At 52.5% G+C, this 142,716-nt stretch overlaps 1 protein-coding gene and 1 long non-coding RNA gene across 2 annotated transcripts; one reads left to right on the top strand and one right to left on the bottom strand.

The window, feature by feature from the left end:
* Positions 1 to 50,965: 50,965 nt before the first annotated feature.
* Positions 50,966 to 90,227, bottom strand: LOC107973767 (uncharacterized). The gene is made up of 3 exons (XR_001716185.2): positions 89,973 to 90,227; positions 55,584 to 55,845; positions 50,966 to 55,501 (listed from the first exon to the last, which is right to left on the bottom strand). It is a non-coding gene; the product is annotated as an uncharacterized LOC107973767 (long non-coding RNA).
* On the top strand, positions 88,820 to 142,294 carry HS6ST1 (heparan sulfate 6-O-sulfotransferase 1). The gene is made up of 2 exons (XM_001141733.8): positions 88,820 to 89,659; positions 138,930 to 142,294. The coding sequence occupies exons 1-2, from the start codon at positions 89,133 to 89,135 to the stop codon at positions 139,636 to 139,638; spliced, it is 1,236 nt and encodes a 411-aa protein (XP_001141733.1). The 5' UTR covers positions 88,820 to 89,132; the 3' UTR covers positions 139,639 to 142,294.
* Positions 142,295 to 142,716: the final 422 nt, after the last annotated feature.

Genomic DNA, 142,716 nt, shown 5'->3' with positions numbered 1-142,716 from the left:
CCTGAGCCCCAGGACACGCAGCTGTCCCCCAGGACCACACTCCTCATGCCCTTCTAGGCCCTGCTTTCACGGTCCTCAGCCCAGCTCAGCGCAGAGGATATTCCAGAGTCGTCTTGCAGGTGGGATGGTGACAGGCTGTTTCCAGGGATGCAGATCCACGGGCTCCTCAGCCTGCGAGCTTGGCCAGCTTAGGAAAGCCCTCTGCTTCCCAGTGCCTCCCAAAAAGTGCTCTCTCCCCATCAGGCCATGCGCCACAGTGAGAGCCACTGCCGTCCCCACACCCCGCAGGCCGAGCTCCTCCATTGAAGCCACTATGGCTCACCACACTGTAATGCATCTGTGACCATCCCCAGGCATCAGTGCCACCCTACGGGACAGGGAGGGGCAGGGTCTTGCACAGCAAACCAGGCAGTGCAGCAGAGCCAGCTACCTTGCCGTCCTGCCGCCAGCACCCATCCGTCCACCTGGCCAGGCCCCAGAGGCTAAAGTCAGGGTGCTCGGCCCAAGAACGGGCAGTCTCCTTTATCGTGTGCCAGGGCGGGGGTAAAAAACCCTCACCATTTCCTGATGCATTATTTATCAGGAGCGCATTAACTGTGGGTGACATCACAGGCATTCGAAGGTAATTTGTGGAAAGTATTGTTAAAGCAATTGATTTGCAAATTCCTTGACAGGGAAACGGAGCACTGAGCAGGCAGAGATGTGACATGGAGCCCTTTTTTTAATGTATTTGGGGATAATTGATTGAAAGCTAAGCTGTGTAGCCAGTGAGAAAATGAGATTATTCTGTCTGTTATGCAAAGAAATTGTATATTGTGCAAAACAGCAGGCTGAGGAGCTGTCAGAGCAGCTGAGAGGCACTTGCTCCTCCTGGGAAAGGCAGAGCATGATGTCTTCCTTTCCAAATCCAAACAAGTCCTCACCATTCCCCTAACCCCAGAAAGCTCTCACCACCAGCTCCTCCTGCATCGCCTCTCGCCCCTCCACCCAGCCCCACATCAGCCCTGGGCCTCAGCCTAGACCCCTCCCTTTCTCCACCCTATACTGGGATCGGTCAGTCAAGTCACTGGGTCCTGAAGATTCCAGCACCTTTGTCTGATCATCCATGCTCCTGTCCACAATCTGACTCCAGGGTGTGCCAAGGACACAAGGGCTCCTGGGGAGCCCACGAGAACACAGCACAGCCATGTGGATGGGGGTGTGCTGCAGGGATTGGGACTCCACCCTGCTTGGCTCTCAGCAGCCACTACCCTTCACCAGGATGGTTTCAGTCCCCCAGTAATCCACACTGCGCCTTCTTAGCCCACACAGCCAGCTGTACCTGCCCATCAGGACTCTCAGTGACTACTCAGAGCCTCTAGGACTACACAGAGCACCTTTGTGAGGCCACAGAGCCACGTGGCCTCCTCCCCTCTACTCCCTCCACACCTTCCTGCAGTCCAGCAGCATCAAACTGCCTCTGCATGTGCCAGCCTGGAGGCTGGAATGCCACCCACCCATGGTTTGTCCACCCAGAAGGCACATTTAGTCTCCAGGAGTAGTTCAAATGCCTCGTCCTCCAGGAAGCCTTCTCTGACTGCCCCAGGCAGCACCCCTTAGGTGCTCCTCCCTCCCTCTGAACACCAGTGTGTTCACTAGTGGGGCCCTCCCTTCCCTAGATTATGAGCTCAGAGGTGGCTAAAAGGGTAAGTGCATGGCTGCAATGAATTAATGTATGCAAGAATGAATTAGGGAATGAATGAACCACTGCCCAAATCACACTGCTGGGTCCCTCAATTTCTCCCAACTCTAACAAAGCATGGGCACCCATGGGGGCTGTTGGTTTTGTTAGCTGTTCCCACTACTCTGAGCCAGAGGATCACCCAGTCCAGAGCTCCACTGGCAGGACGGTCCCACAGTCATGGGGAGGCAATTTGCACCAACAGTCTGATCCCAGTCCACATATGAAAGCTGCATAATCTCAGCCACTTGGCTACCACCCTGAGCCTGTGGACAGGCCCAGTCAAACAAAAGTGCGCCTGGGGTTGGAACAATAGCTTAGCTCTGCCTCCCACACATCTGTAACCCTGGGCAGATCACTCGGCCGCACCGAGCCTCAGTCTTCACATCTGCCAAATGGAAATCACATTAGTGCCAACCCGTAAGGCTGTTGTGAGGGTTACAGTCACAGTGCCTAGGTCTCACCAGGCCCTCACTAGAGGTAGAAATGCTTGCTGTGACCACCTCATCCCAGTGCCTTTATTTATGTGATTACACTGAAAGTTCCCATCAACTTGATTTAGGATTTTCCTGCCCATTTTCTGTATTAGGAAATGGAGGCTCCTGGAGTTGCTCAAGAAGACCTGCTAATAGTGGTGGGGATCTGGCCACACCTGGCCATGTCAGTACCCAGTACCATTCTCCCCTGGAAAGCAGGAGGCAGGAGCTGACCCTTCAGCAGGGAGGGAGGTTGCCGGACAGCAAGGCCTGCTGGCCTTCTCCCAGAGCCCCAGCACAGCCACCACAGGGGCCCCTGACCAGCCAGGGGTCGAGCCGTAACCCCATCACCTTCAAATACCTGGTTTTTCCAGCAGACTCCACAGCTCCGCACAGCAAGCTTGACCCTAGGGGAGGAAGGAAAGAGGCCTCACACCATACGGCCACTAAATATCAGAGTTTGTCTAGGACTGAGGGGATTTCCAGACACAGGACCTACATTGAAAAACCAGGAAAGCCCCAGACGGACCAGTACAAGCTGGTCACTTGTCACCATAGTCCCACCTTTAAAGAGCTAGAAAATGCATAATGGTCTATTCAAAATATTTTGGCAACAGACACACACAAGGTCAGGCCAATTCATTTTATATAAGTTGACATTTTTTTAAGACGATGGCTGGGGAAGCAGAAAAGAAAGTTTCTGACCACCCCCTCACCCCGACTCCTGTTCCCAATGGGTCAGCTCACCCACTACAGGCAACAGCCAAATCTCATCTTCAGTTCATTTTAACACCACCTCCTGCTCCCAGCCAGGCCTGGTGCTAGGCAGACAGCATTCAAAGGTGACCAAATCACAGCCCTTCCCATCCCAAGGAGCCTCCAGGACAGAGGGCAAAGATGAATTGCAACAACATACAGTAAAGGCAGGACTGAGAGACACAGCAGATGGAGGGAAGGTCAGGAAGGGCTTCCTGGAGGAGGAGACAGCTCCTTCACATGAGCTGTAAGGAGGAATTAGCAAAGTGGCAAGCAAGCTAGGGTGGGTGTTCTAGTCCTAGAACAGCATGGGCAAGGCCCAGAGGTGTGGCAGAGTATGGCCCAGTCTAGGGATCGCTAATGTGACTGAAGAACCTGGCAAAATGAGGGGGAGAGAAGGGACAAAGACAGAGGAGTAGATGGGCTACACCCAGGAGACCTTTTAAAGTTTGGGCTTGATTTGGGTATTCATAGGGAGCTACTGAAGAACTTTAGGGGAGTCAAGTTTAAGGCTCCCAGGACATTGGGTTTGAGCTAAAAGTCCAACTGCATCAGATGACCAATGAAAACACCAAGGCCCAGAGAGGGCAGGAAATCACCCAAGGTCACATAGCAGAAGGACTCGGTGGGGAAAAGGCAGACCTTGCCCCCACGCCTTCTGCCTTCAGCAGTATGGTCTAATGAAATGAACCATCTCACCTAACCCTCCCTCCTCACACCTATGCCAGCTCCAGCCCCTGATTTACGAACATGCCTGTTTAACAAACCTCATTTTAAGGTATCCTACAAGTTTGGATAATCTTCATTTCTTCTCCCTGATAATCTTCTGAATTCCTCTGAGAAGGGCTGAATATGCAAATCACCCAGGTAGTTCAAACAAGGGATAATCTTTCGTTTATTTACTTTAATCCTGAATTCTGTTCTCTTCATTTAGAATTTGAGATTTGAGATGAGATAAGAAAAAAGCATTAACTGCCTTGACCCCAAAGGAAGTCTTCCACAGATCTTTATCATTTCAGGACTCTAGGGAATCCAGTGACCTTGCACACAGCCTTCCCAACCCTAAGCCTCCAAAGCTCAGTCCCAGCGGCACCGCTCCCTTCTGCAACCCGTCAAATCCCTGGGCCAGTCCATCTCCACCCAGCCCAACTCCAGGCCCATGAGCAACAGACCTTGGGCTGAGCTTGCAGAAGTAAAAGGAAATAAAATGGCCCCTGTGACAAGGACCTCAGAGTGTCTCCCCATATTGTGGGCGCACATACGGGTGAAGGGTGAGGTAGGCGCAATAGCAAAGACAGGGGAAGACGGCACAGAAGAGAGAGAAGGATCATCTCAGCCTGGGCCATCAAAAGAGGGAAGCTCTGTGGGAGCTGAAGATGATGGACCAGGTGTCAAAGAGAAGCCCACAGCCCTGTAAGCAGAGAGAAGCCCTCTCGCGTCCCAGCCCCAGCGGCTGATGAGGGCCTCTGTGTTCTGGGAGAGTACAGGAACCACATCTGCCTCTGGGGCAGGGAAGGGGAGGTGCCTTGCCTGATTTGGGCCAGCATAATAGCCACCTGATTGAGTTCTCTTACCCACCTCAAAGGAATTCTCTCATGCAGTGGTTTCAAAACCAGGCTGCATTCTAGTTCAAAACCAGGCTGCATTCTAGTTCTGTGTGAGATGGGGCAGACACATTTCTCCGTATTCCTCCCACAAAGCACAACTGAAAACCCCAGGCATTATATATAAGATAATATAAGAAGACTCTGGAAGGTGGAAAGAAGAAAGTTGACCAGTTACAAACTTTAAGGAATAATGTGGCAGTGAGTTCCCAAGGTTTTGTTTTAGCCATATATATTCTGGATTGGGTGCTGGAGAAGCTGGTGACCCAGGATCATCAACAGGTACAGTTGAACAAAGCCCTAAGAAAAGCCAGCTCTCAGCTGGGAGCAGTGGCTCACGCCTGTAATCCCAGCACTTTGAGAGGTTGAGGTGGGTGGATCACCTGAGGTCAGGAGCTTGAGACCAGCCTGACCAACATGGTGAAACCCCGTCTCTACTAAAAATACAAAAATTAGCTGGGTGTGGTGGCACGCACCTTGGAGGCCCAGCTACTCGGGAGGCTGAAGTGGAAGGATCACTTGCGCCCAGGAGGCAGAGGTTGCAGTGAGCCAAGATGACACCACTGCACTCCAGCCTGAGCAACAGAGCAAGACTTCGTCTAAAAAAAAAAAGAAAAAGAAAAAGAAAGAGAGCCAGCTCTCTCTAACTAAAGGACTAGGAAAGGGGCAGCCTAGCAAGGCAGGAAACTTCTAGACAATAATTGCCCTACCCTAGCCAAAGAGGAACAACTATGACCCTACCCCCACCCGCAAAGGCCCAAGGGGGACTGGGGACTTCATCTCCACCTGTAGTAAAAAGCCCCTCATCCCCACTCATGGTGTCACTGGAGTCCGTGTAGGAATCCTGGATTTCTACCCCCACCCTGGCAATAATGAGGCACCCCTCCCTTCCATGCTGGAGTGGTGTCAGAGGAGGCCTAGTACCACCCCCAGCAGTGAGGAGGCCACCCCTACTTTGGGAAGCAGTAAAGAGGCACCCATTTCCCTCCCTTTCAGCAGTGACAAGCCATCCTTCCCTACTCAGGTGTCCACAAAGGCCAGACAGAGAACCTGGGTCCAGCCCTGCCTCACAGCAACAAGGCTGCATCCTCCTTCTCTGCAAGTGCAGGTCAAAGGAGACAGCTAAGACAGATTTAAATAAGATCCAGAATCTATAAAACCCAAAACGCAGGCCGGGGGCGGTGGCTCACACCTGTAATCCCAGCACTTTGAGAGGCCAAGGCGAGCAGATCACCTGAGGTCGGGAGTTAGAGACCAGCCTGACCAACATGGAGAAACCCCATCTCTACTAAAAATACAAAATTAGCCAGGCATGGTGGCTCATGCCTGTAATCCCAGCTATTCGGGAGGCTGAGGCAGGACAATCACTTGAACCTGGGAGCTGGAGGTTGTGGTGAGCCGAGATCGCGCCATTGCACTCCAGCCTGAGCAACAAGAGCAAAACTCCATCTAAAAAAAAATGCCTAAGGTTCAAGTGAAAATCATTCATTTTACCAAGAACCAAGAAAATTTCAACTTGAATGAGGACAAGTAATCAAAAGATTCCCACACTGACATGACACAGATGTTGGAATGATCTGACAAAGATTTTAAAGCAGCCACAGTGAAAAAGCTACGATGCTACAATGATGATATAAAAATGCAATTATGAACACATTTGAGATGAAAAAAATAGAAAATCTCAAAAAAAAATAGACTGTCTAAAAAAAAAACCAAAAGGAAATTTTAGAACTGAAAAACATAATAATAAAAATAAAAATCTCAATGGGTAAGGAAAAGTAGAATGTAGAGGACAGAGGAAGATTCAGCGAACTTGAAGACAGAATAGAAATTGTCCAGTCTTAACAATGGGGAGAAAATAGACTGAAAAATGATCACCCCAGGACCTGGGGGACTCTGACAAAACATGTAACATTTATGTCACCTGAGTCCATGAGGGAGAGAACAAAGGGGGTGACTTAAAAAAGTATTAAGGAAATAATAGCTGAAGTCTTCACAAATTTGGCAAAAGACAAAAACCTACACATTCAATAAGCTAAGCAAACCCCAAATAGGATAAACCCAAAGAAGCTATGCCATGTATATCATAATCTAACTTGTGAAAACTAAAGACAAATTAAAAATCTTGAAAGCATCGAGAGAGATGACATCTTACTTTAAGAAATAACCAACTCTAATGAAAGCAGATTTCTCCTCAGAACACATGGGTGAGATGGAGTAGCTAGCCCAGCATGTTTCCAGTACTGAAAGAAAAGAACTGCTGCCCAGAATCCTATACCCAGCAAAAGCAGGCTTTCAGGACAGTCAAGAGAATTTGTGTCAGCTGACCTACCCTGAAGGACAGACTAAGGAAAGTTCTTACAACAGAAAAAAAAGGATTAAGGAAGGAAATCTTGGAAATCAGGAAGAAAGAACAGAAATAGTTAAAAAAAAAAAAAAAAAAAAAAAGATGCGGGGCACAGTAGCTCACGCCTCTAATCCTAGCACTTTGGGAAGCCAAGGTGGGTGGATCACTTGAGGTCAGGAGTTTGAGACCAGCCTGACCAACATGGTGAAACTCCGTCTCTACTGAAAATACAAAAAAAAAAATTAGCCAGGCATGGTGGCACACACCTGCAATCCCAGCTACCCGGCAGCTGAGGCAGGAGAATCACTGGAACTCAGGAGGTGGAGGCTGCAGTGAGCAGCCTCCTGCAGCCCAGTCTGGGCAACAGAGCGAGACTCAGTCTCAAAAAAAGAAACCAAAAAAGTAAAAAATATAAATACAGAAACTCCTCTTGAGTTTCCTAAATTACATCTGATGACTTAAGCAAAAATTGTATCACTGTCTGATGTGGTTATCAGTGCATGTAGAGGAAACGTTCACGACGATATCATTCTCAATGGGGGAGGATAAAGGGGCATAAAGGGAGGTAGTTTTGTACATTTCGTCCTAACTGAGGCAGTACACTTGGAAACTTATAGCACTAAGTGCTTACATTAGAAAAGAGGAAAAGAGTCAGATCAATAAACCAAGCTCTAACCTTAAGTAAATAGGAAAAAAAAGAGCAAAATAAACCCCAGCAAGCAAAAGGAAGGAAATACTAAAGGCAGAGAAGAAATCAATAAAATTGAAAACAGAAAACAATAGAGAAAATCAATGAAACAGAAGTCAGTTCTTTGAAAAAAATCAATAAAATTGACAAACTTCTACTAAGATTGACAACAAAAAAAAAAGAGAGAGAGAGAAAAGCTGGAAATTACGAAAATCAGGAATGTAACAGGGGCTACCACTGCAGGGGCTAGAACCGCAGACGTCAACAGGACAGTAAAGGAATACCATGAACTATTCCACTCCTAAATACACAGCTTAGATGGAACGAACCACTTCCCCAAACACTAGACATTCACTCTGTAGGAAATAGATATAAAAACTCAGTCACACAACTCACTCAATATGAAATGGATAATTTGAATAACTCTGTAACACTTAAAGAAATTGAATTTTTAATTTTAAAACTCCCAAAAAAAAAATCTCCAAGCCCAGATGGCTTCACTGGAGAATTCTACCAAACACTTCAAGAAGAATTAATGCCAATTCTACACACTCTTTTTCAGAAAACAGAAAAGCAGGGAACATTTCCCAACTCATTCTATCAAACTAGTATTACTCAGATACCAAAATAAGACTAAAAGAGTACAAAGAAAAAAACATATAGTCCAATATTCCTTATGAACATAAACGCAAAAATCCTGAACATAATATTAGCTAATAAAATTCAGCAATACATAAAAATAATTATACATCATGAGCAAGTGGGGCTACTTCCAGGTATGCAAGGCTGGTGCAATATTTGAAAATCAATCAACGTAATGCACCATACTGACAGACTAATGAAGAAAAATCACATGATTTTGTATTGATTGATGCAGAAAAAAGCACTTCTCAAAATTCAATACACATTCAAGATTAAAACTCTCAGGAAAAAAAAAAACTGAATAGAGAAGAACTTTCTCAACTTGACATCTACAAAAAAACAAACAAACAAACAAACAAAACACCCTGTAGCTAATTAACGGTGAAAGACAATACTTTTTCCCTAAGATTGGAGCAAGGCAATGATGATCACTCACCACTGCTAGTCAATGTTATACTGGAAGTTCCAGCCAATGCAGCAAGGCAAGAAAAAAAGAAAAGCAAAGGGAAGGGAAGGGGAAGGAAATCAGAAGGGAAGAAATAAAACTATTTGCAGATGGCATAATGGTCGATGTAGAGAAGCTTAAAGAATCTACAAAACAACTCCTAGAACTAGTAAGTGATTCTAGCAAGTTTGCTGGATACAGGATCAACATACAAAAATCAACTGTAGGGCCGGGCATGGTGACTCATGCCTGTAATCCCAGCCCTTTGGGAGGCTGAGGCAGGTGGATCATGAGATCAGGTGTTCAAGACCAGCCTGGCCAACATAGTGAAACCCCGTCTGTACTAAAAATACAAAACAATAGCCAGGCATGGTGGCAGGCACCTGTAATCCCAGCTACTCGGGAGGCTGAGGCAGGAGAATTGCTTGAACCCAGGAGGCAGAGGTTGCAGTGAGCCAAGATTGTGCCACTGCACTCCAGCCTGGGCAACAGAGTGAGACTCCATCTCAAAAAAAAAGAATCAACTGTATTTTTATATACTAGCAACAAATACGTGGAAATCAAAACTAAAAATACAATATTATCTACAACTCTGCAGAAAGTAATAATGATGATGAAATACATGTAAATCTAATAAAACATATACTTAGCTTCTAGCCAAAAACTACAACATGCTGATGAAAGAAATCAAACTCAAAATAAATGAAGAGACATACAGTGTTCATGGATTGAAAGATTCGATTTAGTAAAGATACAAATTCTCCCTAAAAGGACCTATAGGTTTAACGCAACTCTCAAAATTCCAGCAAGAAATGTTGAAGACATAGACAAAATTATTCCAAAATGTATATGGAAAGGCAAAGAAACTAGGATAACTAAAACAATTTTGAAAAGAATAAAATGGGAAGAATCACTCTACCCAATTTTAAGACTTATATAGCTACAGGAATCAAGACCATGTGGTATGGGCAGAGGGACAGACCCATAAATAGTGGAACAGAATCAAGAGATCAGAAATAGACCCACACACGTATGGCCAACAGATTCTGGACAAAGGTGCAAAAGCAACAGAGGAAAGATGGTCTTTTCAAGGAATGGTGCTGGAGTAATTACATACCCACAGGCAAAAAAAAAAGACCTTGACCTAAACCTCGCAGCTTGTACAAAAATGAACTCAAAATGAATTTAAGTGCAAAACATAAAACTTCAAAACTTTCAGGCTGGGCGTGGTGGCTCATGCCTATAATCCCAGCACTTTGGGAGGCCGAGGCGGGTGGATCACTTGAGGTCAGGAGTTAGAGATCAGCATGGCCAACATGGTGAAACCCTGTCTCTACTAAAAATACAAAAATTAGCCAGGTGTGGTGGCGGGCACCTGTAATCCCAGCTACTCAGGAGACTGAGGCAGGAGAATCGCTTGAACCCAGGAGGCACTGGTTGCAGTGAGCCGAGATAGCGCCACTGTACTCCAGCCAGGGTGATAGAGCAAGACTCAGTCTCAAAAAAAAAAAAGGCAAAAAAACAAAACTATAAAACTTTTAGAAGAAAACATAGAAGATCATCTTCAGGACCTCAGGCTTGGTGAACATTCCTTGGACATGACACTAAAGGTAAGATCTATAAAAGATAAATATCAATTAATTGTACTACATTGAAATTTAAAACTTTCACTCTGTGAGCAACCCTGCTAAGAGGATGAAAGACAAGTAGGCTGGGAGAAAATATTTGCAAACCACATAGCTGATAAATGACTTGTTTCTCGAATATGTAAAGAATGTTCTTCATATATAATTTACAAAATGTATGAAAGTTTTTAAAATTTATACATTTATATATAATTTATCAAACTTCATATATATATATACACATATATATATATACTTCTAAAACTCAACAGAAAAATAACAAATAATCCGATTGGAACATGGGCAAAAAGCACCAAGAGACATTTCACAGAGGATACCCAGATGCCTAATAAGCACATGAAAAGATGTTCAGCATCGCTAAGCACTGGGGAAGCGCAGATCGGAGCCACAGGGACGCTTCAGCACTGCCTCCCGGGTCCCCTCCCTCCCACAGAGGCCTGTCTGGATCTGCAGCTGCTCACTCCCTGACAGCTACCAGAGGAAGAGAATGAAAAGCCCTTTGTGATTATTGTCATGCTAAGTCCCCTCTCCCTGGGCAGGAACAGACCAAGAGGGGACAGGGAAGCTGTCTGAAGCCCCTGCTCAGGTCGTCAAGGCCTTTAAACACTTTTACTGGGAATGCCGGGTTGAGAGTGTCCACAGCTCCCCAGTCCTGGATGGCAAACAAGGGTGACTTCATGGACACAGGGCCTCCCAAGTTCTCCTCTCTTTTTTGCCACGACTGTTTGTTAAGCAAATTAACAACCTGGCCCCAGTGAAACCCCAGTGAGTTTCAATGTTTAACATGCAGACATAAGACTGCTTGGAAGGGAATGCTGTCAAGCAACCTACCCAAGAGAGAAATGGGCCAGAACTTAGCTAGATGAGCAAACCTCTAGAAAGGTAGCAGGCTGCCCCACAGGAAATGGGAGCAGGGGAGGGTATGGGAGGGGACAGCCCCAGAGCCTGCCCTATCGGCAATTTCAATCCTACCTACTGGAGGTGGCAGGGGCACATGGACGGAGACACCTGAGCCCAGATCCTGGCAGACCTTTAATTGCTATGCGACCCGGTGATCCTTCTTCCTTCCTGTAAAACGGCTCATTGCTCACCATGCTTGAGCATTCAGCCCAACCCAGGAAACTAGCTAGAGCCAGTTATTCACAGGCAGTAATAACTTCCTGGAATAATAATTCCGCATTCTTTCATTCAACAGCATGCATGAGGAACGAGGCACCCTCTCTGTCTGGTATTTTAATCCCATGGTTTTAGAGATGAGAATACTGAGGCCAGAAAGCACAGCCCACTTGCTCAAGTCCCAGGGCTGGAGAAAGGCAGGGCTGGGAACCGGATCCTCTGCCGCCCAAGGCCTGTCCAGCAGCCTGGGCCCTGGGAGAAACACATGGGGATGGATGGACGAGTCAGGAACCGCCCCCTCGCAGGGTGCCCGCAGATGCCCCAGCACCTTTGGCTCGACAACTCCAACCTGCACAGGGACCCAGTTTTAGAATATTCAGAAGGCGAAAATGCACACTTTCCAACCAAAACCTTCAACAAGATCATCATTAGCAGTTTATATAAAACTTTTATAAAATTCTGCTTTCAAAATTCTTTTTGTAACAAAGATGCTCTTCTACGGCGCTTAAAGTGGAAGCCAATGTCTTACATTTTTATTTACATCCCAGCCTCGCCGACAGTGTATGAACCAAAGCTGGACTCCCTAGAAGGAGGGGACTCTGGCGTGTGGGGCTCACAGGAGGGGTGAGGCTCAGAGGATGCACTGGTGCTCACCCTACAGTTGACGCCTCACTGCAGTCAGACCCCACAGCGGCTTCCTCTGGGGCCTGTCGCCCAGAGGTTGGGCCACTTTAGCCACACCTGACTCCTGGCAAACAGAGGAGAGGATTGTTTGTTTGCTTGACTTTTTTTTTTTTTTTTTTTTTTTTTTTGAGATGGAGTTTTGCTCTTGTCACCCAGGCTAGAGTGCAGTGGTGCGATCTTGGCTCACTGCAGCCTCCGCCTCCTGGGTTCAAGCAATTCTCTTGCCTTAGCTTCCTGAGCAGCTGGGATTACAGGTGCCTGCCACCACACCTGGCTAATTTTTTTTTTTTTTTTTGTATTTTTGTATTTTGTATTTTTAGTACAAAGGAGGCTGGTCTCAAACTCCTGACCTCAGGTGATCCGCCCGCCTCAGCCTCCCAAAGTGCTGGGATTACAGGCGTGAGCCACTGCACCCGGCCTGTTTGCTTGACTTAATGAAAACACACCCAATACCCCTTAGGTACACCTGTGACTGAAGTAAAGCAGCTTAGAAACCTCCTCCCCCACAGAAAAGAGTGGAAACCCTCAAGTTGACACCAGGCTCTGGAGAAAAACCTGCCACGGAGCCAAGTGTTATCTCACTCCTTTGTTGAAGGCATTGTTCAAATAAACTTCTCAAATTAAGTCAGGTTATTTTACAGTCTTTTACATTTTTTAATACTGTAAGCTGGTCCCAAAAAAACTCTTTCTTGTGCATGATCTTACTTGACTCCAGCAACAAGCCTGCAGGTACAATGAAACCTCTCTGATGGAAGAGAGCCCTGGGGCTCAGAGAGGCAAAAGGATAGGTCCGAGATCTTGCAGCTAAGCAGCAGCCTTAGCGCCCAGTCCCTGCCCTCATGCCTGGTGCTGGCCCGTGTTGCCAGACCTGCTTGCACACAATTCCTTAGCAGCCCAATCTCAGTGCCAGCTGATTTCTTGCCAAGTCAGCAAATGGCTAACCACCATTCCAGTTCCATCATCACAGGTAATGAAGCTCTGACTGCCACGGAGAGAACAAAAATTAAAACTAAACTAAATGTTGGGTTTCAGGCTCCCAAATACTTCTGGATTGCAAAGGGCAAAAAAAAAAGAATCATTTACTTGGTCTCATCTTCCCTTCCAATGAGCCTCAACAGCACGCTGGCAGCTTCCCTTTTTACTGAAGTGGATTTCTTATTAATCAGTACATCTCCATGGCTCTGAGCTGTCCTCATACCATTGTCCCAACTTACAATGGTTTGATTTATGGTTTTTCAACTTTGCAAGGGTGTGAAAGCGATACACGTTCAGTAGAAAGTGGTAGGACAGTCTCTTGCCATGCTAGGCAGAAGCAGTGAGCCGCAGATCCCAGTCAGCTCCACTATCCTGAGGGTAAACGGTGTCCATGTTGCCAGGCAATTTTGCTAATGCAAGTGTTCCGAGCATGTTTAAGGTAGGCTCAGCTAAGCTATGATGCTGGGTAGGTTAGCGTATTAAATGTGTTTTCAAATTATGATGGGCTTACCAGGACATATGCCCAATGTAAGCTGAGGAGCGTCTACACCAAGCATGAGACGATGTCACCACAGGCACAGTGGACTCCCACCAGCAAACCTGGAAAGGGGCAAGGCCAAATTTTTTGAGGTCCCTGCCAAATCTAAGAACAAAAAAAGGCAACCAGTGGAAGTCTAGAAGTACAGAGAGGTAGGTGGTCTAACCAAAATCGCTTCTCTCTTACTGCTCCTGTCCAGGGGCGAAAAGAGAATGAACTTGGGATTACTTCCAAGGCAAATGAGAAAAAAGCTGGGATCCCATACTCCCAAGAGCTGGGGCTCATCCACACATTGGAAGAATACTTGACACACATTTACAGAAAGGAATTGGATTAAGTTAGAAATATGGGAGCAAAGTTATGCCCAGGGAAGCCTCGAAGAGGACAGCAGTGAGAGAAGGTGCAGGTGAGGACAGGCCCGTGCTGAGTGGGAGTGTGTCTTAAGTGTATTGGTCCATTTTCATGCTGCTGCTAAAGACATGCCCAAGACTGGGTAATTTATAAGGAAAAGCAGGTTTAATGGACTCAAGGTTCCACATGGCTGGGGAGGCCTCACAATCATGGCAGAAGGTGAAAGGCACCTCTCACATGGTGATAGACAAAAGAAGAAAACCAACCAAAAGAGAAAACTCTTTTTTTCTTTTTCTGAGATGGGGTCTCGCTCTGTTGCCCAGGCTGGACTGTAATGGTGTGATCTCGGCTCACTGTAGCCTCTGCCTCCCAGGTTCAAGCAATTCTCCCACCTTAACCTCCTAGTAGCTGAGATTACAGGGGTGCACCACCACGCCCAGCTAATTTTTATATTTTAGTAGAGATGGGGTTTCACCATGTTGACCAGGCTGGTCTCGAACTCCTGACCTCAGGTGATCCACCTGCTTCAGCCTCCCAAAGTGCTGGGATTACAGGTGTGAGCCACCACGCCTGGGCTGGGGAAACCTCTTACAAAACTATTAGATCTCGTGAGACTCATGAGACTCATTCACTACCATAAGAAGAGTAAGGGGGAAACCGCCCCCTGGCCATGATCCAATCATCTCCCACCAGGTCCCTCCCACAACATATGAGAATTATGGCAGCTACAATTCAAGATGAGGTTTGGGTGGGGACACAGCCAAACCATATCATTAGGTCAGCCCTGAAAAGGGCTACAGGGGAGCCTGGAGGAAAGTCCATCCACAAGCACAGGACACCCACTAGGACACCTATCTCTTCCTCCTGGCTTCTAGGTACAGAAAAAATATTTTTCTCTGAGAATTTGAAACATGAGCCTGAGATTCATGTATTTGGAATTTTAAAAGTCATATTACTCTCATGCTCCACAAACCACCAATCTAAGAAATTAACATTAAAAACTAAGTTATAGGCCAGTGAAATCCCTGGAGTACCTGACAAAGACCAAAACTAAACCTAGAGGGACATGACCTCAACTAAGTCTGTAAGAGATTCTCAGTGACGCAGCCACTGTGACGATGAGCTCACAATGAAAAATTACAAACGCACAGCAAAAAATCACAAACATGAGTGAGAGTCAGCAAATACCATAAACAGGAAAGTGTTACCCAAGAGATACAGACTGTAGAATAATCTGATAGTGACTATGAAATAAATATGTTTAAAAGACATAAAACAATTTACATCCCACCCCAAAAAAGCTATTTTTAAAAAGGATGGATCTGTTTGAAAAAATATGCAAATAGAATTTCTACAAGTAAGAAGCAAAGGCACTGCAACTGGAAACTCAATAAGATGGTTTAAACAATAGATTAAAAACAGTTGAAGGGAGAATTTGTGGAGTTAGATTTGAAGGAATTAAACCAGAAGAAGCAAAAAGAAATAAAGAGAAACTATGACAGAGAGTCTAGAGAGGTTAAGAGACATGTGAATCGAATAAGAAAATTTAATAAGTTGGTAAGAACTCCAGAAAGAGAAAATAAGGAGAATGGAAAAAACTCAATATTTGAAGAAATGATAGCTGAGAATACTCCAGAATGATAATAATCTACATATTCATGAGTCACAGACTCCCAAGCAGGATAAGCAAAAATGAACTCATTATAGACACATCAAATAGTACTGAAGAACCAAATACAAAGCTATGATCTTAAAAGCGACCAGGGCACAACGAAGCAGTGTGACCAAAGTACCAAGAGAAAACATCTGTCACTTTACAATGAATTGTGAGAGTTTACCACTCATAGACCCTCACCAAAGAACACTGAAGAAGGAACTTTAAGAAGAAAACTGAACCCAGGAGAAGTTAATAGGCACCAGAAACAACAGGAAACAAAGAAATCAGGAAAAAAATCCCAAAATCTATTCAAGCATTGATTGAATAAATAATACATTGATTATGTAAATCGGTATAATAATACTGAATCAGGAGTATACAAAAACTGAAACTAAAATACTGGTTGTCAATAACACGTAACACGGGCGGGGTGATCAGGGCTCTGTGCTGCTCAGAAGGATTTTAAATTTGGGCAGCTGGCCTCCGGCCCACACTCTCAGCCCGGTGCTGGGATGTGCACTTCCCTCATACGTTCCCTTCCCTGCTGTGAGTTCCAGTTTAAGTTTAAGGTACTAAAAGGCAATATGTCTACCTGGAAAAGGTTTATGGAGAGCTAGCTGCTCAGATCAACAAGCCAGCACCAGTGCATTCTAACTACAGACTATTCCAACTATCTCATGGTACTAAAGTGTATTGCACATGTCACCATGTATACCGGGCCTATTCAACATTATCTCATTTAATTTTACAGTAAACCTGCAAAGTGGGTTGTATGATGACTCAGATAAGACTGATAACCTGCCCAAGGTCACGCAGCCAGCAGAGACGGGCCCCGGCTGGTTCCAGGAGACCATGCTGCCTCCCTCGTGGTATCAGTTCTCTCCCCACAGACCTAGCCTTGTAAAACATCCACGCTTGTCAAAAGGGGTTCTTGCCTTTGCCTATTGCTGATTGGGCGTGGAGACTGCACGGGGAGCCTCTGCGGATCTCCTTTCCAAGATAAACTGCATTCAGCACATATTAGGGACCTCGAGGGGTGGCAGGCACAGAGAAGACCAGGTTAGATAAATAGAGAGGGGCTGACACATGGACCTTCAAACCCTGAAGGGAGGAGTCTGGGGAGGCCTCAAAGGGAGGGAGCAACCGTGCTAAGCTCCCACCCTGAGCAAAGATGGTTGAACCTCATGTACTGCTAGGCACAGAGAAAACATCAGGAATGTCATCAATTCCCAATTCACTGGGAGTGACAGTCGGCCTGGGAAGCTCCTCCCTCACCCGTTGTTGGAGTCCAATTTTTAAAGCTTGGGGCCCTTTAAGATGGCCTATCTCCATGGAAAGTGACTGCTCTGTGAGTTCCTTGAGGACTCCAGCATGGCTGACCCCTCTCCACACCTCCAGGGTGGTGTCTGGCCTGGGCCTGGACTGGAAGTGCAGTAAAGGTTGGCTGAATGCACAAGTGACTCAGGGTGGGCTCCCATACAGTCGAGAAGGGGGCTTCAGCAGCCCCTGGGCAAGCACCTGTGAGAGCGCCAGAGAATGCCCAAGGGCCCAGCCAGGGCCCAGTCAGAGCCCAGCAGACTTGATTCAGTGGGCAGAGCACCCTCAGGGATCCTCCGCCACACGGAAAAGGGCAAACTGCCCCCAACAAGTGACTTCCCCATGGACCCTTCTTACTTTTTGTTTAATTTCATAGTCTAGGAAAGAAAATACTATGCATTTGTTTCTTATTAATTTACACTCAAATCATTAAAAACACATTTTTGCAAGAATTTTTAACATCCACAAGGCTCTTTTTTTAACCTCTTATAAGTCATTTTAGTACTCTTTTTCTCAAGGAAGAGGAAAATGTATTTTTGCCAAGAATAAGCTCCTTGCTTCAATTTTGATTCAGCGTTTAGTCCCAGGCTCATAAACTCCAGCAGGGCTTGGGCCAACTGAGAAATGAAATTCTCCCCCAGCCGTGAGTCTCCAAATAATAACCCAAGATTGTAACCAGCATGATTTTCCCACACACGCAAAGCCAAACAAAACTGGGAAATGAAGATGGGATATGCTCCACTAGTTTGGCTTCTGCTTATATCCAGTGGGCCCCCAACAGAGTCCCCTAGGGAGTCCACAGGCATTCCGAGCCCCAGACGAGAGGTTTTCAGCCGGGGTACCTCAGCACCCTGGCTCCACGAGACTGCGCAGCCATAGACGATGCACATGGTCAGGCCGAGCTGGGCCTGGGGACCCCCCGGGCCACTGCATGCTGTGGATGGCAGGCAGCACAGCCAAGCCGGCACTAAAGGAAGGCTGTGCATGCGTGGGGACGCGAGAGAATTCTGCTCTTTGCATATGCACGGGAGCACAGGCAGAGCAGGAGACCAGTCACCCAGATGGGGCCAGCCCCAAAGGACAAGCAGAGGGTGATGGAGAAGTTTGGGTGATTTTGTAGATACGATTAGCATCATAATGCTGCAGTAATGACTGAGCTGACATCATCCCTGCTGTGTGCACGCTTAGTGCTGTGGACTGAATATTAGCATCCCCCCACCCCTGCCAAATTTACATGTTGAAGCCCCTAATCCCCAATGTGATGGTATTTGGAGATGAGGCCTTTGAAGGAAATGAGGGTTAGATGGGGTCATACAGGTATGGCCCTCATGATGGGAATAGTGTCCTTATGAGAAGAGACGCCATATGAGCACACAGCGAGAAAGCAGTTGTCTGCAAGCCAGGAAGAGAGTCCTCACCAAACCCACCCCTACTGGCACACTGATTTCAAACTTCCCAGCCTCCAGAAGTGTGAGAAAATAAATGTCTGTTGTTGAAGCCATTCCGACTATGGTATTTTGTGATGGCAGCCCAAGCCGACTAAGACACCTAGTCAGAGTTTTAATCCCTGCAAGGACACCTCAGAGTCCTAGAGTTTGCAAACATGCTGTCAAGACTGGAGAAGGAGAACTACTACTAGCTGGGCTGGCAGGACGCGGCAGCGTGGACAGGTGGGAGTGAGTCCCGTCCACAGCACATTTGGATCTGTTTATCTTCCTGTCTCTGTTCTGGTTCATCCCACTCCACCCCGTGAGGACTCCCTCCTCCTAGGCTCCCCGGCACTCAAGGCTCCTGTCCTTCAGTCACCTAAGTCTCTTTTCAGCATGGTAGAGGGCTTCCCCGGACTGCACCTGGCAGGTTGGCCGAGAACTTCCTCTGAAGCCCGACAGTGCAGAAGCCTGGACCCACCCCTGAAGGCTGATTTTATAGCTCTGGAATCTGAATTTAGGGCAAGGGCCACAGATGTTTCTGGTAAGAAACTGCTGATGCAGCAGAAGCTCTAAAGCCTTTACAAGCACACAAACCCGACTTTGAGGCCCAGCCCTGCCACTTTTGAGCTGTGTGACCACAGGTAGTTTACTCAGCCTTGCTGAGCCTCAGTTTTCTTACACTCACATTACACTGGAAAAAACGGAATCCTGGATTCATTTTTCTTATTGCTGGAATTAACCCTCTATTAACTCTTTCAGAGAGGCATGCGTGATTGACTTCCTGGGTCTTTCTATGTCCTAAATTGCCCTTACAGTGCTATCATACAAAATCGATTTTGAGTATGAAGTTCAATACTCAGAGACGTTATTGTATCCCTGCACTTTGAAGGCCTTGCCCCATTCCGTATAGCAATTTTCTTAATGAGAGACTGATGTCATCTGATTCTCATGTTTTTGTGGACAAAAGTTCCTTTTTTTCTTCTTTTAGTTTGGGTTTTGTTTTTTCTGGGAGTCCTTTATCACTCATGTTCTGAAATTTCAATATAGGCGACCAGCTATGACACTTTTTTGGTTGCTCATCTGTTTTTGTCTTGCTTGACATTTTCTCCTCCTTTTCAACCTGAGGATTTGGGCTTTTTTGTTTGTTATGTAATATTCTTATCTATTTTTATTTAAATAGTGTCTACCCTCCTTTGTTCTGTTCTTTCCCTCTGGCACATCCACGTAGAGGAATGCTTGAGTTTCAGAAGGTATCTCCTGCCTCAACTTTGTTTTTTCATTTTCCATCTCATTATCCCTTTAGGAAAAACTCACTCCCAGAGAAATAAAGTAATAAAGAAATTAGACCTTTAAAAGTAGGAATAATTATTATTCCCTGAGAGACAAGAAAATGTTGCATCCATGAAATAAGAATAAGAGGTTATGAAAAAGAATGAATTAATAGAGCTTGGCAATGAGAAATTCAGCACATCGCTGGATGATAGGATAGGTGGCACTGAAGAGTGCCCTGTCATTAGAAGGTTGCGCTGAGAAACTGTGCTGGAGCCTGGCTACTCAGAGTGTGGGCCACAGACCCACACTCTGCATCAGCACCACCCACACGCTTGTGAGCAATGCAGTCTCAGGATCACAACCAGCATTGAAGACCCAGGCAACATGCATATATTGCAATTTAAGAAGCACTGGACTAATTTTTGTGTTTCTGTAGAGATGGGGTTTCACCATGTTGGCCAGGCTGGTATCGAACTTCTGACCTCAGGTGATCTGCCCGCCTCAGCCTCCCAAAGTGCTGGGATTACAGGTGTGAGCCACCACGCCCCGCCTCGGTGATTCTTAATTGTGTGTTCCAGCAATCTTGGTAGTGGAGGTCCAATCACTCTGTCTGCTTCAGTGTGAGAGGCCTGCCTGGGGGCAGATGTGGGAGCTTTGCAGTGAACAGGGAGGAGCAGGAAGTACCATCAGTGGGGACACTTCTACAGCTCCTTTTCTAAATTTGGGCAGCCCTCTTTCTTATGGGTTCATTGTGTCCCCCTAAAATGCATATGTTGAAGTACTAACCCCCAGGTCTGCAGAATGTGACTTTGTTTAGAAATAGAGTTGTTACAGATAGAATTAGTTAAGTTAAAATGAGGTCATGCTGGCTGGGCACGGTGGCTCACACCTGTAATCCCAGCACTTCGGGAGGCCGAGGTGGGTGGATCATGAGGTCAAGAGATCAAGACCATCCTGGCCAACATGGTGAAACCCCGTCTGTACTAAAAATACAAAAATTAGCCGGGCGTGGTGGCACACGCCTGTAGTCCCAGCTACTCAGGAGGCTGAGGCAGGAGAATCGCTTGAACCCAGGAGGCGGAGGTTGCAGTGAGCCAAGACCGCGCCACTGCACTCCAGCCTGGCGACAGAGCAAGACTCCTGTCTCAAAAAAATGAGGTCGTGCTGGGGTAGGTAGGGGCCCTGATCCAATCTCACTAGTATCCTTAGACAACAGACAGGAAAATTCCGAACCAGACGCACACACAGAGGGAACACCATGTGAAGATGAAGGCAGACTGGAGTGAGGCAAGCCAAGGAATGCCGAAGATGGCCAGCAAACCACCAGAAGCCAGCAGAGGAGCATGGTAGATTCTTGATCACAGCCTCAGAAGGAACCAGCCTCACCTACACCTTCATTGCAGACTCCCAGCCTCCAGAACCCTAAGGAAATGCATTTCTGCGCTTTCAGCCGCCCAGCCTGTGGCGCTTTGTTACAGCAGCTCAACCTAAGACACCGTTCCACCCAGCCCCCATCATGCCCTTGGGCACCGTCCTGTCCCTAAGGCGAGATCCCTGTTCCCAGCAGGAGTCAGATGCCCCTATCACTGCTGCCTGGGCGAAGTAGGGGGAAAAGCACCTTATCAGCTCCCACTTGCCACCGCTGGGGCGCCCACATGGATCCTCGGAGGCAGCTGCTAAGCCTCCCTCTTGGGTGGATCCACGCCCTGCCTGCGGGCCTCTGCCTCTCCAGGACTCTTCCTCAGCCCCTGCAGCGTGCCGCTGTATGTCCAACCCTGCCTGCTCTCTTCTTGGCAGGGATTCCTTGCAATGTCTGGTGCCCTGAGGGTTCTCATGTTTGTTTTTGATCACGTTTGTGTATTTACTTAGTTTCCTTTTAAAATAATTTCTAGAGGGAGGAGCTTAAGTTCAGTCCACCATTTTGAAACAGAAGTTGAAAATTATTTCCATGGCAGACACTTAGTCCAAGGGCAGACAAAATGAGGTAAGACATCTCCAAGCACTTGGGGAAATGCAAAGGTATTACCCCTAGTTGATCCAAATTTTCTAATACATCACATCCTATTAAATGCAAAGTTATTACCCCTAGTTGATCCAAATTTTCTAATACATCACATCCTATTAAATGCAAAGTATTTCTCTTATCCAGCAACATGCAGGATGGAGGAAATGAGTCTCCAATCTGAAATGGAAAACACTATGTTTGGGGCTTGCTCTGGGGTCGTGGGGTGGAAGACCGTCCAGGCCATCCCTGGGCTCTGCTATGTACCTGGGGTGGGATGCCAACTCTCACATCCTGGCCCCAGAAAGATGACCACCACCACGAGCTGGGGGCCCTGGAGCCTGGATTCTTAGCAACACAAATGGAGCTCAGTGGAAGCTACTGCCCAGTCAGGGACAGCAGAAGACAGAGCTTTATCTCCTGCCCCTTAACAGCCTGAGCACCGTGCCCCGACCTGTGTGTGCACACACACGCATGCACACACACAGGCATTACCAACCCATTTCCCCAAGGAAAATAGTAACTTTGGAAATGTAGGGCATGCGGTAGGTCAGAAATGGATTGAGACAGATTCATTTAGATTAGATCAGACCAGATTCGATTAGAGACAGAGGGGAGGGAAGTTTGTTGTCCCATCTGCCCTCCATTGGCGGCCTGCCGTGGTTTCCAGAGGGTCTCAGGCACTGGTGGGCACTGGGCTTCCCAGCCTGTCCGAGGTCCACGTCCCTAACCCTCAGGACCCCAGCAGGCACTGGGGTCAAGTGTCAGGGGAGCCTGAGCATGACTCCTTCCTGGGTGCGGCCACCTGACAAGCAGCCTCTGAAGCTTGGGTGGGCCAGAGGGCTATGATCACTCATGCGTCCACAGTACCTCCCCCCCAGGACCCCAGCAGAGGACATGAGCAGACCAGCTCTGGCCACGCAGTGCTGGGTCCATGGTGCAGCCTGGGTGTTTTAATAAGGACACAGCCACACCACAGAGGGATGAGGTCAGGATGTCCCCCTCTTACTCTGCAGCCATGATGTTAGAACAGAGGCCGGGAGGGATGGTAAGAGAGAAGATGTATTGCTTGCCAAACCATTTCCCTTTCCTCTGGACGCCCAGGCAGATCACCTCGGCCTCCCTGCAGACAGCGGGCCCGACAGAGTACTGTCCATACATGGGGCAGCCCTGAACCCTTCCCATACTGATCCTATCAGTCCTCACTGCTGCAGGGAAACTGCTGGGTGGAGACCATGGAAGAGCCCCTAGGGAAGGCCGGGTGCTGCCTTGAAGGAGACCTTCATGCCGATGAAAACGCCAGTTGGGAAGCAGAGAGCAGCTGGCGGGGTCCAGCGGCCTGAGCGAGGGAAATAGGGAGATGTTGGTGGAAGGGTATGAGCTTCCAGTTCAAAGATGAGCAAGAGGCTGGGCGCAGTGGCTCACGCCTGTAATCCCAGCACTTTGGGAAGCCGAAGCCGGCAGATCACCTGAGGTCAGGAGTTGGAGACCAGCCTGGCCAACGTGGCGAAACCCTGTCTCTATTGAAAATACAAAAATTAGCCGGGCGTGGTGGTGTGCGCCTGTAATCCCAGCTACTCAGGATGCTTAGACAGGAGAATCACTTGAATCCAGGAGCCAGAGTTTGCAATGAGCCGAGATCGCGCCACTGCACTCCAGCCTGGGTGACAGAGCAAGACTGTGTCTCAAAAAAAAAAAAAAAAAAAAAGATGAGTAAGGCCTGAGGATTGAATGTTCAGCATGATGACCACAGCTAATAAGCTAATAATGCTAATAATACTGCACTACATACTTGAATCTGCAAGACCTCAAGCTTTCTTTTTCTTTTCCTTTTTTTTTTTTTTTTTTTTTGAGATGGAGTCTCACTCTGTCACCCAGTCTGGACTGCTGTAGCACAATCTCAGCTCACTGCAACCTCCACCTCCCGAGTTCAAGCAATTCTCCTGCCTCAGCCTCCTGAAGAGCTGGGATTATAGACGGTTTAACCCCATCTCTACTAAGACTACAAAATTAGCCGGGTGCAGTGGCATGTGCCTGTAGTCCCAGCTACTCAGGAGGTTGAGGCAGGAGAATTACTTGAACCCAGAAGGCAAAGTTTGCAGTGAGTTGAGATTGTGCCACTGCACTCCAGCCTGGGTGACAGACTGAGACTCCATCTCAAAAAAAAAAAGAAAGAAAGAAATTTAATATAATTTAAAGAAAATATATTAAAACACTGTTGACCCTTGAACAACACGGGAGTTAGGGATGCCAACCCCTCTAACAGTAAAAAAATTTGTGTAGAACTTTTGACTCCCCCAAAACTTAACTACAAATGCCCTATTGTTGACCAGGAGACTTACTGATAACACACACAGTCGATTCACACACATTTTCTATGTTCTGTGTGTTACATACTCTATCCCTACAATAAAGTAAGCTATAGAAAATCATAAAGAGAAAATATATTTATTATTCTTAAGTGGATGTGGATCATCATAAAGGTCTACATCCTCACATCTTCACATTGAGTAGGCTGAGGAGGAAAGGGGTTGGTCTTTGCTGTCTCAGGGGTGCAGACATGGAAAAAATCCTCATATAAATGAACTCATGTTGTTCAAGGGTCAACTGTATATTTTAAACAAAATCTTTTCGGCAATAAGAAAATGTACAATTTGAGGCCAGGCACAGTGGCTCACGCTTATAATCCCAACACTTTGGGAGGCTGAGGTGGGAGGATCACTTGAACCTAGGAGTTCAAGATCAGCCTGGGCAACACAGTGAGACCCCCATTGCTACAAAACATTTAAAAATTAGCTAAGCGTGGTGGCGCACACCTGTATTCCCAACTATTTGGGTGGTGGAAGTGGGAGGATCACTCGAGTCTGGCAGGTGGAGGCTGCAATGAGTTGTGATCACGCCACTGCACTCCAGCCTGGGTGACAGAGCAAAACCCTGTACCCTGTCTTAAAATAAAAAAGAAATGTACCGGCCAGCCACGGTGGCTCACGCTTGTAATCCCAGCACTTTGGGAGACCAAGGTGGGTGGATCACGAGGTCAGGAGTTCAAGACCAGCCTGATCAACATGGAGAAACCCTGTCTCTACTAAAAATACAAAATTAGCTGGGCGTGGTGGCGGGTGCCTATAATCCCAGCTACTCAGGAGGGAGTATTGAGTAGCTGGGATTGAGGCAGGAGAATTGCTTGAACCTGGGAGGTGGAGTTTGCAGTGAGCCGCGATCACACCATTGCACTTCAGGGTGGGTGACAGAGCGAGACTCTGTCTCAAAAAAAAAAAAAAAGAAGTACCATTTGAACGGAGTGTATAATAAATTGTTTAGCAGAGCAAGTAACATGTTTGTAAGCTACAATCAAGGATCTGGTGAAAGAGCACTTCCCCATGCCTGCCCCTCCAGGTTCTGTCTAGCAGTGCCCTATCCATGTACTCCCAACCGAGAGTTGAGGCTCAGCTCTGGGCCTGACCCCAATCCCTCAGGATTCCCCCAGAAGCCCCCTCCTCGCCTCCACCAGCCCACAGAGGACCCCACCAAAACCTGTGCACAGGTGGCCCAGCCCTCGCCCAGCACATGGTGTTGACTGAGCTTTTCTCACCTGTTTGCTCAGCTCAAACCATAGGGGCTCAGTGAGCTCACTCACCGGGCTTTTTGCTGCAGAAAAAAAAAACAACCTGAGACCCTAGTCCTAAAGAGCAGCAAGGGCTGAATGAGATGAGCGCTTCCTGTGCACCAGGCACTGTTGTAAGCACTTTACCTGCGTTAACTCATGCAGTCCCAAGAATCCCGTGTCCTTGATGAGGAAACTAAGGCACACAAAGGTCACCTGATGTGCTCAAAGGTACATCACAGTTAGTGAGAGGCAGAGTCCTCTCTGAATCCTGGTGCAGCCCAGGGTCTCACTCTGAAGGAAAGTGGCCAGCCCCGGTCAGCATCAAGGAACTGTTTAAATCTCAGCTCCACCTGTAAGTAGCTATGCAGCCTATGGAAAGTTCCTTAGCCTCTCTGGACCCAGAGTGCAATGAAGCAGGGAAGATAATAGACACCTGGCAGGATTGTTATAGGAACTAAATCAAACAGCATCACGTGCAAACGCAGTTCAGTTCAGCATGGCATCACAGCAGCTTATTTAACCAGCACAGCAGGCATTTAGTGTAATTGCTTATGGTTTCCAAGTGGCAGCTGTTATCTGTGTCTAAGAGGTCTCCCCAGAGGGGCTCATGTGCTCAGAGCCTTTGGAGACCATCAGACACGGCCATCGGCCTCCCTAGGACAGGGCAGCAACAGCATGAGAGTCCTGGGTCCCTGGTTCCAAGGAGAGGGAAAGGGGGTGGGGGACCCTGAGATGTCACCGCAGGGAGGAAGGAGCCAGGTGGGGCGTCTCCAGCTGTCAGGCAGCTTCCAAACCTGTCCTCTTTCTTAATTCTCCTAACACCCCGTGAGTCTCGTTCCACATCACAGATGAGGAACTGAGTTGCCTATGGTCACAAAGCTGAGGTAAAGACCTCTGCCCTGTCAAGGGCTCACAAGGCCAGGTGTGCCTGCGACGGGTCCACGCCCACTTTCCCTGGCCATCGCCCTCCCTGCTCACTCTGCATTCCTGCTCACAGGCTCCCAGGGCGCTGCAGTCCTGACCCCTGTGCTGACACTGCCCAGCCCTCCTCAGGCCTGGTCTCCAGACACTAGGGAGGATATGCAGGTCACATGTGCAGGGACACTCTGACAGGACCTCCCTGGACTCAGGGATCCACACAGGCCTGCACGAGTGTCTTCTGCCCCTAAGCTCAGCCATGGGGATGTCCAGCAGCCTGGGCGCCCGGCCTGTGCCAAGCTCATCCTCTCCTCCCCAGCTCACTTTCCGGTTCTGTGTCTGGGACTCCCTCTCTGCGGGGGTGTGCACCACCCCCATGGGAATCACCAATTTGCACTCATCCAGGACACACTCCCGGACCACGGTCAGGCCATGTGTCAGAGTCTAGGGCTCCACCATCCCCTCAGGGCCCTGACATGTCTGAACTGGGGCTGGGCCTAAAACTGGGTGCTTGGACCCTCACACATATTTGGGACACCCACAGGATGAACTGGAGGGTGAGGGAGAGGAGCAGGGACCCACTGGTTCCCACATTCTGTGCCCAGAAAGGAGACTCATTGCACTGGGACCCAGGGCGGCAGGGTCGGTCAGAGTGAGAGACCAAGCTGGACTCTCAGGGTGACATGCACACACCCCAAGGAGGGGGCTCCCCTTTGCACACGTGCCCTGATGTATGCAGTGGGTCGGGGTCCCTGGCACCAGCCAGACTCCATAGCTCTCAGAACGCTGTTGGGGTAGAAAGGACCCCCAGACTGTTCCAGAGAGAAGGCAGAAGCCTGGGCTGGGCTCCAGAGAGCTGATGGTGGCCTGGCGGGTTCCTCACTGACAGGCAGGGATCCCTGGTGTCTGCGATATCATCTTACCACGCATGACATCTTCACCCCCGGCTACCAAGGCTCTGGGGCTCACAGATCCCCTCCCTCAGGGGCCGCTGCAGCACGGAGACATGGCCAGGCTCTCTACCATGGCAGACTAGGCTCAGTGGGCCAGACTCCCCAGGCAGGGACTCTCGGATGGCAGCCCTCACGACCTGCAGCTCCACCAGTGTCAGGAGCAAGGGTGTGAGATGAAGGGAGAACAGAAGCTGCCACATCCGGGGAGGTCGGAAGGCACTCCCAGGGGGTGGGAGCCTGGGGACGCTGAGGTGGCACTCAGCCGCCAAGGTGGAGTGTGCAGCTCATAGCCATGCGAGGTTCACAGCGACAGCACTCATGCCTCACCCCAGCAGGCTCGCCTCCAGGAACCTCATCTAAGAGGCGATTACATGCTCGGGTCTTGAAGCAGCCGGAGCCCCCAGCAGCAGGAGGCGGGTCGGTGCACAACAGTGGATCCCTAAGGCGGAATATCACAGGGCTTTAAAGTGTGTGTGGATGAGTTTTTAATGACACTGACCAGTGCTCTCTGCAGTGCCCCCTTCTCCTCGCCACATCCCTTTTCCCCTGCGAGCTGCATGGGGCTCCTAGCTGTTTGGGAGCAAGACCTGAGCAAGACAGAGGAAACCAGAGGGTCTGGATTGAGGCCCCAGTAAGTCACACTCACCAGGGGTCCCTGGACACCTCTCTATGATGTCTGCCTTCCTGGAGAAACTGAGCCCCGAGCTGTTGCTCCTGCAACTTCAGGGAGTCGTTGCCAGCGTGAGGAGGAAGGCTTTCCAGGGCTCCGGCCGCCCCTCAGTGTAGCCACTGAAGGCAAACACTTACCCACAATGTGCTGTGCGGGCTCCGGCCCAGCCTGGGATGTCCACAGGCCCTGACGACGAGGCTTTGAACTAAGGCAGAGAGAGCAAGGCCTCAACCACCAAGCGCTTCAAAGGCTGGTGGGAAGTGCTCTCTGTTAATTCCAACCACATGGCAAATTAAATTCTATTTAGCCCCTTTCCAAAATATTTTCCTCTCTTGATGTAAGGAAAGCTGGAGCTGTGCCATCGTTCAGACAGGCTGGGTCCAGCCCAGGGAAGGGAGAGCCAGCGCCCGCACCCATGGAAGCGCAGCCTCTCCCCCACGGAGCTGGCTGCTGGCTGCAGACAGGCCCGTGCAGACAGCTGGAGGAGTGAATGGACAGGAGGGAGGCGGGAGAGGGGAAGGATGATAACGTGGGTAAACGAGAGGGTAGGGAGAGTGCGAGCTTGCTTTGTTTACAGCTTCAAATCCGACAGGATTGTTTCTTTGAACACTTCAATTAAGACCACAATGTTCTTTGGCCCTGGTAGCTTTGTTCTGCCTTTCCTCCTCCCCCATCTTCCTGGAATGTGTGGGCTTGGAGAGAGGAACATAAAGGGAGACAAAAGGAAAGAGTTGTCCTGTCCACTGAAGCCCAAGGTTGGGCAAGGCCCCTACATAATGCACAGAGGACACCCACAACCAGCCTTCAGCATCTGGGGTGACCTGCTCCAAACACCTCTCCGCTCGGGTGCCCAGCCCCACCCCTCCCCTGGAGCAAGGGACAGTCCCAGTCCACATCTCACTTGTTCCTCAGCAGCTATGGACAAGCTGGACCCTTCCTCCTCCTGGAAGTGAGCCACTCTCCAGCATCTAGAGAGCAGCTCCTCTCCTGCGAGCCCGTGCCAGCCAGCTGCTTGGGAAGGTGGGAAGCATGCCTCGCCAGCAGCCCCTCGCCCAAGATTGCAGCCCCTTCCAGAGCTGGTCTGCAGGCTCATGGCTGCCTGGTGAGCAGTCCAAAGGCCTAGCCCCTTGCATTCATGAGGCACAGCTCTGGGGGGCTGTCCCCACTCTCAGTGCCATAGGACCAGCCAAAGCCTCAGTTCAACTGCCCAGAGCCTCCCTCTGCCCAGCCCCACAGCCAGCTTCCCTGCAGAGATACCTTCTGAAATCACCCCACCCAACTCTCCAGCTCTGCATCTGTTTCCAGGAAACCCATCCTAGGACAGTCAGCTCTGCCAGCAGACCTGGGAGGCCGACTCCAAAGGCAGATGTTGGAGCTGGCTCTCTGACCAGCTCGGGGGCAATGGAGACCCGCCACTCCTGGGAGATGGAGACTGGAGAGCTCTGGGTGCTGCCAAGGCATAAAAGGTGAATCGTGCCCATGGTGAGCAGGGCCGGGAGACCTGCAGAGGAGAATGCAGGGGCCAGGGCAGCATCGCTGGCCCTGAGAGAAGTAGTCACATAGGACCAGGGAACTGGATAGCACTTGGCTGAGGTCACCAATTCACTGAAAATGAAAACAGGCTTAGGGTGATCGATGACCCATTCAAGGCACAAGGTGAAATCTCAGGGGCCTCCTTGACAGCACTGAGGGAAGCCCTAATCTGAGCCAAGGACAGAGAGCAGAGAGTGAGCTCAGGACCCGACTGCACAAGCACCACGCTTCAGAAAAGATGGAATTCTAGCCCGGGCATACTCCCCACAACACATTCAGGGCTCCAATGTGCAAAGAATGGGACTCGAGGCCAGGGATGAGGACACTTAGAGGTGCAACTCCTAGATCCTGGAATCCGCCAAGAGGAGAGGGCAGGGCAGCCCCCTCCCCTATGAGGAGACAGTGCCCCACCTGACTGAAGAGCCTGCAGCGGCTCAAATGAGGCAGGTTCTAGGCGGTGCCAGAGGAGACAACTGCCCCCTCCCTCCTACAACCAGTATCACACCTGGCACACCCCAGTGGGAAGGTGCTGGTCTGTGAGAGGAAGAACGAGATCACCTCCCTGTGTTCCCAGAGGGCTGCAGGGCTAGGGGAGATGCCGTAGCAGGGGAATACATGCCCATTTGGGGGTGCCGCATCAAGGTTCAGAACCACGGGTAAGGAAGGAAGTGCCGGCATGGAGGGCTTTAGCCTCCTGAAAGGACCCGGGTTACAGAGCTCATGCTTATGGCTCCTGGCTCCTGCAAGCTTGCAAGAAGCGAGGGCCTGTGAGAAGTGGAAATGCCAGCATTACCACAGCAGACAGCAGAGGCACAGCAGAGGCTCTCAGAAGTGGGCCTGCTTGAGCAGATGGGCTGCATAGGAAGGAAACCCACCATATTCCATGTTCCCAGGAAGGGCAGGGGGATGCCCCGCACCCCCATAAGAAGGCCCCAGTGGTGAGCAGCGCACTCTTGGAGGCCCTCGCAGGTTGGGCTGATGGCAGGAGACGCTGCTACAGACCTCGGCTGTGAGCAGCAGGGGCAAGGACAGGAGCCCAACCTGGCGGAGGCCAGGTGGCAGTGCCACAGCCAGAAGCAGGCATAAGTGCATGATGAGGAACAAGAGCTGAGTGGCCAGCGAGTGCCGAGAGCCAGGCAATCACTTAAGGTCTGCCATCAGAATAAATCAAGGTTGGAGGACACAATGGTTTGAACATGTCCCTCCAAAGTGCAGATATTGCCAGTAAGCTTGAACCTGTCAAGAGGTGGAGCCTTTAAGAGGTGACCAGGCTGGGGGGCTCCTCCCCCTCGAGTGGGGTTAACTGTGCTTATGAAAGGGCTTGACTCTCCTACCTTCTGCTGCAGGGGACACAGCGTGCCTCACCTCCGGATGACTCAGCACCAGGCGCCATCCTGGAAGTGGCGAGCAGCCCTCACCAGGCTCCCAAACTGCCAGCCCCTTGATCCTGGACTTCCAGCCTCCAGAGCTGCCAGAGGAGACCTGTCTGTTCCTCATCAGTTACCCATCCTGGGGTGTTTTGTTGTAGCAACACTAAGCGACTGAGACAGACAGCCAGGACACTGAGGGCAAAGGCGCTCTAGAAAGCCAGTGGGTCCCTCGCCTGGTGTCAGGTGCTAAGGCACCGGCCAGAGGAGAGGGCGGGTCCCTGGGAGGAAGGCCCTGCAACCTCATGGCAAGGATGGCCAGTCACATTCCTGGGTCCTTCCCCAAAGGGGCAGCAGTGTGCCGGAGAACCAGGAAGGCCCAGGCCCCTCCAGGACTGTTGAGGGTGATCCTGAGCACCTGAAGTGCCCCAGGCCCAGAGTAGCAGGGCTCTTCGTCTTCCTGGAGGGTGAGTCAGGCCTCCCCGCCCTGGCCCACTTGCCCATGGGTCCTCATCCATGTGGGATGAAGTCTGAAGACATCACTGGGCCCTCCCAGCACCCCAGCCCGGGGCAGGACTGCGTGAGTGATAAATAAAGATGCCCTGGACCGCCCTTGATGAAGGCCAGCTCCCTCCCACCTTCTGGACTGCCACCTCCCCACTCTGTACCTTCACCCCCTCTCAAGAACCACAGCCTCTAGGGCCCACCTCTCTGCTTCTGAGGAAAGCATTAGGGTGGGGACGTGGATGGTCCCACCACTTGCATTGTAAAAGACACACAGAGGGCAATGCTGTAGTCTAAGAAAAGACTTTCTAATGGTGGAGTTTCTGGCAAAAAGGCATGGCCATCATGAGGCAGTTAGTGCTGTTGGGCAAAGAATTGCTTCCATATTTGTCTCAAAGCATTAAAATGGGCACCAAATCAATATTTCTTTAATAAAAAACACAAAAATCTTGGCCTATGCTCTCCCAACACACCCTGAGCATGTCTCTAGCATCACTAGAATGCTAGAGGCATTTGACTGCATCTTGCCTGTTACCTGTTAACTTCTTGCTTCCCTCCCTCAATTGTGAGCTCACTGAGGGCAGGGATAGGACTGAAGTATCCTCTGAATCTTTAACCTCAGGCGCTTAGGGACAGGGGGATGGGACGGAGATGTGGCAGGCAGAGTCCAGCCTCCCCAGAGCCACCTCCCAGCCCTGCGCATGTGCTTGGCAAGTCCCTGATGGGAGCCCAGGCAAGGCTGGGGCTTGTGCGTGTCTCCCCTGCCAGGCTGTGAGCACCCGGGCAGGCTTGTCCAGGCCAGCCCAGCTGCTGCCTGACACCAGCCCAGGTCCTGGCCCCCAGAGAGTGCCTGGTGAAGTCTGTCTGGCTGAGGTCCGACACAAGGGGGTAAGGAATTATTTCCTTCCCTGAGGCTTCATTTTGAAAATAAATTTAGTAACTTCTAAACAAATCGTACTGACTCTCCCAGTTGCATTTGTTTAGTTAAATTAATTCTATTTTAATATTTCCATTAGCCATTTAATTTATTCTAAAACGTGGCACTGCAAAGTAATAAAACCTCTCAAATATTGACAGACAGAAAGTAAATGTCGCCCAGCTACAACCATCTGTTTTTCCTCCAAATTCCTCAAGATGGAGAGTGCGCCGCCGTGCTTGATTTACGGCCTTCCTGGGCCCATGCACGGCTGGCTGGCAGCCTCCTGAGCCAGCGCTGCTGGGGGCGACACTCTGGACTCCACAGGGTGAGAGGGGAGGGAGGGGAGGGTATGGGGTGCAGTGAGAAAGTCTACACGGCAAACAGAAATGGAGTCCCGGCTTTAAAATGGATAAGCTGGATGAAATGCAAAAGCTTGCTGCTTTCCTGCCACCCTCCCCAGCGCCAGCTGCCCTGCGATGTCCCTGGCATGACAGCCCAGAAGCCACATACACCACCTCCCCTGCACCACCTGTGCCTCCACCCCCTCTCCCCCACCCACCTACCCTGCTCCTTGGATGAGAGACAGGCGCCCTCCTTCCTGGCAGTCCAGCCAGGGGCAGGGGCACCCCCTTAGAAGCAGGGTCTCCAGGACCGATGGCTCGGAGCCCCTCTACTGTGCATGGTTCCTGAGGGTATGCACTATCACGGGGGGTGACGGAGCCTGGCTCCACGGTCAGCTCCTCTTCAGCCAGGTGTGGTGTGGTCTGAGGGAAAGTCTCCAGGCTGGACAAGAGACACAGCCAGGTGTGAACCTTGGTCCCACCTCTCCTGACCTGTGGGAGCTTCCACTTCCCCTCTCAGCAGAGCAGTGAGTGGACGGGATTCCCCACAGGAGTGCCGAGTGGGTACATCCGCCCCATGCCCAGCCCTGTGCCTAGCTGGGCCTAGCCCATAACCAGTACCCATCATCTCCTGGAAGAAAAGCTTTCACCTGGGCCTCTGCTGTCAGGTTAGACTTCCCCCAAAAGCAGAGGGCCAGAGAGGGAGGCCACACAGCCCCACCCCAGCACTCCCCACCCATCAGCACATTTCAGTGTGACATGTGTTTACACGGCACGCGTGCTTACAATTCCTCTCCAACCACCGCTCAAAGCCTAGGCAGCCACAAATATTCCACAGTGCTTGTCGGGGCCCAGCAGCCCCAGCCTGCCCTGCCTGCACCTCCCTCACTGCCCTTGGTGCTCCCGCTGCCTCTGCCCGCAGCCCTGCCGCAGCGCTGCCCACTGCTAGGGGAGGCCAGGCACCACCCAAGCACTCTGTGGGCCCTGCTGGAGTCTGTGCAGTGGATGGAGGGCCAGACAATGCGTGTGTCCAAGTGTGTGTCAGCCCCACAGCTTGCTCCAGCGACACCGAGACGCCTCAAGGGGCTCAGGGCCCTGTGGGAGACACACCAGCAAATGAGGAAATGTGCCAGCATGCCCGGGGGCAGCAGTGGGGTCTGCAAGAACCCAGCAGGGCACAAAAGGTGGGCACCCGGCCTGCCAGGAGGACCAGGAGAGGGTTCCGAGAGAAGTGTAGCACCAGGATGAGCTCTTCAGATTATGAAGTCCTCCAGGAAGAGAGGGCGGTGTGAGTGAAGGGTCAGGGGACAGAGCAGTCTCCCCAGTTCAGTGAACCCCACAGCTTGCTTGGCTACAGCAGAAGGTGTGAGAAGACAGGGAGAATGGAAAGGCCAAGACCTGCAGCTGGGAAGGGAGCACAGGCTTCACCCTGAGGGCAGTGGGGATCCACAGCAGGCTTTAGCCTCCAGGAGGAACGTGCTCCAACTTGAATCTGAGACACATCCCTGGGACAGCCGTGGAGGACTGGAGGAACCCAGCCTAGGAGGAAATCCTGAAGACAGTGGGAAAGAGCAAGCTCGGGAAGGCCCTGGAAAACTCTTTCCAAATTCCTGCCCATGGCTTGGGCAGGGTCTCAAGGAGGTGCGTTGAACAGCCGGTAGGTACCATGCAGATTGGCAGGGGCTGTGTGTGTGTGGGGTGGGGGTGGAGTGGGGTGGGGGGGTGACACCTTTGGCCCAGGAGGAGGCCCAGGAGGGCCTTGGTGGAAGTTGCTGAAGGGAACTGTACTCAGGTAAGGCCTCTGGCATCGCATCCAATAAAGGAACATTGAGCAACTGCTATACGGACCACCGCTCTGCACATGCTCACTCAGGGCTCCCCCCGGAACTGGGAAATGGGACAGGAATCTAAGAATTACACACAGTGCAAAGGACAATTCTGGGGGTGCAGCCAAAGGGGACAGCGGCAGGGGGAGAGTGATTCCAGGCCCTTCCTTTCACTAGAACCCTAGAGCCTTCCTGGGCCCCCAGTCCCCACAGCCTTACCCGATACCCACAGAGACCTGAGGTGCAAGTGGCTCCTCCCGCCCTGGCTTCCCCTAACCCCACACCAGCGGACAAAAACTGCCGGATGTCAGACAGGAACAGGACCCCCAACACGGCCGCGGTGCCACCGCAGGGTCCCACCGCAGCCCTCATTTACCTTCTTCAAGCTTCAAGGTAGCCATAGGTGTGAAACCACAGAACAGACTGCACAGATGAGGGGAAGGAAGCAAGAGAAATGACGTTCCCGTGCAAGAACGCAGGGCACAGGGCGGCAGGCAGCTGCAGCCCAGGTGAGCGAGGCGACACACACACTCTACCCACCATGGCTCACTCCCAGCCACATGGACCTTAGTCCTGAAGCCCCAGCCTGCTGCATCCAGGCCCCTGCAGCACGTGCAGCACACAGACACGCGCGTCCCCTCGGCACGCTGCGCCCCATCTCCCCATGAAGCCTCTATGGCCCTCTCCCATTTCTTAACTACATATTTGAGTCTTCACTTATCCCAACAGGTTCTGCTGACATTCTGGGAATTAATGAAGCTGGGTGCAGCCTGCCAACCTCACAGCTCCAGAGGAGGAAAAAGCGAGTTGTGTGTTCACAGCCAAAAGAGGAGCTCATAAATTCTCATAAAATTACTAGATGTATGTAATTTATGGCCAAGGCCAGACACTCCAAGCCCCCAAAGAGCAGAGCAATGGCTGCAAGGAGGCATCATGGGAGAATGGCCACCGTGTGTTCTGCCATGCTCTGAAGGACAGCAGGGAGGTGGCAAGTGATGGGAAAGGGGCCCAGGAAGCAGCATCCAGAAAGACCGGGCAAAGGCAGCGCTTATTCCATTCTTGTGCCAAGCTATCCTTGAGCATCAGACAGAGTGAGCACCTGAGCAGATGGCCGGCTGGGAACGCCGCGGGGGCCCTCCTCAGCCGCCAAGTGAGAAACACCCGAGGTTGGCCCCCAGCACACTGGAGCCCCTGGAGACAGCATGGCCCTCCCTGCTGCTGGCAGAAATCAAAGGTGCCTTGAGACAGGGACATCACCAAGGCTGGGCCGGATGACCCTGCTGCAGGGTAGCTACTAATACTCAGGTGACAAACACCACATTGGCCACCCAGCACCTGCATCTTCATGCACCTTGTGTGCCCGCTACTCACAAGCATACACAGGCCAAGATGCTCCCCCCACCCAGCCAAAAAACAGAAAAGCTCTGCAGGTGTCTTAGGACCTATTACTCAACGATGCCCTGAACCTTTGGTGTACCCATTTTCAGTTGACACAGGTCTGAGCAGCTGTGACCTTCCCAAGGCCACACAGGTAGTCAGTGCCAGAAGTCAGTTTCAGATTCAGATCTCACATCCCCTCATTGTCCCCCAGCTGTGTCTCCTTACACCCATGACAATCAGAGGCAGCCATGTCTATGTCAGTCATGCCTTTAACTAACACACAAGACCCTGTATATAGTTTCTTGCTACATATATTTTTAAAGATAATGAAGAACTATATGTGTCCACTGTATTTGAGAAGACAAAGCACCAGTGGAGAGCAGATGACTCCCCTCCTCCCATGGGCATACAGCCACAGGTGCCCAGAGGCCTGGGAGGAAGCCTGCCCAGGCATGAGGGAACGTTTCCAGATCCCCGACCCCGCCAGGCTGTGAATTTATCTGCAGCCCCTGGCCCGCCAGGCTTTTGGGGGAGCTTCTCAGGACCAGCACTCTAGGCCAGTCCTGGAGCCATCCCTGGAGGGGCCACGACCATCGTGGGAAGGACACCAGGCCAGGGAAATGGGGACTCTGATGTGGGCCCCAAAGAGCTGCCCTCTGCTGAGAGGCTGTTATTTCCTGACAAGTGCACCTCCCAGAACAACTTCACTGTTAGGATGAAAAGCCGTCTGGAGGCGGGAGAAAGGGATGCCCCACGGAGGTGACTCCAAGTTTCCCTGGTCGAGTGGAGCAGGCAGCCCAACCCTATCCATCTGCCCTCCTGCCAGGCCATCCCAAGAACTCTGAGGACAGTTGAGGTCACAGACAGTTTAGGAACAGAAGAGGCAGGGTGGAGGGACCAGAGAAGGAGGACGGTGAGCTTGGCCGGGGCAGCCGCACAGCGATGTGACCGTGTGGCCTGTGGTGAGCTGGGGTGGCGGGCGGCCCCGGGCCACTGTGTGCAGCTGAGCAGGCAGAGAGCTTGTCCACCACCCTGCCCCGCCACCTGCGCATCGGGCCATGAGGCCAGCAAGCCCACCACTGCCGTGCAAGTCACAGGACGTGCAGTCACCGGGCTGGGGGCCACCTGGGAGGCCAATCAGGCCACAGGCCGGTGCAGAAAAAGAAGATTCAATCCTGAGGGGGTAAGAGGTGAGGGCTTGAGGTCACCAGACCCAGGTTCAAGCCTGACCTGAGTCTTGACCACAGAACCTCGGGCAAGCGGCTCCAACTCGCTGAGATTCGTTTTCCTCATCCATCTGCGGGAACTGAGGATTCCTGTCCAGCAGTACAATGGGATGAAATGAGATCACGTGTTTGCCAATGAGACATGTAGATAATATTGCAACTGCTGGGGCCTGAAGGCTGCATGGGCGGGGCACTGTGCCATCTCGGATGGGCCTCGAGCCTCCTGTATGAAGGCAGCGTGATGGTCATTCCCATTTTACAGATGAGATGACTGAAGCTCACAGAGGGAAGGAAGTAGCCCAAGCCCACGGGGCTAGGAAGTGGCCATCAGGCCCAGAACGTGGGTCTACCTGGCTCCAAGGAGCCAGCCCTTCCTCAGACCCCAGCCCCTCCTGGAGGAGGAGCCTATAGATTCCAGTCTCTCCCTGCAGAGACCAGAAATGGAGGCATTTTCAATGTGCAAATTTTCCTTCCCTGAGATTCTGGGAGACTCTTCCAAAACTGCAACAGCACAGACAGGAGGCTGGAAGAGACGTGTCCTGCTCTGGGGCGGGGGCGTCCATCCCCCTGTTTACGGGGAGTCCCTCTGCACCCCTTGGCCTCCTCCACAGGGACGGTCTGAATGGTGGCAGGAAGGTAAATGTTTCGTCATTCAGAGACGCCTCCCGCCAGACAGATTAGCTAGGCTCTGGCCTCTGGCCACCCCTGACCTTACATGTCACCTTGGAGGGTGACCCAAGCTCTCCACTCTCCTCCTTCTCAGGGTCAGGAATGGTATTGTTTTTGCAAAGAACAGCTTCAGAAGCTCCCTCAGGCTGAGCAGGAATTAAATCACAAGTGTCCCAGGGCAGGGACAGCCACAGGCTCAATGTCCCCATCAATCTTCCCACGGGGCATTGCAGGCTCCGGCTGAGAAGGATTTACGGGGTGGGACGGGTGTGGGACAATGCCTGCCCCTCCCAGGCCCTGCCGTCAGGCTTTTCCCACGGTTGGCTCCGACCAGGCCCTAATGGATGGGTCAGAAAGGTCAGCTCATGGGGAGTTCGCTCCTGTGTGCCAGAGGTTGCCCCCACAGTCAGTTCGGGCTGGGGGCTTACCGCTGGCGTCACTTGCTCTTTATTCTCTTCTGTATTTTCCAAAGTCTCTGCAAAGAGCATGTATTACTTTTAAAATCAAAGGAGGAGAGGAAACAATAACATTGTTTTGTTTTGTCTTATTTTGTTTATAAGCGTGTTTTTCTCCAGTGCTAAGAAATGGGCAGGCATCTCCCACCAGCCTGCAGGGAGTGCGGACACACGGCGGGGAGCCTGGACTTGTCTGATTTCCCAGGGAACCTACATAAAAAGCTCTTCTCGTTGGGAACAATGCTCTTGCTAAGTGCAGGCACAAACCTCCCCTAGAGAAACCCGAGCTGTGTCCGGATCCCAGCCCGGGAACCGCCCCCAAGGCTGGCGGCCACATTCAGCTGCAGTCCTGCACCCCGCCCGATCCCCATCCATCTCTCTCCTCCTCACCAAGTCAGACAAGCTGGGGCCTGGCCCAGGGCTCTGACCTGAGCAGCCGGGCCAGCATCAGCACCGTTTTGGTCAGAAAGGTCTGGGTGCTTGGACAAGGCCTTGGTGAGCTGGGAGGAGGCAAGCGTGGGCCCCTACACATACCTCTCTACCTGCCCTCCTGCCTCCACAGAACCTTAGCAAGTTGCTTCACCTCTCCGCACCTCGTTTCCTGTCTCTCATGGACATCATCCCATTTAGTGGAGCACACAGGAAAACCACTCAGGCAGGCCCTGGCTTGAAGGAAGCACCCATGTGTTAGTAGTTATTGCCATCCGTTCCACTAGTCTACCCGCAGCAAACAGGTCTAAGCCCCATCTGCACTGCTGTGCTTGAAGCAGCTATGACAATGGACAATTGCTCCCTCGTGGCCACCTTAAAGGCAACCTGCGATTCAGTTGTAGCAAGGCAAGAATTATCCTCGCTGCATGAAACAAGGAAACTGACCAGCCCTGCTGCACGGCAGTTCAGCGTCTCCAAAGGGCCTGCCCCTGCCAGGCAGGCTGCTGGGGCCTGAAGGATCCAATGAGTGGCTCCTGCCTGGCCGTGAGCAACCTCATGCTGTAAAACCTCAGTCGTTTTCCCCGAAGCAGCGTGTTGAGAAGGGTTCCCAGGCTGCCTGTCAGTGCAGCCTAAAAGTGCTCTGGGGTGGATGAGCGACACCTGCCACAGGCACAGGCGGGCCCTAGTGTTATGAGTGCTAAGGCCATGCTTTTGCCAACCCTGCCACAGTGCATCAGATGCAAGGCTGGCTTCGGGTAGAGACACAATTAGAACCCAGATCTCTTGACATCAGTGTGGTGGTCACAAGCATGGCACCACCAAAGCACCAGGAAGTTACTTGCCAAGTTTTCCTTTTGTATTTTGATGAAGACTTCACCATGTTTACACTGCTGCTGATAATTGGAAGCGGGACATGTGTTCCCCGTGTGCATAGCGCACCGGTCCTCCCCATGATCCTGACCTATCCCCAGATGTGACTGGTCCCTTCTCCCCAGGCACCCGTGGGAAGCCACACCCCTGCCCCATGCCCCTCCTGCCCCGGCCTTCCTCTGTAGGATGGTCACCCTAGACAGCCTTCATTCTCTCAGAATCTGGAGAGAGGGAGAGAAGACGCTTCTGAAGTTTCCCCTTCAGACACTTCTCATTTCCCCTCTGCACCCTCACAGTGCCCCCGTGGGCTTCCCAAACCCAGGGCCATCTCCCAGGGCCCACAGCCAGTCTTTCGGAACAACCAGTGCCCTGAAGACACCCACCCCTTCCTACCTCGAAGGCATGGAGCCCCTAGCCTCCCAGATGGGTGGGCAGATTGGCGGCGCCACCAAGGGCTCAGCCTTGTGCGTGCTGGCAATGGATCGACCACGGGCATGGAACCTGACGAAGACCAGCACTGCAACCAGCACAAGCTTCTTTGCCCAGCGCAGTCACTGAGTGCCCAGGCTGCCACTGTGTGCCAGCAGGCAGAGGCTGTTCCTCTCACAGGCTCTTGTCCTGCCTGTAAAGTGGGACTGCGAAGGTGGGCCAGCCTCCGGGCAGCCCCTGTGCAGGGCAGGCATCTTTGAGCCTGAGTGCTGTTATTCTTATTGTATTCATGCACCCGGCACCCAAGAAACCAGGCAGCTGGGGCTGCAGTAGGCTGAGGACACAACAACAATCTCAGAACCAGGAACCCGGAGTGGACCCCCACTTCCTGCACCCAGCAGGCAGCACACCCAGAAGATGCAGGGGGCAGAAGGGATGGGAGCCCAGGCCCTTCCCCACTGCCTTTGCTCAGCCTTTTCCTGGCGAGAGTCACTCAGGGACCTGGCAAAGGAAACAGGCATCTCAGGGCCTCATGGACACCAAGGGGGGCTGCAGCAAGGAGGGAAGACACAGCTGTCTCATTTGCAGGGCAGGACCCTAGCAGTGTCTGGTTGCCTAGCTGAAGGGTGCTGGGCCCAGGACCAGTCCTCACTGGCCCAAGCTCCCAGGCAGGTGTTCAGGGAGGTAGGGGGATGAGCACACACTCCTCTGGCTTCCCCAGTGCCTTTCCCCACATTGTCCCCCACCAAAGACAACACAGCTGGCGAGCTGATTCAGGCGGTGGGCTTCTCGGCCAGGCTCCTGGCCCTGGGGGCTGTGAAATGCAGCCTTCAGTCCCCAGCAGCCTGCTGCTAGGAGTGTGATCACCAGCCTTCTGGCCCTTTCCTGAGCTGGGAGAGGCTGTGCTCCATGGGACACAGGCCCTGAGGCTGCTATGAGGAAGACAGTGCCAGGCCTCCCACTGCAGGGACACTCAATACTCCCTTGCAGTCCCCATTCATCCTGCCACTTCAGGCACCCAGGCATGTGCCCTGCCCCACCCTCGGATCTGTCTTTCCTGCCTATGAACCTAATGTGAACTAGAGCACAGAGTGTGAATGCCAGCTGTTACTTCAAAGAGCTCAGCTCATCACTCCTTGGAGGACAGGTGCCCGTTTCAAGGTATTTTCCCATCCATGTCTGCCTCTTCAACAACCCTGGGAGGCCATTTAAGGCCCATGTCTCTCTGTCACACCACAGGGTCCATCCCTCAAGGGGAGCCCCCACAACCCAGCATGTCACCTGAGCCAACTCTGTGTCCCCCGCACTGCCTGGCTCAGGGGTGGTGCCCAGCAGATGTTGGGTGGATTGCATGAATAAACACAAATTGGTGGAGAGCCAGGATCTCAGTGAAAACACCTCCTTGCTGATACGGAATCCTTTTCACCAAAATGCAGTTTTACCCCCTTTTTTCCTTTCTTCTTCATGCAGAGTAATTTTCACCCCTGTCACTATGACCCATGGTAGGCAAAAGCAAGAGGAGGTCAGGTGACGAAATGGCCTTCATCTTCTCTGGGTGGGAAAGACACACGTGTGTGCCATGGGTTCAAGCCTCTTCCTTTCTTTCTTTTCTTTTTTTTTTTTTTTAGATGGAGTTTCGCTCTTGTTGCCCAGGCTGGAGTGCAATGGCGCGATCTCGGCTCACCACGACCTCCACCTCCTGGTGTCAAGCAATTCTCCTGCCTCAGCCTCCCGAGTAGCTGGGATTACAGACGTGCACGACCACACCCGGCTAATTTTGTATTTTTGGTAGAGATGGGGTTTCTCCATGTTGGTCAGGCTGGTTTCAAACTCCCGACTTCAGGTGATCCACCTACCTCGGCCTCTCAAAGTGCTGGGATTACAGACGTGAGCCACCACACCCAGCCTCAAGCCACTTTCTGCAGTAAAACCCTTGTGTTATCAACTGTGTTGTAACAAACTACCCAGAAATTAGCAGCTGAAAACAATTCAAGTTCATTACCCCCCGGTTTCCACAAGTCAGGAACCTGAACTTGGCTCTGCTGGGAGCCCCTCACCAGGTCGGTCAGGAGGATGCAGTCAAGTTGTCAGCGGACTGCAGCCTCATCCGGAGGACCAGCTAAGGATCAGCCTCCAAGTGCTCCCCTGTGGCTTTGAGAGGCCTGATCCCTTGCTGTGTGGACTTCTCTGCAAGGTTCCTTTACAGCGTGGCAGCCAGCTTTCCCCCAGGATGAGTGACCTGACAGAGTGAGAGAAAGCACCCAGGACAGAAGCCACAACCTTCTCATAGTTGAATCTTGGAAGTGATGCCCCATTCCTCTGCCAGATTTTGTCCATCAGAAGTGAGTCAATGAGTCCAGCCCACAGTCAAGGGGAGGGGATCACACAAGGTATGAATAGAGCAGGGCACCCTTGAGCCGGCCAGATCGTTCCCAAAACTGTCAGCCATAGCCTATCCCATTCCACGGGCTCTTCTAGAATCCCTGCCACTCAGCCATCAAGAGGTGGAGCCAGGGTCCCCACTCCTCCCACCTGAGGGAGCCACTGTGACTTTTCCTCTCAATATCCCGTGTGGAAGTGATGTGCTGCGCCCTCTAAGGCTTCCTGGTTTTCTGGAGATGCCCGCTCTTGGAACCGGCCTCCCTGCCTTAAAGAAGCCTATGAAGAGACCTGCGCTCACATGAGCTCCCAGGTGACGCCTGCAGCAGCCTGCCAAGCGAGTGTGTCCTTTCGGAAGAGACCCTCTGGCCCCGTCAGGGGGCTCGCAGTGACACCATGAGGAGCAGTCTCTGCCTAGCCAAGCCCAAATTGAAGATTGATGAGAAAAACAAATTCTTGTCATTTTAAACTTGTTACCCAATAATAATGTGGTTCCCACATGCTGTTCTCCCACTGTGAACCCCAGTCCACCAACCCACAGGCCGGGGGGGCAGGAAGGAGTGGCCATGTGGCATCCTACAGATGTGGCCCGTAGGTGCTGCTGTGTCTCCAGCAAAGGCAAGGGAGCCCACTGGTGCAAGGGTAAGGTGTCTTCAAGGGTCTGGGGCCCTGGGAGTGTGGGCACTGGGCAGGGCAGTCACCAGGCTATAGCCTGGAGCCCAGCCCAGGGCCATGGGTGGGGGCAGTGTGGGGGTCTCATAACAGCTGCCCTGAGAGCGTGTGCCCAGCTGGAGAGGGCAGGGCCTGGCACAGAATGCACACTTGATTTTGGCTGCAGACAACCCTCCCGGGCTCACCTGCAGGTGGAGAGGCGCCAGAGCCCCCACGCCGAGGGAGTTGCTCGGGGCCAACCCCATGGAGAGCGGCCATGTTCAAGTGGGGCCTGAGCCACATGGGACTCCAGCTCCCTAGCCGGGCCTGGAAGGAGCAAGAGGAGAAGGGCTCCTAGAGCGGCATTCCAGTTGGCGCCAGCCTGGCCCAGACACAGAGGATGGAGAGCATGGAGGCATAGAGGTACTGCAGGTCCCAGTCCTCTTCCTCCAAGCCTTCACTGCCCATTTCCCCATGGATGGGCGGAAAAACCAAGGTCAAGTTTCAGGAAGCCCCTCTCACAAAAGAACCTCTCACGCACTGCCCCCACGCAGCTGTCCATTGTTTCCACGAGAAAAACAAATTCTTGTCATTTTAAACTTGTTATCTGATAATGAGGCAGCTTCCCTCCAGCAGTGAATGCCAGTCCACCAACCCCCGGGCAAGGACGGGCAGGAAGGAGTGGAGATGCTGCTGTGTCTGCAGTGATGGCAAGACAGCCCGCTGGTGCAGGGGTGAGACGTCATCCCAGCCTCTCTCACTACCCATCTGCACAATGTGCACGCTCTGCAGAGACTTCGTGGAGGGAAACAGCCAATCTTACAAGGAAAATTGCAGCACGTGGTAAAGTCCAGGAAAGCTGCTACTCCCCTCACGCTCCAAGCCCTTGCAAAGGGGGCTCAGCAGGATAGGTGGGTGGCCAGCTGAAGAGGAGGAAATCCCTCACAGTGAGAAGGCAGGCACAGGCCCAGTGGTAGGGGCATCAGGCCACCAACCTGGGTTCAAGGCTCCTGGGGGGTCCAAAGAAATTGAGCAACCCTTTCTAAGATCATATCCCAAGAACCAGATGTCCAGTGACATATTCATAGTTCACCACTGTGTCACTAGTATCTTACACACACACCTCATCTTTGCTAATGCGTAGGTATCATCATACCCGAAATTTAAGTTAAAATAGAGCTTTAAAAAAATGTTACTTTTAGTGTTTCAGTATGATATCCCAAATAAATCTCCTTTAAAAGGATGTTCTGGGCTGGGCGCAGTGGTTCACACCTGTAATTTCAGCACTTTGGGAGGCCGAGGCGGGCAGATCACTTGAGGTCAGGAGTCCAAAACCAGCCTGGCCAACATGGTGAAACCTTGTCTCTACTAAAAATACAAAAATTAGCTGGGCGTGGTGCTACACGCCTGTAATCCCAGCTATTCGGGAGGCTGAGGCAGGAGAATCACTTGAACCCAGGAGGTGGAGGCTGCAGTGAGCTGAGATCGTGCCACTGCACTCTAGCCCGGGTGACCAGAGTGAGACTCCGTCTAAAAAAAAAACAAAGACTTTTCCATGACACTTTGGTCTCCAAATTAAGTAGCATCATTTTTGGTGCCCTTTCCTTGGTACCACACGCCCTGGGGCCTAAGTCTCCCACCCCCTTCCTGAGTCCCCTGTGGAGCAAGTTTCATCTGACAACATTCTGGAAAGCCCCACCCCAGTCACTTGGGGTGGAGACTGACTGGAGCCCAAGCCACCAACTCGGCACCGCTCCTGCCTTCCCCAGAGCTGAGTCTGGAAAGGATGCAGACATGCTTGGAATCTCAAAAATGTGCCCCTTCTCAGGCCTCTGCCTGCACCGCAGCTCACTCAGCCTCCTGGGAGTCAAAGAGTGGAGCTGGGGCTCCAGGGTGGTCTGGGAAGGAAAACCCACCCCCCACCCTCCCAAGACAGGGTGGAACTCCTGCCCCACCCCCAACCTAGCACATAGATTTCCTCTGCGCACCCCCAGAGCTGCCTGCAGGCCTCAGTGGGGCAGCTCCAAGGAGGAACACTGGCTCTAATCATCTCTGGTAATGCAGCCCTGGGGGACACCATCCCAACGCCATGATCTTCAGGAAGGCCCAGCCCTCAGGGGCCACAGCAGACAGAATATGGCAGACAGAGGACCGTAGACAGGGAACAGGAGAAGGGGAAAGCAGACAGGGGATGGCAGGCAGGAGACAGCAGACGAGGACTGCACGCAGGGAACAGGGGATAGCAGGCAGGGGACAGGGGGCAGTGGACAGGGGACAGCAGACAGAACAGTAGACAGGGGACTGCAGACAGGAGACAGTAGTCAGAGGACAGTAGATGGGACAGCAGACAGGGGACAGTAGATGGAGACGGCAGATGGGGACAGTAGATGGGATGGTAGACAGGACGACAGACAGGGGACAGCAGGCAGGACAAAAGCATCTTTCCAGCAGCTCCTGCCTGGACTGAGCCCTCCCACACTCTGCACAGGGCCTAGAGGAGCTGGGAGGTTAAACACGTGCGGTGAGCCTGCCTAAGAATCTCATCTCAGTGGCTCAAGTGCAAAACAATTTTATTTTTCCTCCAATCACTGCCTTCAGCCATATGTGTTAAATCTCTCTTTAGACACATCCAAGTATAAAAATCCAGTCCAGAAGAAAAGGTGTCCGTGCACTGGAGTCTAGTTAAATGTGCATTTCCCCTCCACGCTCCTGTCTCAGGGCAGAGCAGAGGCTTAGGGCTGCAGTGCCAGGGACTGCACTAGGGGTGGCCTCTTCCCCTGAGGATACACCCGACAAGGTTCCAAGCCTGCCAGAGCCCAGCCCTCCTGGGTGCATCCACAGCACAGCACCAGGTCAGCCACTCTCGGTGGTGCACTCTGCACTCACAGGAAGCTCCAGCCTCCTGGACACACCAGATGGACAGAGGTGTCTGGCTCTGCCCTGGTCCCGCTTTAATCCTCTCCCTGCTCAGGGAAGCTGGAGACAGAGCAGCACATCAGTCTGGGCCACCACGCGATGGAAGGCCCGTGCCCCCTACCTGCATGACCCTCCAGTTTCCACCGAGGACCGTCCTCCCCTCCCAGGGTACCCTCAATTCTCTTTTCAGCTTGTCTCTCAGGGTGAAGGCAACCACTGCTGTCCCCACCACCCTTGCTGAAGTGCTTCCATAAAGCACATGCACCCAGGGAGCTATCCGGTCAGCTCTGCCTGCTCTAAGGTAGTACCACAGCCTGGGAGGCTTAGCAGCAGATGCGTGTTTCTCACAGTTCCGGAGGCTGAAGTCCAAGATCAAGGTGCTGGCAGATGTGGTGCCTGGTGAAGGCCTGCTTCCTGGTTTGCTGGTGGCCACCTTCTCACTGTATCCTCACATGGTGGAGAGAGATCGTCTCCCGTGTCTCTTCTTAGAAGAGCGCTAATCCCATCATCAGGTCAGGACCCAGCCTCATGACCTCCCCTAAGCCTAATCACCTCCCAAAGGCTCCACTTCCTCCTAAGATCTTCACATTGGGAGTTAGGGCTTCAATGTATGAATTTGGGGGGCACAAGCATTCAGTCCATAACAGTACAGATACCCATGATACTGTGAAAATTATGATGGGCGTTGTATGAATGACACGGTGTCACACTTGTATCACCTCCTGCAAAACCAGCTGGGCTCTGCCCAGCGGCCTCCAGCCATTGGGGCAGGAGACTGGGAAGGACAGAGCAGACCTGCAATGGCGGAGCAGCCTCTGCAGGGCCGAGCTCTGCCTGGGGCTTTCTGCAGTCTCTCTCCTATAGACCTCAATAACCCCATCATCTCCATTTCACAATGAAGAAACTGACCCTGAGAGAAGGTGTGTGATTTGCCCAAGGTCACTCAGCCAGCACAGAATGAAGCAGACAGCCTGACCCACATCTGAGTCTGCACCAGCGATGTTCCAAAGGCGGCCTGGGGGACCCCCCAGCGTCTCAGGATCTTTCCAGGGATCAGAAAGACCGGACTTACTTTCACAGTAACACGGAGCCCTGATTTGCCTTTCTCATGCATTTTCTCACAGAGGTATCCAGGGGGCTTTCAGAGGCTCTTGATGCATAACGCAGCCTCACCCTGATGGCTGACAAAACGTGTGCTTCTGTCTTCCCGTGTTTTGCAAATTTATCAGTTTTAAACTCTAATGTAGTGAACACAGTTGTAACCATGGAGTGCTGGAGGATGTTAAACCACCAGCTCTCCAAGCCATAGGGCCCCACTATGCAGTATTTGCCACTTTCTGTGGTGTAAATATTTTCACCATGATCGATGTTAAGCCACCAAAATAACATCACTGGGTGCAGAGGTGGAAAGAAAGTGCACAGTCAGCTCTTGCCAGCTGGTGAGACAGCTGAGGCACATCACTGAAAAGACGCACACAAAACAGGAGCTCTTTAGGGTCCTCCCTATTTTTAAGGGTGTAAAGGGGTGCTGGCATCAAAAAGTTTGAGAACACTACTACATCACCCCTGACTGAATAAGGTGCAAAGAACTGCAGGAGGTGCCATCAGGACTTGGGAGGCAGGGGATCTGGTCTCCACCTTCTGGAAGCGCCAGCCTAACTGGGGAGCCCCTGATGGGACTCAAGCAAGTGAAGGGAGAAGATGTCTGGCCAGGGTTGGAGAGAGGACGAGCCTGTGGCCTGGAGAGGCCCCGGGGGCTCGGGCCATCAGCTGGGCGCTGGTGCCGTGGGGAAGCCTGGGCTCTGTTGTCAGGATGCCCTGCTTTCTGGTGAAATCGGCTGTGATCTCCCCATTGACACCACTGCCCTGGACACTCAGGGTCCCACGGCCGCCAGGCATGCTGAGCAGGGACACAGGTGGAGCAGCAAGAAGCCTGGTGGTTTGCAGACTGACAGGGCAAGGGCCCCTCCAGAAGGGAGTGGACTGAGCCAAACAGGTTAGACTTGACGTGGTCCACTGACCCTAAAACCGACTGCCAATCCACTTCGTGTTGCTATAAAGGAATACCTGAAGCTGGACAATTTATACAGAAAGGGGGTTTAATTGGCTCTGGGAGCATCTGCTCCGCTTCTGGGGAGGCCTCAAGGAGCTTTCATACATGACAGAAGGCGAAAGGGGAGCAGGCATGTCCCATGGTGAGAGGGGAGCAAGAGAGAGGAGAGGGAGGTCCAGATGCTTTTTAACAATCAGATCTCACGGTAACTTATTACCACAAGGAGGGCACTAAGCCAGTCATGAGGGCCCCACCCCGCTGACCCAAACACCTCCCACCAGGCAACGTGAGGCTTGGAGAGGACACACATCAAGCCATATCCCTGCCCTTTAGCAGCAGTCTAGCTGAGGCCCGAGGTGCAGCGGCTGCCTGACCCAGCTGCGGCCACCATGCTTTTTCCAAGCATCTACTCCAGTCAGCTGTGGTCCAGGGGCTGGGAGCCCCACGAAGGCTAACAGAAGCCAGGCTATGAGAGGGCAGCCAGGATGCCCTCATGCCCAGGAGAAGGAAAGGCGAGCCCTGGGTGCAGGAAGAGGCAATGGCAGAGGTGTGAAACAGCCTCAGGGCTGAGAGGCAGGACCTCTGAGACTGCCCAGAGCACAATGCGGCGAGAAAGGCGCGAGAAAACCACGGCTGGCACGCCCTGCCAAGTGTCAATTCACCCAGCCAGAGACTCAATGCTGCTGGAGTGGTCCGTCCCAGACGGCCCCACAGCCTGGTCCTCGTTGGTCTCCCGTGCTCTGGTTGGTGGGGGTGGGGTTTGGGGTCCACTCTGAAAGCCTATCCCGCCCTTACTTCTGGTTACTCTTGGTAGACTTGACCTAGCCTGCTCCATATTCCTCCCCATTCCCCAGGGCTTCTGAGCAGTCTCTCCTTGGAGGAAGCAGGCTGGGAGGAGGTAAGTGTGAGGCTGCTGGCATTACCTTCCCCCGCATAGGCAGGAGCTGTCAGAAGGAAGCTAAATGCCAATAAACCTTTTGCCCAAGAGGATGATGATGGTTTGGCTTCAGTGACTAGTTATTAAAAGTTAGTTTTTTTTTTTTTTTTTTTTTGAGACAGAGTTTCTCTCTTGTTGTCCAGGCTGGAGTGCAATGGCGCGATCTCCGCTCGCCACAACCTCCGCCTCCCGGGTTCAAGCAATTCTCCTGCCTCAGCCTCCCGAGTAGCTGGGATTACAGGCATGCGCCACCACGCCCAGCTAATTTTGTATTTTTAGTAGAGATGGGGTTTCGCCATGTTGGCCAGTCTGGTCTCAAACTCCAGACCTCAGGTGATGCACCCGCCTTGGCTTCCCAAAGTGCTGGGATTACAGGCATGAGCCACCGCTCCCGGTCAAAAAGTTACATTTTCATTTGCAGAAGCATAGACAGCAATGGGGAAAGGAGAAAGGGATCATTAAACTAGGGGCATGTACAGCTTCCAGGGCTCAGTGTGAACAGACGGACAGCAAAGGATTGGCAGAGCATTGCCTTCACCTCTGTCTACTGAGACTTGAAACGTATTGAGTGCCCTTTACAAAATCATCCCATTTCATTCTCCCAGCCCGGCAAGGTAGGCAGAACCTTCACCCAAAATACATCGTAACTGAGAAAACAGAGGCTTAGAAAGGGTAAGTAACATGCCCAAGGGTGCCCAGCTGGCTGATGGTGGGGCCAGGATTCACAGGCTACCTGACCACCACCCTCTCAGCCACCAAAACCTGAGGTCAAGTGTGAGAGCCCAGGAGTCTGAGGAAGGACACGAATATACCTCTGAAAAAGCTGGAAGATGGAAAAGACAAGCGGAGTTCCCAAATCCTCATTTGACATGCATGTTGTACTCATTGGGTAAAGTAAGTCATGGTCATCACACAACTTGAACTTTGGGGACAGTGGGGAGGACGACCAGACTCCTGCCAGAATGGAGTTGGGGTGAGGGGTCCACTGAGGCAATAGCTCTCAGCTCACTAGGTTGGAAGCCAGGAAAGAGAATAAGAAGGCTTCCAACAAGGCTTCCATGCCCAGGCAGCCCGGGCTCTCTGTCTCAGTGCTGGAGAGTGGCAGAAGTAAGTGGACACAGGGGCCCACACCTCGGTTTGTCCCAGTTCCAGGAGGTGAGACACGTGACAGCAAATTCCATTCACTGGGCCTCGGCGGCTTGTTCAGACGTGAGCGTAAGACCTAAGTTGGTCCCATCAGACTGAATCTCAGGACACTCTGCCAGGAATTCTAAGACACAGGTGCTTCCTCTAGCTCTAGCTCATGTCATCGTGCAGGGGTGAGGCCTGGAACAGTGGTAGCTGTGTTGCTGCCATGACGGAAGTCGGCCTGAGATGAGACTGGCTGCAGAGTCAAGCACAGGCAGAATCATGGAGCAATGAAGCCAGGGTTCTTGAATTTCATTTACAGCAGACAATGTGGTCGGAACCGCTGGTTGCCTACAAAAATATCCATGCTTTCCTCTATCATCCTTAGCAACAGAAATTTGATTTTGCACAGCAATATGAATGTAGCAATGTGCCCATAAGAAAAACTACAACAGCAAAAGTCCTTTAAAATATATATATAACATCTATATAATAAATACAATAAGTTTAACAAAAGTATAAAACTTGTACATTAAAAACTACAAAACATTATTGAAAAAGAATAAAGAAGACTAAAGTAAATGAAAAGACAGCTGGTGTTCATGGATCAGAAGACTTACTATTGCTGAAATGTCAGCACTTCCCAAATTGATCAACAGACTCAATGCAATTCCTATCAAAATTCTAAAGGTCTTTTTCACAGAAATGGGCAAGCTGATTCTAAAATTCATATGAGAATCCAAGGAACTCAGAGTAGTCAAAACAATCTTGAAAAGGAAGGAAATATTTGGAGGATTCACATTTCCCAATCTCAAAACTTACTACAAAGCTACAGTAATCAAGACTGTGTTGTACAGGCACAAGGACAGACAAATAGATTAATGGAATAGAATTGAGAGTCAGAAATAAACTCATACATTTGTCGTCATCTGAGTTTCAACCAGGTGCCAAGACAGTTAAACAAAGGCAGTAGGACAACGAGATAGTGACATGCAAAAGAATTGATTTGAACCCCTACCTCGTGACACATACAAAAATTAATTCAAAATGAATCAAAGTCTAAAAGTAAGAGCTGAAACTATAAAACTCTTAGAAGAAAACACAGGTGAAAATCTTCATGACCTTGAGTTTGGCCATGGTTTCTTAGATATGATGTCTAAAATACAAGTAACCAAAGAAAAAAATAGATAAATTGGACTTCATCAAAATTTAAAACTTTGTTCATCAAGGGACACTATCAAGAAAGTGAAAAAAACAACCCACAGAATGGGAAAAAATATTCTTAACTCATATAATTGATAAGGGCCTATAACCAGAATATAAAAAGACAATCTAATTTTAAAACAGGCAAAGTATTTGAATAAACATTTCTCCAAAGAAGGCATGCAAATGACCTGTGAACACAGTGGATGATACTCGATGTCACCATTTATTAGGAAAGTGCAAATCAACACCCCAGTGGAACATCACTTCACACACACACTAAGATGGCTCTAATCAAACAGATAAAAATTCACAAGTGTTGGTGAGGATGTGGAGAAACTGGAACCTTCATGCACTGCTGGTGGGAATGTAAAATGATGCAGCCACTTTGGAAAACAGTCTAGAAGTTTCTCAAAAAAACTAACCATAGAGTTACAATTTAGCCAAGCAATTCCATTCTGTGGTATATACCCAAGAAAAATGAAAGTTTGTCTGCACAATAGCAGCATTATTCATAATAGCCAAGAAGTGGAAACAACCCAAATGGTCATCAGCTGATGAATGGATAAAGGAAATGAGGTATATTTATGCAATAGAATCCTATTCAGCAATATAAAGAAATGAAATACTGATACATGCGACAACACAGATGAATCTTGAGACCCTGTAATGCTGAGTGAAAGAAGCCAAGCACAGAGTTGTCAATTTTACATAAAGCATGAAGTATAGGCACATCAAAAGAAACAGCAAGTACCTTGTGTTAGGCCATTCTTGTATAGCTATAAAGAAATATCTGAGGCTGCACTGGGCGCGGTGGCTCACGCCTGTAATCCCAGCACTTTGGGAGGCTGAGGTGAGTGGATCACTTGAGGTCGGGAGTTCGAGACTACCCTGGCCAACATGGTGAGCTCCTGTCTCTACTCAAAATACAGAAATTAGCCAGGCATGGTGGCACACACCTGTAATCCTAGCTACTCGGGAAGCTGAGGCAGGACAATTGCTTGAACCCAGGCGGCAGAGGTTGCAGTGAGCCAAGATCACACCACTGCACTCCAGCCTGGGCAACAGAGTGAAATTCCATCTCAAAAAAAAAAAAAAAAGAGGAGAGGGTATAGGTCAGTGGTAGAGCATTGGACTGCAGATCAAGAAATACCTGAGGCTGGATAATTTATAAAGAAAAGAGGTTTAATTGACTCACGGTTCTGCAGGCTGTACCAGCACAGCTCCAGCATGTGCTTCTAGCGAGGGCCTCAGGAAGCTTACAATCATGGTGGAAGGTGAAGGGGGAGCAGGTCCATCACATGGTGAGAACAGGAGCGAGACAGAGGGTGGGTGCCACACAATTTTAAACAGCAAGATCTCACCAACTTACTCATCACCATGGGGATGGCACTAAGCCATTCATGAGGGATCTGCCCCTGTGAGCCAAACACCCCCCACCGGGCCTCCCCCCAACACTGGGGATTACATTTCAACATGAGATTTGGAGGGGACAAACATCCAAACCATATCATAGGTTCATGGTTGCCAGAAGCTGGGGGCAGAAAGGAATGGGAGTAGGGTTCCTATTTGGGGGGGATGAAATGTTCTGGAATTAGTGATGATTGTTGCACAACTCTATGAATAAGCTAAAAAAAAACCACGGAATTGTACACTTTGAAGTGGTGATTTTTATGGTATGTGAATATCTCTACTTATTAAAATGATCCTTATTGTTCAAGCCAATTTGAGGTAGATGTGCTGTTTCTTGCAAACCAAAGCTCCTGATACTTGGTGGGACACCCTCCCCTGCTGGCTGACTTCTTCTCCTCCCAGGCAGGCTTTCTCTTAGAGCATGGGTGCAGATGAGGCCCAGCTATGACTAATCAAACAGATAAAAATTCACGAGTGTTGGTGCAGATGTGGAGAAACTGGAACCTTCATACACTGCTGGTGGGAATGTAAAATGGTGCAGCCACTTTGGAAAACAGTCTAGCAGTCCCTCAAAAAACTAACCATAAAGTGACAATTTGGCCAAGCAATTCCACTCTGTGGTATATACCCAGGAAATATGGGACAGATTGGGGACAGCTGTGTGCAGAACCAGAGTACCCCCAGCTTCTGAGAGAGAACACGGCCCCAAGCTCTTGCCCAAATTTTCGGGGTCTTGCTGTGGGTGGGGGCTGCTGCCTCTCTGGCCCTGAAGGATCAGGAATGACAGAGGGATCACATCAGAGCAGTTCAGGAACCACCATCACCTGCTCCATGGGTCACTGGGCAGCCGGGAGCCAGGCTGCCTGGGATCAGGTGACCTTGTGGTAAAATCTGTGGTGTCCGCTGGGCCAGAACAGCTGAGGCTGCTTCCATGAGCAGAAGGATGTGGGAAGTGACTGGAGCCATGACCCCATACAGTCACCTCGGTCACTCCCCAGCAGTATCCTGAAGAGAGCCAATTACCCCGTTTGAAATTAAAGACATGATGAGAACTGTGTGTTGAGATGTTTCTTGGGCCTTGGGGCAATTGGTAACTCCAGCTTTGGAAATATCCAGCCTAAATCCCCACCACCCACATCGCGTGGTGGCCAGCTTTCAGATCCCCTCATCCACAGTGGGGGAGCACACAATCCAGGCACTCATGGCCCCGTTGGCAGACACATCGCAGGAAGCCCCAGTCCAGGGCAGGATGTTGTTACATGTTCAGGTAAGAATCAGGCTGAGACTCCCTGGCCTTCTTTCAAGGGTGTCAGCTCTACCATCACACCGTTCCTTCTCTCAAGTGGGCAGATTGGTGTCTTAATTTGTTTTCTGTTGTCTATAACAGAATATCTGAAACTAGGTAACTTATAAAGAAAAGAAATATATTTCCTACAGTTATGGAGGCTGGAAACTCCAAGGCCAAGGGAGCACATGGTGAGAGCCTTCTTGCTGGTGGGGACTCTACAGCATTCTGAGGCAATGCAGGGCATCACATGGTGAGGGGACGGAGGTACTAACTCAGACCTCCCTTCCTCTTCTTGTAAAGCCACCAGTCCCACTCTCATGATAACTATTAATCCATTAGTCCATTAATCCACGAATGGGTTAATCCATTCATGAGGGCAGAACCCTCCTGACCCAATCACCTCTTAAAGACTCCACCTCTCAATACTGCCACATTGGGGATCAAAGTTTCAACATGAGTTTTTTTTGTTTTTTGTTTGTTTGTTTTGAGATGGAGTCTCACTCTGTCGCCCAGGATGGAGTAGAGTGACACAATCTCGGCTCACTGTAGATTCCACCTCCCAGGTTCAAGCGATTCTCCTGCCTCAGCCTCCCAAGTAGCTGGGATTACAGGCACCTGCCATCATGCCCAGCAAAGTTTTGTATTTTTGTAGAGACAGGGTTTCACCATGTTGGCCAGGCTGGTCTCAAACTCCTGGCCTCAAATGATCTGCCTGCCTCAGCCTCCCAAGGTGCTGGGATTACAGGCATGAGCCACCACACCCAGCCTCAACATGAGTTTTAGAGGGGACAAACACTTAAACAATAGCAATTGACCTTGAGTCAGCCAAGCTGAGGAACAGGACGTCAGGCTATCACCAGAGAACGTTACCTCAAACTCTCTGTTCTCCAGTTTTAATTAAAGCAATATTTTTCATGGAGAATTACCCAAGAAATACACATTCCATGGACTCCTGAAGGCCATGCCCCCTAGAGAACCACAGGCCAACTGCATGGTTTGGCCCTGATAAACCAGCACTCACTGAACTCACACCAGGATGATCTGCTGAGCCCACTCTGAGGGCTATTAAGACAGACTCATGGGACTGTGGTTTTTGGTGTTATGCTGTTGGGTTGTGTGGTTTTGTAATTCATTTTAAAAGTGTACATTTGCACAAAAAGGTACAAAACAAAAATGTGCAGACCATGTAGTGAACAGCCATGTAACCACTAGCCAGGTAAAGAATAAGACATGGAGTCTTATTTGGTGAGATGGGAGGCCAACTCCCTGAGGCCCCTCCACCTCACCAAGGGTAACTTCATTTAAATAGAATTATATAACATGGACTCTTCTGTGTCAGACTGCTTTCACTCAAATTATGCTTCTGAGACCTATTCCTGGTATTGTGTATAGTCATAATTCCTTAATTTTCATAGCTTACAGTATTCCATTGTATGAATGAACTGTGAATGAAATTTTGGTCCATTTTTTGCTTGGGGCTATTATAAATAATGCTGTTAGGAATGTTCTATATATGCATCCTGATATGCACATTTACACATACACCTTTCCGTTGGGTATATTCCCATAAGTGTAATTGCTGGGTCATCAGGGATGGGTCATTGGAAATGCATACCTTCAATTATTTAGAAAGTAATAGAAATAATACCAAATTGTTTTCCAAAATGGTTGTTTCAATTTACATTTCCAGCAGCAGTCCGTGAGAGTTCCAGTAGCTCCACATTCTCATCAACACTTGCTACTATCAATCTTCTTAATATTAGCCATTCTGGTGAGTAAAGGTAGTGTGTTAGTTATCTAGTGTTGCATAACAAATTATCCTCAAAATGTAGTAGGCTAAAACAACATACACTTATTATTTCAAGGTTTGTGTGGGTCAGAAAGCCAGGAGTGGCTTGTCTGGGTGGTTCTGGTCTCTCACGAGGTTTCCATCAAGATGTTAGCCAGGGCTGCTGTCATCTGAAGGCTCAACTGGGGCTATAGGATTCGCTTCCAAGATGGCTCACTCACATGATCTGATGGCAAGAGGCCTCAGTTTCTTGCTGTACGCACCTCTTAGCAGGTCTGCTTGACTGTCCTCATGAGAGTCATGCCTCATGGCATCAGCAAGTACTGTGAGAGAGAGGGGTGTGGGGAAGAGAGAGAAAGAGAGAGAGAGGCCACATTGTCTCATGACCTAGTGTTGCAAGTGATACACCATTACTTTTGCCATATCCTATTTATTAAGGCGAATCACTCAAGTCCAGCCACACTCAAGGCGAGGGGAATTAAGTTCGACCTCTTGAAATGAAGAGTACTGAAGAATTTGTGGACATATTTTAACACTACCACAGGAAACTCACTATGGTTTTAATTTGTATTTCTCTGACTAAATGAGGTTGAACACTTTTTATGTGTTTACTGGCCATTAACTCTATCACACAGTACCTATTCAAGTCTCTTTCATAATTTTCTGTTTTTTTTTTTTTTTTTTTAGTTTTTCTCATTGATTTGTAAGAGTTCTTTCTATATTCTAGATATGAGTCTCTTGTCAGTTATATGTGCTGCAAATACTTTCTCCCACTCCTAGATTGCTTTTTGTACATTCTTAATGGTCTCTTTGATAAATAAACTTTCTTAATTTTAGCGTAGCCTAAATTATCAGTCTTTTTCTTTATGGACTGTGCTTTTTATATCTTGCTTAAGAAGCAAAGTCATAAAGCTATTTTCCTATTTGGGTGGCTTTCTGATGTGTGACCTTGCCTAGGCTGAGCTATATTTCCCTGGAATGCCCTTTCTAGTGTGCATTCAGTTAGGGAGGGTACAGGGATGGGATGGGCAACAAGGGGTATTCTCTACTGAGAGCAGGAGGACACAGGGAAGCAGTGGCCTTTCAAGCATGCACACACTTTCTCCAGTTACTCACTTGAGCCCTGGCCTTCATGCTGCTGCAAAGAGATTTTGCAATGTGATTAAAGTCCCAAGTCAGTTGACATTAAGATAATCAAAAGGGAGATTATTGCTCACAGTCAGTTACAGATCGAACTCCTTGTTCCACTCATCCTCCACTTCTCACTACTGCACTTGATTAATCTAAAAAAAAGTGGGGAGAGATTATCCTGGATGGACCTGACTCATTTAATTGAAAGGCTTTGTTAAAAGGGTTTAGGCATTCCCTGAGCCACACTCCAAACAGCCCCTGACAGCCTGCCCATCAAACTTCAGATGTCCTTAGCCTGTGCCCACAATTGTATGAGCCAATTCCATGTAAACACACACACAGAGGATCACTGACTGGCCCTGCTTCTCTGGTTGAGCCCTCACTGATACTCCTATATTATCTTCTAAAGCTACATTGTTTTGCCTTTCTCATTTAAATCTAAATCTACCTGGAGTTGCTTTTTTTGTGGATGGTGTGAGGTAGGGGTCAAGAATTTAGTTTTGCTTTCTTCTATTTAGATACTCAATAATCCCAGCACCATTTATTAAAAAGCCTTTCCTTTCCTACTGCTTGGCCAGCTTTGTCATAAATCAAAAGTGCACATATTCACAGGTCTGAGTGTTTTCAGCTGATCTGCTTTGGCCACCAAGAAATTAGTTTTCAGATTTGCTTTCCATTTTCAACAATTGTGTTGGACTTTATGACGTGATTTCTGAACACCAATTTACCACTGGCCTTGACTGATGGCCCAGCCCACATTTTCCCTCTACTGTGGCATACAGAGTGGCTGTTCATGAAATCTTGGTGTCCTCTCTTTCCTCTGCTTTGGAAAACAGGGAGAGCCCTAGAATTGAGCTACAGGAGGGCTGCTAGGGGAGACAGGAGGTAGTGAAGTGGTCCCCAGAAGTCCTGGTGACTTTGGTTTTGTTTTATTTTGTTTTATTTTTGTTTTTGAGAAGGAGTTTTGCTCTTGTTGCTTAGGCTGGAGTGCAACGGTGTCATCTCAGCTCACTGCAACCTCCACCTCCCAGGTTCAAGTGATTCTCCTGCCTCAGCCTTCTGAGTAGCTGGGATTACAAGTGCCCACCACCAAACTCAGCTAATTTTTGTATTTTAATTAGAGATGGGGTTTCACCATGTTGGCCAGGCTGGTCTCGAACTCCTGACCTCAGGTGATCCACCCACTTCGGCCTCCTAAAGTGCTGGGATTACAGGTGTGAGCCACCACGCCCAGCCCCTGGCAACTTTGTTGAAGAGGGATGGGTAGAGGTATTGATCATCAGAACATGGTGGGTTGGGAAGCCTATCACCATGTGGATTGCGCAGGCCACGTGATGTTCACCTGAACTCAGCATACCACATAGACACCGGCATGGAGGAGGAGAGCAGAGACAGTCCCAATCCCATAGGTGCAGAGGGGTCAAGAGGAAGAGCTTTACACAGCAGCATGGATGGAACTGGAGATTGGTGTGTTGAGTGAAATAAGCCAGGCACAGAAAGACAAACTTCACATGTTCTCACTCATTTGTGGGAGTTAAAAATTAAAACAATGAACTCATGGAGCTAGAGAGTAGAAGGATGGTTACCAGAGGCTGGGAAGGGTCGTGGAGGGGGAGTGAGAATGGTTAAAGGGTGCAAAAATATGGTTAGAAAGAATGAATAATATCTAGTATTTGATGGCATAATAGAGTGACTACAGTCAACAATAATTTGTTGTACATTTCAAAATAACTAAAAGAGTATAATTGGATTGTTTGCAACACAAAGAAATAATAAATACTTGAGGTGATGGATACCCCATTTACCCTGATATAATTATTATGCAATGCATGCCTGCATCAAAATATCTCATGTAACCCATAAATACTTACTCTGTACCCACAAAAACTTTAAAAATAAAAGGGAAACAATGTGATGTGTTAAAACTATAAACATCCTATAACTCTCCCTCAGCATAACTGCAACAGTCACTCCTGCAAGAGTGATCTAAGCTGCTGTCAGTTCCCATTTTGCCTGTGTCCAGCTGGACCTCACCCACACAAACGTGGGGTCTTTGGCCCAGCGTCACCTGAGCTGCTGTACAGCAGCAAGCCCTGTTCTTTCCATGAAACGTTACAACCAACAGCAGCCCCCAGGACCTGGGCACAGAGCTGGGCACGCAGTGGGTGCTGCCCAAAGGAGTTTTGAACAACTGGATGCATTACAGGTTAGATAAATTATGACTTCTCCACACCGTGAACTATGTGTCTCAAATTCCTAAGGAACCTCCTTATATCCTGGTCTAGAGTGGGCCCCACTGTCACACCATCGAGTGAAAAAGGCAACATGAAACAAGCATGTGACATGTGTCATCTTTTCTACAAAATTGGAGGGAAAGAGAAATGTACGCACATATTTGCTTGAATGTGCAGAAAATAGCTCTAAAAGGACCTGCAAAAGCTGTGTGATATTGGCCCTAGCAGGGCGGAAGGCCTGCTGGAGGTTCAGGGCAGGAGAAACCCTTCCCTGGGAGCTTCTGGCAGCTTTTAGCTTTGGAGCTATGTGAACAGCCTGCCTGTTCACAAAACCAAAACAATTGTTTTAAGAAAAAAAGAAAAGAAAGAACAAGGCGTAGACGGCCTGAGGGAGCACATCCACCCAGCTGGGCCAGGACAGGGAGAACCCAGGAGCATGAAGAGGGGGCTGTGCCCATCCTGGGCAGGAGGCCAGCCCTGCCTCCCAGTCCCTGCCTTCCTAAAGCTGCCCTGGCAGGAGCCCTCACAGGAGGCCTGCGGAAGCCAGGCCCACTGGGCCGTGCAGCTTCCCTGGAATTTCTCCTCCCCCTTGGTGGCTGGCAGAGGAGGCTCTTTTTCTTGGCAAGCCACCGTCTGTGAAAAATGCGGTGGCCAGGAGGCTGCATCTGCAGACAATGGTTTGGACATGGAGCAAATTAGGAAAAACCTCTTTACCTCTGCACTGCAAATCCTCTCTCCCTGTGGCAGCCAAGCCAGGCAACGAGGAGCAGAGAAAGAAGACTGCAGGGAAGAGCACGTCCAGCTTCCTGGCAAACACCTGTGGCTGGGGTGGTGGCTGGGAGTGCAGAGGTGTGCTTAGAAAACACAGCCCTGTGATGCAGGATCAGACAGACGTGGGGGAACTGTGGGTGTGCACGTGAATGGGTGCGTACAGGAGGGTCGGGTGAGCGGGCGTGTGTGTGCACATGTGTGTGCACATTTGGGTACATGTGCATATGTGGAACAGACCCCCTGGTGCGTGTTGGAGATGCCCGGCTGTGCAGCAGGCCTGCCTCTGGGGCTCCACGCCTCAAGGGGTGTTGGGAACAGGCATGTGATTCTTCTGCGGATTCCAACCCCTGCTTGGCCAACCCTGCTTTGTCATTTGTTAGCTGGGTCTCTAGAAAATTCTGTTAGTCCTTTAACTTTAGTCGCTTTATGTGTAACACAAGGTTATGGCGAGGAGTCACTGAAAATACCAAGCAGAGAGGCAGCAGCTCGGTGACGGCGACGCCAGGGAGTGGGCCGCAGTGGCTGGAGTCTGTGCCTTCTTTTCTGGCTTCGACTCTGGCCTAGCTGATGGTCCTAAAAGTGCATGATTTTCCCCCATGGGCTGACCATAGGCAGGGCTTGTGGCCCACCGTCCCACACAGCGCCTGGCTTGGGGTAGGTGGAGAGGCCCAGGGTGAGAGGTGACAGCCCAGCTGAGGCGCCGTGGTGGCCGCCTGTGTGTGCCCAGTTCACAGGAGCCTCACCCTCCAGGAGGCCCCACTGAGCCGCAGCAACCACCAGGCCTGCCCTCCTCACTCACCACGTCTGCCCTCACCCACCAGGCCCGCTCCTGCCTGGAGGACGAACCATAGGGCTGTCCTCCCCACCCCACCTAGTTTCCAGAGGGGAAAAACAAGAGACCACAGTACAGGAGTCCTCCCTCTGCTTAGCCCCGCGCGGCGGCTTCCTCTCAGGCTTGGGATAAAGCCAAACCACTCGCCATCGCCTAGAAGGCCCTCTTCCCGGATCCGAGCCCTGGCACCCGCCCCCCGCCCGCCGCTGCTTCCCTCTGCTCAGGGGGCTCCACATGGGCAGCCCACACTTATCTGCGCCCCAGGATCTTTGCTCCAGCCGCTCCCCGGCCCGGGGTGAGGCGCGGGTGTTTCCAAGGCTGCTCTCTGCTGCTGGTCCTCATCATTCTAGGCTTGCCTGACAGACAGCTCAGCTCCTCAGAGAGACCTCCCTGACCCACACCAGGGGCAAGCCTACCTCTGCCCTCTGTCTGCCCGCTCTGCCCATGGGGCGATGCGCTCTCCAGGAACGGAGGGACAGGGCTGAGCCGTGAGGACCTCGCACTCCTGGTTGCCGTGGGACACGTGCGCAGGGGAGAAGGCCTGCGGGCTTCATCTAGAAGAAACCCTGGCGGGGCTCAGCGCACAGACCCCACACCGCACCGCAGCCCCGCAGACGGGACAGCCTTGGCACAGCCCTGCAGACTCAACCCGTTCATTCCTTCTCTCATTAGAACAAATGGATGGATGCCAAGCAGGCTGCCCGGTCCTCCTGGCACCTCAGGGGCCGGCTTCTCACGGAGGAGCCCGCCTTCCGAGCGCCGCGAGCAGGCTGATTCCCACCTGGCCCAGGGTCTGCAGGCCGCGGAGAAGAAGGGACGGGGCGGGAACCGGTCCTCACCTTTCCAGCCCTTTCCTGTCTCCACCACAACGGACGACTTCCTTCCAGCCCACCTGCCCCTGCCCCTGGGGCCTCCCAGGCTGTTCCTGGGCCTGGGCGCCTTCCTCCCCCTAGGCCACCCCAACAACCGGTTCAGCCTCCTCCTTAGGAGCCCCCGCCCGCCCGGGCAAGGCCAGATGCCCAAGCCCCATCTCACCCCGCCTGCCCAGCCTCACAACCCCAACCCCCATTTTAAAACCTTCACGGCCACGTGGCACCAACACGTGGTTTGGGCCACGTGGGCACCTGTCTCGAAGGCCCCCAAGCCTTCACTGTCCCCGCCAGAGGGGACCACCAAGCCAGCGTGCAGACCCCCTCCTCTCAGCGCCCCCAGCCCTAGCTCCCATCCCCCTGTGGAGGAAGGCAAGGGGTCTGGGGCAGGGTCCGTCTTATATGCGCGCCCCCGGGAGACGATGATCCCCGCGCGCGTCCCTGGGTAAAGAGAGGCCACCTCGCTGCCTGCAGGACCCCCAGAGCGGCCTCAGGGCCGGGGTTGGGGACCCTCTCCACAGGTTCCCTTCCAGGAAGAGAAGAGTAAGGCAGAGCCACCGGCCACACCACCCACCCCTCCCCACTGGCCCTCCGCCTTTCCCTTCCCTCCTGCACTCCGGTGACAGAGCGTCCTGGGCCGGTGGCACCTTCCTGTGCACCCTTCGCGGGGACTCGCCGCTCAGCCGCGGAATCTGGAAGTCGGAGCTGCTGCTGGATGGTGATCCTGAAAGCCAGCGCTGCCCACCGCAGCGTGAACAACGAGCGCCTCCCGGTCAGGTAGAAGAGCCCCTCACCTTCACTGAGTGAGGGATGGCCCCCAGCCTGGATTTTGTACTTGGGGTGAAAATACCAGCCAAATGTGACTCCTGTTTTAAAAACAGTAGTCCATTGATTAAGATATACCTTCTAAAAGTTCAGCGTACTTACATTTATCATGAACACTTTTTAATTCGCATGTTCTTCTTCTTTTTTTTTTTTTTTTTTTTTTTTTTTTTGAGATGGAATCTCACTCTGTTGCCAGGCTGGAGTGCATGGAGTGCAGTGGTGCAATCTGGGCTCACTGCAACCTCCCCTTCCAGGGTTCAAGTGATTCTCCTGTCTCAGCCTCCCAAGTAGCTGGGAGTATAGGCGCATGCCATCCCACCCAATTTTTATATTTTTAGCAGAGACGGGGTTTCACCATGTTTGCCAGGATGGTCTCCATCTCTTGACCTCATGATCCGCTCGCCTCGGCCTCCCAAAGTGCTGGGATTACTGGCCTGAGCTACCATGCCAGGCCTTTAATTTGCATTTTCTAAAGTGCTTTTAGCTTTTAAAAACGTTCACACCTACATCAGTTCATACAACTGCCTGAGAGAAGTGTAGCCACCATTAAGAACTCCATTATAAGGCTGGGCACGGTGGCTCACACCTGTAATCCCAGGACTTTGGGAGCCTGAGGTGGCTGGATCACTTGAGGTCAGGAGTTCGAGACCATCCTGGCCAACATGGCGAAACCCCGTCTTTACTAAAAATACAAAACTTAGCCAGGCAGCATGGCGCACGCCTGTAATCCCAGCTAGTGGGGAGGCTGAGACAGGAGAATCACTTGAACCCAGGAGGTGGAGGTTGCAGTGAGCCAAGATCGCACCAGTGCACTCCAGCATGGGCAATAAAGGAGACTGGGTCTTTAAAAAAAAAAACAACAACAAAAAACAAAAATAAAAAAATCTCCATTACATAAATGACAAAACTGAGGGTTACATTGTCACATAACTTGGGTTAGTGCACAAAGAAAAGAAACATACTGGTGAGTGACCACTCCCGTCAGTAATCTGCTCTAATTTTATCCTCATAAGAACCCTTAGAAGTGGAGGTGGGTACCTTGGCCCATTTTACAGATAAGGAAAGTGAGGCTCTGAGTGTTGGGTGTTTGCCCAGGTCACACAGCTAGAGAATGGAGCTGAACCATGGTTTGGCTTATCACATCGCTAAGCCCTTTCATCCCCTCTGGGCTGTGAAACATCACTGCTCCTTCACTGGGGGAAGTGTTGCCCCTGTGATAAGACCAATAAGAACCTTTTTCTTGGAATGAATAAAATACAGTGAAAGGAATGAAGGAACAAGATGTTAGGGGCCCGTCTCATGATGACTCCTACATTAGAACAGTGTAGAATTCTATAGCTGTTCTAAGGCCTTGGAACCCAGGCACTGGTGCCACACTCCACCCTCTTTTCTCTGGAGAGTCCACTAACCAACCATTCTAATCTAAAATAGGATAAGATTTTATGAGGGTCAATTTAGATATCTATGGTAGTCATTTGTGCTGTTTTCCAAATAGTCTGGGTCTCCTTTGCCGACATGTGGTAGGAGGCCATGCCTTGGGCCTCTTGGAGTAGGCATGGTCATGTGACTCACTTTTGCCAGTTAGCAGAAGTGACTTATGCCACTTCCTGGAGAAAATCGTAAGAGCCAGTTCACAATAGTCTTGTAGTCTCTTTTGTCTTGTGTTCACAAAGTCAGAGACAAAGAGATAGAGCCTGGGTTTTCCCTTAGTCAGGAGGATAAGCCCCCAGCTGATCTACAATGAGTATGTGGTATAAGGGAGAAATATGTTGCTTCTAGTTGCAGAGATTTGAGGATGCTTGTTACAGCAGCAAATTCTAGCCTATCCTAACTGATACAATAACATATTTGAGAACAGTATACTTTCTATACATATACTATAATATGTATTTGCATCACTCTTCTCATCTATAAAATAGGGTAATATATCATGAGGATTAACTGAATAAATACATATAAATGATTACATATGTGCCTGACACATAGTATACCTTGTATGTGTTAATTGTTATCATTAATGCTGTTCTTCTTCTATGTAACTATTATTATGAATGTTGTTCTTGCTGTTGTTCTTTTTTAAAATGTTTCCTGCATAAGCCCCAATGCCCCAATAAAAGCGGAGGGCAAAGGCGAGGCCAGGTCTTCTGAGGAGCAGTCAGCTCTGGAGGTGACTTGGTTGCAGCACTCTCTCTTTGATGGCAATTGCCCTATCTGCCTTCTTTAAAACAAATTCTATTATAAAAGTCATGCATGTTGTCCATGAAAAATCAGAAAACATATAAAAATATAAAGAAAATAACAAAAATGTTCTGTAATCCCACGTCAGAGTTAACCTCTTTTAATATTTTTGTATGTATTCTTCTCATCCATTTTTCTTGCACCATTTTATTTTTCCAAGTAGAACTTGTACTGCACATAGTGGTCAGGCAACCTGCGTTTGCCTTTCTTATTATTTTTTCTTTTAACTAAAAATATGTCAAGAACATTTTCCTACTTTATTAAATGTTTTCCTACAAAATAATTTTAATGCAGCTTAGTAAGGCACATATGAATGTGTAGCAATTAAATTACTAATTCCTGGTTCAAAATCAAACCACAAAATTACTGAGAATTTACTACATGCCATGCACTGAGCTAGTGCTAGTGATAAACTGATGACAAAATCAGGCCTGGCCCAGCCCTCAGGCGCTAACCCTTCACTGTCTCCCAGGGGATATTCATTCAGGTTCTTGCCCTCGGGGGAGGGGGGCAGGGCTGTTATCATTAGTGACGTAGTGATGCAAAGAACATCCTTAAAGCTACCTCTTTGTGCCGAATCTGCCTGACTTGTCATTCTGATAGGTGCTAGACAAGATAGAATAAATGCCTTCTTAAGTGCAAAACTGAGTTCAAAAAGAAATGAGGGTATCAGGGGCCAAAAACAGAAAGAAACATGGAAACCAGTAGACTAAATAGGTGTAAGCATTTCAGATACCCGGAGGTGGAAAGAAGATGGGAGTCCATTTAGGTACCCTGGGGCTTGGGTTTATAGCCGTACAAATATAGGAGAAGAAGTCTCATAAGCCAGATCAGGATGAAGAGCTGTGTCTGAGATCCCTGCAGAAGGTGACATCCACAAGAAGCTCCATATTTGGTAAAAGAGCAGATTGCACCCTAACAAAGAGAGAGAAGAAGGAAGCTTGTCCATTTTAGCTTGAGTGCTGAAAAAAAGGAAAAATGGTTCCTGAGAATTTGTAAACTCTGCAAACAATGTCCACATCGTTTAGAGTTCAGGGTTTGGGGTTCAAACGTATTGTACCTCATGGCCTAGGTACCGCAAAACAAATAAATTAACATGAGAAATATCCCTGGGTTGGTAACACCCCCTGGACACCGGCAGAAGTAACAGCCATCCTCTCAATCCAGGCCACAAGGAAGTCCTACAGATAAAGCCCCAGTGCAGATGAGCTCCCTCGTCAAAATTAGAAAGCTGTTGAGGAAGTGAACCATAAGGAGAGGAGTCAAAAGAAACAACAAATAGAGAATTAGGCCTTCAAATACTTCACATAATGAGATTATCTGATAAGTACTATGAAGTGTCTAAAACCATGGAATACGTAAGTAAAGAAATGCAAATCATTGAAGAACAGATTGTTGTGTAAAAAGAGAGGAGCAGGAGCTCAGCAAACATCCATGGCTATGTGCGATGATATCAGGCATTGCTCACACCCCAAGAGGATGCCTCTATCAGTATCGTGTTTGACTGCAAATAACAGAAAACCTACTGACCAACAGTGCCTGAAACAAGCAGAGATTATTTTTTTCAAAAACCTACCAGTTTAGAGGTGGGCTTCTGTTGGCATTGGCTCAACCATTCATCTGTGGCATCTAGGGCCCAGGCTGCCATCACTGCACTTGGCCTCCTTTAGTAAATCATTTTTTATGATTGTCCTGGCTACCTCAAGATTTCAATGACTGCTACCTCTTCAGATATCATGTAACTGCAAAAGTGGGAAGGGAAGAGGTGAAGGATGAAGAGCCAACTACATATGTCCCTGCTTATAACAAACTACCACCACTACCACCATCACCACCACCACCAACATCATCACCATCACCACCACTACCAATACCACCATCACCAGCACTATCATCATTATTTCCACCACCACCACCACTACCACCACTACCACTACCACTATCCCCACCACCAGCACCAGCACCATCATCATTTCCACCACCATGGCCACTATCATCACCATCATCACCATCACCACCACTTCCGCCACCACTTTCACCATCATCACCACTTCCACCACCACCACCATCACCATCACCACCACTACCACCATCACCACCACTATCACCATCACCACCACCACCACCATCACCACCACTACCATCACCACCACCACCATCATCACCATCACCACCACTACCACCATCACCACCACCATCACCACCACCACCATCATCACCATCACCACTACCAATACCACCATCACCAGCACTATCATCATTTCCACCACCACCACTACAACTACCACTATCCCCACCACCAGCACCAGCACCATCATCATTTCCACCACCATGACCACTATCATCACCATCACCGCCACTTCCACCACCACCACCACCACCACCATCATCACCATCACCACCACCATCACCACCACTATCACCACCACCACCACCACCATCATCACCATCACCATCACTACCACCATCACTACCACAACCATCATCACCACCACCACCACTACCACCATCACCACCACTACCACCATCACCACCTCCACATCATCACCATCACCACCACTACCACCATCACCACCACCACCATCATCACCATCACCACCACTAGCACCATCACCACCACTACCACCATCACCACCTCCACATCATCACCATCATCACCACATCATCACCATCACCACCACTACCACCATCACCACCACTATCACCATCACCATCACTACCACCATCACCACCACCACATCATCACCATCACCACCACCACCATCATCACCATCACCACCACTACCACCATCACCACCACCACATCATCACCATCACCACCACCACCATCATCACCATCACCACCACAACATCATCACCATCACCACTGCTCTGTGACTCCTTGGCTCCCCTCATACTAAGGTCTTCAACCGTCTGCAGCCCAAATCCTCGCACAAAGCCACTGCAGACCAGATGGTCCCAGACCAACACCTTGCAACAACACTCCAGTCACCAGCCGTACATGGGACTGGTGGAAACAGGAAACGGGAAACAGGAAACAGAAGTGCCACTTTAGTGAGCTGCTGTGAGGACAATATCAGCAAATGCACCTAGGACAGCCCAGCGCAGCCACCCAGGCTGGGGTAGTCAATGCACATTCCCCTCTCCTCTCCCTTCCCTCCCGTGTCTCCATATGAAGTACTTAGAGGCTTTCCCAGTGTTCCTCCAAGCAGGGTGCTCCCAGGAATTCTTGCCTAGCAGAGTGGTGTTGCCACCAAACGCCTCCAGCCAATGAAAAGGAAGCAGCCAAGTGTGTGACCACAACATCCATCACCCTAGAAACATTGCCCCCACTTCCCAACAGCCAGTGGTCAGGAGAGGGACAGCACCCTGGGCAGGCACCTCTGTGGATTTCATGAGCTGAACCACACAAAACCTTGGCAGCAGGACCTGGCCCAGAGCAAGAGCTCAAGCATTGTTGGCTGCTGCTAGGAGAGTTTTTTGTTGTTGTTGTTGTTGTTATTTTTTTAAGATGGAGTTTCACTCTTATTGCCCAGGCTGGAGTGCAGTAGCATGATCTCAGCTCACTGCAAACTCCGCCCCCACACCGGGTTCAAGCGATTCTCCTGCCTCAGCCTCCTGAGTAGCTGGAATTACAGGTGCCCACCACCACGCCCATCTAATTTTTTTGTATTTTCAGTATAGACGGGGTTTCACCATGTTAGCCAGGCTGGTCTCAAACTCCTGACCTCAGGAGATCCAACCACCTCAGCCTCCCAGAGCGCTGGGATTACAGGTGTGAGCAACCACCCCCGGCCACTAGGAGAGTTTTTAAAAAGAAAGGTCCAAGGGACCATGTGGCTGTGTAGAGGAGTTTGTGGGAGGACAGGCTGCAGAGGTCACATGTGTCTGGTGGCCCCAATGAGACTGATTGTTGACTTCATTCCTCTACCCCATCAGTGCCTCGTGAGCATCTAGGATGCACTGGCCCTGCTCTGCAGTGCACGGGGAGGTCAGGGGCACAGAGAGGCTCTTCCCTGAGGTGCTGACGTTCCCACGCAGTGTGATGTTCAGCCTCAACGTGTCCGGCGAGCCTGTCACAGCCTTTTCCAAAGCTTTTCTTGCATATTTTCAGATAATCACATGCTTTTCCTCCTGCTATTCCTGGAATAAATCCTGGTTTGTCATGGTGTAGTGTTATCCAATTTAATTTTCTACTATTTTGTGTTTTTACATTTATTTTCAAAAATGAACTTGGTCTACAGTTTTGTGTCTGACTTTATCAAGTTTTGACATCAAGGAAATTTGAAGGGAATTATTTATTAAAAGTTTGACAGACTTTGACTATAAAATTGCTTGGACAAGTGAGAAAAGGTAATAGAAAAAAGTATTATATTTATAACAGCAATAAAAATAAATATCTAGATATAAATTTCCCTCCATAATACTGTTCTTTTTCATTTGTATGTATAAATTGATGTACAATTTACATACAACAAAATATGCAGATCTTTACTGCTCAGTTCAATGAATTGTGACTGTTGCAAACAGCCAAATCAAGATCTAGAATATGTCTATCACCCCGAAATTTCCCTCATGCTCTTTTGCTGTTGATACCCCACAGAATCAACCACTGTTCTGATTTCTATCACCAGAGATTAGTTTTGCTTGTCCTAAAAATGTATATAAATGGAAACATTCTGTTTGAACTCTTTTGTGTCTGGTTTCTTTCACACAGCAAAATAATTTTGTGCTTCAGCCATATAGCTGTATGTATCAATAAGTGATTCTGTTTTATTGCTAAGTAGTAGGCCATTGTTTGTATCAAAAATTGTGTAATTCATTCACCTATGGATGGATCTAAGATGTTTTTAGCATATGATTATTTGAATAAAGCTGCAATGCACATTCATGTACAGATATTTTTAAGGACTCCTGGGTAAATACCTAGAAGTCAAATTGCTGGGTCACGGGTAGGTGTATGTTTTAGCTTTATAAGGAACTGTCAGAGAGTCCTCCAAAGTTACCGTCCCATTTTACATGCCCACCAACAAAGTATGAGTTCCAGTTCCTCCACACTCTCACCGATATATGATATTGTCAGTTATTTTAATTTTAGTCATTCTAATATTTGTATAACGGGAATTCATCATGATTTTCACTTTGCTTTTCAACAATGTTGAACATCTTTTCATGTGCTTATTGGCCATTTACATATCTTGCATTGTAAAGTGTCTATGAGTCTTATTACCATTTTAACTGGGCTGTCTGCCTTTTTATTATTTTTAGTAATTCTTTACATATTATGAATATGGATTCTTTATCACTGTGAATATTTCCTCATCTGTGGCTTGCTTGTTCATTTTCTTAATTGTATCTTTTGATGAGTAGAAATGTTCATCCTGATGATGTCCAATTCTTATTTTTTTTTATTTATAGTTAAAGTTTTTTGTGCTGATTTGGTTGGTGTCTTTGCATTCCCCAAATTTGCAAATATCCTGCTATATTTTTTTCTAAAAGATTCAGGGTTCTAAGTTTACATTTTAGGTCAATGATTCATCTTAAATTATTTTCCATGGGGGTTAAGTTTATTTTTTATATAAATATCCGGTTTGTTTTAGCACCATTTGTTTAAAAGGTTTTCTTTTCTGCTTTGAATTAATTTGATTCCTTGTTCAAAAATCAATTAACCATATTGTGGAGATTTATTGCCTAACTCTCTACTCTGTTCCATGGATCCATTTGTCTATCCTTATGTCAGTACGATACCATCTTGATTACTGTAGCCTTATAGGGAGTCTGAAAAGCAGTTAGTGTAAGTTGTCCACTTTTAAAAATTTAGAATCAGCTTTCTTCAAAAAGACTGCTGACATTTTTTCTTGAGATTGTGTTGAATCTACAAACCAATTTGGAGAAAATCAACTTCTTTTCAATATCCAAGAACTCTAATCTATGAACATAGTATATTTCTCCATTAACGCAGGTGTTATTTCATTTCTCTCAACGATGTTTGTGCAGTGGTCAACATGGAGGTCTTGTGCATCTTTCTTCAGACACATTCCTAGGTATTTGGTGGGTTTTAATGCTATTTTTAAAAGTATTTTTAATCTCACTTTTGTAGGTTTTTGGATACCTTCTTTATCAGATCAAAGAAGTTCCTGTTTATTTCTAGTTAGTTGAAAGTGTTTAATCATATATGTGTTTGAATTTTATCAGATGCTTTTTCTGTATTTATTGAGATGATGGTATGGTTTTTCTCCTTTAGTTCTTTAGTCTCCTTTAGCCACCACCTCATAGTGATGAATTACATCGATTTCTATTGGAGTAGTAAATAAACTTTTCACACCTGGGGTAAATCGCACTTGGTCATTATATACTATTCTTTCTATGTATTGCTGGATTCAATTGGCTAATATTTTATAAGAATTTTTGCAAATATGTTATTAAGGGATATTGGTCTACAATTTTCTTGTCAGGTTTTCATACCAGGATTATGCTGACTTCATAAAACAAATTGAGAAGTATTCCCTCCTCCTCTGTTTCCTCCAGAGTTTTGTAGGATTATTTTGTGGTATTATTTCTTCCTTAGATATTTGATAGAATTTTCTGGAGAAGCCATTTGAGCCTGAAGATTTTTTGTAAGAAGATTTTTTATTATAAGTTTAATGTCTTTGATAGACATAGGGCTATTTAGACTTTCCATTCTTGTGTAAGTTTTGGTAATCTGCAATTTTCAAGAAATTTGTTGATTTCATCAAAGTTGTTGAACTTACTGTCATGAAGTCATCCTTAATATTCCCTCATTATCACTTTAATGTCTATATAATCTGCAGTGGTGGCCTCTCTTTAATTCCTGATAGTGATAATTTTTTTTATATTTTCTTTATTAGTCTTTCTAGGGCATTTTGTTAATATTTTCAAAGAAGCAGCTATTGGTTTAATAGGTTTTTCTCTACTGTTTTCTAGTTCATTACTTTTCACTCTCTTTTCTACCTTGGGTTTAATGTACTCTTGTTTTTCTAGCTTCTTAATGTAGAAGTTTAAATCAGTGAATTTGAACCTTTTTTTCCTAATATGTGTTTAAAGCTATAAAGTTTCCTCTAAACACTGCTGTAGCTGCATCTCACATTTTTTTTTTTTTTTTTCCGAGATAGTGTGTCATTCCGTTGCCCAGGCTGGAGTGGAGAGGAGCAATTTTGGCTCACTGCAAGCTCAACATCCCAGGCTCAGGTGACCCTACCACCTCCACCTCCCAAGTGGCTGGGACTATAGGCACATGCCACCATGCCTGACTAATTTTTGGTCTTTTGTAGAGACAGGGTCTTGCCATGTTGCCTAGGCTGATGTTGAACTCCTGGGCTCAAGCGATCTGCCCACCTTTGCCTCCCAAAGTGCTGGGGACAACCATTCCCAGCCACAAATTTTAATATAGTATCTTTTCATTATTATTCAGGTGAAAATATTTGCTAAGTTATTTTATGATTTCCTATTGACCCATAGGTTATTTAGAAGTGTATTATTTAATTTCCAAATATTTATGAATTTTCTAGATAACCTTTTGTCACTGATTTCTATTTTAGTCATATTGTGGTCAGAGAACAGATTCTATATAAAAATCAAAACACTTAAATTTATTGAAACTTATTTTGTGGCATCTTTACATTTTTTAGGGGTCGATCAAGTATTTTTTGTGTGTTTTAGTGTCATCTATTGAACTTTTAGATATAACTCTTCACATTACTTTTTAGTACAGTAAGCGCTCACTTAATGTCTTCAATAGGTTTTTGGAAACTGTGACTTTAAGTGAAACGATGTAAAGCAGGTTCTCCAATAATGTCATTTTGTTCAACATCATTTCTTTTTTTTTTGAGATGGAGTTTCATTCTTGTCACCCAGGCTTGAGTACAATGGCACAATCTCAGCTCACTGTAACCTCTGCTTCCCATGTTCAAGCTATTCTCCTGCCTCAACCTCTCAAGTAGCTGGGACTACAGGCACCTGCCACCATGCCCAGCTAATTTTTGTATTTTTTAGTAGAGACAGGGTTTCACCATGTTGGCCAGGCTGGTCTCAAACTCCTGACCTCAAGTTATCTGCCCGCCTCAGCCTCCCAAAGTGCTGGGATTACAGGCGTGAGCCACCGTGCCCGGCCCAATATCATTTCATTTCTCAATGAATTTTCCATGTGCACTTAAAAAGAACAAGTATTCTACTATTGTTGGATATAGTGTTCAAAATGTCAAAGTCATTTTGATGATGTCATTCAAATATTCTGAAACCTTACTGGTTTTGTCTGCTCATTCTATCAGTTACTCAGAGAATGGTGTTGAAGTGACTAAGTATGATAATGGATTTGTCATTTTCCCCTTTAATTCTGTCAGCTTTTGCTTCATGTATTTTGGGGCTCTGTTATTAGGTGAATACACATTTAGGATTATTACGGTTTCATGAATTTTCCTTTTATATTTATGAAATGTCCCTCTTGGCATTTATATCTTTATTTTGAAGGCTACCTCTTCTGATATTGATATAGCCACCCCAGCTTTCTTGTGGTTAGGGTTTTCATGGTATATCTTGTTCCACCCTTTTACTTTCAACCTGTCTTTATATTTAAGTTGTTTCTTATTATATAAACAATGTACAGTTGGATCTTTCTTCTTTATCCAGCCTGGCAGTCTCTGCATTTTAATTGGAGAGTTTTTCTATTTACACCAAATGTAGTAACTGTTATGCTTTGGCTTGAGTCTACCATCTTGGTATGTTTTCTATTTGTCACATTTGTTTTGTTTTGTTTTGTGCTCTGCTCCACTTTTCCTGAGTTTTTTAGGGGTCAATCAAGTATTTTTTTGTGTGTTTTAATGTCATCTATTGAACTTTTAGATATAACTCTTCACACTTTTTTAGTAAAGTAAGCTCTCACTTAATATCATCAATAGGTTCTTGGAAACTGACTTTAAGTGAAACAATGTACAGCAGGTTCTCAAATAATGTCATCGTGTTCAACATTATTTCATCATAACGATGAAAAAATGGTTTTATTATATGTCATTTTACTCAGTCACATTTTCCAAGAACCAACTGATAACATTAAGTGAGGTTTACTTTAGTTACTCTAGGCAGGGGTGTCCAATCTTCTTTCTTCTCTGGGCCACATTGGAAGAAGAAGAATTGCCTTGGGCTACACATAAAATACACTAATACTAACATTTTAGCTGATGAGCAAAAAAAAAAAAAAATTCGCAAAAAAAATCTCATAATGTGCCAGGCACATGCCTGTACATTATGAGTAATGTACAAGTAATCTCAGCACTTTGGGAAGCTGAGGGGGGCAGATCACTTGAGGCCAGGAGTTTAAGACCAGCCTGGCCAACATGGTGAAACCCCGTCTCTACTAAAAATACAAAGCTGGGCGTGGCGCTGTTTGCCTGTAATCCCAGCTACTCGGGAGGCTGAGGCAGGCGAATCACTTGAGCCTGGGAGGCAGAGATTGCAGTGAGCCAAGATAGCGCCACTGCACTCCAGCCTGGGTGACACAGTGCAACTCTGTCTCAAAAAAAAAAAAAAAAAAAACTCTTAAGGTTTTAAGAAAGTTTACAAATTTGTGTTGGGCTGCCTTCAAAGTCATCCTGGGATACATGTGGCCACAGGTGGACAGGCTTGCTCTAGAGATTAAAAGGCACATTTTTATAAAACATTTGACTGATTTTGGCTGCTAATTCTATCTGTCACTCAGAGAGTGGTGTTAAAATGCCTAGCTATGATCAAGGATTTGTCTATTTTCCCCTAAAATATTAGAGCAATATATTTCATTTACTCCCTCCTGTCTTGTGCTTTTGTTTTCATATATTTTACTTTTATTTATTCTATAAATCCCACAATTCCTTGTTATTGTTTTGCTTTGGTCAACATTTATAAGTAGACATAGGTCTAGAGGTATACATACATCTTTCTAATACTCTTCGTACCTTCCTGCAGATCTGGGATTTCATCTGGCATCATTACTCTTCAGCTTGAAGACCTTCTTTTAGCATTTCTTGAAGTGTAGATCTACTTGTGATTAATTCTCTCAGTCTTTGTTTGAAAATTTGTATTTGCCTTTATTTAAAGATACTTTTTTTCTGGATATATGTTTCTTGCTGGAAAGGGTTTTTAATTTTGTCTTTTTATTTTTTCATTTAAAATTTAATATTGTTCCATTGTCATCTGCCCTCCATTGGTTCTAATAAAAATAATCAATGAAAATTGACTCTTATCATCGTTCCTCTGTGTATGTGTTTTTTCTCTCTAGCTGATTTTAAGATTTTATCTTGGCCGGGCACAGTGGCTCTCGCCTGTAATCCCAGCACTTTGGGAGGCCAAGGTGGGCAGATCAGGAGGTCAGAAGATCGAGACCATCCTGCTCAACATGGTGAAACCCAGTCTCTACTAAAAATACAAAAAATTAGCTGGGTGTGGTGACGCATCCCTGTAATTCCAGCTACTCAAGAGGCTGAGGCACAAGAATCGCTTGAACCCAGGAGGTGGAGGTTGCAGTGAGCCGAGATTGCACCACTGCTCTCCAGCCTGGTGACAGAGTGAGACTACATCTCAAAAAAGAAAAAAAAAAGATTTTATCTTTATCCATGGCTTTTAGCCATTTGAATATGATGTATCTAAGTGTGGTTTTATTTGTGTTTATTCCATTTGAAATTCACTGAGTCTTAGATCTGCGGGTTTCCTTCATTAATCTTGTTCAATTCTCTGCTATTATTTCTGCTAAATGTATCTTCTGCTCCATCCTCTCACTTCTCCTTTTAGTGCTCCACTTACACATATATTGGACCATTTGCTATCACCCCAGAGATCCCCTCTGTTTTGTTATATCCTTTTCTCTTTGTGTTTCAGTTTGAATAATTTCTCTTAACCTGTCTTCAAATTCACTGATTGGTTGTTCCCTCTGTTGTTCCCAGTCTGCTGATGAGCTCAACAGATTTTGCATTTCTAAAATTTGCATTTGGTTCTTTGTTGTAATTTCATATCGCTGTTGAAATAACCCCATATACTTACACATGTTGTCCATCTTTTTGGATGGATTATTTAACATATGTTTTATAGCTATATTAACATCTCTGTCTGATAATTCCAACATCTAGGCCATCTCTGCATCTGATTCTATTGATTATTTCTCCTCTTGACCATGAGCATATTTTGGTTTTTTGTGTGTGTCCCTTGTCATTTTTTTATATCTGGCTTTGTCTGTAAAATAATAGTTGACACTAAAGTTAATGATGTTCATACCCATACAGGACATTCCCTTTCTTTTATCAAACCACTACTGTGGAGGGTTGACCTAGGTTTTGACTTCAGTGCAGCTTCAGTTGGCAGGTGGGTTCAGACTCATTATGTGATTGGGTGTCTTAAGATACTAATATGAGTACTAATGTGAGAACTCAAGATATACAAGATACACACGTAGTCTGCCAGGCCACAAGTGACCACTAAATGTTCAATAAAATGTTGGCTGTTTCCTCTTTCCCTATAGCATATTCTCCCTTCCCTCCCCAATCTACCAGGGACAAAAGCAGTCATATGCCTAGTCTGCTCTCTGGAATTTAGTACATTTACATTTCTTTATAATCTCAGCTCTCTGAGGAGTTTTTTAAACTATGACTTATGTAGCTTATCTACTTGTTCTCACTGTTAGGATGAATTCATAAATGTTATTAAGAAAATAGACTCATAATTTTTAAAAAGTTATCTCTATCTCATATGTTATAGCAAAATAAATTCCAGACAGATTTTAATTTTAAGTGTTAAAAAAGGATACATGAAAGATATTAAAAGAATTTAAAGATGGGCTTCTTATAGTCTTCAGGTATGGACAGATTGTCTAAACGTGACCCCAAGATGAGAAAACAAAGCAAATTGATGGATTTGACTAAACAGAAAACTAGAACTTATATATGGCAAAAATATATAAAAGAATTAAAACGTAAATGAAAATTTGTGAGAAATTATTTCTAAAATCTATGAGAGATGAGGGGTTAATACCATTAACATTTAAAGAACTATTAAAAATAAAAAGAGGCCAGACACAGTGGCTCACACCTGTAATCCTAGCACGTTGGGAGGCCAATGCTGGAGGATCATGAGGTCAAGAGACTGAGACCATCCTGGCCAACACGGTGAAATCCCATCTCTACTAAAAATACAAAAATTAACTGGGCATGGTGGCTCATGCCTGTAGTCCCAGCTACTCGAGGCAGGAGAATCCCTTGAACCTGGGAAGTTGAGGTGGAAGTGAGCCGAGATTGCGCCACTGCACTCCAGCCTGGCGACAGAGCGAGACTCCATCTCAATAAATAAATAAATAAAATAAAAAATAAAAAGACAAACACCTCAATAGAAAATGAACTAAGGAAATGAATGAGTAATTTGCAAAAGGAGAAAAATAAATGGCCAAAAATAATGAAAATAATTCATTTTAATTAGCAATTAAATTGATGTGAATTGAAACCACAGTAAGATACCATTTTTCACTTATTGATCTAGTGAAATTTGAGAATAATAATAATCCTTTATTCCATAAATATTTGTTTGGGGCTGGGGGCGTTGGCTCACACCTGTATTTCCAGCACTTTCGGAGGCCAAGGCAGGTAGATCGCCTGAGGTCAGGAATCTGAGACCAGCCTGGCCAAAATAGTGAAACCCCATCTCTACTGAAAATACAAAAAATTAGCTGGGCGTGGTAGCAGGTGCCTATAATCCCAGCTACTCAGGAGGCTGAGGCAGGAGAATCCCTTGAACCTGGGAGGCAGAGGTTGCAGTGAGCTGAGATCGCGCCTTTGCACTCCAGCCTGGGCAACAAGAGTGAAACTCTATCTCAAAAAAAGAAAAAAAAAATTTATATATATATATATATATATGGGGGGTATAGCTCAGTGGTAGAGCATTTGACTGCAATAAATATTTGTTGGGCACGTTCCACATGGGAGATCCATATGTATCCCTGGGCACTGGACTCCAGAAATGCCCTTGACAGTGTCTGCCCTTAAGACCTTCTCTTCTAGTGTGGAGAGACACAAGGTGATAGGTGTTAGGAAGAAAGATAAGGAATAATAAGGGAGTGGGGAAGCAATGGAGAAAAAGGTGTTATTCTTTCACATAGGGTGAACAGGGAGGCAATTCTGATAAAATGGTATCTGAGCAGACACCTGAAGAAAGTGACGGTGTAGCCATTTGGATGTCCTGGGAAACATATTTCAGGCAGAGGGATTAGCATGTGCAAAGGCTGCTGAGGTGAGAACATGCCTGACACATTGAGGAAACAGTAGGAAAGTCATCGTGGCTGAAACTGAGAGAGTTGGCGGCACGTACAATGGAGTCAGAGCTATGTTATTCCTGGAAACGAGGACTATCATAGACTGCTGGTGGAAATATTCACTGGCAACCCCTTTTGAAGGACAACTCAACACTATTTACAAGAAGCTTTAAACCACACACATTCTTTGACTCCAAATTTCAAATTTCCTGAATGTATTCTGATGCAATAACCAGTGCACAAAGATGTACATACAAGAATGTCCATTATAGCAGGAATTTACAATTGGAAACAACCTAAATGTTCAACATCTGTGACTATTTAAATTGTGGTATAAGTCATGAAACAGAATTCTATATAGCCATTAAGATCAATGGGCTGGGCACGGTGGCTCACGCCTGTAATCCCAGCACTTTGGGAGGCCGAGGCGGGCAGATCACGAGGTCAAGAGATGGAGACCATCCTGGCCAACATGGTGAAACCCCGTCTCTACTAAAAATACAAAACTTAGCCAGACGTGGTGGCATGTGCTTGTAATCCCAGCTACTTGGAAGGCTGAGGCAGAAGAACTGCTTGAACCCAGAAGGTGGAGGTTGCAGTGAGCCGAGATTCCAGCCTGGGTGACAGAGCAAGACTCCATCACAGAAAAAAGAAAGAAAGAAGAAAGAAAGAAAGAAAGAAAGAAAGAAAGAAAGAAAGAAAGAAAGAAAGAAAGAAAGAAAGAAAGAAAGAAAGAAAGAAAGAAAGAAAGAAAGATTGAGCTGCATGGGCATAATCTCCTAATCTTATGGTCATTAGTGAACATGAGTTATGATAATTTTTTTTTTTTTTTAGTTATAAAAAAAGTTAGAAGTAGAATCCACCACTTCTTGCTGTTTCTCTTTTTGTAGACCCCATGGTGGGGCAGAGGGAGAAACAGCTTATTATAAGCCTCATGTTCTAGAATCCCTTTATTCTGGCACAAACATTAGTAACTGCAAATGCCATGATTAGGATTCTGAGAAAATTAATTCTACAACAGAAAACTCTTTTAAACATTTTTAAATTTGGCTGGGCACGGTGGCTCATGTCTGTAATCCCAGCACTTTGGGAGGATGAGGCAGGTGGATCACGAGGTTGGGAGTTCAAGACCAGCCTGGCCAAGATGGTGAAACCCCATCTCTACTAAAAATACAAAAAATTAGCAGGGCATGGTGGCGGATGCCTTATAATCCCAGCTACTTGGGAGGCTGAGGCAGAGAATTGCTTGAACCCAGGAGGCAGAGGTTGCAGCAAGCCAAGATGGCACCACTGCACTCTAGCCAGGGCGATAGAGCAAGACTGCATTTCAAAATAAATAAATAAATAAATTTTTGCTCTTTTCAAATTCAGAAAGACTTTAAGAAATGACAATATTCTATGCTGTAAGAGGGGTGAGGCGGCACTGCCATTTACTGCTTATGGGAGGCCAAACTTGAACCATCCTGGAAAGGAGCTTGGCATTAAGAATTAAGGCTCTTCAAATGATTCCTCCCCCCAGCCCCCATTTGGTCCAGCAAATGCTCCTTTAATAAAGTATCCAAAAAAGCCTGAAATGCAGACAACAATTTGTGCATAAGAGTGTTCCTTACAGCATTCTTTTAAATGAGAAAAAAATGAACAATCAGAAACAAAAAAGTGAAATACCAAAGAAGTATAAAGGCCCAACACTAAGGAAACAGTGAAGTAAATTATGGTATGTCCAAAATTGGAAATATTGAGTAGTCAAATATTATGTTTATGAAGTTATTCTTAGTAATTTACGAAAATGCTTGGGATAAAATATTAAGCGAAATAAAGCAAGATTCAACACCATGCATGTGGTGTGCTCTCAACTGCTACATGAACATGCAAAAGAAAAAAGACCAGAAAGAAATAAAAACATCATTAGGAGTTCATTCTAAATAATTAAAGTATAGATGAATGGCATTTTTTCCTTACAACAGTTTTCTACTTCCCTACAGTTTAAATGTTTTCCAGAGTTGATAATTACAAAAAAAAAAAAAATCCACCTGTTAAAAATTTCAGAAACTGAATACGCTTCAGCTTGCTATTCCACTCTGCCCCAGCCCAGGCCCAGCTGCTACAGTGGGAAATGGGTGCATCTGAAGGGGGTGGGTGACGTGGCTGCAGGGCAGGAATAAAACGGCCACTCTGCTCCCGTGAGCCTAGCTCCTGGAAGGAGGCTTGCCCACTAGCTCCTACAGATTCCAGCCCAGCATAGAGCCAGGCCCAAGCCACCACCCCTGTTCCAGGGACAGGTGGGCAGGTGGAATGGGTGTTCTCAGCCCTAGCTCCATGTCACAATCACCCACAAGCATTTCAAACTTGGTGCCCAGGCCCCCTACAAGAGGCCCCCTACAGACTCTGGCTGGCCCTGGAGCCAGCATTTCAAAGGTATCCATCTGATTCTCTTTGCCCAGGGCCTAGCCCTGCTGGGGAAGTAAAATCCTGGTAAAAGGGGCACAAAAACCAGAGGGCTAGAGATGGCGGAGGATGGTCGGAGGGTGCTTGGACTGGGCCTGTGCCACGTGCCTGAACCTGGGAGCAGGACTGCCCCTCTCATTGGCAGTCCCAGCCAGGGCAGCAAGCCAGACCAGGCCCCACAGGCCAAGGCTGGGAGGCGCAGGCCAGCACTGGGCTGCAGTCACAGGGAGTCTCGGGCGAACAGAGCAGATGCCTGGACAGAACTGCTCTTCCAGTACTGATCAGACGGCAGGTGGGCAGGGCCCACAGGTGCACCCTGTAGGGTCTCACAGGGCCAGGAGACTGGCACCGTGATGCCCACTCCCTCCAGACGCAGATGTACTTTTCTTTCTTTTTTTTTTTTTTTTTGAGACAGAGTTTCACTCTTGTTGCCCAGGCTGGAGTGCAATGGCGCAATCTCGGCTCGCCACAACCTCCACCTCCCGGGTTCAAGCGATTCTCCTGCCTCAGCCTCCCAAGTAGCTGAGATTACAGGCATGTGCCACCATGCCCAGCTGATTTTGCATTTTTAGTAGAGATGGGGTTTCTCTATGTTGGTCAGGCTGGTCTCAAACTCCCAACCTCAGGTAATCCGCCCGCCTCGGCCTCCCAAAGTGCTGGGATTACAGGCGGGAGCCACTGCACCTGGTCAGATGTGCTTTTCTTCAAGTTAAACTTTTTATTATAACTGTGGGTTTGCACGCAGTTGAGTTCCTTCACCAGTTTCCCCCAGTGGCAAGTGGCTAACATCCTGTGGAAATACAGCACAGTATTTCAAGCAGGCTATAACACAGGGACAGCAGCAACCTTGTTCAGATTTCCCCAGTTCTGCCTGCTCTCATTGGTGTGTGTGTGTTCAGTTCTGTACAACTTGATCACATTGTTTGAAATATGTGAATACACCCATCTCATTTGCATCTCCTGGTCCTGCCACCTCCCTCTTCTGCAGGAGGCATCTTTTTGCCTCAGGCGGCCTGGACTCTCAAGAATGAAAACTCGGCTTTAGAATTCCAAAACCAGGCTTTCTGAGTTTGCACCTGGCCCATGGGCTTGAAAGGCAGACTTTGTTGAGATGAGGATTTTGTAAATCTTTTATCTCTTAATATTTCAAGATAGGAGTAGATGTCCTGGAATACAGAGGTGTCTGTGAGGGGCTCTGTCTGCCCTTAGGAGCCTCTGGGTGTAGGCTGCTCTGCAGGGCAGGCCCAGCAGGATAGACACGGTGGAGCGGAGGGGCTGAGTTTGTCCTTCCTGGGTTTCTCTGTGGCAGAGATAGAGCCCAGAGGCTTCTTATGCCTCAAATGGGGATGCAGAGCTTGACTGAGGTATGGGCAGGGGCAGGCTGGCCCCCCATGGCCCACCAGGGCTGGCCTTTTCCCATGACAGCCAGGTCTGGGGGTTGTGGTAAGGCCCAGAGTCCTGCCAGCTGCAGGCCTGGTGCCTGTGCCCATGGCACGCCAAGCAGGCTCCATCAGCCTCCCTAGCTGGACAGTGGCCAGCTCACACCGGGGCCAGCCGCTGCCTATGAACCTCGCCCTTTGCTCTTGCTTTGGGGCCCTCTGGGACTCCCAAAGAATTCAGATCTCGGAAGACCACACATTCTCTTGGGGTGTGTGAATAGGGACCAAGCAGCCTTGAGACAGGGCCCGAGGGTGACCTGAAGCTAGAAAGCAGAGGGCAGCACTAGCAGGGAAAGCCCGTGTTGTCCTGGGTTGGCTTTCGGTGCTCCGCTGGGAAGGGCAGGCTGCAGCAGGGACAGGCACGTGCTGCCAGCCGTGGAAGCCGGGGACTCCGGGGAAGGGCAGGAATTGGCTCACTGTGCTACCCTCTCTACTTTTGTGTGAATTTAAACTCTTCGTAAACAAAAGTTAAGAAATCAAATAGAGCCTAACAATTATTGGATCAGACTGGGATTACAGGATGGAAGTAATACAGGTTTTCTCTGCCACACAGTGGGATGGGCTCTCAAGAAGATGGGAGCAGATAAAAAGAAAAAGCTATGATTGAGTTCTGGTCTGGACAAGGAGGTATAGACCCATTTCTCCAGCTCCCCTCTTCTAAGTTCAGCTACAAACCCTGGAAATGGCACCAGAGATAGAGTCAAAGGAGGGCGTGGAAAGATGGAAGAGGAAGGTAAGCGCGTCAAGACCCTAGGACAGGAGGAACAGCCCAGCAGCAGGGCACCTTACAACCCCACCCGGCAGGAGGACGTGGTCCAGGCCGGGCTGGGGGCTGGGGGCTAGGCTCTGCCCAGGAGCCCAGGACTTGGGTTTCTCCAAGGGCTGGGAGTCGGGAAATGGGAAGGTGGAGAGGACCCTCAACCAAGGCTCTCACCAGGGAGGGGACACTGTCCCCTTGGCCAAGTCACTATCCTCTGCTCAGCCTCAGCTCCCTGACCTGAGAAATGAGGGAATTATGCCCATAGGGCAGCCGAGAGCACCGAATACAATCATGCACAGAGGAGGCCAGCGCACAGGAGGGCCTGGCACACAGGAGAAGCCGAGTAGCTGGTTCTGAATATGCGGATGCTGATAGGGTGCTTCCCACAAATCGACAGTAGGAATACCTAGCCCTTGGCATAGACAGGGCTGTGGAATAAGCGTTTGCTTGCTTATTGCTTACCATGACCCTATGAAGTAGGTCCCATTATTATCCTCACTTTACAGATGAGGAAACCAAGGCTCAGAGAGGTTAAGTAACTTGCTGAAGGCCACACAGCTGGTTAGACAGAGCTGGGGTGTGAACATAGCACCTTTACACCTAATGATAATGTTTAACTTTGTTTTCCTACAACTGAGGCTGAGACCTTCCTCCTTGGCCCCCAGCCCAGGTGGTCCCTCCAGGGACCAGCCTGAGGGTAGGAGGAGTGTCCCAACCCCAGTCACCCAAAAGCCAAAGTCAAGGGCAAAACACGTACCAGGAGGCCCTCACCCGGCCCAAGGCTGGTCAAGACAGCATGGCAGTCGCGACGGTATAGACGTGGGTGGCATTGGTGTGGACTCCCTTCTCCAGCCCCCTTACCTGAGGGGTGCCTCTCCCAGCCTCGCGGCCTCAGCTGAGCACCCACTGGCTCTGTGACCTTGGCAAGTGGCCTCGTGTCCCTGGGGCTCAGCCTCCCCATCTGTAAGGAGAGGCCCACAGAGCTGCTGTTGGATTATAAGAGATGTGACTGACAAGGGCTCAGCCCGCAGACCTTGCCCATAGGGTGATTATTGTTGTCAAAGACACAGCCTGAGGCCCTGGGTGGAGCGGAGCCTCCGGCCCAGCAGGTGTGAGCCACACCCCATCCCGTCTGCTGACAGAAATGTGCCTCCCTCTTTCCTGCTGGCCTGAACAGCACCACAGCACTTGTCACCAGCCCAGGCCTTCAGCCAGGTGGACCACCTGGTGCACCGCACACCGATGGTGTGACCCTGTCCCTGGATGCTCTGAGAATAGAGGAGATGCTGTTGCTGCCCCATAGGCCCTGGGCCCAGAGAAGGACGCAGACTCCTCCCACCAGGAGCCAAGGTTCCCCTCCCCCAACCCTGAGTGTCTAATTCCCACGAACTCTCCTTCTTAAAGGAGGGCAGGGAGAGAAACGAACAGCAAGAACCATAGCTATTTGGTGCAAAAAGAAACGTGGTCACTGAGAGATTCCAGGAAGTGTCAAGGCCAGCCAGGTTTACCGCTGCCGTGCTGAGCCCTGGCCTAGGGACAGGTGAGCCCCCTCCCCACAGTGCCACAGGGGCGGGCAGGGCCTGCTCCATAAAGCCACCATTGTGTCCCACCTCTGTGCCCCCACCCAGGGCCCGGGTCTCACCAAGGCCCTGGGGCCCTGCCCAAGAAGAAGCTTCCATCAGAACAGTCAACTGACTTGTCAAGCCAACTGTAATCTAGCAAGAGGGCGACTCTTTAATAGCAGTGGCGATGAATGGAGGTAAAGAGAGCAGGACCTGGTGACGAGGAGCAAGGGGGCCGGCCATCATCCTCCAGGAAGGGCACTGGCACCAAGTGAATTCCACAGACAGAGGGGTGGCCAGTCCAGCCAGCAGAGAGTGGAGCAGAGTGGGAGCTGGTCCCGAGCCCCAACGATCAGGCAAGGCTGCCTGGAGGGCACTGACCATGCCCTTCTAGGCATCAGGGCCCAGGACTGAGGCCACCTTCTTCCACCTGTGCCCCTGCCCCTGGTGGCTTAGGCAGCTGGGGTGGGAGCAGCAAGCACCCCATGGTTGAGTGACTTTTCTCGGACTAGACCATTTCACCCTGAAAAGAGCCGCCATCCACCCCACCCCACCCCCAGGGAACATCCCCACCAGTGGAGCTTGTCAAGCTGCTCAGTGCCCTCTCTGGTGGCTCCCCCGACCCGGCCGAGTCGGAACCCCTCTGGGCAGTGAATGACAGCCATCTGGGAGGAGACCCACTGGCCACTGGAAGCTGCGAGCAGTCACCCCCCACCCCATCCAGGCTGTGATCCCGCCTCCGCCCTAGTCATCTAAAGACATGTCCCTTGGGAAGTTTCAAGCAGAAGAACCAGGACGATGCCCTTGGGGCAATGTTACCAGGTCCCTGTCCTGCCTCCCAAGCTGGCAGAACCCGCCAGGCCTGCCCACAGTCCCGCTGCCCGGGGAGGAGGGTGGGCTCCACTGGACAGACTCCGAATCCCGGCCAGGCAGCAGTCCAAGCCCCCCACTTGCCAACAACCCCACGTCACACGCGAGGGCAGGGGGCCAGCCAGGGGGAGGTCACCGAGCCAGCAGGGCGGGGGGGCGGGCAAGGGCCGGGGAAGCCCAGGACCACGCTGCCCCTCCGAATTGCTCAGGTTCTCCTCTTCTGTTTATCCTACCCTCTTCCCCTAAGGACTGAAGCGGGCCTGGAGGGCCTAGAGAAAGGACACAAAGAACAGCGAGGCCCTGGGCGGGCGTGGAGGGAGGGGAATGGCCCTTCCGAAGCCCGGGGCCTCTTCCAGCGCGGTCCTCGAACCGAACCGCAGGACCCCTGCTGTCCCCGGGCAGCGGCCGGAGCGCGTCCCTCGGGCCCTGGGAAGACCTGCCGCGTCTGCGGGCTGCCTGGGAGCCCAGGCGCCCCGCGGTGCTGGGGGAGGAGCCCGGCACGGGGCCGCTGGGCGGCAAAGGGGCCGCGGGCTCCCTGGAGGAGGCGGCTGCGGACGGGGCCTGGCGACCTCGGAGAAGGTGGCGTCCACGGCGCGCAGCCCGGCGCCCCAAGCCTGCCGCCGGGTCGGGGTCGGGGCCGGGGCCGGGGCCGGGGCCGGGGCCGGGCCCCGCGGGTCCGCGCGCGCCGGAGTCCCCTCTAAAAGTTTGTCCCCAAACGAAACCCCTCTCCCTGCCCCGCGTTGGCAGCGGGGCCAGCCCCAGGGGAGGCTCTGAGGACAGACACGACTGCCCTCCTCCACCCCTTGGCAAACAACAATGGGCGGCCGCCGGACGAACGACGAGGGAAGCGAGTGTGGAAAATCCCCCAATTTTTTGCAAAGTCAACCGCGGGCGCTCGGGGGCCGGGCCGCGTGCTGCCCCCGCGCGGCCGTCCGCGGGACTGTGCGCCGGAAGGGGGCGCCCCTGTTGATCTCGTGGTTCTCAGACTCTGAGACCGCACGGTGGGCCGGGAATGAGGCTTCATTCCTGAAGCCGAATGTTAATGCCTCTTCTGGGATCATCACAGCCTGCCACTAAGCCGTGTTCTTTTACTTTTCTTTGCCATTAAGTCAGAGATCACGCATTAAAGAATTGGTGAAGTGGATCTTCAGGGGACAAAGCCACTGAGCAGAAGAGCTGCCAGTGCTTTTCCTTGGACCCCACAAGCAGTCAGGGCCAGAAGCTGCCCCTAGCAAACACTTAGCTCATATGCACTCTCGGGGCTGGGGCAAACCTTGGCCACGCAGGAGATCACCCAGGGAAGAAAGGAAACAGCGCGCAGAGCGCGCCTCCTGAGGCCCTGGCTGTGTCCGCTGACCTCCTGGAACCCCACGCCAGCCCCGGACTGTGCGTTTCTGTCCATTTTCCAAGACATGACACTGAGGACTCATCGCGGGGAGTAGCGGGAAGTGGTGGGGAGTAGCGTGATGCAAGCTGCCCCGCCAACGAGGGCTCGAGCTGCCTTCCACTCGGCTCAAGTGTCCACTGATTGATGGGTGGCTCAACTGACTTGACTTTCAGAGCCCAGAAACTCACCTACAGCATTGGGGTCTCAGGTGCCTGTGCAGGGCTTCAATCAAAGTGGAAGACTGAGCAAAGTCCTGTAGCCAGCCAGGCAGATTTCCCTCCTCTTAAAAGAATTCTAGAAAGAAAGGGCTTCCTGGCTAATGTGAGTGCTTCCCATCAGCCAGTGTGGCAGGTATGAAGTTGGATTAAATAGCTTGTTCTGGGAGATGTTGCTCCATGGGTCAGGCTGCTCTGGCTCCCATTCAAGGGTGGGACCTTATCACAGGCACTTTGTCCCTGCCTGGGCCTCAGTTTCCCCCTTGGGACAGTGAGATCATCACAGGGTGGAGCCATGGCCCAAGTACCGATGGCTTCGTTGGCCTTCGGAGCTGCTCCAGCTTTCCCTTGAACACTCTGGGCCCACGTTCCCCCTTGGTGGCAGTGACAGTCACCAGGCTCTCAGGAGTGGCCCCTATAGACGCTCTCACTGTCCTCATCCCTGGCCTAGGGAGCTGGGGCAAGTGCAGAGGTGGGGAAGGGGAGGGTTCTGGGGCTCACAGCAGGAATCAGGATCCCAGCTCTGCTGACTCTCATGGGGTTGACCTTGGAACCAGGGTCTTAACCCCTTTGAACCTCAGTTTTCTCTTCTGTAAATGGATATCACAGCCTACCCCCGCAGATTTGCTGATGGAATTGGAAATGACACCTCTACAATGCCTGGCACCCAGCAGGTCTCCAAAAGAGCAGCCTTAATTATGATGTAGCACGAGGATCCTTATCTGGGTAAGGACATCTGGGGGGTGGACCCGGGGCAGCTGTGCTCCCCTAGGCCATACAGGAAGGCTCCCCAGGGCTCAGGCACAGACTGCGTCAAGGGGCTGCAGGCAAAAGCAGGCAGGTCCAAGCACACTGCAGGGCGGCCCCACCTGTGTCCCATGGGGACTGCACCCCCACTCCTATAGGAATGAGTCACTTCTGGAGAAGCTTGTCCAAGCTGCCCCCAGGACCCTCGGGCCAGGGACAGTTTTAAAGCAGCCTACAAGATGAGCAGGGGCTTCGGGGCCCTAGGTCCCACTGAGGACCCCACACCATGGACTCCAGGGTGCGCTGGGCTGTGTTGAGGGTTCTGCACCCGCCTGTCCACAGCGGATATTCCTGCGGTCCCTTTGGAAAATGCATGCCGCCCGCTCAGCTGGGTTTGGGGTGTTGGTTTTTCCAGCTCTCTGGGTTTGCTTCCAGGAGGGCTTTCTGGTGTGATGTTGTCTACGTTTAACAGCTTTACTGAGGCATAATTGACACCCCATGATCGCTTCCGGTCCCTAACAGAACGGAAGGCAGGGCACCACCCCGCCTCCCCCCCCGACCCCGTCCCCGGCAGGGCTTGAGGTGGACACTGGGAGCCCACGCCTGGCAGCCAGACTCGCTCCCGGAGCCCTCGCTGGCCTGAACCAACACACTAGGGCCCACCGCGGCCGGCCCTGCAGCTGTGAGATCCTGGCAGGTCCCAGCCCCACTCCTGCGCTTCCGACGGGCTGCAGCCTCCGAGTACTGCCAGAGCCCAAGCAGCGTGAGTGGGCACCTGGCGGGACCCCCCGCCCCACGAATGCCGCGCGTGCTTGCCAGGCTGGGCGGCGGCGAGTGAGGAGCCCGCACCACCCGGCCCACACACGAGCCAACGGGGAGCGAGCCCTCCGCAGCCAGGTTGGGCCCGGGCCGCTGGACTCTCCAACCAACCCACGAAAGACAGAATATTTGGTGGGCACTCACGATTCTTAAGAATTGGCTCAATGTTTTATAACTCTTTCATTGGAGTATAATAAACATGGATGGGGGAAAATGCACCTCGTCTGATATTCCTTTCAAACAAGGAGGAAGCCATAAAGCCGCTCCGCAGGCCTCTGCAGACAGCCCAACATCTCTTCAATGCGGGGCTGCGGGGCACTGTCCCAAAGCCAGCCGCAGGGGTGAGGGGGTCGAGCAGGAAAGGAAAGCCTCGCTTTCCCTCTCGGTCCTGGTGGTGGGCGGCCCCCGCCGCCCTGGTCCCTGGAAGTGCAGCCCAGTAGGCTAGCGTCTAACTTCAGCGCCCCAGCGTGCAAGGTCAAGGCCTTTCCTCCCGCGCGGGCTGCGGGGACGTGGGCGGCTGGGACTTGGGGAGGAGGGGGTACGGACCCAGGCTCCAGAGGCGCCAGCCGCCGCGTCCCCTCACCGCGGCCCCCGCCAGGAGAGTCTCCCACGCCTCGGCTCCGCACTGCCGGTTGGTCCCCCACTCCCCTGAGGGCGGAATCACTTCCCAGTCGCTGGCTGCCCGCCTGCTAGCGGCCTCGCCACCGCAGCAGACCCAGGTCCCGCGCCCAGCACCCGCGGCGAACCCCGGCACTCCGGAGGCGGGGCCGAGGATCGGCGCGGGCGGCGACGGCAAGAGACGCCACGGGGGCGGGCCAGGGGCGGACCGGGGCGGGGCGGCGGCGGCGGACTGCGGAGACGCGGCGGCGCGCGGGGCGGCGCAGAGCGTTCTCGGCGCGGAGTGGAGCGGAGCGGGCTGGTGCTGGGGCCGCGGAGAGCGCTGTGCTGGCCGGGGCCGGGAGCGGGGCCGAGCGGGAGCGGAGTCGGGCGTCGGGCCCGAGGAGCCGGGGCCGGGCGGGGAGCAGCCATGGCACCGCGGAGGGTCGGGGCCCGCGCCGCTGCGGGCGGCCTGGGCGCCAAGTAGCCGGGCCGGGCCGGAGCGCGGGCGGCGGCGGAGGCAGCTGCGCCCGCGCCTCCTGCCCTCCCAGGCCCTGCGCCCCGCGCCCGGGCCCCGGCGATGGTGACACATGCGGCGGCGGCGCGCCGGCGGCAGGACCATGGTTGAGCGCGCCAGCAAGTTCGTGCTGGTGGTGGCGGGCTCGGTGTGCTTCATGCTCATCTTGTACCAGTACGCGGGCCCAGGACTGAGCCTGGGCGCGCCCGGCGGCCGCGCGCCGCCCGACGACCTGGACCTGTTCCCCACGCCCGACCCCCACTACGAGAAGAAGTACTACTTCCCGGTCCGCGAGCTGGAGCGCTCGCTGCGCTTCGACATGAAGGGCGACGACGTGATCGTCTTCCTGCACATCCAGAAGACGGGCGGCACCACCTTCGGCCGCCACCTCGTGCAGAACGTACGCCTCGAGGTGCCGTGCGACTGCCGGCCCGGCCAGAAGAAGTGCACCTGCTACCGGCCCAACCGCCGCGAGACTTGGCTCTTCTCCCGCTTCTCCACCGGCTGGAGCTGCGGGCTGCACGCCGACTGGACCGAGCTCACCAACTGCGTGCCCGGCGTGCTGGACCGCCGCGACTCCGCCGCGCTGCGCACGCCCAGGTGAGCGCCCGGGCGGCGGGATCCTCGCGCAGCTGCGCCCCCGAGGCCGGGCCGTATGCCCGCCGTGCTGTACTGGGTCGGCCCTGCCTTCCCTACCCCCTTCTGCCCTCTTGGGGGCCCCCACTCGCCGGCACCCCTCCCGACCTGCCGAGCGCCCGAAGCTCCCAGCTCCTCTGGTTGAGCCGGCTGTCACCGCGCTTTCTGACCTCGCTCTCACTCTCTTCCTTGCCTTGTGCTGCCCTACTGCCGGCTTGACTGCGCAGCGCCCGGGTTTTCTCTAGGGTCCCCGCCCGCTGCCCTCGGGCCACCTTACCTGCTGTGCGCCGTGAGGTCTGGCCCGCCGGACTTGGGGACGCGGGCTTCTGGGTGTGTGCGTGGCCTACCTGGAGTGTTGGCTTCCCCGTGCCGCTTCGGTGCTGTGGTCCCAAAAGTGGAAGTGAGAGTAGTGAGGTGCCGCCCCTGTGCCTGGAGTGCCTGCCTTCAGAGGGTGGGGGAGCTGCCAGGGAAGGGGGCTGGCTCTGCCCGCCTGCCTGCCGGTGTGTGCAGGTAGAACAAAGGCCCTGTTGACCTGGGGCTGGGGGCGGGGAGGAGGCAGTACCGCCTGTCCTCCCAGTGGGGCCTGCCAGCCGAATTCTTCCAGGCACAGGCTTGCCTGGAGAGAGGAACAAAAGCCACCCGATGGGGGACCACCTTCCCCAGGAAGCTACCAGCCAGGTTGGGGGTAGTTGAGCTGGTCCAGGGAACCTGTGCTGCCACACCCCTTCTCCGGGGTCCCCCAGCCCCATGTCAGAGCTGAGCTGCGTGAGGACACAGAGCATGGGAGGGGTGCCGGGGCAGCTCTTCTGGGAAGCCGTTTGTAGGGGAACCTGGGGTGCTGCTGGGTTTCCAGCAGTTAAAGTTGGGGTTATTTTCCTCCTGTTCCTGTTGGTGCCCATTCGTCCTGCAGGGATGCCCTGCGGGGCCTTTCTCCCCAACGTCTGGGCTGGGAAGGGCCAGGAGCAGGGCTTCTTGTCTGCCTTTTGTTTCTCTTCCAAATTTGCCTTAGGACTGAATTTGCAGACAGGCTGGTGGTAGGAGGCTGGGCGGTTGTAGGCGTGTTGGCTGGCACTCTTGGGTCCAGAGGCTGTAGGCTCTCAGGTGTGCCTGGGGAGCCTGGAAGGTCCAGCCAGCCTGGAGCTGAGCAGAGTCCGAGACACTGCTCCCCTGCACAGACCTCAATCCTTGCTCTGTGGTCTTTCTCAGGCTGTCAGGAAATTGGGGTCCTAGAGTTGGAGGGGCATCTTCCCACTTTTCTTTCTCCCCCCTCCCCCAACTGCGCGCGCGCGCACACACACACACACACACACACACACACACACACACTGCAGCTCCCAGCCTGGGAGGTGATGTTCTGAGCCTCTTACAGCCACATTCTACACTTGGCGGTCACAGAGCTGCCTGTCTAGGGACCCTGAAGGATTGCTTCCGGCCCAGCACTTAGTCTGCTCTGCACAGATGCACGTTCCTGCTGCAGGGCCCCCCTAACCCTGGTCCAGCTTCTCTGTGCTAGGCTCAGCTGTGCCTGGGACCACAGCCATGCCCCCACCCACCCTTCCGCCAGTCAGAACAGTAGGCTCCCAGAGTTGGTCACTGACCAATACCAACAGACGCCTCCCTACCTGTGGGGGGTGCAAGGATGGGGGTCACCCCCTTTGCCAGAGGGACTTAGCTCGGCAGCCTAAGAGGATTGCATGGAAGCTTCGGGCCGCCAAGAAGCCGGAGCTTTTGAAACAAGCCTGCTCAGCAGAGGCCACCTCAGCCCTAGATTGCAACCAGGATGCTCTTCCTGCAGCCCCGCACGCCTGTGGGTCCCCAGGGTGAAGAGCCTTGGCCTCCTTTCTCTGGAGTTTGTCCATGAGAGTGGGAGGACCAGGTGGGGCCGATGGGGCCCCAGGTGCTACACCAGGAAGGCCCGGCTCCCCCTGCCCAGGGAGCATGTGTGGAGCAAGAATGGAAAACGCAGATGCCTCTGGCGGAGGTGGGCTGCCAGCCTGGAAATTGCTAGCTCAGCAGCATGCGGCAGGGTTGGGAGGGGCTTCCAGGGCCATCAGGAGGCCCCCTCTGCCACCCACTCTGGAAGTGGGTTGTGCCACCGGGCAGGTGACAGCACCCCACCCTCCGAGTCCCTCTTCTCCGCCTCCACTCCCTTCAGTTCTGTTGCAGGCACTAGGTAGATTGCTTTTTTAATGAGCTTCATCAGGAGGCCAAGGTAATCTTGCCTTTGTGCTCGCAGGGCCAAGCTGCACTGAGGTCCACCTGCTGAGCGCTGCCCCGCCACCTGAGTCTTCTGGCCCAGGCTGGAGCTGGGCTAAGCTGTTGTGCTGTGGCGGTTGGGATGCACTTCCCCCATCTGCCCAGGGACCCAGCAACTCTCTATCAGGGGCAGTGCCCATCCCTGCTGGGGTGCCTGGTGTTAAGTGGGCTTGGTGTCAGGAGACTCAGGTGTCACCCTGGCCCTCCTGCGATGTCTTCACTCTGGCTCTGCACTGCCATCTCCGTGTTCTCTGGGGACTGAGACCCTCTTTTCCTTCTGTCTCTGCCTGCCTCCCTGCCCAAGGCTGGCTCCTGGAACCTCTCCACCAAGCCCCTCCCATTCCCTGCTGCGGTTTGGGAGGGTCTCAGTGGGCCTGTGGTGCGCGTAAGAGAGGTGGGGCTCTTCCCGGCTGCCAGCCTCCCCATTGCACAGCATCAGCCTGGGCTGCTCTGAGCTGGGCATCCATGGAGATGGACAGGTTTTTGATGTCTTCCTGGAATATGGTTTGGAACTTCTAGTGGCTGTTAGTGCTTGGCTGCCTTGGTAGAAAGGAACAAGAGTGAGCAGAGCATTGGCGGGTCCCTCTTTAGTCCCGTGTTCACCATGGGGGCTGCCTCATCTGCCGACATCAGCCAGGGTGCTTGTAAGACTCCACTGAAAGGACGTTTGCTGGCTGGCCTTAAAGAGGTGTGGCCATCCCCAGGCAGCAGCCAAATGGCCAGCCATTCCAGGGACCCCTCGGTTAGAATGTCTCAGCACCCCACACTCCGCTGTCACTCAGAGGGTCCAGATGGTGCTCCAGAGCCAGAACCTCCCTCCTTCCTCTTCCCGTCTGCCTGAAGGCAACGCAAGAGCAGGCATGGTCAAGGTCTTGCCCGGGCCACCCTGGAAATGTCCCTGAAATCATGTAGGCTTCATTTGGGGCCACGGAGGGCATCTGGAGCCCAAGTGTGGCATCTGGGCCACCTTGGCCGCGAACCCGGGACCAGCTCACATCCTCTCTGCACCAGGGCCTCTCTGGAGCCCTTAGTGGGCTCGCAGCCTCTGTGACGTTGCCCTGCAGAGACCTGTGCTTCCTTGCTGGAGGGATGGCGCAGGAGCCCGCAGCCTCGCCTTTGACCTGCCCTCCGTGATCCTGAAGCCTTCTCAGACTCCAGAAATCCGCCTGGTGCTGGACCTGTGTGCCGTCCACCTGGTGTGCCTGCTCTCCTCTCCCACTTTTCTGCCTGCTCCTCCCCTCCCTTCAGTCTGCTCAGATGCCCCTTCCTCCAGGAAGTCTTCCCTGGCTTTCTGTTCCTAGGCTCCCCTGTTGCCTTAGGCGCCTCGACTGCTGTCCCATCTGACACCGTGCCACCTTGGCACTGCCCTCATGCTGGCACCGTGGGAATTTTTTTTTTCCTGGGCTCTGCAGGATCTGGGCTCTGTCCCTGCCCTTTCCCTGTGACTCAGGTTCACGGAGTCAGCCTTGAGTGTCATGGTGTTCCCTGAGAACCTGGGGACTCCTTGGTGGGGCAGACCAGGTAGGGGTGGGCTTGGATGACAGCCTTTGTTTCTGTGGCACACGACAGTTTCCACCTTACCTTCATAATCGCTTTCTTCTTTGAGATCAAGGGAGAAACCCTCATCTGCTGTGATGGGGACAGATGTTACCCAGAGCATGTGACTGGGGCCAATGAACAGGACCTGGGGACCAGGCTGGGGGTGTCACTGTGCCTGCATTGCCTAGAGAGGCCTTTGGTTAAGATGAGAAGGGAATCTGTGGTCAAGATGCTCCTAGATTTTCACTAAAAATAGATAAAAAATCCTTTTTTTTTTTTTTTTTAAGCAAACACATGATAAGGCAAACTTACGAATGGTTGGGTGACAGGATCGTTTTAGATGGTCCTCTAGCTTGGGGGATCATTTCTGCCATGCTGCTCTGGTGGTCTTCAAGCCACAGCTTCCTGTCCTAGGCACTTCACGCATAAAACTGGGGCCTGGGGACTCCTGCTCCTGGATCAGAGAGCCCAGTCCCAGAGAGTGCAGTGCCCACCTTGGTCCCTAGGGCCGGGGAATCCAGGTTTCTTTCTCAGCAGGAGTTCTGGCTGCCACACAGGGGAGTGGCCACCTTGGGTCTGGCGTCCTCCAGGGCCCAGGAGGGAGGAGGAGAAGGGGCCTGGTCTTGTCGTCCTTCAGGGAGTTGGAGGCTTTTGCTCTCACACTCCCCTTTGTTGTGGTTATAATGATTGTTTGGTAGATGAGTGGGAGGAAAGTATGAGGCAGAGGGAGAAAAGGAAAATCATCCATTCCCCATGCATGGTTTTTCCACTGTAATTGAAGCCATCATATAAATTTCACCATAAATGTTGTCTGTTGTCATTAAAAACTTAATATGTGAGTGGCTGCAGCTGCTCCGCTCTGAGTGTGCCACCGCTGGTTGGCAGTGGGTGAGTGCGCAGGTTGCTCATTCTGTACTCTGTGGGGACTGCTGCAGGACTGCTCCTTGTGTGTAAATGTTCTGCATAGCTCTGATTTCCTCTGGAGATTCCTAGGAGTGGAATTTCTGAGTTGAATAGTCTGAATGTTTTACTGCTCTTGGTACAAATGTTACCTTCCTCTTCAGAACACCCACTCCTGGTATGCTCCCACCTGTGGTCTGTGAGCACCCATGTCAGTGGCACGCTCATTGGTACTGAATAGCATGTGAATTTTTTTTCTGAGATGGAGTCTCACTCTGTCCAGTGCAGTCTGGACAATGATGGCACGATCTCAGCTCACTGCAACCTCTGCCTACCGGCTTCAAGCGATTGTCCGACCTCAGCCTCCCACGTAGCTGGGATTACAGGTGCCCGTCACTACACTTGGCTAATTTTTTTTATATTTTTAGTAGAGACGGGGTTTCACCATGTTGGCCAGGCTAGTCTCGAACTCGGGACCTCAGGTGATCTGCCCGACTTCGCCTGCCAAAGTGCTGGGATGACAGATGTGAGCCACCGCGCCAGCCTATTGTGAATTTTTTTTTAAATTTATTCTCTTAAATCACCGAAAAGTGCTAATCTTATGGTTTTTATTGCAAAGCCTTGCCCAATGAGTACACCCTTGGGGTGGCCCATCTATGTAGGGCACTTGGGAGCAGCCATGCCCAGTCACCCACATGTCGCCACCTGCTCACAGGTGGCTGAGTTTCACCCCTGCTGAGAGAGGGGTGCAGCTCCCAGGGGCCTGGGGTGCACCCTCTCTGGGTGCCCATCACCATCCCATGTGGCATTTTGCAGGACTGAATTCCGCCTCTATGAGGAACAGGCGTGACAAGCCATGGGGGCATGTAGAGAGGCTGGCAGGGTGACTCTTGTCCCCTGCACACTTAGCAGGCACTTGGAATGGGTCATCTTGTTTGGACCCAACACTCCCCCAAGACAAGTATATGAAGAGCAGCCCCATTTTCCACACAAGGAAGTCAGGCCCCAGAGAAGGTGGAGAATGTGTCAGTCCCTCAGCCTGGAGGGCCAGGAGCTAGCATGTGGACATCTGTCTGTCTGTCCTGAAGGCTGTATGCCGCACCCAGCCCTCTGCTCCCAGCAACCCCTGCATGCGCATGGAAGGCTGTCTGCAGGTGGGGGCGATTGCCACTGGCCCAGACCAGCCAGATGTAGAACACTAGGGCTTCTGAGACCTGGGCAGACATGGGCAGTTTCACATGTAGGCCTGTGTCGTTGCGTTTACAGGAGGACATCTGGCAGCCTTCACTCAGAGCAGAAGGACAGGCATCATGCCTGGGCTCTGGGCTCTGCAAAGGTAGTGCTGGCAAGGCTGCCTGAGAGTCGGCCCCTGGCAGCAGAGACTGCCCATGGCGGTGCTTGGCTCCTGGCGCAGTGTGGCCACCCCTTCTGCCACCTCCCCCATAAGATTGGGCTGTTTTCAGGTACTCCTCTGGTCCTGCACCACCGATGCCACCACCGGCCCAGGGAGGATCAGCCCTGCAGGAGGCAGTGCTGTAAGCCTGTGTGGGTGCAGGTGGGTCTAGGCCATCCCTCTGCTCCAGTGTCCTTGCTCTGCCCCAGTGAATGCTGGAGGGTGAGGAGATGGGAAACCCAGGAGTCTCCCCAGCCCCTCAGCTTCCCTCTCTGGGTGCCATCACCATCCCACATGGCATTTTGTGGGGCTGCATTCCCCCTCTATGAAAGACTGTGGGGTGTTTCTAGGTCAGACCTCAAGCATCACGGAGGCAGCAGGACTGGGCTCAATCCCCGCTTGGTGGTAGCGTGTGGTGGGTCTTTTGGGTTTGAGGCGGGAAGAGCATGAGAAGCCGAGCTCTGGGGAGCAGTTACTGAGTGGTAGCATGTGGGGCCCAGTCAGAGGGGAGCCCCACTGGAAGGGCTGCATGATTCAGGCGGGAGGCAGACTCGGGCCATCCCCTGCCAGCACTTTTCGGGCACTTCTCTGCAGCCACCTGGACACTCACTGGCACCTGCTCTCCTCTCCTTGAGGCCCACTCCACAGCAGTATTTATAGGTGAGGTGACATTTTGTTTGCAAGAAGGTTTTCATCTCTTAAGACTGTTCTTGCCTTCTCAGAAACTCAGTTGGCTCTGTGAAGATTTGCTGTCTGTTTTGGGTTTGGGTGGGGTATGTTATGCTGAAAAAAATAGTCCTAGACCTAGGGGATGAGGTTGCTCCAGCCAAATGACAGTGAGCTGGTGGTAGCAAGAGGTGTGGGCTGCAGTGCCCTGAGGGAGTGGAGAAGCCTCCCACACACAGGGTTTTGAAGGATGAGCAGGGGTGTGGAGTGGAAGCAGCGCTCAGAAAGCACAGTTGGGTTTCAGACACATCATCCGAGACCCTGCCACTCACAGCAAGGGGGGGCAGTGGAGATGGGACGGCATGAGTGGAGAGGGGCCCCTGCAAGCAGGCCAGTTGCTTTCTGACCGTGGGACTTGTGGCCTAATCTCTTTGTTCCTTTCCTGAAAGTGCCCCTTTCCTGACAGGGCATTGTCCCAAGTCCCCAGCTTGCAAGGGATGTTGTTTTGGAAAAACATGGCAGATACACGCCCACACAGGAGTGTTCAAGTGCTGATCCCAGACCACCCAACCCAGGGTGGAGGCTGTTAGAGGACATTTAGGATCTGCAGGTGGGCAGAGGGAGGATGTCCAGCCACCAGAGACCACACACATCCTACCCCAGCCGTGGTGTGAAGATGGGGCTGTTTTCCTTGACCATGGAGCAAAAACCATCCAGGACAACTCTCCCCCTCCATGCCACCAGTTGCTCCTGAGCCAGCTCTGTGGGTGCTGGGAGCTGCGCTAAGGATTTGCACCCGTCCCCACCAGCTTGTGGCCTTCTGCTGCCGCGGTGCCTCTGCCCTGAACTCCCTCTAGGACTCAGGACCTTTGGGGCCTCACACCCACCCCACTGTTGGTCCTTGATTCCTTGACTCACACAGCGTGTGGTCTGGGGCTGGGGCTGGGGCCCAGCTCACTGCGGGGGGGTGCCTGTGGGGGTGACACGCCGCAAGTTCCACGGGGCCACCTCGGGAGCTCTTGGGTCCTCTCTGTGCAGACCAGGCGCTGAGGCTGCAGTGGAGGGCAGGGAATCCATAGGGACTCAGCTGCCTGCTCAGGCCCTGGGCTGTGTGTTGGGTGGGCTTCTGGAAAGCTCTGCTGGGAGTCCAAGGAAGAGAGGAGTGCCCTGGGCAGCCCCTCCTACCTTGTGGCTGGAGCCGGTGGGTCTCATGGGCCCAGATAGATACCTGTCTGAGCCTCAGTCTTCCCATCTCTAAAAGGGGGGTGGCAGTCTGCCATTTGGTTCTGTAGAGGAACCAGTGACTTATTAACTGTGACCCTGGTGACCGCATGATCCCTCAGCCCCGGACTGTGTCCATGTCTTATGGGAGCCATGGCCACTCATAACCCCTTAGCATTCTGCAGCCTAGTGCAGGCCCAGTTCCTCATCTGGAGAGCGAGCCGTCACCAGCTGTCCGCGTGCCGCGGGGAGACTGACCGCGGGGCCAGGGCTTCAGTGAGAGGCAGCTCCCGACAGCCTGCACCTGGCCTGCCTTTGAAGGCCACACGTGACCAGCACAGCTGCCTAGGATTATTTACACACAGAACGTTAAAAGGCCCAACAGGAGGGCCATCAGAGCAAATCACTAATTGTCTGGAAAGATACAAACTGGAGAGATTGAAACTCTGGAGTTAATTGTTTACGAAGCCTTGAAAGCCACAGAGGTCAGTGGCCGTGGGTGACCGCCCCCAGTGGTCATGAGCAGGGGCAGGGGCCTGTTATCTCCCTGTGACAGGGCCTCCTGCTGGGGCAGGCCTGGTCCTTGTCCAGGATCACAGCTGTTCCCTAGGAGGGGCTCTCCACTGGTCAGCCCAGGCCGCTGCTCAGAAGCTGTATCAGGTGGACATCTCTGGGGCCAGCCCAGTTTGCATTCTAGCTCTGGCCCCATTCCTGCCTGGAGAAGTTGGGAACATTCAACCTCATTTTCTTTTCCCACCTCATGGAGTGGTAGGAGATGAGAGTCCACTCTGTAAGCTCCACACTATCCTTCACCCTCCACAGCAAACTAGGACAGAAGGTTCTATGTGTAACCCAGCAACAAGGAGGGCAGGTGAGGCTGGCCAAGACCCATCTCGGGGCTGGGGAACCCCGGGACCATACCAGGGGTGTCAGCAGAGCAAAAGAGAGGTCCCAGGCTTGCAGTCAGACCAGCTGGGCCAAATCCTGGCTTTGCATCTCACAGGCTTCTGCAGCTCAGGCTCCCCATCTGTAAAATGGGCATACTCATAGTGCCTGTGCAGGAGGTAGACAGTTGGAATTATACCCACAGTTCCACTGTGGCCTCTGTACTATAAGAGGCTAGAATCTGACCCATCTGTCCTGGAGACAGGGAAGAGACCTCCAGAGCCAGCTAGGAAGTCAGCTCTTGTTCTCACTCCATGAATTGGTTGGTTTGCAGGGAGCTTCCCTCAAAGCAGCTGAAGTCTGTGCAGGTTGGGTCCTGTTATCTGGGACATCACCAAGTGTCATCACTGGCCTTCCAAGGTGATGACCTGGAGCATGCTGTGTTTTGGCTGTGGGGGTCTCCTGCTCACCTTGGGCTATGGCCTTGGGACCACCCAGTGCCTTCCTGACTGTGCCCATTTGACAAAAGGCTGTCTCTACCAGGATCTCCAGAAAGCTCTGGCCCTCTCTGGCCAGCAGCCAGGATGTAGAGACTGTGCACATCTGTCCTGGTGCCCAGGTCGTGAGACCCTGTGGGTGGCAGCCTGACCCCACCCCCAGCCATCTGAGAACCTCGAGACCCAACCAAGAGGAACTCAGGGTCAAGAGGAGGAAGGGGTGGATGCCACGTGATGCTGGCCCTGCACAGAGGCTCGCCTGGCTGAGGGCCCAGGCCTTGTTCCTCGGATGCAGTGGTTCCTCCCTTCCCTAGACCCCACCAGCTGCTATCACCCCCTACATGGTATCTCCGGGGGTGTAACTGGGGAGCCTTGTGGAGTTTCACCTCTGTTCCCACTGCAGGCTCAGCTGGGTGCGGCTCGCAGGTGAAGACCCCATGCACTGTGCTCCACCCCACCCCTGCCTCCCTGCAGCCTCGCTCAGCACCACTGCCCTGCGTTTCACGTGTTTCTTGCCCTTGTGTTTATGCTTTCGCTGTAGATGTGTGTATTCCTTAAATGATACACAGTGCTGTTTTGATGTTACTAACTTTCCAGAACCCTTATCAAACTCTGCTTGACCTTCTGCAACTTGCCGTCTTCACTCAGCCTTGTTTTGAGATTTATCCCTGTTGGTCCCTGACATGCATGTTTAATTCATTGACTGCTGGACTTAACATCAAGGTAGTCCAGACGGATCTCTGCTCGGTTCTAATGCAGCTGCGGGGAGCATTTCACTTTGGCCATCACAGTCCAGGTGCGGCCACGGTGCTCGCTCATGGTCCCTGTGTGTCCCTAGGATTGTGTCAGAGGGAGGTTCTCCTCACCACCATGCTGTGCCCGTGGTTCCCGATTGTTTGGGCGGGCACTCTTGGCTCATTTCTGCCAGGCCAGGAGCCAGGAAATGGGACCTCTGTGCTCTTAGTGCATGTTTCCCCATGGCAGAGAGATAGCATCTTACCATGTGTTTATTGGTCAGTGAGGTCTCTTCCACCGACCTGTTCATGTCTTTGGCCTGTTTTCCCCTACAGGGCTGTTTGTGCTTCGTGTATTGGTTCGTAAGCGTTCTTTATGTGTCCTGGTGCCAGGTTCCATGGGTAGCATGCTCCCCGCTTCTCTCCTCCTGTTCATCATTTCTCCATGTGTGGACTTGGGCCTGTGGCATCCCGGTGCCTGCACCAGGTAGGGCCAGGCTGGCCCAGGTACATCCCATCTTCCAGCTGAGTCACATGCCAAGAAGAGGTATGCCTGCTGACCTCTGAACCCCATGGGACCCTGCTGGTGGTGAGAGCTCAGCCGGGGGCTTGTTAGTGTGAGCGGGTGGACAGATGGCAGCTGACCAGCATCCTCCCTGCAGCATGCACCCCCCAGGGCCTTCTCTGGAGATCCTCAGCAGTGCCCACGGTGGCATCTGCACAGCCCTGAGCCCAGGAAGGCCAGACAAGCAGACAGTTCCTCACGTACCAGGGCCCCCTCACAGCAAATTTGCCGCATGTATTGGAGTCCCTTTGAGATTGAGTTGGAAGGAAACCCAACTAAAACCACCTAAAACCAGAGCCTGGAACCCACGGCTCTGAAGTCACAGGGCCCCCCCACCCCAACTCCCAGTGAAAATCTAGGTGGGCGTTTCCCAGAGGGAAGCCTGCCTGTGTCACCCCCCAGGCCCGGCCAAGGAGCTGGATGTCCACGCCCTGTGCCTCAGCCTCCCCCCGTGACAGTGACGACACTGCTGTCTGTGCCTCCAGCCTGGTGCCTGGCCCTGCCCTCACTCCCCAGGCCCCTTGGGCACCGTCTGCTGCGGGCGCACCCAGGGCTGTCCCTGTGGGGCACTGCTCTATGGATAAAGCTTTTCGCACCCCCTCGGAAAGGAGCATGGGGGTGGTAGCCCCCTCATCATCCCAGCCTTGGAATGTGCCCCCACCCCATGTGACCCCAGCCCCATATTTGCAGTACCCCTGCTGCCGTGCCCCCACTGGCTTAGGACAGAAGGGCCTACACATCACCATCCACCTGAGAATTAGAAAGCGCCTTCTGCTGCAGGGCTTGCAGGAACAAATGTTTGCAGCCCCTAGGTGGCAGGGGGAACATCTCCCCTCTGAGTTATGAGCTTTAGAGGCTCCTGTGTAAATATTTACCTCTCTAGAGCATTGGTGACCGTGGGAGATCGGGATCTGTAAGCACTGAGGTTTTCTGTTTGCGTCATCATGGCCAGGGTGGGGTGGGGGTGTCGTCCTGGAGCAGGGAGCCAGGCTGTGGAGTGTGCAGCTGCGTTCTCCCTGGAATCCTGGTCCACATTCCCTGGCAGAGAAATCTTCGCAGCGGTGCAGCCACGTTCTCCAGGCCGACCACAGTTGATGGAGGGAAAGCCAGGGAAGGCACTGTCCTGTGGAGTGACACCAGCGTGGTAGCCCTGCTGAGGAGCGGAGGCACAAAGGAGGGCATTCCTGTCCCGAGGGTGCAGTCTGGGAGCAGGGAGGGGCTGTGACAGTCTCATTCAGGCCTCACTGTCAGGGGCGCTGTTTTGCAGATGAGTAAACTGAGACTCAAAGAGCCTAAATAACTCGTCAACTAAGGTCACCGGTGGCAGAGCTGGGATTCACACACAGGCCTGTGCCTCCAGGATTTCCCCCAAACTCCTCCCAGTGACAAGTCGCAGGCAGGTCACTCCCCAGAGTGGGGAGCCAGGCGTGTGGCTCATGTCCGCCACAGTGCCTGCCTCTGGGAGGGTAACGCAGCTGCTCTGCGAGCAGGTGGGCTCGCCAGGGAGTCCAGGATGGTGCAGGGACCCTGGGCAGGTCCTGAGGGACTGCTGGCCCACCCTCCTCAAGGTCCAGCTGAATGAGTGGCCTGCTGGAAGCAGCCGTCACCAGGTGTGATGCTTCAGCTCCCCTGAGAGGATCAAGGGCAGGCAGAGCAGATGGTCTCCCGGGGGAGTTGAGAGGGTTGTGATGTCACCCGTAAGGAGAGGCCCTGCCCAGGCACTAAGCCGGGGAGAAGGTAGGCCCCAGAGTGAGAGTGGGTTCCAGCTCTGCCTGGAGAACAAGGGCCTCAGCCAGCCAGGCTCCAACCCTTGCCACAGCCTCCTTCCTTCCCGCCCACCGCAGACCCCAGGGCTCCCGGTTGGAGGGGCTCGGCCCCTCCTCTTCTGCCTCTGTTCCCTCCTGGCAGGCAGGAAGGTGAGCAGGTCTGAGCAGTTGGTTTAGCTCACGCAAGTCCAGGCAGGGCCGCTTGTCGGCACACGTCCTGAACCCTGCAAAAGTTCAGGCCTCCCAAGTCATGCTTTAAAACTGTCCAAGCAGGCCCATCGGGAAGCCAGGCCCAGCAAGGAGGGGTTTGTTACTCTGCTTTCCTGGAAGCTGGGCTGGCAACGTTCCCAGCAGAGAACATCATTCTTACAAAGTAGAGGGGTGTCAGGTTTCAGCCAAGTGGGTAAAAGGCAGGTAGTGGGATTGGTGTGGCTGTTCCAGGACAGGAGCAAACCCCCATCCTTCAGCAAGTGGGTCAAATGGGGACCCAGGCAGGCAATGGGTCAGGCCAGCAAAGGCTGGAGAATCCAGAATGGAGAGCTTAGGAGGCCCTCATAGCAGGGAGCTGCCTCCTGCATGACACTGACCCTGTGCATTCCACACAGATCACAGGCACTGCCCTGGGCCACCAGGAAGGCCCTGGGGACCATGTTCCATGGGTTGCCACAGAGCCAGGGGATGATGGCCTGCAAGTGTGTGTGGGTGCTCAGTCACCCGCCCTCCCCAGTGCAGCCCAGCCCAGCTGCAGGAGAGGAAGGTAGCCATTCCTGAGTGTCATGAGATGCTGAGTGCTCCAGGGTGGGTCCTCTCACTGACCCAGTGAGGGCTACCACTGCTGTGCGACACTGCTGTGAGCACTCTGATGGGACACAGTGTTCTCTGGTACATGGGTGCCTCCATATCTTCCCAGTGGCAGAGGGTTTTTGGCCAGCATCTGACTACAGCGGCTGTGTGCATTGCTGCAGTGCTGGGCTCTCCCGAGAGGGGACCCACGGGCAGAGGTCACCAGCCAGACGGGGAGGGCCAGGGTTTGCACCAGCCAGCCCAGGGACCTTTCTGGAGTCCTGTGCAGCTGTCCGTTAGCAAGGCAGCCTCCAAGGGATGCCAGGGCCTTACAGTCTGTGACAGGTACTTGTTTCGTCCTCCTGCCCCTTAGCCAAAGACAGCTTAGTGCCCAGGCAGTGGTCCTGGTCCTGAGGGGCTAGAGGCCCTCCTCTCACCAGGCCTGTACCATGCACCATCTCTGTCCCTGGGGAGCACCCACACGGGGAGACCCGGTTTCTAAAGGCTCGGACACACTTCAAGAGGACGAGCATGGCTGGCAGCATCCCCCAGCGTAGGGGTCAGGGAGGGGGAGCTATATTAGGGTTCTCCAGAGGGACAGAACTTATAGGATATATAGAGACAGGTGAAAGAGGATTTATTGGGGGAATAGGCTTATGCAATTAGGGAGACTAAGATGACCCGAGATCTGCCATCTGCAAGCTGGAGAACCAGGGAAGCCAGCGAGCAGGCTTAGTCCAAGGCCAAAGGCCTGAGAACCTGGGGGCTGTGGTGTTAGGTCCCAGAGCCCAAAGGCCCGAGAACCTGGAGTTCTGATGTCCAAGGGCAAGAAGATGAGTGACCCAGCTCCAGAAGAGAGAGGAGATTCACCCTTCCTCCACCTTCCTGTTCTGTTGAGGCGTGCGGTAGACTGGAAAATCTCTGCTCACGCTGGAGAAGTCAGTCTTCTTTTCTCAATCCACCCATTCAAATGCCAATCACAGACATACCCAGAAACAAAGCTTTACCAGCAATCTTGGTGTCTTTTAACCCAGTGAAGTTGACACCTAAAAGTAGCCACCACAGTGGCCTTTGGGTGAGGACCTGGGCACCCACACTGGGCTGCAGTAGCGTTCTCCCAAGGGAGCCTCAGCCATTTATTTCTAGGCACCTCCCAGATGTCCCCTTTAGCAGGCAGGCTGGATGTCATGAAGCAGAAGGATGTTGGCCAACAGGTGGCAAGTGCCCACTTGACGGGGTTGGCCAGCCAGTGTCCCCCCACCATGTATGGAGGAGCATCTGGGCCCGGACAGGTGCGTGTGCAGGTGGGACTTTAAGCTCAGGGTTTTGCATGATTGGGTGCTAGATCTGGAAACTACGTTTTAGGTACTTCTCTTCGGTTTTGTTCTTACTGTAACAGTAATGCATGCTGATTCTAGAACTTGTTCTCAAGCACAGAGGCACTACATAGAGCTGTCCTCAGCCCTCAGGGTGGCCCCATGGGTGTTGTGCTGTTAGGGTCAGGGTCAGCCTGCTCCCAGCTCCTCTGCATGGCCCCGTGTCCCTGGGCACTTCACATGCCCTCCTGGCCCTGCCTTTACTGTCCTCTGTGATGCTGCAAAGCACCTCTTGGCTGCATGTTTGGTCTGCATCTTGGGGCATCCTTTCAGAGAACGTCGAGAGTGGAGGTGTCCTGGCTGTGTGCCTCGCCCTTGGGCATCAGGGGTGGGGCAGGCCCAGGCCCCAGAAAAGCCTGGCATTTCCTCCTGGGAATGGGCAGCAGGTCGGATGTGTGGGCCTGGCTCCTGGGGTTTAGACTGTGGGGGACCAGAGAAACATGTGGTCAGCACTTTGGAGGAACACACAGGGAGGGGTGAGGACAGGAGGGCGTTGCAGGCAGAAGATGCCGTGAGCAAGGACCTCAAGGGCAGGCGGTCGGGGGAGAAGAGGCTGGAGCTGCTGAGAGGCCAGGCCTTGCCCTGTACAGAGCAGGGAACTGGCCGGCTGTCTTCCCAAAAGAGGCCTTGGGAGGGTGGACTCAGATGGGGGCCGTTGCGGAAGAGGCCCCACCACAGAGCCGTTGGAATGGAAGACCTAGCCACAATGGGAGACCTAGCCTCAAGGGCTGGGCCTGAATCAGGAAATGCCTTGAAGCCCCGTGGTGGCAGGGGCTTGGTGGGGAGCATCCCAAGTGCAGCTTGAGGGAGTGAGGGGAGGGGAGCCAGCCACCAGGCACAGGAGTAGCAGGGGGTTTGGGAGGGAGCCACCATGTCAAGGAGCCACTCAGTCACCAGCACCTGCGTGCAGAGCCATTCCTGGGCCCCAAGAGAGGACTGGGTCCACCCTTGGGGAACCGCTAGCCCTACACCTAGAGGAGCTGCAGATGGTCACAGGGCTGGGGCTGGGAGGGAGTGGATCAGATGGGAGTGTCTTCAGCTGGATGCTTAGTGAGAGAGTCCCACACATGCACTCCCACACGTGAACACACCACGTACACATCAGTAAACATGCAGACACACATGCACGCCAGCCTTGGCTGCACAGCCCCAGCTCAGCCTGACCCACGTGTGCTGCCCATGGCATTCTTTGACCTCAAGGTCCCCAGTTTAGCAGGTGGCCAGTGAGTCATGGGGCCTGAGACCAGGTATCCTCCCCTAGTTACACCTCTCAGACTCCCTGAGGCAGCAGCGCCAGCTTGGAGCACAGCACCTGGCCAGAAGTCCCCATGCACAGCCTCCACTCTGGTCACACTGAGCAGTGACACCTACTGCCTCAGGGTGTCCTGAGGGATGGGACTGGCTTCAGGGCTCTGGCGGGAATGTCTTCTCATTCGGGCATGACTTTATCCAGGGAGAGGAGCTGGCGGCACCATGGAGAGCCCAGTACTCTGCCTTCCCTCCCCTCAGGCCAAGCTGGAGCCTCTGAGCTGTTCCCACTAGGGAGACACCGGCCAGCATGGTGTCCCTGACTGTCTGGCAGCCGTGATGCCTGCGTGAGCCCGTGGGGCCCAGGAACACATGCTGCCCGATGTCCATGAGTGCCGGGGACCCCATGGAGGCTGGGCCCAGCGGGCAGGATCAGCTGCAGGCTTCAAACCAGCACACATGTACCCCTGAGGGTGAGAGGCTGGAGAACTCCCAGGGTTGACCAGGGGCTGACAAAGCACGCACGCTCTCCCACACACGCACGCTCACGCTCATATACACACATCCCCGGCAGTAGCTCATGCTTTGGCGCCAGTGGTGACTCAGAAACGTTCTGGAACAAGAATTCCTTTTTTCCTTACAAGTGGTTGGCACTTGGGGATGTTTCTTCGTATTTGAAATTCCTTCCCACTGGTCCCTTTAAGAGCTGGGCAATTTTCCACTCTGAGCTGGGCTTTTCTTCCATCCTGAGCCCTCAGAAGTCTTTGGAATGGTCCCAGGATATTAGAGGAGATGCTTTTCCAAAGACGATCTGCTGTCATTGCAGACACAGGAAGGGTAGCCTGGAGCCACATGGCCCCTGGGAACCCCTGCCTGACACACAGGGTGCAGGAGCCATGCAGCCCCTGGGGATCTCTACCCAACACAGAGGGGTACAGGAGCCATGCAGCCCTGCCTCACACAGAGGGGTGACTGGAGCTACGCAGCCCCCAGGAACCCCTGCCCCTCACAGAGGAGTGGCTAGAGCCATGCAGCCCCCGGCGACCCCAGTCCCACACAGAGGGGCGGCTAGAGCTACGCAGCCCCCAGAAACCCCTGCCCCTCACAGAGGGAGGGAAGGCTGGTTTCTATAGACCATTCAGGAGGCTGTTGCTGCATGTACCCAAGCACCCAAAAGCCCAGACTCCTCAAACTTTGTGACCCAGGGCTCCCATTCCTTTCTTTTGCCCTCCCCAGCTAATGACAATGACAGAGGCACTCATTTCTTAGGCATGTGCCATTGCACCCACCCCCACCACACACAGCACACGGTGGCGGCTCTCCCTTGAGAAAGATACTGGCGGAGTCTCAGACGGGGTGTGGGGCTAGCTGCTCTGGAGGGTGAGACATGCCCAGAGCAGCTGGGAGGAGGGTCTGCCCTAGGCATCTCATGGATTGACTGTGGGCGCAGCTGGCATGGCAGGGGCCCTGGGTGTGGCCAGGTGATGCTGCCGGGCAGAAGTTGGGCCCAGTCCTGGGCATCCTCGTCCTCCACCTGCGTAACTCAAGGTGGTCCGCCCACCCTGCCCTTAGTTGTTACAGCCTCCCCCGAAGAGATTAATTACAACAGGTGCTAGACAGACAGTCCTATGGGGGTCCCAGCTGTCTCTCCCTACTTGCTGGGAGAGGGACTGGAGCTGCTCAGCTTCAGGGCCCAAGAACCCAGAGATACCCCCGTGCACACAGCACCCCAGGTAGACACCTCCGCGAACACACGGCCCCCTTGACGTGGCCCAGGTGCAGGGCTGGGGGCAGGCGTACTGTGGAAGCCACACCTGGTCACCAGCATGGCCCAAGGCGGCGCTGGTTTGGGAGAGGGGGGGTGGTCCCCCCCTCTTCTCCAGTGTCCCATCCCTGCCAGGGTCCAGGTAGGGATGGTAGCTGTGTCCTGGGGCTGCAGGCCCTCTCCGGAGGGCAGGCTCCGCTGTGTGGGCCTCCTGCACAGCCTCGTCCATGCCAGCTATTCCCTCAGCTTAATGCCGTGGGTTGGGGATGGGCCTGTAGTTCTGGTTGCAGGAGCTTGGAGTGTGCTTGGAACTTTGGAGAAGCCCCCCATTTTACAGAGGAAGCCGCTGGGGTCCTTGGTTTGGTGAATTCAGCAGTATAAGCAGAGTTTCACCCGGGTCCAGGCCTGACTCTCCCATGCTGCCCCAGCCTGGGCTTCACAAGACAACCTGAGTGCTGATGGGAAGTGGCTGGCAAGACCCCGGCCTGGAGGTGGGGTAGCCCTCTGCCCACCAGAGCCACCCTGCCTTGCTGGCGCTGGTGTTTGTGCTGCCACAAGCTGTGTTTCCTCCGTCTGCTCAGAGCCCAGGGGTCTGCTGCCCTCGCCTGCACCCCCAGCCTCCACCTGGCAGATGGGCTGTGTTAGCAGGGCGGGGATGGGGGAGGGGTTATGAGCCTCTCAGCCACAGCTCCCTACCCTGTGTGCCTCTGTCTCTCCGCCAGCTGGGGTCCTTCCAGGCAGGCCTGGCCCACTGTGATTACCCTCTGTGCCCCAGCTTTCTGCCAGGGGCCTGGCACAGGTCATGCGTGGCCTTCAAAGACAGAGATCCACTGTGCTCCTCACCGGCTTGTGAGCTCTCTGCTTCAGTTTCCTCATCCACCACATGGGGCTGGGCTTCAGTGTGCCTTCAGCTGCTGCTGTGGCTCTTCCTCATTGGGCCTGGAGTGTCCAGGGTAGGGGTCTGGAGGATAGGGCATGACCTGCCATCCACTCAGTCTCCCCACATGTCACACTGAGACTGGGGCCAGCAGAGCCTCAGCAGCATAATTTGCAATCTGTGTTGTGTTGACCTCTTATAGTTTGCTAAGAGTGGGCCGGCCAGGGCGGAGGGCTCGCTCCTGCTGATGGGCCTGTGTCCGAGGATGCAGCTGTGGCCTCAGTTTGCTCCTTTGGAGGACGGGAGAGCAGAACACCATCTCCCATGCTGTTGGGGTGCATCGGGGAGTTGTGGTGCAGAGCAAGGAGGGAGCTGTGTGCTCTCTGCTGCATGGCAGGAGGCAGGCACTTGCGAAGCCTGCTCTGTCCCTACAAAGAACAGAAACTAGGTCCTTGGCTAGGTCACACCTCGGCCCTGGGCCACGTCCAGGTGTGTTTCTGCCCCATCCGAGGCCGATTCTGGTGCCCTTGGCCTCTGGTCCTCTCATTCCGAGAGCCGAGGAGTACCCCACACACTCATGCAGGAGGGAGAGGGAGTGAGGGGTGGGTTAGGCCTGGGCCACCCCCACTGGTGGGCCCAGGGAAGTGCTGCTTTCCCTCCTGAGAAGTTGTCGGGACTTGGCTATTGAGGACACTCGTTGTGGGAAAACCTTTTTTTGTTTTTTATTGTGGTGAAGTATGCATAACATAAAATTTACCATTCTAACCATTTTTGAGTGTACAGTTCAGTGGCATGAAGTACATTCACATTGTACAGTCATCACCGTCATCCGTCTCCAGAACTTTTTCATCTTCCCAAACTGAGCTCTGACCCCATTAAACACGAACTCCTCATTCCCCTCCCTCCAGCCTCTCACGCCGTCCATCCTACTTCCTGACTATGAATTTGGCTACTCTAGATAGCGGATTTAAGTGGAATTATATGATACTGTCTTTTCACGACTGGCTTAGCATAATGTCTTTAAGGTTCATCCATATTTTATCCTGTGTCAGAATCGCCTTCCTTTTTAGGGCTGAGTAATACTCCATCGTCTGTATGTACCATATTTTGCTCATCATCCCTTCATCTGTCAGTGGACTCTTGGCTGCTCCCTTCTTGCTATTGTGAATGATGCTGCTGGGAACATGGGTGTACAAATATCTGTTTAAGTCTCTGCTTTTAGATTGTTTGGGAATATATCTAAAAGAGGAATTGCTAGATCATATGGTAATTCTGTATCTCATTTTTTTTGAGAAACCACCATACTGCTTTCTACAGTAGCTGTACCATTTTACCTTCCCACCAGCACTGCAGAAGGGTTCCAGTTTCTCTACATCCTTGCTAACATTTCTTCCTGTTTTTTGATAATAGCCAGTCTGATGGATGTGAAGTGGAATCTCATTGTGGTATTGATTTGCATTTCCCTAATGGCTAGCGATGTTCATCTTATATCTGCTTGTTGGCCATTGGTCTGTCTTCTTTGGGGAAATGTCTACTCAAATGTCGCACATTTTTTAATTGGGTTGTTAAGTTATAGGAGTTCTTTATATATTCTGGATATTAATCTCTTATCAGATATATGATTTACAAATATTTTCTTCCATTCTGTGGGTTGCGTTTCACTCTGTTGATACTATCCTTTGATGCACAAATGTTTTCAATTTTTTGTTTTGTTTTGTTTTTGAAACAGAGTTTCACTCTTGTTGCCCAGGCTGTAGTGCAATGGTGTCATCTCGGCTCACCGCAACCTCCGCTTCCCAGGTTCAAGCGATTCTCGTGCCTCAGCCTCCTGAGTCGCTGGGATTACAGGCATGTGCCACCACGCCCAGCTAATTTCTGTATTTTTAGTAGAGACAGGGTTTCTCCATGTTGGTCAGGCTGGTCTCGAACTCCTGACCTCATGGTCAGGTGGATCACCCACCTCGGCCTCCCAAAGTGCTAGAATTATAGGTATAAGCCACCATGCGCAGCCTAAACGTTTTTAATTTTGATGAAGCCCAATTAATCTAGCTTTTCTTTTGTTGCCTGTGTTTTGATGTCATATTCAAGAGATCATTGCCAAATCTAGTATCATAAAGCTTTTTTCCTGTGTTCTAAGAGTTGACAGTTTTAGGTCTTACCATTGGTCATTAATCCATTTTGAGTTAATTTCTATGTATAATGTTAGATAAGGGTCCAATTTCCTTCTTTTACATGTGGAAATCCAGTTTCCCCAGCACCATTTGTTGAAAAGAGTGTGTTTTCCCCCATTGAATGGTCTTGGCACCATTTGACCATATATGCAAGGGTTGATTTCTGGGCTCTTTATTGTATTCCATTGGTCTATATGCCTGTCTTTATGACAGTACCACACTGATTTGACTACCATAGCTTTGTAGTTAAGTTTTGAAATCAGGAAATGGGAGTCCAACTTTGTTTTGTATTTGGTTTGGTTTGGGGTTTTTTTTGTTTGTTTTTGAGACAGGGTCTCGCTTTGTCATCCAGGCTAAGGTGCAGTGATGTGAACCTGGCTCACTGCAGCCTTAACCTCCCAGGCTCAAACAATCCTCCCTCATTGGCCTCCCAAAGTGCTGGGATTACAGACATGAGCCATTCTTTTTTGTCAAGTACTTTAGCTATTCAAAATCCCTTGAAATTTCATATGAATTTTAGGTTAAGTTGCTCTATTTATGCAGCAAATACTGTTGGGGTTGTGATAGGGATTTCATTAAATCTGTAGATTACATGAGTAGTATTTACATCTTAATGATAGTAGGTCTTTCAGTTCATGGACATGGGATGATTTTCCATTTACTGGGGTTGTCTTTAATTTCTTTCATCAGTGTTTTGTAGTTTTTAGTTTACAAGTATTTCACTTCATTGGTTAAGTCTCCTAAATATTTTACACTTTCTGATGCCAACAAAAACATAATTGTTTTGTTAATTTCCTTCTTGTATTGTTTGTTGCTAGTGAATAGAAATACAACTGATTTCTTTTAATTTTTACTTTAACAACATTGTTAAGTTAGTTTATTAGCTCTAACAGGTTTTTGTGTGTGGAAGTGGATTCTTTAGCATTATCTACATATAAGATTATGTCATCTGAGAAGAGAGATAACTTTCCTTTTTTCTTTCCAATCTGAATACCTTTTACTTATTTTTCTTACCTAATTGCTCAGGCTAGAACTTCCAGTACTCTGATGAATAGCTGTGGCAAAAGTAGACATCTTTGCCTTGTTCCCAATGTAGAGGAAAGCTTTTGGTGTTTCACCATTGAATATGATGTTAACTGTGAGTTTTTCATATCTGGCTGTCTTAGCTCAGCCTCTATAACAAATACTATAGCCTGAGTGGCTCAAGCAGCAAGTGTTTATTTCTCACAGTTCTTGAGACCCAAGTCCCAGATGAAGGAGCCAGCAGATATGGAACTGGTGAGGGCTTGTTGCCTGTCTTGTATCCCCTGCATCTCCCATGGCCAAGAGAGAAGAAATCATCTCTCATGTCTTTTCTTATGAAGCCACTGGTCCCATTCATTATGGCTCCACCCTCATGACCTAATTACCTCTCAGAGTCGCCACCTCCAAATGCCATCACGTTGGAGATTAGGACTTCAACATGAGTTTTGGTGGAACACACACATTCAGTCCATAGCAATGGCCTTTATTACACTGAGGTAGTTTCCTTCTGGTTCTAGTTTGTTGAAAGTTTTTATTATGCAGGTGCATTGAATTTTGTCAAATGATGTTTCTGCATCAGTTGAGATGATCATGTTTTTTTTTTCCTTCATTCTGTTAATGTGGCATACTACATTGATTTTCATATTTTGAACCATCCTTTCATTCTAGGGATAAATCTCACTTGGTCATGATACATAATCATTTTTATATGCTGTTCAATTCAATTTGCAAGTATTTTGCTGAGGATATTTTCATCAGTATTTATAAAGGACATCAGTGTGTAATTTTCTTGTTATATCTGTGTCTGGCTTTGATATCAGGATAATACTGACCTCATAGAATGAGTTAGGAAGTATTCTTTTCACTTCAGATTTTTGGAAAAGTTTGGGAAAGATTTGTGTTAGTCCCAGGAGAGCCTCTCAGGTCCCAGCATGTGCTGGGAGCCTAGTCACAAGCCCTGGCAGTCAAGGGTGTGGACACCCAGGCAGCTGCCTAGCTGTGGCCCTGAGCAAGGGCCTTCACCTCACTGTGCCTGACTCCTCAACTATAAACGGAGAGGAGTGGTACCCCCTGCCCTGAAGTGGAGAGAAGAATGGTACCCATTGCCCTGGAGTGAGGAGAGAACCAAATGAGCCAGTATGGGTGTGCCCAGCACAGGGGAGGCAGCAAGGATGCTGCCTGTGCCATCAGCCGGCAACATCTCACGGTGTTCACAGTAGCCCTTCAGGACAGAGGGACCCAGGGCTCAGAGGGCACTGGATCTGCGCATGGTCACTCGGTTGCTGGTTCCTCACTGGGCACATCCAGACCCCTCTGCCTTCAGACTCCTGCATTTCTGCCTTGCCACACAGGAAAACCAAGAGGGGGAGGTGGGTTGGAGTAGGTCATGGGGCCCACTGAGCCTTGGGTATCCTGGCAACTGCTTCTTATTTTCCTTGTTCCTCTTGGAGCCTCTCTGGGGGGGGCTAGGGCTGTGTCCATGGAGAATCAGCACAAATGTGCCTGAAGGAAGGAGTTTCAGGAAGCAGGAGGCTCCAGGGCCTGCCCACCCAGGCTGACACCCCTGTACCTTGTGGGCCACAGCCAGGAAATCCCAGAGCCTGGGTGTGGGAGGGTGGTCCGAAGACCTCTTTTGTCTCCCCCTCCACACACACACACACACACACACACACACACACACACACACACGCCTCCCTTCTTTGCGGTGGAGCCTCTTTACTGCCCAGTAGCCCACCTTCTTCTCCCAGCTCTCCAGGCCCCAGAGCACTTGTCCTCAGAGGGGCAGCAGCTCCCAGGTGGGAGTGTGACAGCGTCTCCATCCTACCTGGGCCACCAACCTATTGAAACTGGTGTCATCTTAAGGACAGCCAGCGCCTCTTGACTCTGACAGGCTGCCCCAGGGTGAACAAGTTTCTAAAGGTGGCAAGTCCCACCTACCCAGTAGACAGGCTGAGAACAAAGGAAGACCCAAGCACTAGCAAGGAGAGCCCTCCCCTCCCTCGGGGACTGCGGCACTTCATGGGCAGGGCCCGGGGCCCTCCATCACAGCCCACCCCGCCCTGTGCCCCCTCTGATGCAGTAGAGTCAGTGAATTGTCACTAGCCTGGTGCAGGCCATCCAGAGCACAGTGCCAGGGCCGGGCACAGGGCGTGTATGACAGAAGAGCCATGTGGGGTCTCAGGAGGAGGCTGTCAAGTCCAGGCTCAGAAGCTGTGATGTGAAGGACAGTGCTTCATGGAGTTTGGGGCAGGTTTCCAGCAGAGGGTCTGGGCCAGCAGGGCAGGTGCAGAGAGGAGAGGGCAGGGCCCTGCCCTCAAGGAGGTACAGAGCCAAGCCTACTGGCTTCGGGACCCACATGGTGCCCCTATGTCCCTGCAGCGTGGTCTCAGCATGGACCCCCAACCTGTGGTGAAACCATTGCCCTGGGATGTTCAGCAGGACTGGGTCAGCTTCTGCCTGGCTCAGCATGGCCATTCCACACTTAGAGGCTGACCACAGGACTAACTGGATCCTATGTGGCCACAGACCCTGCTCACATAGCACTGGCCTTCTGAGCTGGTGGTTAATCCGACCTTCCTCAGCCCCCAGAGGACCCCCAAAACAGGTGCTTGGTATAAATGTAACTCGCCTTCCTTCACTGGTGACCTGAGGCCACCTGATGGTCTCTCTTTGCCCTCTGTCCCCGTGGGCCCCAAAGAATCTGGGAGCATGTTCCTCCTCTGACTCCGGGCCCTCCAGGCCACACCAGCCCCTGGTTTTGCTAAACATCCCCCAAAGCTGTGGCCCCGGGAAGCGCCCCTCCGACCATGGTCTGCTGCTGCTCTCCTTCCACCTTCGAAGGTCCCCTCCCATCCTGGGGTATGAGGAACGGTGGTTTCTGGGAAATCTGGAGCCACCCCAGTGTTTGCAAGGAAAGTGCCCAGCAGGTGGTGGCAGCCGCCACAGTTACTCCTCAGACTAGCTTTACTCATGGCTTTAGGGAGTGATGGTCATGCTTCATTCCAGGCCTCAAAGCCTTAGCCATTCCCAGGCCTTGCTCTGCCCAGGCCCAGGCTGGCCCTTGGGCAGGCTTATGGGGAGCCAGGCCAGAAGAGGAGAAAAGCGCCATATTGTGTGACATGCCCCTGGCTCAGAGCGGGCTGTGCCTGGGAGCGGTGCCCTTCCGCAGGAGACAGGGTGTGCGGGTGGGACGCCGGAGTGCCTGGCTGGTTTGGGCCCCACTGCATGCAGAGCAAGGCCCAGCCTTTGGGGAGGGAGGCCTGGTGTGGCGGAGCAGAGCAGGGACCAGCTCCACCAGGCCCATGGGTGGAACCACACAGGCTGTGGGTGGCGGGGGGCTGCAGCCACGCCAAGGACCCCAGACCCAGGGTGGTCTCCAGGGCTCTTTTGCAGTAGGAGTGGCAACAGAGTTGGGGAGGCTGACAAGTGGGAGGCCTGCCTAGGCTCTCCCCGACCGCTGCCCTCCCCCACACCCCATGTCTCAGGTGCCCTCCTGTGAGTCGAGCCGTCTTTTCCAGCAGGAGCCCGTCAGCTGATAGCACCCCTGCCTGCCCTTCCTGCTGCCCTTGTTCCTCTGCCCGCCCCCATGGCCTTGTGAGTCACCGCCCCTCCCCTCCGCCCCATTCCCCCCGTGCCATTTGCCCTGGCTTGCTGCACACTGAATGCCCTGAATCTGGAGCCACTGCACGGGGCACTGCCCTCCCGGCTTCCCACAGCCCTTGCTGGGCTGTCCCTGCCCACTCACATGCCCACATGCCACAGCCTCCCCGTGAGCCTGGCCGCCCTCCCTGAGGCAGGGGTGGGCCCTCCACCACCCTCCACATCCTCGCCGGGATGCCTGGCTGGTTCCTTCCAGCTTCTGGGAAGCAAGGTCCCGGAGCGCCAGGGTGAGGAGCACAGTCTTCTCCAGTACGTGTCTCGCCCCGGGTTGTTCTGTGTCCAGACTGGTGTGGGCGTCCCTGCCCTGAGAAGGTGTTGGGTGGGTAGCTGGGCCTGGAGCACACCTACCTCCTCAGGAGCCCAGCCACAGTTAAAGCCGCTCCAAGCCAGGGTCCTGCCAGGCGTGGGCCCTATGGAAGGACACACATGGTGTGAGCAGGCCCAGACTGCCTGGCATGGACCCTCTGGGGATCCCTCTCCCCACACCTTCACCAGGTGGTCTCTGTGGCACTGGGAGGGCCTAGAGCTGGGCAGGGCCAGGAATCCCTGGCACTCTTGCTGGGCCCAGCCCCCCCGGCCTCAGTTCACCCTCCTCACTGTTGCCCTGTGCCGCCTCCCCTGCCGGCTCCATCCAGGCCCCTCTCCTGGCATCCAGGGGCCTTCTCCTGAGCCGGACCCTTCCCCACACAGCCACCCTAGGATGGAGGAGCTTGGCAGGGTCTCCCCTGGCGTCGAGAAGAGTGTGCATTCACAGGAGCCTGTCAGCCCTGAGCAGGGAGGGTGTTGGATGGAAGGAATGGAGGGCAAGAAGCACCTATAGGGAAGCCTGTGTATGCCCTTGGGGAAGAGCCTGTGGACAGATGCCCGCCGGCGCCCCTGCACAGCTGTTAGCCACATCCTTGCTGGGTTGCCTCCGTGAGGTCTGTCCAGGGCCTCCCCGTGGAAAGAGGAGGGGCCAAGTGATGGAAAGCAGCAGGACTGGTATGAGGCAACAAGAGCCCCAGGCTGGAGAGGCCAGGCCAGGTGAGGCACACGGCCTGTGCCCTGGCTCCCTTGAGGTCCACCTTGCCCCAGGCATGGCGTCAGCCTGTGGAGGACCCGGGTCCTGCAGCCAGGGGCTCTCCCTCAGGCCCTGCTGAGCTCATTTAGAAGCCAGCTGCTCCCACTGACGCACCTTCTGAGCTCACCCAGTGCCTGGAGCCCTCCCTGCCAGAGGTCTAGCCCCCAAGAGACACAGTGAGGATCCAGACTGAAGAGGCTACTGCTTCTTTCTGCCGCTCCAGTGCCATGGCCGCCCCAAACCTCCAGGACTCACACCTCACTGAGCGCAAACCCACAGCCTTAGCTATGGGGTGCTCTGGACCCAGAGCAAGGGCAGTGGGCAAGAAAAGTAGCCCTCCCCCATGCCGGGACTCCGGCTGTCTGAGAGGGTGTGTGAAGCCCCCAGCCTAGTAATGCCTGCACGGGGTACTCAGTAAAGACAAGAAGGACAGGCAAGGGGACTCTACTGGGACAGTTAGGTCCCTAGTTCCTCCTTGTTTTATTGTGTCAGCTGAGATCCCCAGTACATGCAGAATTGCCTTAGAGAGAGTGGACATCTTTGTCTTATTCATGATCTTAGAGGGAATGCATCTGACTCTTCCCCATGGGGACCATGCTTGCTCTAGGTTTTGGGGATACTTTATCAAATTAAGGAACTTTTTTTTTTTTAATTTGAGACAGTTTCACTCTTTTGCCCAGGCTGGAGTGCTATGACACGATCTCCGCTCACTGCAACCTCCACTTCCTGGGTTCAAGTGATTCTTATGCCTCAGCCTCTTTATAGGTGCGTGCCACCATGCATGCTAAATTTTTTTTTTTTTTTTTGTATTTTTAGTAGAGACGGTGTTTCGCCATGTTGGCAAGGCTGGTCTTGAACTCCTGACCTCAAGTCATCCACCTGCCTCAGCCTCCCAAAGTGCTGGGATTACAAGTGTGAGCTACCACGCCTGGCCAAATTAAGGGACTTCTATTCCTAGTTTCCTGAGAGTTTTTATTATGAATAGTGTTTTTAGCAGATGTTTCTTACACATTTACTGAGCTCTATAGTCTGTTGCTGTGATGAGTAACATGTATGGATTTTCTCCTGTTAAGTCATCCTTGCATACCTGGGGTTACTAAGTATGGTCGTAGTGTAATATCTTTTATATGCTCAATTGGGTTGGATTTGATAAGATTTTTGTTCAGGAATTTTTGTATCTATATTTGAACTCTGAGCTTAGCAGATGTGTCCACCAGGCTGCAATTTTCCTCTCTTGTGCATTTGTCCAACTTCGGTATTAGGATTATGTTGGCCTCATAGAATGAATTGGGAGTGTCCACTGCTTTACTCTTGTCTAGGAGGGTTTGCTTACAAAAATCTGGTTCTTTTAAAATTTGGTAGAAATAGCCCAGCACTTTCTTTGTAGGAATTTGCCCCCTAACTTTTTATCTTGAAAAATGTCAAACTTACAAAGTCGTTGAAATGGTAGTAAAGTGAACCTCATACCTTTCACCGAGACCCACTGCTTGTTAACATTTTGCAATATTTGTGCTTGTGAGTGGGTGCTCTCACTTGCTGTTTACATATATGTATATCTGTAAATACATGTGTACTTACATGTATATTTATATATGTAGTTATATACATGCTTTTGCATTTTAGTAGAATCATTTGAATGTAAGCTGCAGGCATTTCCTCAATATTTTAGGAAGATTTTAAACTACTGCTTTGATTTTTGCTTTTTGAGATTATCAGGCTATTTGTGACTTATATTTGGACATTTTATACAAATAATTTGACAGCTATCCTCTCTCTGTCTCTTACATGTTCTCCTGGTGCCTCTGACCTGTGGTTGCCGAAAGCAGGTAAGTCTGTTCCGGCAGCTTCCTCTCTTTCCCTGCCAGCTGGTGTGGGCCCATCCTCATGCCGAGCGTCATGCTGTGACCTCCAGGAGGCATATTGTCTTGTCTTGTGCAAGGAGGAAACAGATGACAGATGCATTCCTTGGGGAACTCGTCAGGGCCACACAGCTGCTGGATGGCAGATCCCTTAGCAAGCTGGAGACCTGTTTTCTGGTGCTGCCAATGGTGTGCCGGGTTCCCCTGGGAGCCTCGTGCTGCTCATCTCAGGGACCGTGCACGTGGGTGAGCAGCAGACATGCCTTGTGGCCTATGAAGTCAGACACCTCTGGTATCTGGGAGACTTTGGCTGCAGAAGGATCTCTGAGTCTCCATTTGCCCATCTGCAGGGGGATCTAATAGTGGTGACCGTACCGGGGTTGCAGGAATAAAATGAGCAAATGCCTGCTGGGCCCTAACCTTTTTTGGAGGCACCAACCACAGAAGTGTTTGATGGGGGGCCATAAAATGGCTGGTTCTGGAAGAGTCAGCATTCCCGAGTCCCCAGGGTCACTGCTCAGGTGACAGCTTTCTCAGTGCATCACCCAGAGCTGTCGCCCCCCTTGTAAGTAGAGCCAGGGCCATGGGAGTATAGAGTTGGATGCTGCAGTTAGCTTGGGCACAGAATGGCTTATCTCTGGGGTGGGCTGTTTAGGCTCTGAATTTCCCTGTCTGGGGAAGAATAGTCTACATTCAAGAGCATGCAAGGCCATCTCTCCGCGGCCCCCTCTGTGTTTATATGGATTCGGGGGTTGAGGGAGCAGGTGTCAGCCACTCTTCGCTGCAGAGAGGCTCTGTGGGGTCGTAGGTGAGAACCAGGAGGACTTTGCCTCGGACCCTGAGATGAGTTGCTGTGGGGCATGGCGCCTGCCACCAGCTGCGGGGTCAGCAGGAGGTGGAGCCTGGAGGGGTCCCAGGGACACCCCCAGTGATCCTCAGATGAGCTCTCACCCTCCTGACCCCGAGAAAGGCTGATTACTGGTGATGATCCTGTGGCTTTGGCAATGTCCTGAGAGGCTGCTGGGGAGGCCCCGAGCCTCCCAGGCCTCCCTGACTCTCCTACCTCCTGTGAGAAAGTCAGATTAGATTGTGTACATTATCGTTTTGTTTGTCTGTTTTCTAATACATGCATGGTTATATAAAATTGGAAAAATACAGAAAAAGTAAAAGAAAAAATGGCCCAGGGCACTAGGCCCAGGGCACCTGGCGCAGGTTGCATTTCTGCTCCATCTCTCCAGTTGATGTGTTTTCCAGAGTTGGCATCAGGCTGTACCCACAAGCTTTGATGTGGCTCTTTTGCCCATTGTGCACACAGAAATGAGCTTCTGTGTTCATGCAGAGTCCCCAGAAGGGCTGTGCTTTTCTACTGCCATGGAGTCACCGGGCGTAGGCATCAAGTCGTGCTGGCTGGCCTCAGGGCCCTGAGCACTTTCTCACCTGGCAGGGACAGTTTCATAGCAGGGTACAAATACTGCACACCCCGGCAGGACCTGACGCTGCCTCCAGCCTCCCTCTCGGGCCTCCGCGTCTCTCTTGGTGGGCCCAAGCAGCCATGGTGGATGTGTAGTTACAGGCTGTAAGGAAGAGGAGGTGCCATGTGAGTCCCCGCAATAGCCTCAGCAGAAGGCCTAGAAGCAGAACGAGTGAGCCCCAGAGCTCTTGGCCAGGACAAGAGGAGGCCATGTCTCTGGAGACAGGTCTCAGGCCGAGCCAGCCCGCCCCTAGTCAGCTGCCCTGCTGCTCGACTGCGTGCCCTGTGAAGAAGCAGGGCACTGTCACCTTCTCCTGACCCCAAGGTATGAGTGTGTGCGTTCAGGCCTAAGTGACATCTCGCCTGCCGGTGTCAGAAGCCAGAAAGTGCCAGGCGGGCAGGCGTGAAATATGAATGGGCAGCCTTCATGCCCGGCGAGCAGCCCCACAGGGCCCTCATGGCCTTGCTGGAGCCCTGCCTTGGAGCAGCAGGCAGGAGAGTCTGAAGGGCAGTGGGACACAGGTGAGGAGGTGGTCCTCACCCCTTCTGCTCATGGAAGACCTCGGCAGAGCCCCCCATTCCAGGTGTCCAGTCAGCAGCATCTGGGCCCGGGCTGCTCAAGCCATGCTGGGCTTTTGGACGGGGTCAAGCTCCCAGAAAGCCATCCGCCTGTTCTCTCCTCATTGAAGAGAGCTGGTACAGAGCACCCCTGGACCCGGCGTCTCTAGCTGGCCCTGCTGGGAGGACATTGTCAGCACCTCCTCTTGTGGCCCCTACCCTGGGGGTGACTTCTAGGACCTCCAGAAGTCACAGCCTTACCTGACACCTGCTAGGTGGAGGCGGTCCTGAGCCTCACATCCCAGCCCTCTGCCCAGTTCTCTGTGCACCCCCACTTCAGTGCTGTTGGAGAAGCAGCCCGTCAGGGGACCTGCTGGGGGTCTCGTTCACCCTCACTGAGTAGGGGGGCAGCTGTCCCTGCCCACAGCTGCGAAGTGCATCTCAGGGGAAGGGGCCTCACCTGCACCTTCTTTGGGGGAGTGCCCTGGGCCCTGGATATATCCACTGAGGTGCTCTTGCAGGGGGACTGCCCTGGTCAGGAATGGGAGTGACCATTCCTGGGACCAGGAGGGGTTGGGTGCTTCCTTCCCATCAGTGCCTTTGTGGAGGTGTGGCGGATGTGGCCTGCACGGCACCCCACAGTGTTTGTCCACCTGATGGCTAAGCCACCCCCTGCCCCAGAGGGTTCCTTGTCAGGGCGCAATGAGATCATGCAGGTCAGGGGGCTTTGAAGGAAAAGCTTTGGGCTTCCCCCAGTGTGGGGCTTCTGCTTCCTGGTCACTTGCTCCCCGACCACCCCAAGGGGAAGGTGGGAGTCTCAGGCTCCTAGGAGGCATTCAGAGGGGCCTCCTGCTTTGGGGGACGCTGTTCCCCAGGCACCCAGGTGGGGCCTTGGTTTCTCTATCTGGGTGGGCACAGCTTTGCAGGGGGCAAGGCGTATCGTGGCCAGCAGCCTGCTCTGTTTTCTGAAACCTTTGCTGACCTTGTTTGTAAAGCCAGCACAGATTTTCACCCGCTTGCAGACGTTGTTAGGGAAGGGGCTGAGGAGGTATTTCCTAAACCTATGCTAATAAAGCCTTTTGTTTTTTATTTTTTAACAAGTCGGTATTTTGACACAAGGTCAGAAGTTTTCCTTTTTCCCACCATTTAATAGCAGTGTCCTGTCCTTGAAACCATGAACTCATTTCCTCTTCTGACCAACCCGTGCATTTGGATGGCCTGCAAAGCCTGGGCGTGCAGTGCAAGCTCCCAGGGGCCCTCCCCGGCCTCCTGCCTGTCCTCTGCTGCTCTGCAGGTTTGTCTGGAATTCAGCCCCCAGCCCCCTTGCCAGGCCTGCTCCTCCTCGTCCTCCAAGCTCCTGACCTGGAGTCTGATGAGGCCCCCTGACCCACCCTTCCCTGGCGCTTGCTTGCCTGGGTCTTTAGTGTCTATGTTCCTGGCCCTGCAGGATGCTGTGAGAGCAGGACCCTGGCTCCAGCCTGCAGACCTCGGCCACGATAGATTCCCCCTGGGAGGGAGGAATAGGAATGGCAGATTGGATGGGACAGGGACTGTGACAAGGTGAGATCACACAGCTCACATCTGCTGCATCTGCTGGGGTCCCCCACGCCCGTCCTGGGCTGGATGAGCCCTCACCCCTGCAGGGTGCTATAGGCTCTAAGTCTCCCTACATATGCCACACACCAGATTGCCAGTCTGGGAAGTGGCTTTCTGTCTACATGTTTTATAGAGACAGTCCCTGGGGCTCAGGGGCCAGGGTGACTGTCCCCAGGCCACACAGGACAGCTGGCAGAGCAGGAATCCCACCTGTTCATCCATCTTACACTGGGACCTGTGTCCCCTCTGGCTGTCTCATCCAATTCCTCAGCCTCCTTGCCGGACAGAGCTATTTTGGGGCAGACGGCACCTGTCCCACTGCCGGCCTGAGGGTGGGGTGGAGGCCGACAGCTCCCAGTACCACCCATCAGTGGAGAAAGGCCCTGGCCCATGGGGATGGTTGTGCGAGCCAGCTGGGAGCAGTAACTGGCAGGCAGGGACACCCACCATGGGAAGGGAGACAGTGTATGGACCCCCAGGCAGGAGTCAGTCTGGCAGGGTGGAGGCAGAGGCAGGGGTGCCACAGACGGGCCTTTCCTCGAGCCTCACTGGCCCAGGTGCTGGGCAGACAGCCCTGCCCATCCCCCAAGGTTTCCCCTGGTCCTAGAACCTTCCCTGCACAGTGCAGCTGAGTCCTCAGGGTAGCAGAGCTGGGCCGTAGCGGCAGGCATCCAGGTGAGCAGCTTGGCTGTGAGGTGGGACAAGGCCTTGGGAGACTGGGTACACAGGCGCCCAGTGCAGGGCAAGGCGGGGCCTCACGTTGTTGGGCCCCAGTGGGGTCTGTGGACCCTGCCACCAGGGCAGGCCAGAGAGGGAGCCACCTGCCCTTCCCACGTAGGGAGTGGGGTGCGCCCAGAACCTGTGGGCTGCCTTGTTCTCCCCTCCTCCATATCACATCCAAGGGCACGGGACAGAGGAGTCAGACCTCCACCAGACCCCTGGCTGGGAGGCCACAAAGAAGAAGGGTAGAACCCAGAGAGCGTGGAACACTCATTTCCCTTACTGGGAAACAGGCTAGATGGGGACTGCTGCCCCAGGGCCTGGCTGGTGGTCGGCGACGTAGAGCACGCAGTAGGCACTCCATCAGCGCGTGTTCTCTGGCATGCCACCTGTTTCCTGGAGGCCAGAGGTCGGGTCACAGCACAGGGTGCTCTGGTGAGGCCCGGGCACCAGGCCTGCCAGCGGGGCCACAGTGATGACATCCTGGAAGCCTCCAAGGAGGAGCACTGGCAGGTCCAGAAAAACTGAGCTCAGCATTTAGGCCCAAACCACCAGGTGGGGGGTGGGGGGCTGCAGCCGTGGGGTCCCTCTCCGTTTCTGGCTCTGGCCCTGGGAAAGTCACAACCTCTCAGGGGCTCAGTCAGCCCCGTTAAGAGGGACGATGGGGCTGGGCACAGTGGCTCACGCCTGTAATCCCAGCACTTTGGGAGGCTGAGGCAGGTGGATCACCTGAAGTCAGGAGTTCAAGACCAGCTTGGCCAACATGGCAAAACCCCATCTCTACTAAAAATACAAAAATTAGCTGGGTATCATGGAGCCTTAGCCTCAGAAGGCTGAGGCAGGAGAATTGCTTGAGCCCAGGAGGCAAAGGTTGCAGTGACCAAGATCACGCCACTGCATTCCAGCCTGGGCGACAAAGCAAGACTCCATCTCAAAAAAAAAAAAAAAAAGGGACGATGTCACCTCCACAGTGTGGTAGGCGTTGCTGTGTGCACAGCACCTGGGACAAAGGGATGAGTAGCTGGGGCACAGGCTGGTGTATGCCCATGGGTGTAATGTGGGAGGGATGGCAGAGACTTGGGGCCTTGTGTGACTGGGGACAGGTGGCAACAGGTGGGAGGGAGGCAAGAGAAGGCCCCTAGGGTGGGGGGCCGCCTGTGGATGAGGGGACCAGGTGCCTGTGTTGGCAACCTGGGCACGGGCCATCGGAGGGTGGAGCCGAGATGCCTAAGCCGGGTGCCCCTGCCCTGTCTGAGCACCTAGTTGCAGAGTTGGCTGCGGGAGCCTGAGAGCAGGGTCCAGCCAGGAAGCTACATCCTTGCAGGAAAGCCCCCGGGAACAGGGCCGGCAGGAGGGTGGCTGTGGGGCCCTGGAAGTGGGGTGAGGGTGTGGGGCTGCCTCGTGGGTCTGACTCAGCCCCCCTGCTCCAGCTCCGTCCAGGCCTGTGTCCCTCGGCAGGTGAAAGGGCCACCCAGCCTCCGTTTCTTGACCTGGAATGTGGGATTTACAGCTGTGGGGCCCATTTTTGCCATTTTTATATCCAAATCTCCACAGTCCCAGGAGTCAGTTGCATTTTAACCCAGGCTTGCAGTGGGAGAGATGTTTCGGCAGGAGTGGCGATAGCTCTAGAACTCAGGAAGCCCCCAAGAGCTCCCTGCATCTTCCTCAGGAGGGAGCTGAGGACTTCCTGCCAGCAGGCACCTCACCCACAGGGGTCGACCCACACTCCAGCAGCCTGGCCAAAGCCCACCCCTGCCATCCCTGTAATGGGGGAGGGAGGGGCGAGGGGGAGGCCGAGGCTGCAGAAGGCATGCTCACGAGGACCAGGACATGGGGCCCAACAACCTCCAGCTGTCACAGAGTTCCAGGTGTAAGTGGCACTGCTGGAGGCCACCACCTCACCTGAGAGACCTGGCCCGGGCTCACCTCCTCCATGGACACCTCCCTGGCTGCTCCAAGTGGAGCAGACCGTCTCACAATATAGCTGCACAGTAACTCCTAAACCACCATGTCCTTTGCCAGGGGGTCACTGGGATTGCTCCCCGTCATTTGGGGTCCCTGCCACCAAGGAAGAACTAGGCCAGTGGGGAGACAGAGATGTGAGCACTGCTGAGCCCTGGGGCTGGAAACCTACCAGGGCCCCTTCTGTCCAGACTGGGAGCTGTTGCAGTGACAGAGGCCTGCAGTGACCCCTGCTGTGAGCGGATTTCTGTGCAGTGCCCCGGAGCCCCTAAGCAGTCACCCTGGGCTCGGGGGACACTGCCCCAGCACTGTGTTGGGGAGCCAGAGAGTCCTGGCCTTTTTCAACTGCAGGAAAGTGGGCTCGCAGGGGTGGCCTGCCCAGGACACACAGCTGTGGGCCTGGAGCCAGGTGCTTGGATCTGATAGGACAGCTGTTTTTATTTGCTGGAGAGGTGACTTTGGAGGTGGAGCTGAGTGAGTCAAAGTGGAGATGACAGCCCCCTGGAAGTGAGGATGGAATCCGTGAGCCCCTCCCCAAGGTGTCTGGTCCCCTGAGGTCCAGAGGCCCCAGATGTGGGGCGGTCAGCACCGCCTGTGTTAGGAGCTGTGGCCTGCAGCACCTGGAGCCCAACATGCTGGGCTGGGCTGTGCGCCCTGGGCACGCTCAGGCTTCCAGGCTGGGCCCTCTGCTCCTCCGCAGTGCCCAGCTCCCCTCCAGGTAGGAGATCCTGGCAGGCACAGGCGTCTTCCCTGGATTCCAGGCCTCCACCGGTTGGCGGGAGCAGGAAGGGGCTGGGGCAGTTGCAGAGGCACAGAGGTGGGGCTCAAGCAGCCTTGTCCCCACCCTGCCACTTCCTGCCTTGCAGGGACACACAGGCCTGCCCCCGACATGCCCTTCTGCCTCGGGGTCTCTGCCCATCTGGCTTCCCAGCAGGGGCTGGCAGTGCCATTAGGATGCTGGCGGAGCTGCCCTCAGCTCCTCAGGCCGCAGCCCAGCTCTGCACCCGCAGCGTTTTCAACCATCTGCTGTGGGCCGGTGGGGGCTGGGTAGGGCTGTGAGGGACCAGAGAGACCCTGTCCAGGAGGCCAGAGGAAGGCCCGCCCAGCGACTCACAGCGAGGTACCACCAGGTTGGCCCAGAGTCCAGGGCTTCGGCTCTGTCCCTCTGGTGCTGCTGGACAGCCGCAGTTTCTGTTTAAAGTGGTTCAGCCCGGTACTGCTGCGTCTTCACTGCAGGGCTAAAGGTGGTTTTTTCTTTATGCAGACCACTCTGACTCTTCACTGATGCACTGTGCTCTAAGGAAACGGGCTGTGATTTTTGTTCCTAGTCAGAAAACACCACCCTGGCCATGGTTTGGGCAGTAGTCAGCAGGGCGTCCTGAGCAGCATTGCCAGGCCATTGTATCTGCCTAGCCTCCGGGGACTGGCAAGGTCAGCCTGCCCTTCCAGCCTGGAGGCTGTGGCTCAGCAGGTGAATAGTTCTCTTCAGTCAGTCACAGCCTGGGTCCAGGTGGACATGGGCTCCAATCCCAGTGCTGCCCTGACCAGCCATGTGGCCTGGGCTAGTTATTGAACCTCTCTGGGTCTCAGTTTCCTCATCTGCAGAATGAGAATAATTCATGCCTATGGGGTGACTGGGTAAAGCGCCAGGAGTTCAGTAAATTAATAATTCAGTTACTCCTGAGCCCAGGCTGCTGCCAGGCCCTCCTGGCCCCGCCCGGGAGCCCACCCTGTCATCTCATTCAGGTCCCTGGTGTATCTCCCTGAATAGATGGATTAGGTTCAGAGGCCAAAACGGGGCAGCAGTTTATTTTTTATTTCCCTCCCTTTGGAAGGGAGCCCAGCATAAGCAGACCAGGCTGGTGGAACGCCAAGGAAACACCAAGAACCCAGGCTCTTTCTCTTCACTCTACGAAGTGGGGCTTCTGCCTCATGGTCCAAGGTGACTGCTGGTGCTCCGTGGTCACATCCGCTTTCCGGTCAGCAGCAGGAAAACAGGGCAAAGAAGGCTGTCTCTAAGGACATCCTGATGGCCGGACAGTCACACAGCCACACCTGGCTGCACATCATCTCCTGGGCGTCTTCCTCCTCAGGGACTTTCTGCACTGTTTTCTAAGCCTGTCTCTTGAGGGCCACATGAGCACAGAGCCCTGTACCACCTGGACTGCCTTTCCACCCATCCGTAAGAATTCAGCTCCCCTGGGTGAGCCAAGGAGGCGCCCCCACCCCCTGTGCCACACTTTGCTAGAGGTAGGCAGAGCAGAAGCAGCGTCATGAGGCCAGCAGGCACCAGCTGGCCAGTCCTGTCCAGACCCAGGTGCCTCCGTCTGCCAGAGGGGGCAGGGCAGGGAGATGGGCCTCAGCCCTGCTGCTCCCTTCCTGCCAAGGGGCTGGGCTGAGGCTGGATCTCAGCTGACCCAGCTCCAAGCCCAGCCCATGCTTGAGGGGTTGAGTGGCCTTGGTCTCTCTGGTGTTGCTTCCTCATCTCTCCAGCTGGGACACGCCCAGGCTGTCAGGTCACTGGTGAGGGGCTCCCTGGGGTTGGGTCAGCCTCACCTGTCCATCCGGGTGTCCTGCCAAAGGTCCCATCAGCTGCAGGCTCTGCCTGCCCTGTGTGTGTCCCGAGGCAAGAGGGGGCTCTCTGGAAGGGGTGTGGGCAGCACAGCCTTCCCAGAAAGCACATGGGTGAGGACTGCCCCCTGTGCCTACACAGCACCTGACCACTGATGTCATGGGGCCTCTCTCCAGACCTGGGTATGTTTGGAAGCAGATTGAGTTAATGAAAAAAAAAAATCTGACTACTCTTCTACAGACGTCACCGAGAAGGGACAGCCTTAGCCCAGCATTTTCTGTGTTGCATTTGTAGAGGGGCTCCCCAGCCTGCTGCCGCCAGCTCAGAACTTGATGATCTGGGTTTTTCTGCAGGCAGAGGGGAGGGGCTGCCTGCCCTTGGGCCAAGCCAGGCCTGGTGCTGCGGCACTGGGTCAGGTGCAGACACACCAGCACAGGTGTCACACCAGAGCGGTGGGGAAGCCATTCCCTCTCAGGCAGTGGCTCACATGCCTGTGCCTCCTGGGAGCGGGTCGTCTCCTCTGGGCTGTCTCCCAATCCCCTGCCCTCCTGGACCTGCAGGTGCCCCCTCTCAGAAGGAATGACACCATGGACAGCCAGCCCGGCCTTGTGGCCCTGGAGAGCTGCGCCTGAGAGCTGCTTCCTGCCACAGGAAAGAGGAGGCAGCCACCCGCCCCAAGTGGGGCGCTCAGCGGCTTCCACCCCACAGTGGGACTTGGAGCCAAAATCAGACTTCCACTTTTTCTAACAAACTGGGCAGAAGCCGGACTGCTTGGTGCTGTCAGAGGCATGGGCACCGGGGGCCCCTGGTGGGGTTGGCAGCAGGCAGTGCTGATGAGGGTGACGGTGGTGTGTTATGCCGTGAGCTCCCAGCTTTGACGTTCTCCTGAAGGTTCTCGTTTCCTTCCTGTGATGAGGATCCAGGCCTCAGTGAGGCCCGGTCGCTTTCCGGAGAGAGCCATCCTGGTACCCTGTGGTGTCCCATGGGTCTGGGGCAAGGCCGGCAGTCAGGGTAGGCTGGGGAAGCAGATGCTGTCGCTGAGTGTGGCCGGGTGCTCGCGCGGTCCTCAGAGGAATGTTCTCCCAGGTTGCCTCTCTGAATTTCTGGTGCCCTTGGAGTCCAGGTTTTGTTCTGTTGAGAGACAAAGTCTCGCTCTGTTGCCCAGGCTGGAGTGCAGTGGCACAATCACAGCTCACTGCAGCCTTGAACTCCTGATCCTGAGCTCAAGTGATCCTCCCACCTCAGCCTCCAGGTAGCTGGGACTACCTGGTGGTGTGCGTCACCGTGCCTGACCTGGAGTAGGGTTTTTAAAACTAATCACTGAGGTGCAACCTTCATGGTGTGGCCTCTGTCCTCATGGTGGGACCCCTGGTCCCTGGGAGATCAAAGCACACCATTGGAATAGAGCCCCTCTCAGAGCTTCCCTCACCACGCCATGTCCTTGTCCTTGGGGGCTGGAATGTGACAGGCATGCTTGTTGTTTCGCTGAAGCCGGCCCCCCAAGGACTCTTCCTCTGAGCCACGGAAAACCATTCATTTTCTTTCAGTAACTGAGTCAGAAGTAATGCAACAGTATTTCTTAAAAAAAATAAATAAATAAAGTTCTGTCATTCTGACCCTAAATGACAGCGTCCTCACCCACAATTAGGGAGCTTCCCCTCTGTTGGCACTGGTATAAAAATTGCCATTGTTTCAGGGTGTGAGTCTAGAAACTTGTGGGTTAGACCCTTGTTTCGTGGAACCCACCCCCATCAGCTTCGGGCATGGGAGGGGAGGGGCCTGAGGACAGGGCTCACCCTGAACAAATGCAGTGCAAGCAGGACTGGCGCGGCCGGCCCCGTCTAATGGCCCCTTTGCACCCTACACCCTGTCCCAGGCAGCGGGGAGGCTTTTGTGATCTTCATTACATTATTTCTTATAAATCATTTCTTCTTGGGTCATATTTCCTATTAGGTTGTTTATGTAATGTTTAATTACAGACAATATAGAAATATATAAAGAAAATGTTATGGTCACATTTAGGCTTATGGGTTTTCACCGAACTCTCAACTCCTGTCAGTTCAAACATTTTTATAGTAAAACGTTGAAAAAAATTCATTATCTCACTGCTGAGACAGCCACTGAGTAGTCCATTCCTGTCCTGGGTGGTGTTTTTTCTGAACATGTATATATCTTACAAAACCATGACCACAGAGTGCTGTTGTCCTGCACATTGGAGGGGGATAGACCCTTGCTCGTGGAACCCCACAGTCAGCTCCAGGGGTTGGTGCAGGCCTTTCTCCACATCTTCAGGTCTTGTCAGCACCCCCGCCGTGAGCCGCAGGACCATCCACTGTGTGCCTGCCGTCGGCCTCCGCCTGCCTGGCCATGACTCCCTGTGACAGCTCACACTCCAGTGCACACCCTCTGAGGCAGCCCTGTCATGTCTCAGCCCTTCCCTCCAGGGCCAGCACCTTCCCAGAGGTGGAGTTACTGCACCAGCCCCTCACCAGGCTCCAGTCTCCTGTGCCCCTCCTTCGCCCGCCCCAGACTTCCCACATGCCCTGAACCAGGTTTGAAGTCTCATTTCTGGCTGGAGTCCTGAGCTTCCGGAAGGCAGAGTCAGCAATAAGAAGATGCAGGCATGAGTTTGGGTCAGATCAGCACTCGAAGGCAGAGGAGACAAAATGAAGCCACCTGCAGCCATGGGCATGACCCACTGGAGGAGTGAGGGACAGGCACCATGGGCTGCAGTGCCCGGCCTGGTTGATGCTGGCCTCAGCTGGTGCCTGCCTGCCCCGCCCTCCTGCCTGGAAGGCACTCAGAGCTCATGGGCTGTACCTGCAGGATTTTCCCTGGGGTGCTCTATGTTTGAGTGGGGCTCCCAGGCCAGTTCTAAGTTTGTCCTGTAAGAATCCAGACTCTGGACTTTAGAACTGGCCACGCCCTGACAGCAGTGCCTAGATCTTACCTGATTGTGAGGCACACTAAACCAGTGCCCAGAAAAATGTCAGAACAGCTTCTGGTCACAGAAGGCATTAAACCAAGCATAATTAAATGCCGAAGTGCATGATCCAGGCGATCATTCTGTGGGCTTTTCACAAGAAGCTGCAGTTCGTGCAGACTAGAATTATTTCTTAGCGCATTTCGAGTTCTTTGATGTTTCATGCTTCATCTGTGAAATCCATGTGAGTTTCACACTCAAGGCCATTACTCATCCAACCTCGTTTTCCTATAGAGTGAACCGGACCCTCCTTGGTCTGGCCCTGCCTGTGTGCCTTAGCCTCACTGGCCATGTCCTCACCCTCCTCGGAGAAGCTGCCCTGTTACCCACAGAGGGTCTCAGGGGCTGACCCCTCCCACTACTTGTGAGAGGGAGGGACGTAGGCCGGCTGCACAGACACAGGTGACCCCCAGTGCAGATAGGGCGCCTCGGGGATGGCCACACATCACAGCTGCTGCTCACTGACTGGATGGTGGTAGTGAGCAGCCAGTGGTGCGGACAGGGTCTCCCCGTCACCCTCAAGTGACCAGTGTGTGCCCCATTCAGGGGTGAACGCTGGGAGCCCTGAGTCTGTCCCAGTACATGGCACGTATAGGTATCCACAGAGATCTGCTATGGATGTCAGGGTGCTGTGGGGGCCATGCAGCAGGACCGCAGCTTAGGGCTGTGCTCACAGAAGAGGCCAGAGGTTTGCCACCCTGAAAGAACCTCATTTGCCAGCAAAGTCACTGGGCAGGGTCCCCAGCCTCCCGCATCAGGTTGGCAGCGATGAGAGAGATCCCTTAGGGGAGAAGTGGCCCTGTTTGCATCCCCAAGGCACTCCTACTCCTGGACGGTGAACCAACCACCAGCTGGATGCTTGGGCTGGGCAGGACCTGTGGTTCCTTCCAGTGTGGCCACGGAGCATTCAGACTCATTAATTCATGGTTAGTTACTAAACCTCAGGGCAACCCCCACTGCCCTGGAAACCGGCCACCCTTGAGGTGGTCCTCCTTCACTGATACCCACAGGGGCCCTCCACCCCTTTTGTGGAGCCTGTCTTGCTCACCGCAGCAGCTTAGCTCGTAGGAGGGGAGGAGAGGGGAGAGGAAGTGCTGAAGATGCCTGGAATCTGCTGGGCCTGGAGGTAGCAGGGGGTTGCAAGCAGAGCAAAGGGTAGAGACTGGCGGGGAGCTCTGGGGACGGAGGCTCTGGCTTGACAAGACTGGTTCACCTGGAAGGCCAGCTGGGCCTCAGGCTGCCTTCTAGAGTCTCAATTTGTCTTTCTTCCTTTCTTTAAACTTTTATTCACACGAAGTGTTTGGGACATACAAAAGAACTTGCATAATGTACATAGGATAACAGTGAACACCTATACCCCCAGCTGCTCACCGGAGGCGTGAGGACTTGATCAGCACCACGTAAGCCACTGTGAGCACCCAGCGCCATCCCAGCCCCACACCCCAGGGCTAGCCTCTGACTTGAATTTTCCTGTTTCAGTTCATCACTTTTTTAAAAAAACGGCCGGGCTCAGTGGCTCACGCCTGTCATCCCAACACTTTGGGAGGCCGAGGCAGGCTAATCACCTGAGGTCAGGAGTTCAAGACCAGCCTGGCCAACATGGTGAAATCCCATCTCTACTAAAAATACGAAAAAATTAGCCGGACGTGGTGTTCCACGCCACCACGAGTAATCCCAGCTACTCGGGAGGCTGAGGCGGGAGAATTGATTGAACCCAGGAGGTGGAGGTTGCAGTGAGCCAAGATCACACCACTGCACTCCAGCCTGGGCAACAGAGCGAGACTGTCTCAACAATAATAATAATTTCAACATGTATATGTGTATCCCTGAATAGTGTTTTCTGGGGATTTGTTTGTTTTTGAGAACTTGATAAAATACACGTTACCATCATAATCCAGTCCTGATGTGCAGTGCCTTCTTCGTCACCTTTCCCATGGTGGTGTGAGTAGCTACCATTTGTTCATTTTTATTGCTGAGTGGAGTATGCCACCGTGGAGGTGAGCACGCCACCGTGGAGGTGAGCACGCCACCGTGGAGGTGAGCACGCCACCGTGGAGGTGAGCACGCCACCGTCGTGGGCATTTGGCACTGTTAACCAGAATGCTGCTGCAGCCTCCCCAACACCTCCTGGTGTGAACAGCAAGGTTCCTCTGCGATGTGCATCTGGGAGAGGACTGACTACATCTTGGGGAATGTGTACCTTCTGCTTTCCAGTGAAGACACTTGGAGATGACTGTTCTCACCGTCTCGTTCACATCCGTAAGCAGATGGTAGGAGGATCGTCCTGCATTCATGCCTACTCTTGCTGCTGCCCGGCTTTGCCTTCCCACTGCTCTCCTGGTATTGCCTGTGGCTTCCTGTGCCTCTGCCTTGGTAACTGATGCAGTGGAGCCTCTTTCCATACACTTTGTTGGTCAGTTTCCTTGTTGTTTTCTTTTAATTTTTTTAAAGTAATTCATACACATACTTAAAAACAGGTAGTTCCAGTTGGCTTATGATGAAAGCCAGCAGATCCGCTTTCTCTTTCCAACCTCTCCAGACAACCGTTTGTGGCTTTCTCAGTATACTTCCGGTGTTTACCTTCATATTTCTAAATAACGTATAGTGCTATTTCTTAATTTATTGATTTAGATATTCTCTGTTTACTTTGTTTCGATAGATGAAGGTGAAGCGTTCTTACACCCTCACACAGTCTGTCCTCACCCCACCCATCATCCACATACAGTTAAAACTCACGTTTTTATTAAATCAGTAATCACTGTTTACATGATGATGCCTTCAAAACCGTCATTTACCGCTGAGGCAAGTAGTGTACTTCATTTTCTTTTCTATATAACTTTTTGTTTTTCCTGGAATTAATGATTGCCTTGTCTTTTTACTTGCTTTATTTTCTATCTTCATGGATTAATTTTTTCCAAATGATTCCAGAATCTGCCACACACCTACCATTCATTTTTTCCCACCAAATGCTCAGTTGTGTCAGGCCATCTGTCCATTCCCCCTCCACCCCAACTCCTTTTTTTTTTTTTTTGAGACGGAGTCTCGCTCTGTCACCCAGATGCGATCTCAGCTCACTGCAGCCTCTATCTCCTGCATTCAAGTGATTCTCCTGCCTCAACCTCCCAAGTAGCTGGGAACACAGACATGTGCCACCACTCCCGGCTAATTTTTGTATTTTTAGTAGAGATGGGGTTTTGCCACCATTGGCCAGGCTAGTCTCAAACTCCTGACCTCAAGTGATCCACCCACCTCGGCCTCCCAAAGTGTTGGGATTACAGGTGTGAGTCACCACGCCTGGCCTTTGCCCCTTTTTTCCTAGAGCTTCTGTCTCCCTGCTCCTGACAGGCCCAGTGGGATGTTTTGCTGACATCCTGGAACCGTCCCCTGGGTTGGAGCTCCTGGCTTCCAAGTTTGTTTGTTTGTTTGTTTTGTTTTTTCTTTTCCTTTTTTGCTAAATGAGATGCCTACTCCAGGATCTTCCTAAAATAAGATTCACAGAAGGTAAATTTCCTAAGTCTTTGTATGTCTGAACACATCTCTACTGTCCATACTTGATTGATAGTTTGGCTGGGTATGAGATTGAATTGGTCATTTTCCTTCTGCCTTTTGAAGACCGTGCTCCAATGGTTTCTAACATACGGCGTTGCAATGGAGAAGCATGCCATTTATGTATTGTTTTTTTTGTCCAGATGCTTCAAGGGTCAACTTTTTAGTCCTCTGTTCATTCCCCACATTCATTTGCTCAGCACTTGGTCAGCCATTTCAGTCTCCGTGAATGAGGTACTCCAATTCTGGTTATTTCTGTCATCATCTCCTCTATTTTCTCTCTCCCCTCTTTCTGGAAGCCTTGCTGGCAGGCACTTGGAGCACCTGAATGGATAGACCCTGCTGGATAGTGATAGGCACAAAGCCCCTGCTTTGTGGGGTCCCAGGTGTCAGTGCAGGGAAGACTGCTCTGGGGCACAGACCCTTCAGCAGGGGGTGCAAGGCAGGGATTAGATGAGCCTGGGCTCCTGAGGGCAGGGGCTGGGGACCACCGTGAGTGTGCAGACCATTCCTCAAACCTCTGAGCCGTGAGCCGCCCCCTTGGCACCTCCAGAGAGCACATGTCAGAGAGCTGCCTAGATCTGGGGTGGGCCATTTGGGGAGTCCTCTGTACCTCGCCACACCCCGCCCTCTTCCTGCTTCTGTTTGACACCTCCACCCCGCCTTTTGGCAGATGACAGACTGGAGAGTAAACAGCAGATGCGTCTGGCAATGCATGCAATGGAGGAAAGAGGACGGAGCACAGGAGGTGGGACAGGGCGAGGCGCAGCTGGGGCACCAGGCCAGAGGATGGCCAGGACGTGCCTGTGGCCAGCAGTGCCTGCAGTGTTTGGCAGAGGGAAGGGGACAAGGCAGAGGGGAGGGGAGGGGAGGGCTTTGCGTGTTGGGCATGGGACTGGGCGCCTCTGGCTCCTAAAGAGTCCCACCGGCTATGGAGGGGCGTGCCAGATAGTGGCTTCCATACCGTTCAGGCAGGTGTAGGTAGGAACTGGACGGTGGCCAAGGGCAGGTCACCCTGCCTGGATCAGCTGTCACATCTGCAGAAAGGGGCAGGAACACCCACATTTGACTGCTGGCCTCACAGGCAGCTTCTAGAGTCTGGCTGGCCCTTTGTCTATACCACAGGCCGTGTCTAGGGGACAGAACCAGGGGACCCAGGGCATGGCAATGTTCTGAGCAGAGAAGGTGCACAGGGAGCCGTGGGGACAGCGTAAGCCATTGGGCCTTAGGGCAGGGGCCTCGGTCAGCTCCTAAGGCTCCCCCAGGCGCAGTGTCCGTTGCGCCATTTTATTACAAGATGCAGAGCCGCTGGGCCAGCACTGCTAATATCTTTGCACACACCCGCCTCCCTGGTGTGGTTCCCCAGCAGCTGTCCCTGCAGCGGGAGGCCTTGGTCCAGAAGGGTTATGTGGGACATGGGCGCAGGAAGGACAGGTGAGGCTGACAGGCTTGGTCATTCCAGGGACCATGACGGTTTTCGCTGGCTCAGGTGCCCCTTTCCCCTGCCGTTGCCCCTGTTGGTGCCTGCTAGACCTCCTGTGCACAGAAGGCCTTGGCAGAGGAGAGAGCCAGGCCTGGGGCAGTAAAGGAGAAAGCTTCCCCTCCAGTGCTCTGAGGGCCCCAGACTTAGATGGCTTTCAAATGAGTGTCTGTCTTCAGCAGCTCACCCTCCCAGCTTTTTCAGAAACCAAAGAGTAAATTGCTCACGGCTTCTCTAAGTGGCTCACACACAAAAAACCCGAGTCATTTCAATGGCTGGACCCAGAAAATCGAGCCCTCTCCTCTCCTCCCTGTCTCTGGCCCCCAACTCTGCCTCAGTTGCCCTGGGGTCTCACTGTCCCCTCAAGACACTGCCCCTGCAGGCGCAGGCAGAGAGGCCTTTGTTCCCCTCAGCTGTGTCCCGTCGAGAGGATGCTGCTGTCGGACACGTGGTAACTGAGCCTGCTGCCACCCCCACCCGTGATGGTCAGTAGGTCGCGTGCCATCTGGGGCTACTAGAGCCGGGCCACTGTGCATACCACATGTGCCTGCTGGGTGCTCTGGGCTCTTCTCGCACTCCTGCACTGGCAACCGCTTATCTTTTTGAGCTGGGTCTTAAAGGTGGAGAGGTCTGACCAAGGGGCGGTCACTCACGCTGGCATTCCAGTGAAGGGCATGGCCCATGCAGAGACCAGGGGTGATATACCCGTGTGCTCCTACCTGCAGACCGTGACGGTGCTGGGGAGGGGAGGGGGCACCAGGCCACATCGGGAGGGCAGCAGGTGGACGCTCCAGCCCCTCCACGGCAGAGGCCCTGAGCTTTGCAGGGGTGAGGAGGCTGTCATTCAGAAACGTCGCTGCCAGGGAGAAGGGACTTAGAGAAGGGAGCCTTGTGGCTGTAGCCCATGGCTGCCCTCACCACCAGGCTCCTGCCTTCAGGTGGCCAGGGGCCATCTGAACGCTCAGGGGACCTGGGTATGGGGTTGGTGTAGACCATGTCCTGGCTCTTCCCAAGGTGCCGGCTTCACCTCCATCCCTCTGCACTCTGGTGCTGACCTGGCATTTGCAGTTATGTGCCCTAGTGGCAGCCGCTCGAGCTTGGCTGCCAAGACCCACGGTGTGGTCAGACCACTGTGTGCGGCTGAGGAATGAGTTCCTCCCAGGAGGGGAAAGCCCTCAGGGGTCCATCGGGGCCCTCGTGCCCACCCGTCACTGCAGGCCAGGATTGTGGCAGGTGGCGGCCCCAGCTTTGAGTGCTGCCTCTTCTGGGGCTGCAGCCGCCCACTGTGAGCAGGAGGGTGAGGGCAGGTAGAGTCTGTCCTGCCATGAAGCTGGAGGCTTTGACAGCAGGGGCGGACAGAACTGAGCAGAAACACTTCACAGCCTGGCCACGAGCTCCCCGCTTTGTGCTCCCTCCCTCGCATTTCCCTGTGTTCTGCACCCCCAGAGCTGAGGAGCCAGGGCCCTTGTCCAGGAACAGGCTGGATCGAGGCCTGGTGCCTGCATGCATTCCCAGGTGGGAGCCAGGCAGGTGACCCGGACCCTCCACCCGCCCAGAAGCAGCCCTTCCACCGAGGGGCCTCACACCACTTCTGCCTGCTCCCTCAGTCATTAGGCCCAGCGCTGGCTAGGTGGCTCCAGACATGACCAGGAGGCTCTAAGGCTCATCAGCGTCTTCTGGAGCCTGCACGATACACACACAGGCACAGGCTACACCATGGGAGACCCCATCTGCAGGGTGCCAAGCCCTTGCATGCTTGGGCCTCTGACGGGATCTGTCCCCGCTGCTAACCAGGCACAGGGCAGCTTGCTCGGCAGGTCTTCCAGTCAGCTAGCACAGACCCTGGCCAGTGTCATGACTCTGTGGCCCTGGGCAAGTCACACACCCTCTCTGGGCCATGGGCAGAGGAGCTCATGATGGAGGCATGCCTCGGGCTGCAGGGGATGGTCCCTGAATGGGTGTGGGGCTGGGGCTGAAGGACCCGCCTATGGGCCGGGGCGCTGAAAATGGGAGAGGAACTGAGCCATTTGTGTTTCCCAGATGGGGCCTGCTGCACTGTGCACAGCGTGTCCTTGCCCTCAGAGTCACCCTTGGGGCCAGAGTCCTTGTGGCTGTAACTCACAGGGTCATTGGCTGGGGCTAGGAGGGCAAGCCTCTCTGTTGGTGGACGCATCACACTGTGGTTTTTTGTGTTCAGAAGAAACCCGCCACACTGGCCTGTCTCCATCCATTTGGTCACGGCCCCACAGGAGTGGGGAGCGGAGGTCCATGCGGCCCTATGCCTCCCCTGGACACAGGGTCAGCTAGGAAGGACATGGATAGCCTCTTCTGAGCAGTCAGGGCCTCGTGAGCCTGAGGCAGGAGACAGAAGCCTGCCCCGGCCGCCTCGGGCCCTTACTCCCTGGCCCTTGGTCATTTTTGTTTCTAAAACGTTTGTCTCACCTGCTACCTGAAGAAGGTCCCGCCCTCTGGCCCTTGAGGCCCCGAGTGCCCAGGAGCTGCTGCCATCAGCACGGATGGGTGGTACCAGGCAGGCTGTGGGTGCAGGGTGCTTGGGGAGGGCCAGGTGTGCCTTGGGATGTGTGAAGTGGGAGCCTGGAGCAGGGAAACTGAGGCCTGCTCTCGCCCCTGCTGCCCACAGCTTATCTGCCCCCTGGAGACCAGCCGTGCCTGACCCTGGGGTCGTCAGCTCAGTCCTGCTGGGTCCTTCCTCCACCCCATCTGCTGAGAGCTCCCCCAGGGCAGGGTCTGAGCCTGCCAGGCCACAGAAAACACTGGGCGGATGACAGCTGCCTGTCCCTTCCTCGGCAGTCTGCATGCAGTAGTGCTGGCCTTGCTGCCTGCCCCTGGAGCCATCACTGGCTACCCCGCCTGCTTCAGAGCTGCCACCCCTGGGGCTTTCTGACATGTCCTCATAGGCGGGGGTGGCCTGCAGTGGCACCGCACCACTTGCCAGGCACTGTGCCACCCTCCCTGCAGGGAGGTGTGTGGTCAGATCAGGCAGTTGCCAGCGGACACCAAGAAGCGCTTTGTGCTCCCCGGGGTCCCCCCATGCCCCCCACCCCCGCCCCTGCCCAGGGCAGTGTGAGGGGAGGAGGGGAGCAGTGTGGGTACACTTCCATGTTGCCATCTGGGGAATCCTGGCGGGGGGGTCAGGGCGCTTCTGGAGCTGCTCCCCCGGGCAGTGAGGGGCCCTGTGGGCTCCTAGGCTGCCTGCCCGGCCCTGGTTCTACTTGGCCTGAAGCCCACCCACCCCAGCGTGGACAGGAGCCAGGAGGAGGAGCCCTCTAAGAATGACTGCAGCCTCCCCCGGGGCTGACCCCACACACACACACCGGGCATATCCACAGCCGCCACCACGTTTTACCCACCTGTCCAGTGTCCTGACGCCTCCAGCCCAGCGTCATAGCAAGCCTGGCAAGGACATGCTTCATGCTGGGCTCCTGCCGCGCAGGGGAGGGTGGGAGGTGGAGCCTTCCTTGGGTTGTTTCTCCCTTGTGCACGCACCGTTACATACTGTGCAATGCGTTGGTGTCTTGGGGGACAACCCAGCAAGTAGAGTTGGTGTATACGTCATGGCTTCCTTTGGGGTCCTGGGCTGGCTGGTCCGCTGGGCACCCCCCCCCCCCCCAACCACCACCAGGCCTTGGCAGGACCCTGGGACTGGGACTGGAGGTGACCCTCGCTGGCCCCTGCCCACCTTCTGTTCCTGCTGAGTGGCTCTTTGGGTGGCACCATGCCCAGGCTGTAAACAGCTGGTGAAGACTGCTGGCCTCAGGCGGCTGTGGCTCTGCGACCTCCCTGGATGCGGTATTGGCGGCTCCACCCACCAGCAGGAAAAAGTCAGGTTGTCCCTCCAGAGGAGCCAGGCCAGGCGCTGCAGGGCACTGTGGTGGTCATCCTGGGTAGCCATGTGACCGTGGCATGCTCCTTGGCATCTCTGATACCGGGTTTTGAAACGACTGAGAGCTAAGTGCAGGAGTTGGTTGGCATTAGAGGCGAAGCCCAAACTCCTGTAGTGGGGACTTTGACTCAGAGCAGCCCTGGTAGCCCCCCTCATGCTGCGTCACAGCCCTCACCTCCTCTCCCCGTCTCCTTGCAGGAAGTTCTACTACATCACCCTGCTACGAGACCCCGTGTCCCGCTACCTGAGCGAGTGGCGGCATGTGCAGAGGGGTGCCACGTGGAAGACGTCGTTGCACATGTGTGATGGGCGCACGCCCACGCCTGAGGAGCTGCCGCCCTGCTACGAGGGCACGGACTGGTCGGGCTGCACGCTACAGGAGTTCATGGACTGCCCGTACAACCTGGCCAACAACCGCCAGGTGCGCATGCTGGCCGACCTGAGCCTGGTGGGCTGCTACAACCTGTCCTTCATCCCCGAGGGCAAGCGGGCCCAGCTGCTGCTCGAGAGCGCCAAGAAGAACCTGCGGGGCATGGCCTTCTTCGGCCTGACCGAGTTCCAGCGCAAGACGCAGTACCTGTTCGAGCGGACGTTCAACCTCAAGTTCATCCGGCCCTTCATGCAGTACAACAGCACGCGGGCGGGCGGCGTGGAGGTGGATGAGGACACCATCCGGCGCATCGAGGAGCTCAACGACCTGGACATGCAGCTGTATGACTACGCCAAGGACCTCTTCCAGCAGCGCTACCAGTACAAGCGGCAGCTGGAGCGCAGGGAGCAGCGCCTGAGGAGCCGCGAGGAGCGTCTGCTGCACCGGGCCAAGGAGGCGCTGCCGCGGGAGGACGCCGACGAGCCGGGCCGCGTGCCCACCGAGGACTACATGAGCCACATCATTGAGAAGTGGTAGTGGCGGTGGTGGCCACGGGGAGGCCTCTTGGGGGGTGTGGGGGATAAAACAGGACAGACAACAGGTCCACCCAAGACTGTCAAGGGATGAGCATCCCAAACCTGCTCCACAGAGGTAGCTGCGTCCTGAAAAAAAACAGAGCAGGGACGTAGTGGGGCTGGGCAGGGATGGGGGCTTGAGGAATCAACAGGTGCAGCCCAGTGGGTCAGAGGAAAGCGTGCTCGAAGGATGCCATGGTCAGGGCAGGGCCTCCAGAGCAGTTGTTGTGCCTGGAGCTGCTCTCCTGGCCTCCTTGGATTTATCGCAAAAACTGAAGGTTTGCGCGAGAGACGAGGACAGCAGAAAGTGGACCTGCCAGGCCGGGAGTGTGTCCCTCACCAACTATGCACACAGCACTCGCTCTTAGCTCCTCTGTCCGGGCTACTAGGAGTGAGACCAGCTTCTGGCAACTGCCCCAGCTCCAGGCCATCCCATAGCCCCTCCTCTTCTGGCTGCCCCCAATGCCCCGAGGCCTGGGGAGCCCCCAGCTCACCCATCTGTAGCTCCCTCAAAGTCAGGGCCCACCCCATCTGAGGCAGAGAAGACTGGAGTCCAGCCCCCAGGAAGCCTGCTCGCCTCTCTGGCCCATGGTCCTGCTTCATGCTTTGGGTCAGGAGGCCAAAGCTGATGTTCAGGCCCCACCCACTCGCTACAGTCCTCAGACCAAGGAGGGGTTTGGGTAGTAGGCCCGAGCTGCATTGCCGGCCTTCCGTGGGCCAACTGGCAGCCCAGGAGTGGGGAGGCTTTGGCCAGCCAGGGATGCTGCCACTTGTGCGTGAGTCCGTGGCTGGCCCTTGGAGGTGACCATCCAGGCAGGCCTGGCTCAGACTGGAAGGGCTGGGGACCGAGGGCTCCCCTGCCTCTGTTCTCCTTTCTCACCCACTGGGATTTGCTAGCAGGCTGCCCCAGCCCCATCACCGAAACACATACTCAAGAGCTCAAATACCACTGCTCCCACCAGCGTACGGATTAAGTTCATCAGGCTTCCATCGGCTGGAGCATGGGACCATAGCCCTGCCCAGGAGCCGTACCCTCGGACCACAGTGGCTCTGTATGGCCAGGAACGGGGACTCGAGCTTTCAGATTCTGGTGGCCTCCCTGACAACAGACACTCAGCCCTCCCCACCCTGGCTCTCCTTGCATTTCCCCATGCTCCCCACCCCCTGGCAAAAGGCTGGCCATGCTCTGTTCCCAGCAGCCGTGCAGGTTTCCCCACTGGCTGCAATGGCCCTACTAAAAGCCATGTTGCATATCCGTTGTAAGCACGTGCCCTGTGCCCTGTCCCCATTCCTTATGCCCTAGGAGGCCAAGCTGGTGTCTCTAGGAGGGCCCACACAGGCACCCTGGATCCCCCAGAGAGCAGATTGGTGTGCTCAGGCCGCAGGCTGACTCAGAGGTAGGGCAGTGGGCTCTGCAGGCCACCTGGCTGGGGTTGGTGGGGGTCCTCTCTCCTGCCCCAGCTTCCACTCAGCCACCACAGTTGCCCCACCATGGGGTGGAGACGTGGGTCACCACGGGCTTGGGAGCAAGCGCCTTCTGCAGCACAGGAAGCCGAAGCTGGGGTCAGATGAGGTTGCTACCCCTGGAGGTCTGGTGTAAGGGCCCCACCCTCAGGCCTCCTACACTGGCCTCATTTTACTTTGGGGTCCAAGGACAGGATGGTCAACAGGGCAGGGTGGACAGCGTGCCAGCGCCGTGCAGGGCCACCTCCCTGGGTGGATGCATCACACTAAGGAAGCGAGTGCCAAGGGGATTTAGTGGTGTGGTTCTTTCAAAGGGAGGTCAGGGTCAATGGGAATCTGCTCGGACACTCAACATGGGGGTGGGTGCACTCCTTGGAGGAGGAGGAACATGTTCAGGGGATCGTGAGGTCTTGCACAAGCCACGTGGGGCACCTTGGCTTCCCGGCAGGAGGTGGACACCCAGCCAGAGGCCTGGCTCAAGGTGACCTCACCTTCACCATGGGCTTCCTGGGTGCGCGGGCCTGAGCGCAGGTTGTTTTGTACATATTGGAATATGTGTTAACTTATGCCCCGCATCCCAACTCACACGGAAGCACGGGTCTTGTCTCAGTCTCTTCGCTGCATTTGGAAAGCAGTCTCCTCTCGGGCCAGCGCCGGGCTGAGGTGTCCAGAGGCGGCGGCAGCTGGCAGTGCCCTCAGCCCCCAAGTGTCCAGCCTGGCACTTCCCATTCAGGCCACCTGCTTTGGGTCAACAGTTCCTTTGCCAGCAGCATCTCCTAAATTGTAAGGACTCTGTCCACCCGGGGCCCTCCCAGGGCTGTGAGGACGGAAACAGGCAGGCAGTGGAGCTAACAGCTTAGTCACCAGGACCCCCAGACCTGCAAACGTCCCCTCCTGGAGGGGGAAGCCAGGAACAGCAGAACTGCCCACAAAACAAGGCTGTGAACTTTTCGGGAACTGGAACTGTTTAACTTGAACCCAGGATTGTTTAAAGCTTTATTTATTTATAGCTTCTTAAAAAAAGTGTTGAAGAAATTTTTTGGTTATTCATACAAAAAAATGAGTTGATGATGGAAAAGCAAGTCATAATCATCTAATTGTTTTTGTCTAGGTCGAGAATGAATGTTAGCTGATGAAATAAACCCTGACAAGGAGTGGCGGGTGTGCCGTGGTCTCTGCGGGCATAGCTGCCCCTCCCAGTGGGGTCTCACACCAAGTCCCAAGGGCGGGGTGCTTTGCACAGGTGCAGGAGGCTCAGTGAGGAAAGTCCCATTAAGTAAGGCATTCTGAAAGAAAAAATGGGACTTTGTCATCACCATAAAGAGTAACCGTTTATTAATCATTAGTGATAGTATTTGGGAAGATGACACCAGTTGAGAGGGAGGCAGGTGCCACTGAGTTACATTCTCATTAACCTCTTCCCTCCCTGTCTTTGGAAATTTTGAAAGATTTCAAATGACAAAGAGAGTGGAGGAATAGTTCATGGACACCCACGTGCTCTTGGCCTAAATTTTTCACCTTCTCTTATCCTGTGCCCACACTTTCTCACACGCGCACGCTTTTCTGAAACATCTGA

Source organism: Pan troglodytes, chromosome 13, assembly GCF_028858775.2.
Source record: "Pan troglodytes isolate AG18354 chromosome 13, NHGRI_mPanTro3-v2.0_pri, whole genome shotgun sequence".
NCBI classification, from domain to species: Eukaryota; Metazoa; Chordata; class Mammalia; order Primates; family Hominidae; genus Pan; species Pan troglodytes.
This window is presented reverse-complemented; position numbering and strand designations above follow the sequence as displayed.

Excerpts from the sequence above, each read along its gene's own strand:
- HS6ST1 (XM_001141733.8), top strand. The coding sequence starts at position 89,133 with ATGCGGCGGCGGCGCGCCGGCGGCAGGACCATGGTTGAGCGCGCCAGC. Across the intron at positions 89,660-138,929 it reads GCCGCGCTGCGCACGCCCAG|GAAGTTCTACTACATCACCC; the intron begins GTGAGCGCCCGG and ends GTCTCCTTGCAG.